The 144,179-nt window shown below is 36.0% G+C and overlaps 1 protein-coding gene across 5 annotated transcripts; it reads right to left on the reverse strand.

Annotated features, from left to right (window-relative positions):
- Nucleotides 1-9,044: 9,044 nt before the first annotated feature.
- On the reverse strand, nucleotides 9,045-109,830 carry ANO5 (anoctamin 5). 5 transcript variants are annotated; one of them, XM_008004181.3, is made up of 23 exons: nucleotides 107,031-109,830; nucleotides 96,588-96,634; nucleotides 83,382-83,432; nucleotides 76,394-76,435; nucleotides 73,418-73,531; nucleotides 68,638-68,706; nucleotides 67,097-67,381; nucleotides 63,940-64,053; nucleotides 60,554-60,669; nucleotides 47,556-47,690; nucleotides 47,081-47,186; nucleotides 46,922-46,982; nucleotides 42,432-42,583; nucleotides 40,209-40,283; nucleotides 38,251-38,473; nucleotides 35,730-35,899; nucleotides 34,986-35,083; nucleotides 27,837-27,967; nucleotides 19,240-19,445; nucleotides 17,497-17,675; nucleotides 16,035-16,140; nucleotides 12,426-12,670; nucleotides 9,045-9,985 (listed from the first exon to the last, which is right to left on the reverse strand). In XM_008004181.3, the coding sequence occupies exons 1-22, from the start codon at nucleotides 107,872-107,874 to the stop codon at nucleotides 12,449-12,451; spliced, it is 3,546 nt and encodes a 1,181-aa protein (XP_008002372.3). In that variant the 5' UTR covers nucleotides 107,875-109,830; the 3' UTR covers nucleotides 9,045-9,985; nucleotides 12,426-12,448. The 5 variants fall into 5 exon arrangements, with proteins under 5 accessions (XP_008002372.3, XP_008002377.3, XP_072873855.1 ...); XM_008004186.3 differs by having other exon boundaries at nucleotides 9,045-12,670; nucleotides 83,382-83,429; XM_073017754.1 differs by having other exon boundaries at nucleotides 9,045-12,670.
- Nucleotides 109,831-144,179: the final 34,349 nt, after the last annotated feature.

The following is a 144,179-nucleotide window of genomic DNA, read 5'->3' on the forward strand; positions in this document are numbered from 1 at the left end:
TTTCAATATATTTAATGTTTTATGGCTATAGGTCTTATAAGGGTATACTATATCGTGCATTGGTTTCATGGTTCCTCACCGTGTTTGTGCTTCTATGCCCTAGATTTCCTGTAAACTAGAAGTCTAAACATACCTCAGATGTTATGCTCTGTACTACATGTTTATATCTTATTATATAATATGATATTAAGTTGTTCCACAATTAGCGATGCTAAGTTTGATTATAAGGAAAAGGTTGATAACCATAAGATTTTCCCATTGTAAAAATACATAGTTTTCTTTGCAATTAGCAAATAGTATGTGAAGTGATACTTTGGTACCATGTAAATATTCTCTGCTTATAAACTCTTTTACTATACAATATATTTAGCAATCAATGACGATGCTTTCACAGATCAATTACTACATGAGAGGAATGCAAAATAATGATTTTTTTTTGGCGGGGGGGGACGGTGTTTCACTCTTGTTGCCCAGGCTGGAGTGCAATGGCACTATCTCCTGCTCATCGCAAGCTCCACCTCCCAGGTTCAAGTCATTCTCCTGCCTCAGTCTCCCGAGTAGCTGGGATTACAGGCTTGAACCACCACACCCGGCTAGTTTTGCATTTTTAGCAGAGATGGGGTTTCTCCATGTTGGTCAGGGTGGTCTCGAACTCCCAACCTCAGGTGATCCGCCTGCCTCGGCCTCCCAAAGTGCTGGGATTACAGGCATGAGCCACCATGCCCGAGTCAAAATAGTGATTTTTATAATCACTTCTTCCAAGTTTAATAGCTGACATTCTTTAAGTTTTCTCTTTTTAATGTTTTATAGACCCAATATATATATTTATTCAATGTGCTGTAATCATATATAGTTAGTATGTTTTTTGGTGCTCAGATTTTCTCAAATTTGACCATAAGGTGCTCCTTCAGGCTGACTCTGTGTGTGTATGTGTGCGCGCGTCGAGCCAGTCTTGCTCTGTCACCCAGGCTACAGTGCAATGGTATGATCTTGGCTCACTGCAACTCCTCTCCCTGCCCTGTCTCCACAAGCCGCATCCAGGCTCAAGGGGAACTCCCACCTCAGCCTCCCAAATACCTGGGACTACAGGTGAACGCCACCACACCTGGCTAATTTTTGTAGTATTTTGTAGAGACAGGATTTTGCCACATTGCACAAGCTTGTCTCAGACTCTTTTGATATAATCCATCAGTGCTTAAATTTTCCTTTCTGCTTAAAAATGAATTTAAGGTTTATCTTATTTTCTTCCATAAACTTGGAGTCAGTCTTTTTTTTTTTTTTTTTTTTTTTTTTTTTTTTTTCCAATGGGGAGACCAATTTAGAAGCCAAGATCTGGGTGCTATATGTCCTTATTTATAATAGGTTGTAATTTCTTCTTGACACTTTCAGTAGATACATGAAAGACATTAAATAATCATGAGTTCATGTGGACAGTTCTCTTTCAAATTTAATATTACAACTTAAAAAAACTTACTTTATATTTTTATTTTTTAATTGATAATTTTCATTCCTAATACAAACATATTTATGTGCTTGTTTAAATGAAATAGTTTCAAACTCAAAATACCAACATTTCTACTAACAATAATCTACAGAGTGAAATTTAAGGTATCTTTGCAGTTCTTTTTATATTTAGAACATACCACACTAAGAATGCACAGAATACTATGCACCAAATCACTTGAAATAATTATTTTTTCTTTTGTTTAGTTTGTTTACTTTAATTTACAACATTTAGTGTGATTTTTTAAAATTTTCGATCTCTCTTTTTTATGTTTAAATATTTACAGGGTTCAAAAATCAAAACATTACTATCAAAGAGACATATTTCCATTTTTATTTTTATGGCTCCATCTGCCACCCTTAGGTAACAATTTATATTAGAGGTTTCTTTGTTTCTTTGTAGTTGACAACTAAAACATGCGTGTATTTATGGTGTCCAATACAATGTTTTGATATAGGTATGCATTGTGGAATGACTATATCGAACTATTTAACACAGACATTATCTCACAAACTTTTTTGTGGTGAAAACACTTACAATCTACTCTCTTAGAAATTTTTGGCTATATATTTATTAACTCATTGCGATGACATACAACAGATCTCTTAAACTTATGTCTCCTGTCCAACTTGGTGTTCCTTGATCAACATCTCCCCAATACCCCACCTGCCCCCGCCTCTGGTAACCACCATTTTACTTTCTGTTCCTATGAGTTCGACTATTTTCTGCTACACATATACGTGAGATCATGTAGTATTTGTTTATTTATTCCTGCCTTTTCTTGATGTAACGTCATCCACATTCATTCATGTTGTAGCAAGTGGTAGGATTTCTTTCTATTTTAAAGATGAATAGTATCACATTGCGTTTATATACTACACTTTCTTTATCCATTCTTCCAATGATAGACACTTAGATTTACTCCATATCTTGGGTATTGTGAACGGCACTGCAATGAACATAGGAGTGCAGATATCTCATTGACATACTGATGTCATTTCCTTTGGATACATATCCAGTAGTGGGATTCCTGGATCATATGATAGTTCTATTTTTAATGTTTTGAGGGGCCTCCATACTGTTTTCCATAATGGCTGTCCTAATTTACACTGCACCCCGCACAGTGTGCAAGGGTTCCCTTTTCTCCACATTCTTACTAACACTTTTTATTTATTTATTTATTCTTGATAATAACCCTTTAACAGGTTTAAGGTAATATCTCATTGTGATTTTAATTTGCATTTCTCTTATGATCGGTGATTTTGAACATTTTTTGTATATCTGCTTTCCATTTGTATTCTTCTTTTGAGAATGTCTATTCAGATTCTTCCTCTATTTTAAAAATCTAGTTATCTCTTTCCTTACTATTGATTTGTTTGCATTCCTTATGTATTTTTAGATGTCAACCTCTTATCATATGCATGATTTGCAAATATATTCTCCCATTTTATCATATTAGTTTTTGTTTATAATTCCAGTATTTATTTTTTCCTTCACAATTCTTTAGCGTGCATTTCCTGTAAATACACAGTTTCCACAGAAACTCAATACAGCCTTCAAAATTAGGATATTAACAGTGACACGTTTCTCCAATTTAATCCTCAGATAATGTTCAAGTATTATCAATTATACCAATCTTGGTTTTTGTAGCAAAAACATCGGGGTCATAATCACACACTATGTTTGTCAAATTTGTCAAATTTCTTTAGTATACTTTGATCTGGGATAGTTCTTTAGTCTTTTCATTAGTTTTATGTCTTTGCTACTTTAAGAATTAGAGGGATTTAGTAGAATGCCCTTCAGGTTTGGGTTTGTTCAATGTTTATTCATGATTAAATTCAGGTTATGCATTTTAAATCTGGCTCCTATATTCTTTTTACAACACGTTGAATCCTTTGAGAATTTTCTTGCTTTCTAGCTTAACAAAATGTTTCAGGGTCACCTTGGACATTGCCTGCCCCCATCTTGCCATTTTGTGAGTGTGTGTACTCACATTTAGATTTATTTCTATATCTACATAGGAAAAATTCTTAGTTCTATCCATTACCTCCAATTTCAATCAAACACTAGAGGAGTCGTTCTATGGTTCTCCTTTAGAGATCTGTAACTCCCATCTCCAGCTGATTATATCCTTAGTGTTTTCACATACTTGATTAAGCCTTTGTATATAACCTATCTTTCCTATCACCCCTACCACCCCTTTCTCAATGTGCATGACCTCCTCATTCCTCTCTGAGCCCCAAACCTCAACTCAGGCGCCACCATCACAGCCTGCAAGAATGACATCCCATCCTCGAAATGCCTCACTTTCAGTTTCTGACACTTCCAGATAATTTGGCTACCTGTGTGAGTCCCAGCTCACCCCGCCTAGCTCCATCATACTATGTCAGGTCACGACAAGTTCCCTTCCCTCAGCCCAGCGTTAGCACTATGTGGGTGCTCTCTTCACATCAGTTGGGCCTCAAAACTCCATGTCATGTTACCACCATGTGTGTCCACACTCCTTGCCACATTCTGACTCTTATTTCTTCCTCCAGGCTACACCTTTTTGGGGATGTGGTCATCACTTGGTTTGGGCTGTGACTCTCCGTGCTGAGTTGGCATTGCATAGATGCCTTCTTCACCTTTTTTAGGATCAACACCTACAGCCAGGACCACCTTCATCCTGTGTGAATGCATTAAGGCCATTCCCACCATTGTTGAACTAACTCTCCGAACCAAGCTGTTCTCCCATGAATTCACCAACCTCACTATGTTTGGGCTTTGAGACCCCTACTCTGGGTGCCCCTTTTTTGGCAAAGTCTGTTTGGGCTTTGAGACCCTTACTCTGGGGTGCCCCCGTTTTGGAAAACTCTCTTTGATCTGCTTGGCCTTTGAAATCTCGCGCTGAGTCACCCCTCTGTATGGATTTTTTTCACACACTTGGATTCTCTAAAAACAATGATTTAACTGATTCCAACAAATTTGAAAATGTAAATATTCATTTTTATTTTCAAATGTTATCTAATATTCATTGAGACTTTTTCTCTGATCCATATATATTGAGAACTGTGTTTTGCTTGCTTAGTTTCCAAACATTTTGGTGATTTTCTAGTTATCTTTCTGCTATTGAGTTCTAGTTTAATTTACTATAGTCAGAGAAATACTCTAAATGATTTCAGTCCTTCGAAATTAATTTCATCTGCCTTAAGGTCCAGGATACGATCATTTTGGAAATTTTCCATGTACACTTAAAAATGTGTGTTTTGCCATTGTTGCATGTTATTTCTCATGTTTGTATGTGTGTGTATATATGTGTGTGTGTACATTATATATACACACACATATGTATTTGTCAGTTGTCAAATTGATTGATTGTACAGTTTAAATATTACATATCCTACTGCATTTGTTTCCATTGGTCTGTCAGTCATTAAGAGCATGTTAACATCTCCAGATAAAATGGTGGGTTTACCATCTCTCAGTTCTGTCAACATTTCTTGATAAGTTTTCCTGTATGTTATTAGATGAATACATGTTTAGTTATGTATTATTATTAAATTTATCACTTTATCATTATACAATATCTCAATCTCTACTATTACACCTTGCCTCACACTCTACTTTGCCTGATGTTAGTATAGATCAATTTTATTTTATTTTAGTGTTTCCAAGGAATATTTTTTTCCCCATTATGTTCATTTCAAGCCTTCTGTGTCTTTATATTTAATGTCTCCACAGAAAGTACTGAAATTTTACCAGGGCTTTTTATCCTTGATAGACCCTAAATATTTCTCCCAAGTTGTAATTGAAAGCTCAGCAGAACCTCTCTTTCAGCCTTTTTTTTCCTCTTGACTCTACAATTTCCTCAAGGGAAAATATTGTCACAAAAGACAGGCTTACTTCTCTGCTTTTGTCTCCTCTCCTATATATTGTTTCTATAAAAACCCTTTGTCTTTTATTTTTCTGATGCTTTCAATCATTTTTAAAAACACGTTACCAAGTTTTTCTAGTGGTTCTTGGGGTTGTGATAGTCTGAAAAAGTAGGCTATTATTGCTGCAAGTGTGCTTTCTTATTGCTAATTATAAAGAGTATAAGTCTAATATGTTCCCATTAAGGTATTGTTTTCTGTATACTTTTCAGTAACTCCTCCTCTTAAAATGATTTTCCCTTTTCAGTAACTCCTCCTCTTAAAATCATTTTCCCTTCCTTGTACATTTTTTTTGTTTATACTGCTGTTCTCTAACTTCTTTAGATGCTTAACTTCTTTGTTCTTTTTTTAATAGCCTAATTAAATGCTATACATTGCTTCTAAAACCACCACAAAATATATTTAGTGTATCTCACAAAATTTGAGCTGTGCAGTACTTTTGGTACAATGTAATTAAAAACTATCTTCTAAACTTTGTTTTGATTACCATCTTTTTTATTTTTTTATAATTTCATTCTATTGTGGACAGAGAAAATTATCTGATTTATATTGGTCATTTGAGATTTGCTTTTGTTGTTGTTGTTGTTGTTTGGGTGGGGCTTGGTATTTGACCAGATTTTGTTAGTGTTTAGAATGTATTTGTAAAGCAATCCCTATTCCTCAGTTATTGAGCCCAACATTTAATGAAAGCACATTGTGCCTATTTTATTAATCATTTTGTTCAAATGGCCAATAGCCTTATTAAGTGAAGCTGGAACTGCACTGCTCAAAGACTGTTCTTTATCTGGTGTCAGGTTAGATTTGTACAAGAGGCATACAGAAGTAAAGCAACAGAAAGACTTCTTTCTGGTCTTTGAGGACAGATGTGATAAAGGACATGCAAATTGGAGTCTAGTGGGCTCTATGCTCTCCTCACTCTTTTTCACTCCATGTCCAACTATTCCTGACCAGCAGTGTGTTTCAAGTTTGTGTATGATTCTTGGCTGCAGATTCATAGAAACAGTAGCTAGACAAATGTAGCACTTCCCCATAGACTTCTTCATTAGCTTTCCTTCCCAGTCTCACTTCAGCACATCACATGGATATCTCTACAAGCTTCAAGTTCTCTACTCATGGCAGTTTTCAGGAGTGCTGAATAGTTATTCTTCTCTGACTCTCTGTATTAGTCCATTTTTATACTGCTATGAAGAAATAACCAAGACTGGGCAATTTATTAAAAAATAAAGAAGTTTAATGGACTCACAGTTCCACATCACTGGGGAGGCCTCACAATCATGGTGGAAGGTGAAGGAGGAGCAAAGGCATGTCTTACATGGCAGTAGCCAAGAGAGCGTATGCAGGGGAACTGCCCTTCATAAAACCATCACATGTTGTGAGACTTATTCATTACCATGAGAACAGCACGGGAAAAACCCATCCCCATGATTCAATTACCTCCCACTGGGTCCCTCCCAGGACACATGGGGATTATGGGAGCTACATTTCAAGATGAAATTTTGGTGGGGAAAGAGCCAAACCATATTATCCTCCAAATCTTTCTTCCAGACCATTGCTTTCCCGTTTCTTTCACAATTTAAAAAGGGCTATTTTCTATAAACAATCCTTTATTCCATAATATTCCTAACAGCTTTGCTTTCTTGATTAAATGTTGTCTGTTAAACTCTTTGTTCTATTTGTTCTTAGAATGTGATGTATCCACCATAATTTTTGTCCAGTCTACACTTTTATTTTCTTGAATATATTGGTAAAAGCAAATAAATTTAATTTACTACTTCCTTTCTTAAAAAAATAAATAGAAACTAAAGGGCTAGAGCTCTTAGGCTGTAGGATTTTAACTACTTCCATATACAACAGAATTGGAACAGTTCTACAAATTTGGAAACCCTGACTACCTGTCTTAACATACTTCTTCAATGGGCTGGAACAATAAATTACTGTTTGAGAGTCATTGTAGAAATACTTTGGGCCAGGGAATTTGGCATCTTATGAAATTACCATCAGTATTACTACTCCCCCACCCCTATTCCCCAACACATCCCCCAAAAGAGATTTTTTAAAGCGTCTCTTCCAAAGACTCTGTTTCTAGAGATCTGGGAATAAGAGACCTAGGGGTGTGCATTTCTAACAAGCAACCCAGATAATTCTGATGAACAAGGTTGTGGACTTCTTTTCGAAAAACATGGGACTAGAAAATATATGTGGGAGCTATTTTTGTCAGCTGTGGCAGACATCCAAGTTACCCTGAGTTACCAGAGGCAAATCCGTACGGGTCCACAGCAACTTCAGTCCTTGCCTCCTCAGAAGAAAGAATTCAATTGAGGGGCAAAAAGCAGAAAAAGAGACCAAGGCATTTGGGAGCAGTGGTGGGATTTTATTTTAAAAGGCTTTAGAATAGAAAAAAAAAAAAAGGAAAATTCACTGGGTGGAGACCTAAGTGGGCACCCGAAGCTCCAAAGGAGAAAAAAGGCATTTAACCATGATCCTGGGACTTGATCGGCTTGTCTCTTTCCCATGAGTCTTCCCTTAGTGTGGACTTTCTGCATCTGCAGTGCTCTCTTTACCCTTTGGAATTAAACTCACGCCCATCTGAGCCTTTCTTCCTTTTACAGGTGGAGTGTGCCTGGAAGATCATACTTCACCATTTTTGTCTCTTAACATGCATGCCCAGGAAGTTGCTTCTCCCTGGGGCCTGCATTCAAGTAACACTTTTAATGTTAACAGGTGTGGATCATCAGGAGGTTGCCTCTCCCTGGTTGCAGAATTATCATTTTTAGAGAAACAGTATGATAATCGTGTAATCATCACCTACATTCCTAGTGAGTGTGTCGGGAGCCCTCTCTTGCCCCGCTCATTGCCTATCTACCTACCTGTAATTTTCAACATGCAATTTTTCTTTTTGGGGGCTTCTCTGTTCACCCTTATCTTCCAAAGTAGTAAAAATAAGACAACAAAAACTACCACCTTCTCAAATTTTTCTAGATTATCCAGCTTTCTACTTAAAGGAATTTGCATTGTCAATATGCAAACATCTACATGTGCAAAAACATGTAATTTCATGAGTTAAACATGTTTTTTATATATATATATTTTTAATGTTTCTAAACAAATATGACTCAAAAAGGAATAAACTCCAAAAATATCAACATTTTACTGTAAGAACAAATTGAGTTCATGTCAAAATGTAGTTTAATATTAAGTATTACTTTATTCACTGTATAAATTTGATTCTCTTGAGATTTATGTACACATTATTTAAGACAGCTTTTCCTGCATAACTGCATATTATTTTTCCTGGAAGAAAAAAACTTGGAAGAAAGAAATGTTAAAAAGGAGCACTCATTTCCCGGGTTAACACCAGGGGACATAATCTCACACACAGGAGAGATACACCTAGTCAAACCTTTGAGGAAGATGGAAGCAGGTATCTCACACCAATTAAACCACATTATTATTTTCTTTTTAACATTCTCATCATTTTTCACATAATGCTGAAATAAATAGAATACTGGAATTATTACACATAAAAGTAGAGGAGTCAAAATTTGTCTAGAAAAAGAATAACACAGTAGTAATACCGATTCATTGTGGCTGACTTGTAAGCCTGACCAATGGTGCTTTTTGCAATGCTATTTTTCTTCATAACATTCTTAGTTATATAACAACTATTAACAATTTAAAAAAAATATGAGAGTTTCTTTCAAAATAATAGATTCCCTTTTTGAATGATTGTTACAGATTTCTCACCTTCAACTGGAGTCAATCAACAGAGATCCATACCTACTCATAGCGCCCAACGCTACAAAATCACTTTGGAATCTAAGTTTTATTTTGACACATAACAGTTGTCACATTGAAATTTTCTTTAGCTTTTCTCTCGCTTTAATTAGGTGTCTTTGTTAAGAGATATACGTCTTATCAACAGCAGCTGGGCCAAGCTTCCTCGGAACAGCTCTTTCCTCCAAAGAAACACACACAGGATTCATAAGGAAATAATTCTTTCCTCCCTCCTACTCTTTCTCATCTCCCGTCACCTTCATCTGTCCTCCTCTTCCTTCTCTTCTTTGATAACTTGCAGAATGGCTTGGTTAAAAGAAGAATATTAAAGCTAAGAAGTGTCAAAAGACACAGCAAAAGTAAGACAGCATTTCATTTAAGTAAAACATTCCCTTCTTAATGGATTCCTCTAAAATAAATGTTTTGAAGTAGATTTTGATTCCTGTGTGCAAAGGAAAATTGTTGAAGGCAAGGATGAAAGAGGGCATTTGAAAAGAGTTAAGTATTGTTTTGGCTTTGGCACTTAAAAGTTTATTTCACATAAAATCTCAAATGTTCCCTAGAACATTCTGAATACAAAACAAAACAAAACTATGCACTTGGTCAGCGGATATAATCACCTGCCATGCTGGTAATTATCAACTTATAGGTAGTGGTTGGGCTCTCTTAATGCAGCCCTCCTATAAAAACCAATGGTTTAATTAGATGAGACACATGTATCTGAATTGGTTTGGCTCCTGATTTTGGTTAGCACGCTTTCAGGAAAGTGAGGAATACCTGTATTTCATTTTTAAACCTGAAAAACAAAGATAAACTTCTTGGTAAGAAATTTAAAGGTGAATAAAATATATCAGTCCATAACATTTTAAAAGGAGAATATCTATCAATCATGGGAATTATTTACTCATCTTAAAAACAATTTCTTTCCTTGCTGTTTTCTCCATACACTTCCAGAAACCCAAAATTTAGTTGGCATATTTTAAAATTGCAGGGTACAGATAACTTTGTGAATTAAATTTGTCTTTATCATACAGTCTAGCTCTACGAATACTTTTAAGCTTTAAAAATTAAAGTTTATATTCAAGAAACCAGTTTCCATACTCTTTCTTATTTTTATCAGCACCCAGGAAGGAAGCAATATGAGCTGTGTGCACTCTACACTGTAGCAATGGAGAATTTGATTTGACAAGCCAAAAATCCTGCATTGGTGGCAGATATCATGGTAACTCTGACTCTACATATGCAATCATCTTTCAATAATGAGATCATTTCAAATTACTCAAAAATATTCATAAAGTCTACTCAGTGGGTGACAAATCAGTACCGGGCATTAGTCCCAGTTCAAACTGGGGTGACTGTCTCATAGTTTATAAAATCCATAATCCCCAGTTCTATATGCTTACTATTGATCAGTAGTTAATACCATCTGCCATATATTTAATACTGGCAGTACCACAATAATTTATTAGAATTAGATAATGAAATGTTAGTTTAAAATATTGTGATAAAATTTCTTATGTGTGTGATTATAAGACAATATTCTTTTGGAGGTGAATTATAATTTGAAACTAGAGATTCAAATACTACATAACTTGACTGCATCACTCTAGTGCTAATAATTATTTATATAGATATGTGTGTGTATAGATACACAAATTTATATGTACTTAGTTTTTTTTTTTAAGTGAAAAAAGAACAAGGATTTTTATGCATGTAACACAAGCCTAAATTTGAGAGGAATAATTCAACAAACATTTTTACCCCTTAGATTATTAAGTCTATGAACTCATTCTTAGTTGGTTGATTCACTTTTGGTGTTCAAGTCTGTGGTTGCTGTTATACTGACAATTTCTTTAAGACAAGCTTACATTTAAGATGTTACATCACATCAAATCACTAGCTAACAACATGACTTCTTCTGTGTCAGAGGTATTGGAACAAGGCACTGAGCATTGTATAAGATGACACATCAATAGAAAAGATTGTAGGCCGGGCGCGGTGGCTCAAGCCTGTAATCCCAGCACTTTGGGAGGCCGAGATGGGCGGATCACGAGGTCAGGAGATCGAGACCATCCTGGCTAACACGGTGAAACCCCGTCTCTACTAAAAACACAAAAAACTAGCCGGGCGAAGTGGCGGGCGCCTGTAGTCCCAGCTACTCGGGAGGCTGAGGCAGGAGAATGGCGTAAACCCGGGAGGCGGAGCTTGCAGTGAGCTGAGATCCGGCCACTGCACTCCAGCCCGGGCGACAGAGCAAGACTCCGTCTCAAAAAAAAAAAAAGAAAAGATTGTAAACTTATTAAAAGATTTGCAATTATTTTAAAGCAAAGAAATGTTTATCATAAACAACTTGTACCTAACTTATACAAACAGGCTTCATGATGTGAAATTGGCATTCCAGAAGAAAAGTGATTTTTAAGAAATTTAGCAATTTTCTAGATTAAAATCCACAAATTAATCAATATACATTGTCTTGCATCCATTAACTACTAAGAAAACACATTTACTTCTCTATTGTATCTTTGCTTGAGAAGCTGAAGCAATCTAATAGCTTCATAATGTTGTTTTCCAGATAAGATCAGTCTTGAAACTATTATGACCAAATTATTATCTCTAAGAACCAAGTTGTTTTATGTTGAAACCCAAAATTCCAGTCTCGAGAAAAGGAATTCTGCATTTGCTGGGAAGAACTATCTGGGATTCTGATTGTAGTTGAATGTGTCAGGAATAAACCTCTGCTATGATCCATTAACACTTTAATGTGTGAGTTTTCTTATGTCATCTGATCTTGGCAATTCATTTGCACATTTTAAAATGATAGGATATACAGGGCTCAGTCAGCCTCTTTGATCCCTTTCTTTTTGCCCCAACATTTTTCTTAATGGGGAAGGAGGTATCAAATAACCCAAGAGAAGACCATAAAAATAAACAGATGCACTGGAAAGTGATGGGACAGCCCAAGGCCAGTGTTTCTTACTAAACTGCAAGACTCCATAATATCCCAGTATTCTGATTCTACCTGCACTTTCAACAGTCATTTACAGCACCTCAGAAAACATCTGGAGAGGGCCCAGTCAATGAAGCAGAGAAGTAGTACATTTCCAACATCACAAAGTTGGCCTCTATAAAAGTGTATAAAAACTCTGAGTTAAAAAAAAAAAGGGGGGTAAAATAGACACATGGCTTCTGACCTCTGGCCCTAAACCCAGAGGAAAAAGTGAAGTAAGGCAGACCACCTGCTGCTTCCTCATTACGCTGATTAGATTGTTGATTTAGCCAGCTGTGCTTTGTTTTCCTCAATCATGACATGCTTGGCAAATTCATTAGAATTAATTCCCAAGTTCTCTTTTAATTTGTTGAGCTCAAAATCATGGAGAATCTTGATAGTCATTAACTTTTCTCGCTTGATTCTCTCCACAACATCTTTTGGAACATCAGGTATCATCCAGGCCAGCAAAAATTTAACTAAAAACACAACATGCTAGAGGAAATATAAAGGAAAGATTAGACGCTGTTAGAAGTGTCACATGTTCCGCAGAAAGTCTTTAAAAATCATTTCACTTATTTAAAAAACTGCTCAACATATGAGGTAGAAAGGCAAGCAAGAAGATATGGTCCCTGTCCTAGAACTTTCATACAAAGATCAACATTAAACAAATAAATATATACTTAAATATGTAACTAGCAATATTCCAGTTGAACATGATTATTGAATATACTCTTTATCACTGCTCCTTCCTGAAAAGCTGATAAAATATTTATAAAGGAATTAGATATAAAGGAATTAGACTCAAAAGATTGAAAAAGGCTAGCAAACTTGCAAATGATGATGTGGTGACTTGACAGTGGAAACCAAAAAGACAAAAGCCAATTTTGTTTTAGAATGTCAGAAAAGTTCAGGAAAGAAGGCAGTAAGGACTTTTGAAGGTATTAGTGTGAGTTGGAGTTGAAAACAAGAGGATTAGATAAAAATTCGCATAAGGAGCACTTGAATTTTCGGAGCCTTTCTCCCATCTGTATCCAGGTATTCTTTTACTCCATACTATACCCTGGAAGCAGCTGAAGAGTTTATTTTCTGCAGAAATTATACCAGAAAGCTGTGAATCCAGGGGCACCAGACACAGTGGATGTATGAAAACATATTGAAAAAAAAAAATGTAAAAACAGTGAAATTCAGCACGACGAACTGTGAGACACTTAGTCCCCTCTGCCTTGCTCAGGTCTTAGAACACAGGCAGCCACAAAATATCTCAATAGGCAGATTTAAAGAGTTTTCTCTGGGAAAAGTAACTATTCTGTAAAAGCAGAACTGTGGATGTCAAAATTTTGTAAGGATCCAATGAAAATGTCAGCTCACTACCTTATCAACCTACAGTGAAACCCACCAAGTGACACCACTCCTGTATGCACAAAATGCTTAAAGTCAGCTTTTCACTGCCACACTCTTAAACATGAGCAGAACCACCAAATACGTAGGAAAGTCTCTGACGTGGAAAAAAAAAAAAAAAAGAACCAGATATAAGGAAAGGAGTAAAAGAAAAAGGTAGAATTTTTAAAAAGATATTAATCCAGGTTTTCATAGAGGAGAAAACAAATAATTAGAATTTCAAACTAGAAAGTGTAAATTTGAGTAACAGTAGTTCCAGAGAGACAGCACAAAGAAAGAAAAAAATTTATCAAAGAAATTATGCCAGCAAATTGTCTCAACTTGATGGGTAAGTACGTTTTTAGATCTAAGGGGCTCAATGAATGTTTAAAACAATGAATGTTGACAAATAGCAAAGAACCACCTTGTGAAGCTTCATAAAAATGGGGCTAATGAGAGAATCCTAAAACCATATTGATTTTAAAAATAGATAATACACAAAGACTGGGGAGTCAGAATAGTATTGCATTTTGTAGCAATACTGGAAGCTGAATGAAAATGAAGCAATGTCTTCAAAACTTCAGGAATACCAAAATAATGTTGATTAAAATTTCTTCAAGAAAACAACTTTTAATTATAAATTCTATTCCAAATAATCACATGTAAGGAAAGAAAAGAAATTTTCAATATTCAATTCCTCAGAAATAGACAGCCCATAATTTTTCCTCAGATATTACTGGAAGATGTGCTTCACCAAAATAAGCTAGAAAACCAAAAATGGGAGAAACATAGATTTGCAGAAAATATAGTCTCCAATAGAAGACAAGATGAAGAGAAGTCCCAGGATGATGCTTGGTTGGAGCCTGCAATTATTACAAAAAATTAATACAAATAATAAATAAATTAAGACAAAAGAATTCCTGAACTAATTTACTGGCTGAAAGGTGATCTAAACTTCTGATGCAAAATGTTGGAATGAAAGACTGATAAATTCATAAAGAACTAAGAGACGGAGGGAGAAAAGAACAGCAATATTATAATAAAAGAAATATGTTCAGAATGTAAGACAGGAAACAGATGTGACTAATATTTATAAAGTCATAATTTATAAACCCTGACTATTGTATTTATATAAAATATCTTACTCAAAACTGATGGACAGAAATATTTCAGAATTGAGATTAAATATCAAAAATATGTAATTTAGTGTATAAACAGCAGGGTCTCAGGTGGCACTCTGTATCAAACACTTAAATATTTCTGCAGCAAAGTAAATGAAGAGTCACTCTAAAAATAATAAATAAAGGCTATCAAAAGCCTTAAATTAGATCATATATTGCTGCTAAATAAGTTATCAAAATACGTCCTCTTTCCTGAGGTTTTGAATTTCAGAATAAGACAAAAAAAAAAATGCTGTAATTATTGAGCGGTAGGAGAAAGAGAAAGTTTTTTTTTTTCCCTTCTCTCTTTCTCTCTGTGTGGGTGTGTGTGTGAGAGATCTGCCAAAGTAGAATGTCAGTAATTGATACCTAAAACTAAAAAATAAAAATATATAACTGCGAAATCATGTTCTTTTGCCATACAAGGGTAACTACTAGAAGAGTGAGTTAAAAAAGTTGAGATGTTTACTTTGGATATTAGAATTTTAGGGTAGGCAGGAATATTATGTACGATTGCTCTTTTGTTTTTTTGCCATACAGAACTATTTGATTTTTAAAATTACATGCGAAACTTTGATAACAATAAAAATAAATTAAACAGAAACTGGTTGGAATGGCATGCTCTTGGGTTAGGATTGTTTTTTATTGGGCTTTATTCCAGGGTGAAAAAGTGCCTTTATTTTACTTTTCTCTCCCTGATCGGCCTTCTTGCCATATGATTTGTATCACTCAATTTGAAACTTTGTCCAAAACTGCCTCTGTATTGGTTACCTTTTCTTCCATGCCTTATCTCTATAATTACACTAGATATTCCACAAGAGAGGAAGCATAAAAATAACATAGAGTACAAACTTGGGAGTGAGGCACATTTGGCACTGAGACCCAGCATTAATGTTAGTTAGTTAACGTTAAGCCAGCTACTTATTTTTGCTGAATCTCAGATTCCTTTTTCAAAGGTGAGCGATAAGGTCTAATTTACAATATTGTTACGATTTAATACAGCCTCTGGAACTAGTAAATAATAGGTACTCCATAAAATCCGTGGGTTATTTCCCCTTTTCCTGACTTCAAGGGAAAAAGACCGTATTTGTTTTCCTTTCCTTTTCTGTCTCCATGACATGTTCAACAGCAATAAGTGAGTAATAGGCAATCCATTGTACTGAAAATATCCCTAAGGTTCTTTTTATGACAACAAATACAATACTTCCTTCAAGACAATTTATTGAGATATTGCTAACTTTCTGATGAGCGGTTACCTTTGGAAATACCTGCCTAAAGAGAGAAGAGAGTAACTGGAATGAAAGTTAAGAACAGCTTACTTCCATAACAATGATGAAGGTCATCTTGGCAGCAAGGACATGCCAGAATTGCATATTATGAAAATATTTATTCTCATCATCAGGAGGATATCTGTAATCTCTGTACCTGAAAAGTGGAAATAAATGCAAAAAAATCAAAAAATAGTTATAGCTTCAACTAGAGAGACCTAATATAATTTCTTATTATTTCTCTTAACAGACCTGTCTAGCTGATCAGAAAAATCAGGTCAAAGTTAATTGATATTATGAAACATTATCTTTCTTGTTCACATAAAATCAGGGTATATGCTACTTACATGCAAAAATAGACCTAAGAAGAAACACACAAGTGAAACTTCTCTCTTGCCCTTCAAAGACAAGCTTCTCAAATAAGTTATTCAAAATTTGCTGCTTCCACTTCCTCTTTTCCCACTCCTTAACACTCCCAATCCTTTCCTTCTCTCCTATCCTTAAATTGCAGGTATATATTACTCCTTTGATTTGACTTTCAAAAATAAGAATATTATAGGCCACTTCTATCTTCTTGAAACTCTATTTTCTCTTGGCTGTTCTGATGTTGTATTGCTTTGTTTTTCCTAACACAATTCTGAAGTTTTCTTAATGTCCAACTTAGTGTGTTCATTCTCTTCTATAAATTCACTGGATACTGGTCCTACTGAAATAGTTAGTCCAGCTAGTGGGTAATCACATCTAGAAATCTGACACCAGTGGCCAAGCTCTTAAACACATTAGGCTATGATTTCATTATACTCAAATATGTAATATAGCAATATAATGTCTGCTTGTCTTGCAATATTTTGCTCTTTTTTTTTTTTTTTTTTTTGGAGTCTCAAATGAAACAGCTGGTTTAAATTAAGGGGCCTTGATAAGCATGTGTGTGTGTGTGTGTGTGTGTGTGTGTGTGTGTGTGTCTTTAAATTGTATGGTGAAAAGATCCCATAGTACATGATACACTGAGAGTAAAAACAGTAGGTTCACATATGCAATTTTATATTCCCTATACAGAATAAAACCTTTGAGCAGGATAGGTGGTGAACTAATCATATTATTATATCATATTATTATATTGTTATTTCTCTCTCACACACTCTCTTTTCTGAGGATGCAGATAAATTCAAGTAAGTTAAATGTATATACAATATGACAATGTTGTATGATCTATAGATTATTGCAGCTTTGGACTAAGGGGCACTTGTTGGTGACAAACTCTTTTGATAAATTAGAAAGTAAGAAAAAATTTTAAATTAATGTTATCTTTACCCATAATCTCTTAGTTTTTGCCATGTTACCTTTTCAAATCTGAATCATGCAATGTGTGAATTCTAGAATGGATACAATTTATTTATACAGGATTTTTGTTGCCCTAAGAAAATCCTTTATATTGTAAGGCATAAAGGTAATAGACAACTTAAGAAATACACTTAAAGGATAAAACTAAAACCTAAACAAATAAACAAATCACCTGCAAGTGATGAAGTCTCGTTTTTCCGAAGGTGCAGTGTGGTTTGGAAAATCAGCTATCAGGAATACTGACAGGCTATTATTCACATATCCTTTCATAGGCTGCGTGGCATTTGTTGAGTAAGCATAGTAGTAAACTAGACGGGGAATGATGTCCGACGTAAATGCAACAATAAAGGCCTGAAGAATAAAAAAAAGAGGAAGATCATGGGCTGCCAATTTAGTTTTAATAATGTCTGACTTGTACATCTCTCAGTACCATAAATTGTACAGATGCAAAATAATTAAATACTATTACAAATCATAGTAATATGCAAGTCTTTGTCCTGAAACACAAAACAGCTCATTTACAGTGTGTGATCAGTATTCCAGGATTTCATAGCTACAAAGTGGCTAAGTAGAGAGTCAGACCAAAATGTATCTGTCTCCAAGAACCATGTTCTTTCCATCAAGCCTTGCTATTTCTTACATTTCTTATTGTTTAACAGCACAGTTCTACTATCCTTAACCAAATTCACTTTCTTAGACTAACCCAATGAGGTAGGACTGCAGGGTGTGGTGTGTGTGTGTGTGTGTGTGTGTGTAAGAGATTAACAGGAAAGGAATGAAGAAACTGAATATCATGTGTTTGCAAATTTCTCACAGTTCAGTGCAATTAATTTCAGTATTTGATTCCACGGGAATGATATTTTCCCATCCTTTCCTAAGTTCCAGAATAGTATAAATAGCATATATTTTTAGATTAGATATGTCAATTAAAAACCACCTGGCTCTGGTACCTATATTTTTAGTGCTATGCTTTAAAAATTCTAATGTAATTTCTATGGCTAATGGTCCATTCGGGCTTTCTATTACTTAGTGAATAGATCTGACAATTTTGCTTTCTAAACAAGTGGTCATTTCAAATATATTTCAAAATATATTGGAGTAAATTGGTACACAACAGTCTCTCATACTTTTTTTTCCAGAGTTTTACTTACTTTGTCTAGCTCTTGATTTACTTAGCAATTATGTCACTTTTTGTTTTCTAATTTGATTATTTCTGATTACATCTTTATTCTTTTTTACTACTTTCTATCAATTTGATTTACAATTTTTGATAGTGTCTTAAGTTATATACTCAGCTCATTTTCCAGTCCTCTTTTAATAATTAAAAATGTATGGCAATGGAGTTTTCTGTAATAGTGGTTTTGGCTCATTCCTATAGGCTTTCATTTAAATTAACCTCTATGATTTCAATTTTGTTTTCTCTTATATGAATCCTACTTAAAAGTATTAGATTTTCTTTTTTGATTATCTTATTATCAACTTCAATTTGTAAAGTATATTGGAAGTGAAAATGCATTATAAAAGTTATACTTTTGGAAATTTATTTTTCTTACATTTTAAGTGTTTCATAAATATAACAGGTAAATATACATTCTCTGTAGTATACAAATACAAATATAATCATTTTTAAATTATTTTATCCAAACACATTATACTGTTACTTATTTTCTGTCTACTTTGTCACATGCTGTGAAACTGTCATACTAATGAGAGTAATTTTATAATTGTTCTTGTATTTCTAAACAAGAACATCAGTTTTTCTATATTGGTCAGTGCTTAACAGTTATTTTGGGATGTTTTAGCTTTATAAAGTATCACCATGATGAAATCAATGTAAAGATTAAGCATCATTCGCATCTCCCCGTGCCCCCCAAAATGAAATACAAAGTCACCCCATCGAAATAGGTCCACTTACATTAGTTGCAACAGAAAGGACAGCCATTCCATAAAGAATGTCTTGCCAAACACCTATGCTATGAGCTTTAGAAGCTACAGTTCTCCTGTATTGAGTGGTAAGTTTCCAGGCATCCACTCGAATCTCTACAATATTATTTATGAGAGCAAGAAGAGGAGCCAAAGGAAAAGAGGCCACAAATAGTGTAACAAATCCAAATTGAATAACTGTAGAGAAAAGAAAAAGGCATGAAGTCATTATTGTGAAGGAGAAAGACAAGAACACCCTGCCCAAATCCTGCTACTTCCTTCATTTGGAGTGATCCACATGAATACGACAATTCAGGCTTCTGCCTGTCTGTCCAGTTCCTCCTCTCCACAGGGGACTTACCTGCTTGCTGGAACTGGAAGGAGAAACTGGGCATGCATGGCTGAGTTCCTTCTTTACTCATCCTTTAGAAACATGCTTATTAGAACAAAATCTATTTTTCTTTGCCTTTTACTATGGGCTAAGTTTAGGTTTATGCTTGTCTAGTCTTTACATTTGTATTAGCAATTTAGTGAGGTAACCAAGTTTTTCAATCTTGCTAGCCCATCTACTTTTATGTATGTATGTATGTATGTATGTATTTTTTATTATACTTTAAGTTCCAGGGTACATGTGCAAAATGTGAAAGTTTGTTACATATGTATACATGTGCTATGTTGGTGTGCTGCACCCATTAACTCGTCATTTACATTAGGTTTATCTCCTAATGCTATCCCTTCCCTCTCCCCCTACCCCACGACAGGCCCCGGTGTGTGATGTTCCTCTTCTTGTGTCCAAGTGTTCTCATTGTTCAGTTCCCACCTATGAGTGAGAACATGCAGTGTTTGGTTATCTGTTCTTGCGATAGTTTGCTGAGAATGATGGTTTCCAGCTGCATCCATGTCCCTACAAAGGACACAAACTCATCCTTTCTTATGACTGCATAGTACTCCACTATAGCGTATATGTGCCACATTTTCTTAATCCAGTCTGTCATTGATGGACATTTGGGTTGGTTCCAAGTCTTTGCTATTGTGAATAGTGCCGCAATAAACGTATGTGTGCATGTGTCTTTATAGCAGCATGATTTATAATCCTTTGGGTATATACCTAGTAATGGGATGGCTGGGTCATATGGTACATCTAGTTCTAGATCCTTGAGGAATCGCCATACTGTTTTCCATAATGGTTGAACTAGTTTACAATCCCACCAACAGTGTAAAAGTGTTCCTATTTCTCTACACCCTCTCCAGCACCTGTTGTTTCCTGACTTTTTAAAGATCGTCATTCTAACTGGTGTGGGATGGTATTTCATTGTGGTTTTGATTTGTATTTCTGATGGCAAGTGATGATGAGCATTTTCTTATGTGTCTGTTGGCTGCATAAATGTCTTCTTTTGAGAAGTGTCTGTTCATATCCTTCACCCACTATTTGATGGGGGTTTTTTCTTGTAAATTTGTTTAAGTTCTTTGTAGGTTCTGGATATTAGCCCTTTGCCAGATGAGTAGATTGCAAAAATTTTCTCCCATTCTATAGATTGCCTGTTCACTCTGACGGTAGTTTCTTTTGCTGTGCAGAAACTCTTTAGTTTAATTAGATCCCATTTGTCAGTTTTGACTTTTGTTGCCATTGCTTTTGGTGTTTTAGACATGAAGTCCTTGCCCATGCCTATGTCCTGAATGGTATTGCCTAGGTTTTATTCTAGGGTTTTTATGGTTTTTAGGTCTAACATTTACGTCTCTAATCCATTTTGAATTAATTTTTGTATAAGGTGTAAAGAAGGGATCCAGTTTCAGCTTTCTACATATGGCTAGCCAGTTTTCCCAGCACCATTTATTAAATAGAGAATCCATTCCCCATTTCTCGTTTTTGTCAAGTCGGTCAAAGATCAGATGGTTGTAGATGTGTGGTATTATTTCTGAGGGCTCTGTTCTGTTCCATTGGTCTCTATCTCTGTTTTGGTACCAGTACTATGCTGGTTTGGTTACTGCAGCCTCATAGTATAGTTTGAAGTCAGGTACCGTGATGCCTCCAGCTTTGTTTTTTTGGCTTAGGATTGTCTTAGCAATGTGGGCTCTTTTTTGGTTCCATATGAACTTTAAAGTAGTTTTTTCCAATTCTGTGAAGAAAGGCATTGGTAGCTTAATAAGGATGGCATTGAATCTACAAATTACCTTGGGTAGTATGGCTATTTTCACGATGTTGATTCTTTCTATCCATGAGCATGGAATGTTCTTCCATTTGTTTGTGTCCTCTTTTATTTCATTGAGCAGTGGTTTGTAGTTCTCCTTGAAGAGGTCTTTCACATCCCTTGTAAGTTGGATTCCTAGGTATTTTATTCTATTTGAAGCAATTGTGTATGGGAGTTCACTCATGATTTGACCCTCTGTTTGTTATTGGTGTATAAGAATGCTTGTGATTTTTGCACATTGATTTTGTATCCTGAGACTTTGCTGAAGTTGCTTATCAGCTTAAGGAGATTTTGGGCTGAGACAATGGGGTTTGCTAAATATACAATCATGTTATCTGCAAACAGGGACAATTTGACTTCCTCTTTTCCTAAGTGAATACCCTATATTTCTTTCTCCTGCCTGATTGCCCTGGCCAGAACTTTGAACACTGTCTTGAATAGGAGTGGTGAGAGAGGGCATCCCTGTCTTGTGCCAGTTTCTGCCCATTCAGTATGATATTGGCTGTGGGTTTGTCATAAATAGCTCTTATTATTTTAAGATATGTTCCATCAATACCGAATTTATTGAGAGTTTTTAGCATGAAGGGCTGTTGAATTTTGTCAAAGGCCTTTTCTGCATCTATTGAGATAACCATGTGTTGTCCTTGGTTCTGTTTATATGCTGGATTACGTTTATTGATTTGCGTATGTTGAACCAGCCTTGCATTCCAGGGATGAAGCCCACTTGATCATGGTGGATAAGCTTTTTGATGTGCTGCTGGATTCGGTTTGCCAGTATTTTATTGAGGATTTTTGCATTGATGTTCATCAGGGATATTGGTCTAAAATTCTCTTTTTTTGTTGTGCCTGTGCCAGGCTTTGGTATCAGGATGATGTTGGCCTCCTAAAATGAGTTAGGGAGGATTCCCTCTTTTTGTATTGATTGGAATAGTTTCAGAAGGAATGGTACCAGCTCCTCCTTGTACCTCTGGTAGAATTCAGTTGTGAATCCGTCTGGTCCTAGACATTTTTTGGCTGGTAGGCTATTAATTATTGCCTCAATTTCAGAGCCTGTTATTGGTCTATTCATGGATTCAACTTCTTCATGGTTTAGTCTTTGCAGAGTGTATGTGTCCAGGAATTTATCCATTTCTCCTAGGTTTTCTAGTTTATGTGTGTAGAGGTGTTTATAGTATTCTCAGATGGTAGTTTGTATTTCTGTGGGATTAGTGGTGATATCCCCTTTATCATTTTTTTATTGTGTCTATTTGATTCTTCTCTCATTTCTTCTTTATTAGTCTTGCTAGCAGTCTATTAATTTTGTTGATCTTTTCAAACAACCAGCTCCTGGATTCATTGATTTTTTGCAGAGTTTTCTTGTCTTGATCTCCTTCAATTCTGCTCTGATCTTAGTTATTTCTTGCCTTCTGCTAGCTTTTGAATGTATTTTCTCTTGCTTCTCTAGTTCTTTTCACTGTGATGTTAGGGTGTCAATTTTAGATCTTTCCTGATTTGTGTGCATTTAGTGCTATAAATATCCCTCTACACACTGCTTTAAATATGTCCCAGAGATTCTGGTATGTTGTATCTTTGCTCTGGTATGTTGTATCATTGGTTTCAAAGGACATCTTTATTTCTGCTTTCATTTCATTATGTACTCAGTAGTCATTCAGGAGCAGGTTGTTCAGTTTCCATATAGTTGAGTGGTTTTGAGTGAGTTTCTTAATCCTGAGTTCTAGTTTGATTGCACCATGTTCTGAGAGACAGTTCGTTATAATTTCTGTTCTTTTACATTTGCTGAGGATTGCTTTACTTCCAACTATGTGGTCAATTTTGGAGTATGTACGATGTGGTGCTGAGAAGAATGTATATTCTGTTGATTTGGGGAGGAGAGTTCTGTAGATGTCTATTAGGTCCACTTGGTGCAGAGTTGAGTTCAATTCCTGGATATCCTTGTTAACTTTCTGTCTTGTTGATCCATCTAATGTTGACAGTAGGGTGTTAAAGTCTCCCATTATTAATGTGTGGGAGTCTAAGTCTCTTTGTAAGTCTCTAAGGACTTGCTTTATGAATCTGGGTGCTCCTCTATTGGGTGCATATATATTTAGGATAGTTAGCTCTTCTTGTTGAATTGATCCCTTTACCATTATGTAATGGCCTTCTTTGTCTCTTTTGATCTTTGTTGGTTTAAAGTCTGTTCTATCAGAGAGTAGGATTGAAACCTTTGCCTTTTTTTGTTTGTTTGTTTTACATTTGCTTGGTAGATCTTCCTCTATCCCTTTATTTTGAGCATATGTGTGTCTCTGCATCTGAGATGGTTCTCCTGAATACAGCACACTGATTGGTCTTGACTCTTTATCCAATTTGCCAGTCTGTGTCTTTTAATTGGACCATTTAGCCCATTTACATTTAAGGTTAATATTGTTGAATTTGATCCTGCCATTATGATGTTAGCTGGTTATTTTGCTCGTTAGCTGATGCAGTTTCTTCCTAGCATTGATGGTCTTAACAATTTGGCATGTTTTTGCACTGGCCGGTACCAGTTGTTCCTTTCCACGTTTAGTGCTTCCTTCAGGAGGTCTTGTAGGGCAGGCCTCTCAGCATTTGCTTGTCTGTAAAGGATTTTACTTCTCCTTCACTTATGAAACTTAGTTTGGCTGGATATGAATTTCTGGGTTGAAAATTCTTTTCTTTAAGAATGTTGAATATTGGCCCCCACTCTCTTCTGGCTTGTAGAGTTTCTGCCGAGCGATCCACTGTTAGTCTGATGGGTTTCCCTTTGTGGGTAACCTGATCTTTCTCTCTGGCTGCCCTTAACATTTTTTCCTTCATTTCAACTTTGGTGAATCTGACAGTTACGTGTCTTGGAGTTGCTCTTCTCGAGGAGTACCTTTGTGGCATTCTTTGTATTTCCTGAATTTGAATGTTGGCCTGCCTTACTAGGTTGGGGAAGTTCTCCTGGATAATATCCTGCAGAGTGTTTTCCAACTTGGTTCCATTCTCCCCATCACTTTCACATACACCAATCAGATGTAGATTTGGCCCTTTCACATAGTCCCATATTTCTTGGAAGCTTTGTTCATTACTCTTTTTTCTCTAACCTTCTCTTCTCGCTTCATTTCATTCATTTTATCTTCAATCACTGATACCCTTTCTTCCCGTTGAAACAATTGGTTACTGAAGCTTGTGCATTCATCACATAGTTCTCGTGCCATGGTTTTCAGCTCCATCACATCATTTAAGGACTTTTCTACATTAGTTATTCTAGTTAGCCATTCATCTAATCTTTTTTCAAAGTTTTTAGCTTCTTTGTGATGGGTTTGAACTTCCTCCTTTAGCTCGGAGAAGTTTGATTGTCTGAAGCCTTCTTCTCTCAACTTGCCAAAGTCATTCTCCGACCAGCTTTGTTTCATTGCTGGCGAGCAGCTGCGTTCCTTTGGAGGTGGCCGGGGGGCACTTTGATTTTTAGTATTTTCAGTTTTTCTGCTGTTTTTTTCCCATCTTTGTGGTTTTATCTACCTTTGGTCTTTGATGATGGTGACATACAGATGGGGTTTTGGTATGGATGTCCTTTCTGTTTGTTAATTTTCCTTCTAACAGTCAGTACCCTCAGCTGCAGGTCTGCTGGAGTTTGCCGGAGGTCCATTCCAGACCTTGTTTGCCTGGGTATCAGTAGCGAAGGCTGCAGAACAGTGAATATTGCTGAACAGCAAATGTTGCTTCCTGACTGTTCCTCTGGAAGCTTCGTCTCAGAGGGGTGCCCAGCCATGTGAGGTCTGCCCCTACTGGGGGGTGCCTCCCAGTTAGACTACTCAGGGGTCAGGGACCCAATTGAGGAGGCAGTCTGTCTCAGATCTCAAACTCCATGCTGGGAGAACCACTACTCTCTTCAAAGCTGTCAGACAGGGTCATTTAAATCTGCAGAGGTTTCTGCTGCCTTTTGTTTGGCTATGCCTTGTCCTCAGAGGTGGAGTATACAGTGGGAGGTAGGCCTCCTTGAGCTGTGGTGGGCTCTGCCCACTTCGAGCTTCCTGGCCACTTTGTTTACCCCTCAAGCCTCAGCAATGGTGGGCACCCCTCCCTTAGCCTCGCTGCCATCTTGCAATTAGATCACAGACTGCTGTGCTAGCAATGAGGGAGGCTCAGTGGGCATGGGACTCTCTGAGCCAGGCACAGGATATAATCTCCTGGTGTGCCATTTGCTAAGACCTTTGGAAAAGCACAGTATTAGGGTGGGAGTGACCCGATTTTCCAGGTGTTGTGTGTCGTGGTTTCCCTTGGCTAGGAAAGGGAATTCCCTTACCTTTTGCACTTCCCAGGTGAGGTGATGTCTCGCCCTGTTTCAGCTCTTGCTCGGTGGGCTGCTCCCATTGTCCTGCACCCACTGTCTGACACGCCCCAGTGAGATGAACTCCATACCTCAGTTGGAAATGCAGAAATCACCTGTCTTCTGCTTCGCTCATGCTGGGAGCTGTAGCCTGGAGCTGTTCCTATTCTGCCATCTTAGATTCAATCTACTTTTTGAGATCAGGCATAATGACTGATTCATTTGTATATTCCCAGCGGCCGTCTGGGGTGGGTGTGTGTGTGTGTGTGTGCGTGCTGGAAAAGGAAATATACATCTTCTAGAATAAGAAATTTGTTAAGGTCTTGATTCTCCTTACTATCACGACATCTTTCTAAATAAGTTTTATTCTCTGTCCTCATTAAGACTCAACGGAGAACCACATCTGTGTAAGTTGGTTTATCCCCACACTTTTATTCTTTTGTCTACAACAATGTTTGGGGTAAAAGAACCCATGCAACTAACAGCCCCAGCTTCCCAAATGATTGAAGAAAAAAAATAAAAAGCCATTTAATGGAAATGGCTTTCCATTAAAGGAGAAAATAAAAAAAAAAATTCCATTATTCCTCCATTTTTAAATACATTTCACATGTTTCTGGAATTTAGCTTCTCTCATCTGACTGAATCGGTCTTGTTATCAAGTGAGAAAAGTACATATTCACTTCCTATTTTCCCTGCTTTCTCTACCTAACCTACGAGGTAGAAAATGAAGAGGAAGTATTATGTAGAAGCAACACAAACTTTCTAGGTTCATATCTAATATCTCTACCTAAAATCTTTGTGGTCCATAAAAATCTTATTAAACTATGCAAGTTTCAGAATCCACAACAATAAAATGTGTAGAATAATGAATACTCTGCAAAATTGTTTCAAAATCAGAGATAATGTATAAAGTTTTCAGAATAAATTAATTATGTCTTAATAAGTAGTAAACAATCTTAAGAAACTTTGTTTCAACTTTTTAATTTCAGTAATAATCTCTGATGTAGATATGTGCAAACTCATTTGAAACTTACACAATTAATTAAAAATTATAGCCTTATCACCTTATAAAGCAAAGATTATCTGAGCTTACAAAGAGTTGTATAAAATAGATTCTATTTGTCCTAAATTTATATTTCAACCCATGTGTCACATAAATGTATTGCACTGGAGAAGCATGAAGAATTTTGGATCATCTCATATATTCTACCGTGGTTTTACGGGCCCTTGAAAGGTAAGAAAATTTTTTTCTTGGCAGGGCACTGGGGCTTACACCTGTAATCCCAGCATTTTGGGAGGCCAAGGTGGGCGAATCATGAGGTCAGGAGATCGAGACCATTTCCTGAAGCAGGAGAATCGCTTGAACCCAGGAGGCAGAGGCTGCAGTGAGCTGAGATTGGGCTGCTGCACTCCAGCCTGGGTGACACAGCGAGACTCTGTCTCAAACAAACAAACAAACAAACAAACAAACAGTTTCCTTAATTCTATGAGAGAAACAGAGAAAGTTGCTTGACATAAAACACTCTGAGCAGACCATATAAGTAGTTCCCGGAAAAATCTCTCTGAAAGTTGCTCCTCAAGAGTCTCTTCTCTATTCAAACCTTGCAATGTTTTGGATGTTTCTTGTGTTCAGCTTGTATTTCCCTTACATAATCACTTTTAGCCTTACTTTTAGCCTCACAGAAAGGACATACACTAATTGCAAGTCAAACTCTGGAAATTTTTCCAAGCAACTTATTTTGTCTTTGAGTTGTCACTGAGGCAAACAAATGGAGAAACAGCCATCAAAGCGAATTTGAGATGGGTGTTAAAAAACGACTCTTACTTGATTTGGTTCAACAATATTAACATTCAATTAACAGGAATTATGTCTCTGAGATTGGTGTTTTGAAACTAAACTTTATTCTGCAGTCTGTTTGATGGAACAGGGAATTAGGGAACAAATTTTCTTTATATCCCTCCACTTATTGTTTTTGCCAATCAGCCAGTGATTTATTGAACACCTACCACGTGCAAGGCAGAAAGAAATATCAGGAGCTGAAAAACCACTCATTCATGCCGACTCTATGTTTTAGAACAGTGGTTAAAAATTACCTGTTTCTAAGTACTCATAGAAAAGCCCAAGGGGTCCAAAACTTTCAAGGTCATGATCCTGCTCCCATCGACTATACAGCTTCTCAGAGTTTGTCCGAGCTTTTCGGCGTCTCCACCAATTCAAAGCCAAGCTGTTGGAAATAATAAAAGTTAATATATGAAATATAACTAACAAGAAAACGATCAGAGAATCAGAGTGGTAGATCTGGAAACTAGCAGAAATTAGAGATTGAAAAACTTAAGATCACAGAGCAAAGGGAAATGACTCCAGCCAAAGCACAAATCAAAATCTAGTGTTCTTTTCATGATACATGCAGAAGTCAAGAGTTCTTTATTAGGGTGATCGAGAAAATAAGACAATCTTTACTCTGTTCAGAGAAATATATTCACTCAGAGACAGCTTGGCTAAGGAATAAGTGGAGGAGAGGGTTATCACTAAAAACCACTTACTAATCCTGATGCTGTCATGACGCTCAGAAGAAAATTCAAACAAATATGAAATTTATTATAATAGGAAATGACTTAAATAATGTGAAAATACATACAATAACATTAAACAAAATTTTAACTAACTGTATTCCATGCTATATAAAAAGATGATATATCATGAGAATGCATTACTTTTTATAAAAAGAGACTTTTAAAAAAGAAAATCAAATTAGCAAATCAATAAATATATTACATTGACTGGTTTGAGGTGAAAAATATAAAATCATCTCTATTGATGCAGAAAAATGCATTTGATGTATTAAAACCTACTTAGGAAAGAAAAGTAGAAACAGAAAAAAAAATTATTTCAATCTTATCAGAAATATCTACTAAAATCCTAGGGCAAACTTTTCCTTCCTTCCTTCCTTCCTTCCTTCCTTCCTTCCTTCCTTCCTTCCTTCCTTCCTTCCTTCCTCCCTCCCCTCCTCTTTTCTTTCTTTCTCTTCCTTCCTTTCTTCCTTTCTTTCTCTTTCTTTCTTTTTCTTTTTCTTTTCCTTCCTTCATTCCTTCCTTTTCCTTCCCTTCCCCTTCCTTCTCTTCCCTTTCCTTCCTTCCTTCCTTCCTTCCTTCCTTCCTTCCTTCCTTCCTTCCTTCCTTCCTTCCTTCCTTCCTGCCTTCCTTCCTTCCTTCCTCCCTCCCTTCCTCTCACTCTCTTTCTCTCTCTCCTTTTATCTTCCTCTATGTCTGTCTCCTTTCTTTCTTTCTTTTTTGAGACAGGGTCTCACTCTGCCACTCAGGCTGGAGTGCAGTGGTGCAATCACAGCTCACTGCAGCCTTGACCTTTTCTCCTGCCTCCACCTCCCAAGTAGCTGGGACTAAAGGCATGTGCCTTCATGCCTGGCTAATTTTTAAATTTTATTCTGTATGATGGGGTCTCATTTTGTTGCCCAGGCTGGTCTTGAACTCCTGGGCTCAAGCGATCCTCCCTCCTCAACCTCCCAAAGTGTTGGGATTACAGGCATGAGCCAATGCACCAGGCTGCAAACATCATTCATAATAGGAAAAAGTCTGAAGCATTCACTTTAGAATCAAGAACAAAATAAGAATTTGCATGATCACATTCAAGATTACTGGAGATCTTAGGTGTAAAATAAAATAAGAAAGGCAAAATCATTGGAAATAAAGGAGAAATCTGTGATTATTAACAGTGATGTGATTGAATAGAAAACCCAAGTGAAGTCAGATAAAATAATTAGAAATGATATTAGGATTTATTAATATATTTCATTCCTGTACACCCACAACACACAAGTAGAAAACATACATATTTTTAAAAAGATATCATTTACAATAGCAAATAAAAACCACCTAGAAATTGACGTGACAAAAGATTTATAAGACCTATATGTAGAAGTTTAAAATATTTATTAGAATTCATTAAAGTCCATTTTAAGTGTTCACGAGTAAGAAGGCTTGGTATTATTTTTAAAAATTCAACGGTTTATATTGAAACAATTAAAATATAATTTCAATGAAAAATTATTTTTCCATGTAAAATCTGACAAGATGTTTATAAAATTTATATAGATTGATAAAAGACCAAGAATAGCCAAGACAGTTCTACAAATAAAAAATAAGTTGATAAATGTTGCCCCACTAGATATCAAGACTTAGAAAACTGTATTAATTAAGAGATTGTAGTACTGTATTCACAATAGCAAAGACATGGAATCAACCTAAATGTCCATCAGTGGTAGAGTAGATAAAGAAAATGTGGTACACATACACCATGGAATGCTAGGCATCTATAGAAAAGAACAAGATAAGATCATGTTCTTGGCAGGAACATGGATGGAGCTGGAGGTCATTATCCTTAGCAAACTAATGCAAGAACAGAAAACCAAATACCACATGCTCTCACTTATAAGTGAGAGACAAATGATGAAAACACATGGACACATAGAGTGGAACAGCACACACTGGGGCCTATCAGAAGGTGGAGTGTGGGAAGAGGGAGAGGATCAGGAAGAATAATTATTGGGTATTAGATTTAATACCTGGATGATAAAATAATCTATACAACAAACCCCCAAGACACAAGTTACTTGTGTAACAAACCTGCACATATACCTCTGAACTTAACAGTTAAAAAAAGAGAGAGATTGCTGTACTTGTACAGGGATAAATAAATCTTAGGATAGAATGGAAAACTTGAAATAGTCTTGCACTTGGTATAATTGTAGATAGTATTTATATGACATGTAGATAGTGTTTATATGGCATGTGGATAGTGTTTATATGGCATAAAAAGTATTGTAGATAATATTGTATGAGATGAATAGTATTCTAGATGATGGAGCACAGGAAAAAGGAACTTTTCAATAAATGGTAATATAAGGGTTTATACAATATATAGTTTATAGATATATATACACACATATATGTACAAAATAGACTTGTATCTCATATCAAACATAAAAATCCTGTCCATACGTATTTAGAATTTGAAAGTGAAAAACAATAATGTTAGAATGTATAAAAAATTTAGAAGTAAGTATATGAGAATATCTTTGTGTATGTCTGTGTGTTTCCATATAACTTTTTTATCAGTACATCTGCATATCCAGTATTTTGCCTAGAACCTTACTTTTGGCATAACTTTAACAGACACAGGAAATAATAATGAAAATGTCTTATATTCCCGGGTAGGAAAATATTTCTTAAACAATTGTTTAAAAATGCTAACCCACAAAATAAAAGATTGATAAATTCTACCATATTAAAGTTATGTAATTTTGTTCATCTAAAGCAATGGTTTCCAACTGGGAGTAATTTTGCCCACAATGACACAATTGCACTCTCTGGGGATATTTTGGTTGTCCCAACTGGAGAGGGATGGTTTACTGGCATCTAGTGGATAGAGTCCAAAGATACTGTTAAACATCTTACAATGCAAAGGATAACCCATACCCCACAACTAAGAATTATATCAATAATTCTGTGGTTGTGACACTGTGACCTAAACATACTATTAAAAAATAAAAAGATGACAGTTCGTCTTAGAATAAAATGTTTTCAACATATATAACCAAAAAAGAAGCAAATAAACAAAAACCAGTAGCCAGAAGTTTAAAAGTATTCACAGAAATAAATTGAAAAAAAGATTGACAAGTAGGAAAATTGTTAAACAACATGAATAAGCATTTAATCGAAAAGGAAACAAATATGGCCAAAAATCCTTATTCGTGGTTAATCAGAAAAAATTATACTAAAATGAGATATCATTTATAACCCTCAGTTGACAAAAATTAATAAGACAGTATGAAGTACTATAGCAAATGTGGATTAAGAGGAACATTTATATATTGCTTATACTCAAGTTAAAACACAAAGAGGAAAAATGAATGATGTAGAGGAAAAAGCACCTGTGATTTCTGAGACAATATCAAACAGATGAGCACACTGTAACTGAAGTCACAGTGGAAAAGAGATCATCCAGTTCAAGAAAGAGAACATGGCTAGAAATTTCAGAAGCTCTTTCATGTGCTTCATTCCATTTATAAATTCTTCAATAACCACGTCCATAGCCATTATCTTAAATTTTATAATAATCACTTCCTTGCTTTTTTAAAAACTAGTTTTGTCTATGATTCATTTTGAGTTCATTTATGAATGAGGTGTAAGTTTCACATAGCTTTTTATTATTTTGTATATGGGATGTCCAATTGTTCCAACACCATTTACGAAAAAGCCTACTCTTTCATCAATGAATTGTTTTTGCACCTGTCTTAAATTAAATGGTCCTGTTTGGCTAGAGCACAAATTTCTGCAATAGCTGTTTCTACAATCTCTACTCTGTTCCACTGGTTTAAATAACTATCCCTTCACCAATCCTACATTGTCTTGATTAATGTAGTTTTTAGTAAGCCTTCAAATTGAGTAGGGTATTTCTTACAGCTTTATTCTTCTTTTATAATACTTCTTTGGGTTATTTTAGTTCATTGGCCTTCCATATAAATTTTAGAATCCACTTGTCTATACCTATAAAAATTCTGCTGATATTTTGATCATAGCAACAATAAAGCGATATATCAATTTGGGGATAATTGACCACCAACATGGTATTTCTCACCATTTATATAGTTTTAAAATTTCTTTAAGATTTTATAGTTCTCCCTATACAAATTCTATATGATTTTAGATTCTACAAAATTATTTCATTTGTTTGGAGCTAACAAATTCTGTGCTAACCAATGTTTCTTGCATCCTGTACTTTCACTTTGTGATCTCCTTTTGCTCAAGAAAATCTTTCAGTAGATCTTTCCATGACAATCTATTCATGCAAACTCTCCTAGTCTTTTCATGTCTAAAAATGTCTATTTTACCAGCACCGTAAATAATAGTTAACTTGGTTCTAGAAATGAAAAGGGAACATTATTTTCACTGAGAACCTTGAAAATACTGTCTTTTGGCATCTAATGCTATTGATGAGAAGCTGATGATAGTATAGATGACATTCATTTGAATAAAGTTAATCTCTTTCATCTAAGATTTTTAAAGATTGTCTTTTTATCTTTGGTGTCCTGTAGTTTCACAATAATGAATCTGGGTGTGAACTGAATTATATTGTCTTGAATTGAATTCTAGTATCTTGATTCATACTCAGAATTTGTTTCCATTTCTGAAACTTGTGTTTTTCCTCATTTTTGAAAAATGTTCAGCAATTACCTATTCAAATATTTTTTTCCTTCACCATTCACTCAATTACCTTTTTCTGGAACTACTAGTAGATTAATGTGGAAGCCTCTTAATCTAACATACCCTTATTTTATTTTTATTAAATGTCATATATTTGTTACACTGTATAAGGTAGGTATTTCTCACTATTATTTTCCAATTCACTAATACATTCTTCAAACAAGTCCAGGCTGGAATTGTACTCTGGAATTTTCCCATCTATTGTATTCATTATTTAAAGTATAATTTTTCACATATGTGCAATTGCTTCCATTTCATATTTACTTATTCTTGTTTCATTTCTGTCCATTTTTATTTATTTCCTTATCTGTTTTAATGACAGTATCACCTTCCCTTATGTTGTTAGTATTATCAACATCATTTTTTAAGGGCTTTGCCAGAATATTCTAGTTAGAAATATCAGCTGGAGTAAGTTCGCTTTCTAATAATTGACTTTGTTCACAGCCTTTGTAGCATTAAATATTATCACGTTTTGAAATTCTGGTTATTAGGAAGGCTCAGGGTTTTTTGTTGTTAATTTGCTTTATTTATTTATTTATTTTTTTATTCTTTTACCTCCCCTGTCTTTTGTCTCTCTCCCTCTCTGTGCATATGTATCCCCCATCTTCTGTTTGGTTTAGGTATTGCCTCCATTCAGTCCTCTGGGTTCTCAATCTAGAGCCAGAACTTAAAATAAAAGTTTGGGGGCCAGGCACGGTGGCTCACGCCTGTAATCCCAGCACTTTGGGAGACTGAGGCGGGTGGATCACCTGAGGCCAGGAGTTCCAGACCAGCCTGGTCAACATGGTGAAACCCTATCTATACTAAAATTACAAAAACTTAGCTGGGTGTGGTGGCGTGTGCCTATAATCCCAGCTACTCAGGAGGCTGAGGCAGGAAAATTGCTTGAACCCGGGAGGCGGAGGTTGCAGTGAGCTGAGATTGCGCCATTGCACTCTAGTGTGGGTGACACAGTGTGACTCTGTCTCAAAAAAAAAAAAAAAAGGTTTGGCTATTTCCCTTATGGATGTGGTATATCTAAGCATGAAACTAGAAGGCTAGGCTCACATTTACTGCCATTTGTGAGGATAAGTCCGTGCTCCTCTTTTGTTAGTACTTGAAATAGAGCCCTAAGTGCCACTATGAAGTTGTGTATATATTGGAGGTGGGAAGGTGCAGGGCTGGTGTTTTCAATCTTCTTTCATGTGTGAGAATAAACCCAGTCTCTGGCTTCAAGTACAGTTAAACTGGATGAGCCTCTGTATTAAGTGGAGCACTTTTACTCCACTTTATATTGCATACCAAGCCCTGACACACTCATTTCCTAACTAGGAGCCGTGCAGGATCGTAGACTTATGATTTTATAATTCTTTCTCTTTTTATCCATGACAATGTCCATCCACTATTTGAGATAAATTGTCAGTTTAGTTTTCTCTTTTTATAATGTATTCATTATTGCTGTGTTTTGATCAGAGAGCAATCTTTCATGTATTGACCTGAAAGTCTCCATCATTTCATTTACAATCTATTTTTATGCCTAGATTGCATGACACATGGATATTTTTACAAATTTTACCTTTTAGTAATATTCAGAAATAATACACAGCATGTAGAATAAACTGCAGAGGATATAGCATTTAGATGTCCCAGTGAAATCTTCACAGGAGAGAAAAGTAACAAAAATGTACATTTAAAAGATTGTATTTAAAACATTATATTGTGCCTCATAAATATAGATAATTATTATTTGTGCAATAAATTTTTAAAACCTTGCCAGCCATGGAACCAAAATAAATAAATTTAAAAAAACAAGAGTTTATATTACTTTAATGCAACCTTCACTGTTGATTAAAAATAAAACTTTCTTTTGGCTTAAACATTTTCTAACAAAGGCATCATGATAATCAAAAAAATCCATCTTGTTCCAGAGGAAAACTCTCATGGTTACTTAAATCAAATAAAAAGCTTGTAAGTCATACATACGGATAAATGGCTTCTTTAATGTTTCCAAAAATCTGTTTTCCGGTCATTATAATGGTCAGTTGTGTTGTCAATTCTATAAGACAGCCTCCAGGATCACACTAGTCAGAAGCAAGATGGGAGAAAACAGAATTGAATGATCAAAAAGATGGAAATTTGCAACACCTAAAGGAAACCCTAAACCATAAGATTAGAATCTCGAGGTTTTGGTTGGAAGGGGTAAGATATATTTAGTCCAATAGTTCCAAACCTGATCACAGACCAGTGTCGGGTTAGCTGCATTAGATTCATCTGTGAACTGTGTTAAAAAACACAGATTTCTGGATCTCATTCTTAGAAAATTCTGAGTCTTTATATCTGGGTTAGGGTTGGGAGTTGTTATATCTTCCATTCTCCAAAATTTGGAAACCATAGATCTAACTCTACTACCTATAGTGGAACTATTTCTACAGAAAGTAATCAGTCTTCCCTTGTAGGAAATTTTTAGGAATAGACTTTATGTCATTTTATGTCTCATATTTTACTGCCAAACCATAGGCAAAATGTAACTTCTTGCTCAAAAATAAACTGAGAAGTTTATCAAATGACAGGATTCATCTGTGAACAATACTCTCTATGGATACAGTCAGTGTCTAGGTATCTTTTGTAATTTTTTAGCATATGAATCAGTGCTTGGCACACAGAAAGTGGTTAATACTGAGGTATTGAAGCTACACACCTTACCTCACCTCTCAAGGAAATTCTTACCTCTTCACTTCTCCACTCATCAAATAAATATGTGTATTTTCCGGGATAGCCTACGAACTTCCCTTTAAAGAAAGCTACGTAGAAGCAGGATGAGTAAAAATTTACAAACTGAAACAGGAACATTTTCAAGGTAAGACTGCTCTCATACTCCTGGTATGTTCGAGGAATTTCTATTAAGTAAAAAAAAAAAAAAAATCGTTCAGTGCATCTTCTTATTTTTCCTTGAACTTCGTACTCCCTGGGACAAGTGAACATCAAGTAACTACGGATTTGTGTTAGATTTTCTGTTATACACTTTGTATTAAACTAACCACTGGAAAAGCCTAGGAAGCCGTTGTTACCACAGTCAGAGAGACAGCATTCTTGTCTTGGGGTTACACAGAATTCGAAATTCAAACCCAGATGATATGGTTTGGCACTCTGTCCCAAGCAAAATCTCAAGTCAAATCGTAATTCCCACGTGTCAAGGGAGGGACCTGGTGGGAGGACATTGAATCATGGGGGTGGTTTCCCCCATGCTGTTCTCTTGGTGTTGCGTGAATTCTCAAGAGATCTCATAGTTTTATTTATTTGTTTATTTTTGAGATGGAATCTCATTCTGTCACCCAGGTGGAGTGCAGTGGTGTGATCTTGGCACACTGGAACCTCCACCTCCCAGGTTCAAACAATTCTCCTGCCTCATCCTCCTGAGTAACTGGGACTACAGACGTGTGCCACCACGTCTGGCTAATATTTTTGTATTTTTAGTAGAGAAAGGGTTTCACCATGTTGGCCAGGCTGGTCTCAAACTCCTGACTTTGTGATCTGCCCGCCTGGCCTCCCAAAGTGCTGGGATTCCAGGTATGAGCCATCACACCCGGCCATTTGAGAGCTAATGGTTTGAAAGTGTGGCACTTCCCCATGTACTCTCTCTCTCTGCTGCTGCCTTATGAAGAAGGTGTTTGTTTCCCCTTTACCTTCCACCATGATTGTTAAGTTTCCTGAGGCCTCACCAGCCATGTGAACCGTGAGTCAATTAAACCTCTTTCCTTTACAAACTACCCAGTCTCAGGTAGTATCTTTATAGCAGTGTGAAAACGAACTAATACACCAAATAAGAAAATGAAATAATACACCAAATAAGAAACTTATGCTCATCTCCAAACACTATCTGCTATCCTATAAGCCACTAGAACTCATCTGTTTACAATCAGCTTTGAAGAAAATAAGCTCATGTCAAGGGCGGGGATGATTTCCAACAAAATTGTGTTGCCCTCTCATGAATTCAATGGCTATATTAATTTTGAAAATAATGTGATTAGCAAATAGTGGCAGAAATAGTACACATTTTCCCTCTCCTTTATTTAAAATGCATGATCATGATCTGTCATTTAATGAATTCTAAAGATAACAAACTATTAAATTATCTTCACCCTGAAATAGAGGGTCATGAAGCACAAAAATGTAGAAAAGTATATTTTCCTGAGCTGATGATCTCCCAGTAGTATGAGCTGATCCAGCCAAATCATGACATTTTCAGCAATACTGAAAGTATCACAAAATATTTTAAAGACACAGATAACTCCCCCATTTTAGTGAAATGTAGCTGTATTCCTACAAAACTTGTAATGTGAACTTGAATGATTTTATTTTCCCACTGAGGAAAACGGTGAGGTGCTTTTAAAAGCAATTTATCTGCTGTGATTTTCTCACTGTTGACAGCAGAAGTAAAAATGAGAGAGAACTCCAAATTTGAAGATAGTATATGATGAAAGTCTCATCTCAGTGCTCATTCCAGCGCTGACTGAATAATGTGGTCTTTTGCTTGACATCGGCCATGATGTCTGTGTACAACAGATTCAAAGGAGCTTGAGCCCTGGAGTGAACACTCAGAGAAGAGGCTGATGCCTTGATTTGAGTCTCCGATCTTACCGTTAACTTGCCAGGTAAAAGAGCAAAAGCGACTGTGCTCTGTGCTGCTCTACCTAACTCAATCTCTCACTTAACCTGTGATCCCTTTCAATTACTTTCCCCGTGGCTTTAAGTAGAAATTTTAATATTTTAACAAGAAAATAATCCAAGTTCTATGAGATGGCAGTAGAAAAGAAAAGCACTAAAATTTAGATTTATTTAGGAGAAGCTGACTTTTCTGTTTTTTCAGAATAACTTCCAAAATCAATACTTTCTAAGAACCATACACATGAAATAACAATTATCTGTGTCTTCAGTAAAGTGATTATTTTTCTTAGGATTCAACCAGACCCATCAAGGGAGAATTAAGACAAGAATACTCAGAAAGATAAAGAGAGTCCAAATTCTTATTTTTTTTTTTCCCAGTTCTTTTTGCTGCTTCCGTTATAATGGACCTTGAATTGTGGCTCTTAAGCAATTTTGAAATAGCAGATATGAGTCTACCTATAGAGAAAAATTGCCTTAAAAGGTACCCTTTGAAAATGAACTCCTGGGGAGCTGATCCAAAATAGACATATACCATCAATAAGAATCATTCTTCAGAATCACACTAATGATTTGGCGAGCTTACCCATTTTTGTGATCCACGCAGATATCTTTTCATAAAAGAAATTCAAAATCAAGATGACAATAAAGTTCAAGCATGATCCTGTGAGTGATGTGGTTATCTGAGGAGTAAGGAAGCTTTTGACCTGCTTTAAGGATGCATCACTTTCCATGAAACTAGCAAGTGTAGCAAAGACTGACAGGCGGTACACAATTACAGCTACCATACTGGTGACGACAAGAGACATCTGGGAAAGGAAAACAAAGAACTGCTATTTGGGTCTCTGCATCTCTGTTAGGAATACATATCTAACATATTGATTATTCTGTTAATCTCATTATATGAAGTTTAGCAGGTCTCATGTGCAAAGCAAACTAAGTCAGTCTCTCTTTCCCTAGATGGCAAGATGTGAACACTGGCAAAGTAAAAGGGTTAAAGATAAGGCATATACTAGTTGCTGGTTAAGTCTAAAAGGAACATCTTCATTGTTCATCCTCTAGGTGTATCCTCTAGTAGGGAGTGGCAACCTATAGCAGAAGGCCAAATCCTGCTTGGGCTTTGCCTGATCTTATATGGTCCTTAAGTTAGGAATGTTCTTTTGCATTTTTTTTTTTTTTTTTAGACGGAGTCTCGCTCTGTTGCCCAGGTTGGAGTGCAGTGGCGCAATGTTGGCTCACTGCAAGTTCCGCCTCCCGAGTTAAGCGATTCTCCTGCCTCAGCCTCCTTAGTAGATAGGACTATAGGCGCCTGCCACCACACTTGGCTAATTTTTTGTATTTTTAGTAGAGACGGGGTTTCACCGTGTTAGCCAGGATGGTCTTGATTTCCTGACCTCGTGATCCGCCCACCTCGGCCTCCCAAAGTGCTGGGATTACAAGCATGAGCAACCGCGCCCAGCCTTCTTTGGCATTTCTAAAGGTTATAGAGAAAAGTAAAGGCAATTATGTTCCAGAGACTATATGTGGCACAAAGCCAAAAATATATCTGCCTCCTTTACAGAAAATGTTTGCTGATGCATGCTCTACATTGAAGTTGAAGATGTAGAATCAAGATCACTTATTTTCCTAAGAAAAATACATGCCAATATTGCATTTCACTTCCCCTCAGAATATTGCCATTAGTGCTCTAATATGCCTGGTAGTTTAGAAATTTATATAGATTCTGTATAAATTTTATACACTTCCAATATTGCAAAAGCACAAAGATGGCTATCAATCATTAGAAATTTTATTCTAAAAGTTGAGGAAATGAGTCAAATTAAATGAAAACTAGAAATCACAAACAGGAAATTTTCTGGGGATATACTCCAGATTTCTCAAAGGAGGGTCCTGAATTAATGATTCTCCCCATTTTATTTTATCACATCTCCTTGATTATTACATAATCTAAGAAAACATATTTTTACTGTTTTAAAATATGAAAATAATAGATTTAACAAGAAATGTTAAAGATAAATCATATGGGGTTTATGGACTGGTGAGTCTAAACTATAGTCTACAACTGTCAATTATTTATATTTCAACATGCTAACTAACCCCTTAGAAGGTAACACTGCCTGCTTTCCTAAAATTAAACATTAACTGTTAAGAGGGAACACATTTGGAAAAAGGAAGAGCAGGAAATAAAGTGGAAATAAAGATACATTCATGATTTTTCTAAACTAACCAAAGAGTCTGGAATCAGAGTAAGTTTGTTATTCTGTCCTGATTTCAAGTGATCACTTAAATGAAGTGTTGTGAGGCAGGGAGGGACAGGCTTTAAGACACAGCATCTCCTCTTCCTCGAGATCTTTTCCCAAAGTTTAATTATGGAAAATCCCTATAAATTACAGTTTATTTTGTGTAAGAGCTATAACCAAGATAAAAAGACCAGGGAGGGAGAGGGAAAGGAAGGACTCAAGAGACATTGCAGATAACACGGTTGAGATAGCTCATTTAATCACCTGTTGAAGAAATTATAGCAATTTTTAAAGAAATGCTCACCCATAATGTCACTGTGGCTCCTGAAAGAAAGTACCATGGAATACGTGCATATAGAGGCATGTAAGGTTCCATCTCCTGTGATGTTGAAGAAAACACAAAGAAATTCAAAATCTCCCCTCTAAGTCAAGACTCCAAGCACTAGTCAGTATCATAGAGCCCGGTTAAAGCAGGAACCTCCCAAAAGGGCCTACTATAGGCCATGGAAAGCTACATTATAGGAATGGTTCCTTCTCTTGAAGGAGAAATCTCTAGGCATCCTAGATGGGGTATTTTACACATGATATGAGACAAAATGGATACACACAATTTCCTAAATGCTGAATTATGATGTTTAGGGCCTGGCACTCAGTAAATAAAGTCAAATAATGAAGGTTGCTGCTTAGGCAGACATGCTTTATGATGTTTAATGGTGTTATAATTTTATCTAATTGAATCAAATTGCATTGCTCTGCAATTGCTCTGCATAATATTAGATGCTTTCTTTATATTTTTCAGATAAACTGTGTTCTTCCACATAGCTCAGGAGCCAAGACTTCTGCCTTTAATCTTTAAAAGTCATTAATGAAAGATATTGATTATACAGCTGACATTCTTAGGCACATCAAGAAGCAAGTAGATTTTACCTAAAAGAAGCAAAAAATAGTAAAAGAAAAAAAAAGCTGTCAGCAGAAATCAAAATCATGTAATTCTATAACATAATATTTCACATTTTAAGAATTTTAACGGTGGTCTGAATAAAAATAGGACTCTCAACAGGCAGGGTAGGCTGTCCAAGAGTCCTACAGACCTCAAAATGTGTGTGGATGTATGTGTATATGTGACTGTGTACATGTATGTTCATGTGTGCACCCAATGTATGTGTGCTCATGCATGTGTATGCATATTTGTGTGGGTGCACGTGTGTGTTCCCAATGCGGACTTAAATGTGACGGTTCTGACTGCCCTTAAACACTGAAGAAGCACTGCAATAAGTAAAAATAAATAAATAAATAAATAAATAAATAAATAAATAAAAAGCTCTGCTTCTTGATTTCTAAACCACGAAAGCTAAGTGAAGTCAATGATTCACAGTGAATCAATACATATGGCTTTTCAACCGGATTCAAATGTAAGCATTCAATACATTTTTTTTTTCTGTTAATTTTTGACAAAGCTAATGGGACTGCTTTTGTTTTCTTTTTATCTCATGAAATAGCAATAAACATCATGTCATTATTCTATCAATATCTTTTAAGATATTTTCTTAATTTCAAACTGCTACCCAAATTGTTAATGTATTTTCTGAGATGTTTTCATGCTCTTTGGAGATGTTTTTGTGATCTTCCAATGAAACTTAGTAATTGTTTAATGAAGCCTAAATGGTGAAAATAATTTTAAATGTTATATTGCAAGAATAGTTTTCTCAAGAGAAGAGGGAATTCTACTGAAGAGAGTGTATTTGGGACACATATTATTCTCTTTTAAATAGCAGCAGGAAACACAGTGATTGTAGATTATGGAAAAATAGGGGCTTGAAAAATATGTAACCAAGATTTTGGTCTTTAAAGGAAAGCACTTCCATTTTCACATGAAAAAAGTGAGGTACCAAAAAGTTAAACAACTCAGTTAAGAACATACAGCTGGTTTGTCAGCTAAGCATTCTAATACATAGACTTCTTCCCCCACACACCAATACAATGATTGTCAATATAATCAATTAAAAGGGGCCATGTGAAGAAAAGTTAATCTAATAAAACAATCACTCATAAGACCTCAATCTTAATATAAATACTATTTTAATTTTTATATATCACTTAGGATCATTTCAATTTCTATACATTTATATACAAAACCCACAGCATACACACTATTTTCCTTTTTGAACTTAGTTTAATGTTATTATGCCTTGGATTTGTTTCAAAATAATTTAGTGACACAAAGGAGTATGAGTATGAATGAAATAAGATTGTCCATGAATTAAAAATGATTAATTCTGAGTGATGGGTTCATCCATGTGGTTCACTATACATTTCTATCTACATTTGAAAGTGTTTGAATATTTTCATATATATACATTGATTATATATATTTATATACATGTATGTATATTAGAAACAAGTAGTTTATGTTATTTATATGCTGCAGAATACTTTAAAGGCAAATTAAACTATGATTATATGAGAAGAAACCTATAGCAGTGTGTCCATTGAGATATGCTGCCCATTTCACAGTATTCTAGTCTACCTTGGTCACTGGATTCAATTTCCTGTGTTTACACATAGCTTCAAATTCCGGTCTCAGCTGAAGCTGCTGCTGTTCCTCTTCAAAGTCCACCAGGTCCCACTCATATTCCAGTCTGGCTTGTCGTTGTTTCCAAAACTCCAAAAATAAGGTGACTACAGGTAAACAAATATATAAAAAAAAAGATATAAAAAAAAGTTAAAAACTTTTTCAACTTCTCCCTTTAATCGCTTTGGTTGCAGGATGGTTCACATGTTTCAGGTGGCTATTGTTTCAGTGTTGTGTTTGATTAAAACTTCATCAATTATTAATGTTGGTATAATATTGTGTATCCGATAACACACTGAAAAAAAGCTCATACAAAAATTTAAATTAATTTCTTGGTCAGTGGTCCAAGCAAGAATTATTTTCAGACATATTAATAGATTTCTTCATTCAGATAATTTGAAGTAATATTTAAAATTTGCTTTTTATTAACACTGAATTTTTTTTTTTTTGCATGTATCTTTTATCTTTTATGGAAATCATTTAAGTCATTGTACTGTTTCTCAGGCTTAGGGAAATATACCTAGGAAGCATAAGAGCCAATCCCCAGCACAATTACTCTCTCTTTTAAAATACATATATTATGTATACACACAAAACTTCAGCTTTCTTTTTACGTCTTTATTTGAGTCTCCTTCTGTCACCCAGGCTGGTCTCAAACCTCTGGCCTCTAGTGATCCTTCCGCTGGAATTATCAATTTTCAATTGAAGAATATATATTTACAGAAAAGTACACAAAATATAAAAGTACAATTCAAAAAAAATCACAAAATAAATATACCCATATAATCAGCACCAATATAAAAAATATTCCATTACAAATGGATTTACATAAATGATATACAACTGATAGTTTTTCGTGTCAAGCTTTTTTTTTTTCTTTTTGGTTCAACTTTGTTGCTGTGTGCAGTGAAAATTCATTTATTTTCATTGCTGCATAGTATTCAACTGTATGGTTAAATTGCAATTCTGGTTATATATTCTTGGACTGACAGACATTTGAGTTGTTTCCAGATACCTGCTATTACACATAGTGCTGCTGTGAACATTCTTGTAATCTATTGGTGTGCATATACATGCCTTTCTATTGGGATATACTTAGGAAGAGAATAACACCTCCAATATTAACTTATGATTTTATCATCTATAAAAGATTCAACTTTCTGACTCACTACCTTTTAAACAATGTAAAGAACTATGGATATCTATACATTTTTAAAAATCCTAATTATATTTTTATCATTGTCATCATCTAATTGCTGTCTCAGCTTCCAAAATATATTTTTCCAGTGCAAATATATCTATCTTCTGACTGTTGGTTTTTTGTTTATTTGCTCATGTATACATTGGCTTATGTTTTCCTTTGCTCATTATTTAAACTTTAAAGAAATAGTTAAGCATTTATTAAGTGGGAAGAACACTGTAGACTAACTACTTAACAATTTTAAAGTGTACAATTAATTATTGTGGACCATTAGCACAATGTTGTACAGACCTTATTCATCTTGCTTAATTGAAACTTTAAAGTATGGTTATTGATTAATAACTGCTCATTTCCTAATCCTCCAACCCCTGGTAACCACAATTCCACTCTTTGATTCCATGAGTTTGGCTATTTTAGATACCTCATATAACTCCTCCAGTCAAAAAGTAATTCAGCCCTCCTCTGTACTCCCTCAGCATTTACAATGCACTTCTATGAAAGTAGACTTCAGATTCTTTCCCAATTAGATTGTGACTTTCTTAACCATAGGTTATATTTCATTCACTTATTCATACTATCATTTAACACTAGTTGTGAATTTCATGAGGCAGAAACTTTTACTCTATTCATTTCATTACTGCTGTATGCAGTAAATACATTGTTAGCAGGGAGAACAGTTTCATGAACTTGGGACTGTTAAACATTTTAATATTTGCGTGTTTGTTTATACCACAACAGAACAACTACCATTAATTTTAGAAGCAGTATTTGGTTACCATGGCTATGCAAGAGATTGGATGTCATATACATAATGCTAAAAGTTTTAAATACACTAAGCATTTAAAATTTTTTGTCTCAAAGTTTGTTAATGCTGAAGTAGAAATAAGAAAGTTGGCTGACACAGATGGGATTTTTAGATAAATTAATGATGGTACAAAATAGCTAGCAAAAAGAGTACTGTAAGGAAAGAGAAATGATATGGACTAAAACCAAAATTGTTCCCATGATTTCTATGGACTTTTGTGATTATAAGTATATAGGAATCACAGGATTCACATATTTCCTGAAAAGGATTTCAGGAAATTAAAGAGACCCTTGGTTTGGGCCTTACATTTTATGCCTAAATAGGAATTGACCTTTTTTATTTTTAAGAAGGAATACAATTAGCACTTAAATTATTCATTGATGCAACATATATTTGAATACATACCATATGCCTAGCCCTGGAACTATGGAGATGAAAGCCATGATGTTTGTCCCAAAGGAGCAAGTAATCTAATGATGAACCTTGCTTATACACAATGACAATCATGGAGGCATGTACACTAAAAATGTGTCTTACAATCAAGGACTATGTATGTGCATATTTAAATTCCTATTGCCTAGAATAGTACCTGTTCCAGGGTAGAAACTTTAAAAACTAGTTGCTGAATTATATTAAAGTATAAATAGAATGAAATCATTAAATTTCTGAAATAAAGCATAGGTGAACATCTTACATTATCTCTGAGTGGGGAAGGTGTTCTAAAGAAACACAAAAACAAGAAAAACCATAAGGAAAGTTTTATGACCAGTAATATATATTAAAATGTCCATTGACTATGAATGAGATCAAATGTAAATTACAAACTGAAAAAAATATTTGCAATTTCTGTGGCAGACAAAGGATTACTGTACTTATACAAAAGTACCTGTGAATTATAAAAATAAATTAAATACTTCAAATATCAAGGAGAGCCAATGGTCAGTAAATATTAAAAACGTGACCAGTCTCACTTGTGATTAAGTAACTGCAAATAGTGCTGTGATAGTGCTGTGGGGTGCTCCACACACACCCACTCTTCTATTTATGATGTAATATAAGGCAGGTGTTGGTGCACAATTTCTCTCCATGGAAACAATGGAAAATTCTCACAATGCATTTGTTTTAATCATGCACCTATCATTCATTTTCGATTCCAAGTAAGGAGAGGTAGGATTTGGCAGCCTCATGATAAATAGATGTATATACAACAACTTACAAAAACTGGGGTTGCTGTTAAACCATTAATAAGATTTCTAGATTCTTTGTTCTCTTTGAATCTAGGCTGCTCTCTTCAGACCACAGCAGCCAAGCAGAAATGAGAGAAATCCATAAATCCCTCTGCTTTGCACACATACCTAAAAATTTTGATGTTATTTGCCTGGATAATGCCGCCCTTGCCCAGTTTTTTGTATTTTTTGTTTTTGAGATGGAGTCTTGCTCTGTCCCCCAGGCTGGAGTGCAGTGGTGTGATCTGGGCTCACTGCATTTAGCTCCACCTCCCGAGTTCACGCCATTCTCCTGCTTCAGCCTCCTGAGTAGCTAGGACTACAGGCACCCGCCACCACACCCAGCTAATTTTTTTTGATATTTTTTAGTAGACACGGGGTTTTACCATGTTAGCCAGAATGGTCTCGATCTCCTGACCTCGTGATCCGCCCACCTCGGCCTCCCAAAGTGCTGGGATTACAGGCATGAGCCACTGCACCAGGCCACCCTTACCCAGTTTTGAATGGCACATATTTGTGTTTGTTAGAGGTGTTTTTTAATCGAGAAAAATGTCTAATTTACACCCACGAATTCCAAGTTTTGTGATATATTTTAGACCAGTCTTTAGGTCTCTTCTAACAAAGTTATTCGTACAGAACATATTTTCCTTGCTAATGATAGGAAAAACTTCATGACACTTTAACTTTCCAACTGAAATGGAAAATATGAAGTCCTGGGCAGGGCATTTTCAAAATTAAGGGAAATTCCACTTTATATGAAGGATTTTTAATGAACGAACGTGGAAGTGGAAACTATAACTTGACAATTTAGATGAAATAAATGTTCATTAGTCCTCAAGTTTTTGATCCTTGTTCCAGTTTGTATACATGACTCAATGTCTTGCAGCCACAAAATATTTGTTTAGTCTCTCCTGAATTAAGTACTTTTTGAGCCTGTTTTTAACATGACACTGAAAGACAGTGAGGAATTAATGTATTTGATGTTTCAAAAATTATGAGAAATGAGAAATGAGCTGATGTTTAATAGAGACCTGTGTGGACCAAGAACCAATGGCCACTAATATGCACTCCATCAGTGTATTAATGTTACAAAGACCCAATGATCTAAAACCACATTTGGTATGTAAGATATTTCATCTGTCATATGCTATATGGAGACAAAACAACACATTAATAGGAAGAAAGCTGTTTCTTTATGGGACAATTTACTCACCCCAAATTCCCATGAATATTGCAAAGAACACTGTTGACTCATTATCAAACAAATGGGAGAACTGTAAAAATAACAATAACACAAAGATAATTTAGTACTAAATGTAATGAAAAGGAGGAAAATTCAAAGCCTTTTCAACATATTACAATGTATGCATACCTTTGAAGCCAAACATGTACTATTTAGTCTCCAATAATCACACACTTGATCACAGAGTGGGCACATGATCATCTGACCACCAATCTCAGGGTCACAGATTTCAGTGCTGCAAGAGGAACAGCCAAGTTACTGAAAAGTGATAGGCGTTTAGGTAAAAGTCCAAGCTGTTCTTATTAGAACAACTACTTATATAACTTCTCACATATAACAGAGGGGGCAATCAAGCAGCAATTTCTATAGTGGGTCAAGTCATGCTTTGAGGAGTAGACTTTTCAGAGCCCATCATTAAAAACAGATTTTCCATAAAGCACCAGGTGAGAGGCTACTGTTATGTTTGAGTAGTTTTTGGAAAACATCAATTATCTGCTGCTATAAGGAAACATTCTGAAGGAAACGCCAGGGAAATAATAACAACAGCTTCGTTTGGCACAAGATAAAGACGTTTTCTCTATCTGGGCAACTCAGGTGCACTTACCTGCTTGTGTTATCTTCCATTGATAATAAACCATAAATAAAACAAGCTAAGCCAACTACAGCTGCAAAGGATAGCATTTCTGTGTAAAATCCAAGAAAGACAAAATAGATACCAATTTTTTCTCCATAATAATTCCTGTTGAAAAGAGTAAAAACAGAATCAGAATATGGAAGAATGTTATAGTCCAGAGAGCCTTGATTTTTTATTCAGACAGGCATATATTCTAATTTTGGCTCCATTGCTTTCTAGACATGTAATTTTGGTGAAGTTACTCAACTCTTTAAACTTCAGTTTCCATATCATTATCATGTTTTAACACAAGATAGTACTTATTCTATAGTGAAAGGGCTGATACAAGGATTAAAAGGGATAACAGATATAAGTAAAAAGTCAATTAAATGGAATTTAAATTTAAAATTTAAACAAGATAATTTGGAAAGCCTCTATATTATAAAGAGAATTTAAATGGTCTTTAAATAAACTACAGAATATTCTACAATGTAATTTCTAGGAATGAACTTAACAAATCAAAACCATATCCAAAATCTGCATGGACTATTGCTTTATGCCTCTTTCTAAAACTGAAAACATTTCTCTGACCACATTGTAGGTATACATTTCCATCTTTCTCCAAGTCTGAATCTTCGAAGTTTACAGGATTGTAACATAGGTAGCAGGCCAAGGAATTAAACATGACTACTTTAGCAAAAATTCTATGAAATATGCAGCTCAGCTCTTGGTTTTCAAAGAATTGAAAAGTGACAGCATTTATTGGCACAACCTTTTAATTCTCGCAACCAAGTATTTTGTTTTTAACTGAGTACCCCATTTAGGAATGAGAGAAAGTAGTTTTCTCCTCAGAAAGTCAGGTTTTCTTGTTATTGTTGTTGTTTAACCTGATTAATCCTCCTCCTGGTTCATATAGATCCCAGGTCACCAAATCTGTGTCTTGTTTCCTAGGCAAAAAGATGTGATAGCTTTTGTGTTCTAGTAGCGTGTTATATGATTCTATGAAAGTACTTAATATTAAATTGTAATTTATATATATGCTCAACAAGAACACATATCTGAACATAAGTTATAAATGTTTTTTCACAATGATATTTTAAAATATATTTATCATATACAATATTAATTTTTTTTTTTTTTTTTCTTTTGAGACGGAGTCTGGCTCTGTCGCCCGGGCTGGAGTGCAGTGGCCGGATCTCAGCTCACTGCAAGCTCCGCCTCCCGGATTTACGCCTTTCTCCTGCCTCAGCCTCCCGAGTAGCTGGGACTACAGGCGCCCGCCACCTCGCCCGGCTAGTTTTTTGTATTTTTTAGTAGAGACGGGGTTTCGCCGTGTTAGCCAGGATGGTCTCGATCTCCTGACCTCGTGATCCGCCCGTCTCGGCCTCCCAAAGTGCTGGGATTACAGGCTTGAGCCACCGCGCCCGGCCTATATTAATTTTATTGAACCTCCCACTCTTCATATTTCAACACTCTTAAAATTAGTAGGCATCTTTCTGCTTATCCTGTCTTTTTTCATGCTTTTCAGTGATGATGAACATTTTTGCATTGTTAATTTCCCTAATTTGGTTTTCCAGATTACTATAAACTTGAAATTAAATTACAATGCTATAATATTCCCTTGTTAATCTGCCATTCACAACTTCCTTAGCTTACTCATACTTGGAGTGAATGAACTTGGTTTCTCCCAGTTTTTTGCTGAAAAATGTAGAAAATACTGTGATAGTACATAATATCAAAATCAGAAAAAAGTACAAACATATTTTATGAAATTTACTGTTTACCATGTCTATTTTAATGTTTTAAAAATTACAGAATCAATGTTATTAGAAATATAATATCAACATTATTGCTATAGACTTAAACATTCTTTAATAATTCATAAGGAAACTGGATATTTCAACAACCTTAGTTTTAAAGTACTACTTTTTTCTCCTTTTCGATTGTCACAATTCTTATTCCTTGAGCATAAAAAATAAAATCCCTCAAGAACTCTAGACCTATCAAAAAGAGAAATTGCTGAGAATTTACTAAATGAAATCAGGCAAGTATTTATTACATGTGGAAATATACAAATTATTTTACTAAATTTTGGACTTGGGTGTCTAACAGTAACAGATTAACACTAAATAATCTTTCAGGATCTCAGAAAGCAATAGATATTTATTAGACTTGCAATATGGTAAAAATGTATACATTATTGAAATCACATTTAATATTTAATTTAAACTATCTTGTTGGTCATAACTAAGAAAATAAGAGAAATCTAATAATATGAGACACTATAGAAGCTCAAATATAGGGAGAGACTTGAGTATTATTTTTTAGAAAAATATGCCATATATTTAAATCTATGATCTTTTTTAACCTGTCCATTTTACTTACTAGACTTTCAACTGATTGTGGCACTGCACCATCTAATACAGCATCTGATAGGTAGAAGAGATTCAGTAATATTGGTTGCGAGATACTGTGTGAGGGGACTGCCCTCATTTTGTATTTCCAAGATGTGATACTTAGTCGAAAACATAGTAAATAATCAAAAGAATGATGATAGAATTAAATTGAATACAATCTTGAGAAATCAATCAATAAAAGCAAACTTTATTTCTAAAATGATTTATTTTTACAATGAATCCATAAACATCTGAGAAACTTAGCTTCAGTATTATCCTCACATTGTAATAACATTATCTGTACCACACATATATTTAGTCTATGCTATTTAGTATGTGGCAGTATTTCAATTTTATTTCTAAGCGTTAACACACAACATATGGATATCAAAAAACATTACATGAAGTGTAAGCTGGAAGGAAAAAAATGAGCTGATGGAGCTCATGTGCCAGTGATCAGTCTTCAATTTTATATGCTCTATCAGCCCATTTTTTTCAATCTTGGCATTGCCATCTTCCCCAAAATTATTATCTAATGTGACAAAATTATCTGTGCTCAAAAGGCAGAAAAGCCAGTTCGAGATATCTGGACACGAAAGTGATGTTTGGTGTAGACGTAACATGAAATATGTGAAATCTAGGAACTCAGATTCCTATAAACTGTATCTCTTTCTAGACACCCTATCATGCTGTCTTCCTTATTTTTATCCTCCGTATCCAACAATCCATTAGGTCCAATGAATTCTGTCATAAAAATATTTTTCTAATTCATAGTCTCCTCTCCTTCCTGTTGCCAATGCCTTGAAAAGACCTCTAATATTTATTGCTGAACAATTTTAACAACCTCCTTACTTCCCTGAGTTCAATCTTATATTCATCTAAATTATCTTTTGTTTCCAATACAATGATGTTTCTAAAGTAAAAACTGAGCAATATCCTTTTCTTCCTTCAAAGCTTCATCTTTTTACTTTAGCATTATTCTTCAGGATTTTGTTCCTGGTAAACATTCAAATCTCCTTTGCCGACACTCCTACATGAAGAACTAAACAAACAGTGCTCTTGTGTATTCTCTTTGCCTGAGATATTCTTACCTAACTTCTTTACCTACTATCCTGCTACTTATCTTTCAAGACATAGTTCAAGAATGAACACTGTGAAGCTTTCCTAGAGGTTGTCATGAAGATAGGTGTTTTCCCTCTGTATTTTGTTTGGAGTATTACTGTGCTGTAACTAATATGCATTTGTGTGTGTTCCTGCAAACAAATTCATGTTAGGAAACCACAATCTGATTATCTTTGTAGGCACAGTACCTTACTTGATATGTAGTGATGCTTAATAAAGTCTCATTAAAATAAATCTGTAAATTGTAATTACGCATCTATGAATAAATTCTTTTCTTTTTTTCTTTTTGAAACAGGGTCTCACTCTGTTGTACTAGGCTGGAGTGTAGTGGTGTGATCTCTGCTCATTGCAACTTCTGCTTCTCAGGTTCAAGCAATTCTACTGCCTCAACCTCCCAAGTAGCTAACAGGTATGTGTGCCACCACACTGGGGTAATTTTTGTATTATTATTATTATTTTTAAAAATAGAGACGGGGTTTCACCATGTTGACCAGGATTGTCTCAAACTCCTGACCTAAACTGATGCCTTGGCCTTCCAAAGTGCTGAGATTACAGGCAAATTCTTTCTATGTTAAGAATATTTTAACTTTTATCAGGTCTACCCATAAAATCTTTACTAAAACCCATGAAATCAACAAGGAGAGGAAAAAAAAATCCGAACGCAATACAGGCCTTCAGTATCATGACACAGAACATCATGTTCCTCAAATTACCTGTAAGTAAGGAAATAAACACAACTTCAACACCTGCTGCTACAAACCTAAGATACAGGAGAGAGGTGGAGATGTTTAAGAAATTATAGGGGAAAAATGTAAAGCAGGGTGGGAAACATAAAGAAATACAGCTAAAATAACCCCTAGAGAAAAGTTTAACTAAATCCCCTAATGCAGAATATATGTTGGGATTTGGTCATTTGTAATCTATAAGAAACAATCTGAAAACAGCAGGACTGGAAGTGGCAGCCTGAGAAAAGCAATATTTCTTGAGAAGAATCAGACACAAAGAGAAGACTGGTACTCCTTGGAGGAGTGGCAGTAAACAGAAAAAAGGAAATGAGAGAGGAGAGTTGGAATAGGTGCAGCACACCAACATGGCACAAGTATACATATGTATCAAACCTGTACGTTATGCACATGTACCCTAGAACTTAAAGTATAATAATAATAATAATAAAAAGAAAAAAGAAAACCTGCAAAAAAAAAAAAAAGTAGTTTGTCCAAGGTCATAACTAGAGGGTAAGGAATTAGGAAAAGAAGGGGAAGGGACAGAAGTGAGGAAGGTAACAGAGGGAGAAAATTACTTTTCAGGAAACAATCTTGTTCAATATTTATTACAATATTCCTTTCCGTAAATGGGATTTCTTATAAAACAAATACTACTTTTCCACTAACTTCTTTTATTGTAAAATTAAAAACAATTCTTTAAAAAAATAACCCAAGGCCAGGTGCGGTGGCTCACACATGTAATCCCAGCACTTTGCGAGGCCAAGGTGGGTGAATCACGAGGTCAGGGGTTCAAAATTAGCCTGACCAATATGGTGAAACCCTGTCCTTACTAAAAATACAAAAATCAGCCGGCTCTGGTTGTGTGCAAAAAAAACAAAAACAAAAACAAAAACAAACAAACAAAACCTACAACAGCATAATTGAAAAACCCTGAGGCAAGGGCTAAATTAAAAGGCCAAGAGCTAGATTAAGAGGCTCACCAGGCTTTGAGAACATTATATAGAACCTTCTTACTTCTGGATCTCCTGGTTACTGTCAACATCTTGCCCGGATTACTGACCATCTACAATGGAACTTTTCTGATACTTCAACTCAGCTAAGTTTTGGAACATACAGCCATGGAGAGACTGTAAAATGCATTTCTGATGGCAGATGCTTTAATCGTGCTAACCTAAAGATTCCACAGGTTTAAGATATGTTATGTGAAAACAAGTAAGTACCTTATTTTGAAGTTCTATAAGGTCAAACTCTGTAAAATTAAATGCTAGTTAAAAGGAAAAAAAAAAAGAAATGAAAGAAATAGGCTTCGCAGGGCAAGGGAAGATGGGTGCCCACAGCTCTGAGACTCACAGGAAGCTTCAGGTCCAGCACACACAGAAACAGATTCTCCCTCACTCCCATTCACCAGGTTGAGCATTCCTCATCTGAAAATTCAAAATACAAAATTCTCCAAAATCTAAAACTTTTTGAGTGCCAACATGATGCCACAAGTAAAAAATGCTACCCCTGACCTCATGCGATGAGCCACAGTCAAAACACAGGCACACAATGATGAAAATGACATTTTTAACACTGCAGAAAATGTGCCTACAGACAATATTTTGAGAATGTGTGATGGACTAACAGAGAAGGGCATTCTAGTGCTAGAAACTCTGTTCATAAATTAAAAACAAATTGAAATATGTAGACCACATCCACAAAAAAATGTAAAACAAAAACAAAGTCAAAAAAGGTGAAGTAAATTATTTAGTTTGATAATTCTACCCAAATAACATGAAATTGAATAATACTGTAATAAAAACCTAAAAACGGAGTGAACTCTTCTCAAATAAATATTTGCTGATACAAGAAAACCCCAGAAACATAAAAACTAAAAAAAAGAATAGAGAAGAGTGGAAAGATATAAAACAAAAATTGATTGAACACCAGAGATAAGTAAATTATAAATCATATCAGATCATATCAGAAGTAATACTGAAATTAGCAAGTAACAAAGGAAATACAGAGTGCCAGTGATCAGAAGGGGCTCTCCCAGGATCCCGAAGCATACCAGGAAGGAGAGAGGGTCATCTCTCTTTTCACCCCACCACAGAGCACTGCTGTGAATAGGCAGAAATACTGAAGCGCTGCAAAGCAGAGCCTATTTGCTGGCTCTTACTCCTAAGTGCCATCTACTGGATAATAGCCCAAATTACAACACCAAAAACACTGCCAATATACAAAACTGTGAAACTCAAGGCAAGAATCCTGCCACAAAGACCCTGTACAGAGCCTTGGCTCTCTGAAAACACCCAGTAATGAAGCCAATTGATTATACTTAACTTATACTACAGTTAATGGAACCACCAGCCCTCTCAGGTGAAAAAGATTCAGTGCAAGAACTCTGGAAAATCAAAAAGTCAGTGTCCCCTTATCTCCAAATGAACTTCTCAGCAATGGTTCTTAACTAGATGGTAACGACAGAAATGACAGACATAGAATTCAGAATCTAGATGGAAATGACACTCATCGAGAATCAAGAAAAAGTTAAAACCCAATCCAGTAATCCAGAAATCCAGTAAAACAATCTGAGAGCTGAAAGATGAAATAGCCATTTTAGGAAAAAACAAAACTGAACTTCTGGAATGGAAGCAATCACTACAAGGATTTCATAATATGATAGGAAGTATTAATATCAGAATAGACCAAGCTGAGGAAAGAATCTTAGAGCTCAAAAACCAGTTCTTCAAATCAACTGAGCCAGACAAAGGTGAAAAAAACAAACAAAAAAAAGAACGAAACCTCCAAGAAATTTAGAATTATATGAAGAGACCAAACTTATGATTTACTGGCATTCCTGAGACAGGAAAGTAAACAATCTGGAAAAAATATTTGAGGATATAGTCTATAAAAATGTCCCCAATCCCACCAGAAATTGATACACAAATTTAATAAAGATGGAGAACCCTGATGAGACACTATATCCCCAAGGCACACAGTCATCAGACTCACCAAGTTCAACACAAACAAAACAAATTTAAAGGCAGCTAGAGAGAAGGGTCAGATTACATACAAATGGAAGCCCATCAGGCTAGCAGCAGACCTGTCAGCAGAAATCTTACAAGTCAGAAGATATTGGAAGCCTATTTGTAGCATCCTTAAAGAAAAGAAATTCTAACCAAGAATTTCATATCCCAACAAACTAAGCTTCCTAAGTGAAGGAGAAATAAAATCCTTCTCAGACAAGCAAATTCTGAGATAGCTTTTTACCACTTTACAAGGCTTACAAGAGGTCCTTAAGGGAGTACTAAACATGGAATGAAAGAACAATACCTGCCATCACAAAACACAGTTAAACACATAGTCCAGAGACACTATAAAGAGACTATACAATCAAGTCCACAAAACAACAAGCTAACAACGTGATGACAAGATCAAAATCTCACATATTAATACTAACACTGGATATAAATTGTCTAAACACTGCATGTAAAAGACATAGAGTGGCAAGCTGGATAAAAACACAAGACCCAACTGTCTGCTGTCTTTAAGAGACCCTTCTCATGTATAATGACACTCACAGGTTCAAAGTAAAGGGATGGAGAAAGATCTACCATCTAAATGGAAAACAAAAACAACAGGAGTCTCTATTCTATCAGATGAAACAGACTTTAAACCAACAAGAATTAAGAAGGGCAAAGAAGGCCATTACATAACTATAAAGGGCTCAATTCAACAAGAAGACTTAACTATCCTAAATATATATGTACACAACAATGGAGCACCCATGTTTATAAAACAAGCCCTTCTTAACCTATAAAAACACTTAGAGAGCCACATAATAGTAGTGGGAGACTTCAGCATCCCACTGACAGCATTAGACAGATCACTGATGCAGAAAACTAGCAAAATAATTCTGGATTAAACTCAACACTGGACCAACTGGACCTAATAGGCATCTACAGAGCACTAACCAGTCACATAATATATATTCTCATCTTCTCAGAGATCACATGTTTAGTCATAAAGCAAATCTCAATAAATTAAAAAAGACAAAATCATATCAAGCACACACTCAGACCACAGCGCTTTAAAAATAGAAATCAATACCAACATATCTCAAATCTGTGCCAACACATGGAAATTGACCAACTTGCTCCTGAATAACTCCTGAGTATAAAACCAAATTAAGGCACAAATAAAACAATTCTTTGAAATTAATAAAAATAAGATCCAACGTACCAAAATCTTTGGGATGCTGTTAACGCAGTGCTAAGAGGAAAGTTTACAGCTCTAATATGCCTCAATTAAGTAGTAAGAAAGACTTCAAAATAACAAATTCCACCCAGAGGGACTAGAGAATAAGAACAAACCAACTCCAAAGCTAGCAGAAGAAACAACTAAAATTATAGAAGAATCAAACTAAGTTGAGACGTAAAAATCTATACACAAGATCAATGAAACCAAGAATTGGTTCCTCAAAAGAATAAACAAGATATATCACTAGCTATATTAACAAAGAAAAAAAGATCCAAATAAGTCTAATGAGAAATGACAATGATGATATTATAACTAATCCTATAGAAATCAAAAATCCTCTACTGTTATGAAAAATTCTATTCACATAAATTAGAAAATCTTGAGGAAATGAATAAATTCCTGGAAACACAAAAGCTCCCAAGATTAAACTAGGAAGAAAGTAAAAACCCGAACAGACCATTATAAGTTTTGAAATTTAATCATTAATTTAAAAATCTACCAACCAAAAAATTCCCTAGACCAGATGAATTCACACCCAAATACCAGCAGACATACAAAGAAGAACTGGTAACAACCCTGCTGAAACTATTCCAAAAACTCAAAAAGGAAAGGCTTCTCTATAACTCATTCTATGAAACCAGCACCAGCCTGATACCAAAATCTGATAGAGACACAACAACCAAAAAGAGACAATGTCAGGCCAATATCCCTGATGAATATAGACACAAAAGTTGTCAACAAAATACTAGCAAACCAAATCCAGGAGCACATCAAAAAGTTAATACATCACGATCAAACTGGCATTATTCCTGAGATACAAGCCTGATTCAACAAGTGCAAATAAGTAAATGTGACTCACCACATAAATAGAATTATGAGGAAAAACGATTAACATATGATCATCTCAATAAATGCAGAAAAAGCTTTTGATAAAATTCAGCATCCCTTTCCATTCATGATAAAAAAGACCCTCAATAGTCTCGGTATTGAATGAACATACCTCAAAATAATAAGAGCCATCTATGATAAACCCACAACCAAAATCATACTGAATGGGCAAAAGCTGGAATTGAGAAATGAAATAAAACAAAGATGTCCACTGTTGTCACTCCTATTCAACATAGTACTTAAGTCCTAGCCAGAGGAATCAGACAAGAGAAAAAAATAAAAGGCATCCAAATAGGAAAAGAAGAAGAAAAGCTATCTCTTTTTGTTGACAAATGATTCTATACCTAGAAAGCCCTAAAGACTCCACCAAAAGTCTCCTAGACTTCATAAATGACAGATAAGAGACTTCAGTAGTTTCAGGACCCAAAAGCAATGAACAAAAGTGAGTAGCATTTCTATCTGTCAATAATGTTCAAGCTGAAAAGTCACATCGAGAACACAATTCCATTTTCAATAGCCACGAAAATGAAATATCTAGGAATACAGCTAATCCAGGAGGTAAAAGATCTCTACAAGGAAAACTACAAAACACTGATGAAAGAAATCAGAGATGACACAAATAAACAAAACAACATTCCTTGCTCATGGATTAGAAGAATCAGTATAATTAAAATGGCCATACTGCCCAAAGCAATTTACAAATTCAATGTTATTCCTATCAAACTACCAATGACATTTTTCACAGAGTTAGAAAAAGCTATTCTAACATTAACATAGAACCATAAAAATGGCCAAATAGCCAAAGCAATCCTAACCAAAAAGAACACAGCTGGAAGCATACACTACCTGGCTTCAAACTATGCTATAAGGCTGCAGTAAGCAAAATAGTGTGGTACTGGTAGAGAAGCAGACACATAGACCAATAGAACTAAACAGAGAAACCGGAAATGAAGCTGCACACCTCCTACCATCTGGTCTTCAACAAAGCTGGCAAAAACAAGCAATGGGGAATGGATTCTGTATTCAATAAATGGTACTGGGATAACTGACTAGCAATACACAGAATAATAAAACTTGGACCCTTATCTTTCACCATGTAGAAAAATAACTCAAGATGGAATAGAGTTTTAAATGTAAGACCTCAACTATAAAAATTCTAGAAGAAAACCTAATAAATATCTTTCTCTTCATTGGCCTGGGTAAATAATTTTTGGCTAAGTCACCAAAAGTAAGTGCAACAACAAAAAAAAATTGACAAGTGGGACCTAATTAAACTGAAGAGCTTCTGCACAACAAAAGAAACTATCAATAGAGTAAACCATCTATAGTATAGGACAAAACATTCACAAACTACACATCCAACAAAGGTCTAATATCCAGAATCTATGAGGAACTTGAACAAATCAACAAGCAATATCCAAATAACCACATTAAAAAATTGACAAAAGACATGAACAGACACTTCTCAAAAGATGTACAAGCAGCCAACAAACATATAAAAAATGCTCATCATCACTAATCCAGAGAAATGCAAATCAAAACTGCAATTAGATACCATCTCATACCAGTCAGAATGACTATTATTAAAAAGTCAAGAAATATCAGATGTTGGTGAGATTGTGGAGAAAAGAGAACATTTATACACTGTTGATGTGAATGAAAATTAATTCAGCCACTGTGGAAAACAGTTTGGAGCTTCTGCAAAGAGCTTAAAACAGAGCTATCATTTGACCCAACAATCTCATTACTGGGTATATACTCAAAGCAATAAAAATTGTTCTACCAAAAAGACACATGCACCCATACGTCCATCGCAGCACTATTCACAATAGCAAAGACATGGTATCAACCTAGGTGCCCTTTAATGGTGGAGTAAATAAATAAAATGTGGTATATATAAACCAAGGAATGCTACACAACTGTCAAAAAGAATAAAATTATGTCCTTTGCAACAACATGCATGCAGCTGGAGGCCATTATCCTAAGCAAATTAATAAGAGAACAGAAAACCAAATGTTGCATGTTCCCCCTTGTAAGTAGGAGCTAAATATTGAATACACATAGACATAAGGATGACTACGATATACACTGGTGACTACTAGAGGAGGTAGTATGGGAGAGGGGTGTGGGTTAAAAAACTCCCTATTTGTTACTATGCTCACTACTCGGGTGGCAGGATCTGTAACCCAAACATTAGCATCATGCAATATATCCACATAAAAAACATGCATGTATACCCCCGAATCTAAAATTAAAAAGTTGAAATTATATTAAAAAATTGGGACAGCCTAATGTTTTTCAATAGAAAAACCAATAAATGAATTATGAAAAATTTATAATAAGGTATTCTGTGTTCCACTAAATAGTATCAGACAGATCTTTGTGTATTCATAGAAGGATATCAGTAATATACTATTTAGTGAATACAGAAAAATCTTAGCATGAAAGAGAAGAGAAAGATGCCATTGCTCTCAGAAAAAAAAAAATGTTTCTGTGCTTTTTTATACATAAAAACAAAAATAGGACTAAATCAATATTATCCAAATCAAGTCTAGTTATTTTTGTGGAGTTTGATGAAGGTAGAATTTCACTTAAAACTTTGTTAATCTCCTAATTATTTGAAATGTTTTTGATAAATATTTTAGTTTTATAACTTAAAGTATTAAATGATTATTATTCAAAACAGTTAAAATAACCATTCAAGAAGGAGTTAGCATGATTTATCAAAAGCCCCAGTTTATAAACTGACTAACTGACATTTATTTTTCAAAATGTGTCCTCTAGTTTCACTTAAACATACTGTTGAGATAACATTTCAATTGATTTGGATGGATCCATTCAAATCAGTCTCATGAAACAGATACTGTGATGCTGTGTAAGCATAGCAATGCAAGTATAAATCACCAAGTAAAAAACACTGCCTATAGTAGCAAGATATCTCTAATCTAATAGCTCATTGAATAAAATCATAGAAGTCTCCTAATATCCTGTATGCTTGTAGTATTGCTATGCTTTAAAGCAATAACCTGCAACCATAGTCTTCTTGCTTAGCTAATGAAACTGTCTAAAGGATTGAGGTGATAAAACAAATGTCGTCACAGCTCACTGAAAGCATACACACAAACATCAATACACAACCTTTGTCTTATGTTCCAAATTTCTGGACTTCAGGAGAAACAAAAACTAATATGTACTAAACACTAAGTGCTAGTCCCTATGCTAAAAAGTAGTAATATCACTATTCCCATTTTACAGATAGTATAGATACTATAACTATCATGCTAAAAAGTAGTAATATTGTTATTCCTATTTTCATAATGGTTAAGTAACTTGACCAAATTCATATAACTTTCAAGAGGCAGAACTTGGATTAGAATTCAGCCTAGTTAAATGCTAAGGTCTAACCTCTTAACCACTATATGATCTCTGTTGTATTTCATCAATTTAGCAACAACATTTTCCTAAATGAATTGCTAATTGATAGTGTAGATATGAAACCAAGAAGTTGTGAAATGTAGTGGGTGAAAATAGTAGTTAAATAAAACAGAATATTATGCCATTGTGAATAAAAATCACATTATCAAGTTTTAATTGGTCTGATCCTATGTATGAAACTTACTTAATCAAGTCTAATGGCTGCTCCTTGTAGAAATAGGAAAATCGAGCCCAATTCTGGTGAAGTATGTATCTTTCATTGGTGGGATTGGGAGGTTCTGATGGCTTCCAATATTGACCCTGCAGATATTCAAGAGGAGGGTACATAAAAGATGAAGCAAAAGACAAAGGTGAAGTAAATAAACACTGCTGTTCTAAGAAGGTTAGTAAACAAGGGTATGTTTTCTTTTACTTTTAGATTTCATATTCAATTGATATGAAATTATTTCACAAACTATAATAATATTTATTTATGAAATTATCACACAAAGATATCTCAAAATACAAGTAAAAGTGTAAGACTTTGGCTTTACTCAAGCTATTCTTTCACGTGGAATGCCCTTTCTTCTCTGCTCAAATCCTAATACAATATTCCAGGCCCAGAGAGCCATATCACTATATAACTAGATAGGACTTTAGAAATGGGCTAACGCTTTTTTTATAGATGAAAAAAGTAAACCTCAAGGAACGTTAAGCAATGAATCCAAGGTCATACTGCTATTACGGGAAGACACTCCTGTTCTGTCCTTTCTTATAGCCACTTGCCAAAGAACTTAAAATATTACAAAAAACTTTGGCATTTAAGGGGCTCAGTATTGCTTCATGCATAAGCTCTTCTCCCATTGTTAGATACCGACTAATATTATTTATATGTTTTCATGGCCTAGCAAAGTATTGTGTACACCGTGGCTGTTTAAGACATTCTGTTTTTACCGTAGACAAATGAACTGCTGAAGGCAGCACTGAATAGATATCCAGTTTAAAATTTAGCACATGTGAAAATATATATGATAAGGCGTTAAATTTTGCATCACCAAGATTCCAACTTTTTTCTTCTTCTGTAGGTAATTCAACTGAATCTTAAGAAATTAAACAACCAAAAAAGCAGCCTATGTGGGTATTTTGAAAAATGATTCTGTAAAGCACATAAGGGAAAATCCAGTACCTAATGTTGCATTCAGAAGAAAAGAAAGATTAAAAGGTAAAATCAACAGTAAGTTATAGCTATCTCTAGTGACAGCTCAGTGACATTGCATTTCCAATGAGCCTATATGACTCTACTGAAAAGCTACATGTATAGTTTAAAACTGGTGATGACTGAAGACATTAGTTTGGCTTTATGATATGGCATTGTAAGGATAGAATTAACGCCCTAAAAATTAATTGAAAAAAAAATTCAAAATCTCTAGAAAAAAGAATGAGCCCTTTTGTGAAGAAAGATTGGCACAGAATGCAGTGCAAAGTGTTTATTAACCTACTTTAGATCTCTGCTTTACCAAATGTCCATGTTATTGTTTAGAATCTATAATCTCCTAAGAGTTTCTTTGCTCCAGGAAAAAAAAAATGTGACAGTGGGCCCTCTGTATCTGCAGGTTCTGCATCCACAAATCTATCCAACAGAAGATTGTAAATATTTTTAAACAGCAGTAAAAAAAAAACTTAAAAACACACAGCATAACAACTATTTACATTTATATTGCATTGGGTATTATAAACAATCTAGAGATGAATTTAAGCATGTTGAAGAATGTGTGTAGGCTATATGCAAATACTACTACATTTTATATAATAAACTTGATCATGCTGGAATTTTGGTATTCAAGGGTCAGGGGATTGGTTCTGGAACCAATCCTCAGTGATTAGGTACTATATATGTGTTCAAGGGTTGTTGAATAAAAGAAGAGGCTGTTGGTTTTTTCTAATACTTAAGTTACTAAATTGACACTCCTGTTGAAAATGGTGACTCATTTTGGAAAATTTCCTTTACTTTTACAGGAAACACATAAAGAAAAAAAAAAAACTAATCAGTGTTGAACTGACCTAGAGTAAATTCTCATAGTACTGAATAAATATTGCATATTGGCCAGTTGTGGTGGCTCATGCCTGTAATCTCAACACTTTGGGAGGCTGAGGCGGGCATATCATCTGAAGTCAGGAGTTCAATTACAGCCTGCCAACATAGCAAAACCCTTTGTCTATGAAAAGTACAAAAATTAGCCAGGCATGGTGGTATGTGCCTGTAATCCCAACTACTCAGGAGGCTGAGGAAGGAGAATTGCTTGAACCCAGGAGACGGAGGCTACAGTGAGCCAAGATTGCACTACTGCGCACCAGCCTGGGGGACAGAGCAAGACGCCATCTCAAAAAACAAAAGTAAACAAAACAAAAATTAAATATTAACAGAGGAAAACTAGCACAACAGACAAAGTCCTAGAAAAGGAAGAGCTTGGCTTTGGGCTTTTGGGAACTATTACAGCAACACTGTTCAAAAAATGGGGAATTATTTAGCTGCCACTTGTTTCAATTAAAATATTTGTTTCTTCTATTACTGAGAACTATATTTCTTGCAAAGAGAATACATCATCAAAAAGTCTTTTTAAGTATGGAAGAGTAAAACTGTAACAAAAGAAACAATAAAAATAGATGTCCAAGGGATGATCTCAAAGTAGAATATATACACATTGAGCCAAAGGATTTCTACTGTCAATAGGTGGTGAAATTTAAACACTGGCTATTCAAATGAGAAAGTTTCCATCAAAAAGTTTCCATCATCTGAGGTCAGGAGTTCAATTCCAGCCTGGCCAACATAGCAAAACTCCGTCTCTACTAAAAATACAAAATTATTGTATTAGCGAAGAAATTAGGCTGAGTACTGGTTCCAAGACCAAATTTTCAGGTTTGGTTCAACAGGCGAATCACGTAAAATGTCACTTCTCTATTAAACTTATAAACTCAATGTTTTCGTACAATGATTTGCCAGCCCCCTAAAAAAATTCTTGTGAATATCAGTTGTCATAACATCTGAAGCATTCTTATGCTTTAGTTTATATTGCAATTATACACATGCTTTATTTCTAGGAGAGTCCTAGACTATGAGCTTGGATTCATGGTTGTGTTCCAATAATGGCTAACAGAATGCTTTACATATAATTGAAGCCAATCATGTATTTGATGAATGAATATGTGAATGCATGTAATTTAAATTCCTTACAGCTTCAAAACTTTATAAATGAGAAAAGAACTAATGGACTCAGATAGAAATTTCCAAATATTATGTTCTAAAATGTTCTTTTAATGTGACTGCTATTTTCAGAATGGGTTCTAATAAAAAGTCATTTGCAAATGTAAAAGTTTTTAAAATACGTGTCCATTTGAACCTTCAAAGACACATTTAGTACATATCTCGGCATAGCTGGTAAAGCTCTCAGCTTGGAACCAGGAAGTCTTTGGGGATTTTCCCACCAGGAGAGAAAACTAAGCAATTTGAAGTAAAGGAAGATTCTCTCTCCCAGTAATGAACATGGCAGGAGGAAAATAAGCTCAGAATTTCACAATCAAACCCATACATACATCGTGGAGTGGATAGGCAGATGAATAAGTGTTAGAGTTTAGCAGCCTTTCAATCCCAAACCTTTTCTTCCCATCTTCTATGCCAAAAGGACATCTTGAGAGAATATAGTACACCTACAAGGTAAGTACAAAAAGACACTATCACATTTCAGAATGTATGCTTTCCACATTCCTTTCAATCACAATTTAAAAATGTCTACTTTGAATGTAGATACAGGCTCTAATTATAGAAGGAAGCTTCTCTTGGTTGTCTGGAATATGTAGAGTGTGGGATTATATGGAGTTTGCAGATATTTTAGCTTCTGAGTCTGAGAGCTTCCCATTCCTTTGATGGGGTGAACGGACCATAATTTATTGTTTCTCCTGTCCAAACCTCCTCTTTAGTTCTTTGTGCCAGAATTTCTACTATAATTAGGGCTTCAAGTAGGAGACTAATGTCACTACTGACAGTTCAATTGGGGGAATATGGAGTAGAATTGATATTTATCCAAGCTGTCTTGAATACTTCTTCAATTAATTATTTTTACAAGGCCTTTTACCTGATATCTGAATTTATTAGCCAAGGGGATCCTATCTCTACAGCCACTTTGCAATGACTTACATATTTCTATCAGTTTTATCCTGAATATAATTGGGCTTTGGTGTCCTCTGTTCTTGTATTTCTGTGAATTCAATCTCATCTGCTTTTTATCTTCCAGCAACTCTTCAAAATTTCTGTATTTCTAATTGCTAAATTTGTTTTTATTCAGCACTGTTTTATACATAGTCCCCAACCTTTCCTTTCTTTTACATTTTACCATTCCAAGACTCTTTGATTGGAATGGTTGTAGTTCTTGAATCATCATCATCTAAACTCATCATCCATGTTAAGAGCAGCTCAATATCCCATCTTGGTAAAGAAATCATAATTTATGCAAGATAGTTTTAATTTTTATAAATAATGTCATAAATATGACCTGTTTTACATATTTTGGATTATTTCCTTAGGAAAGATTCACCAAAGTAAGAACTCTGTCTTGGGATGTTAACAAAGTGGAAATATTTATACTACCAGGTATTAAGATGTATTATAAAGCTATGATAATAAGTATAGTATTGTAAAATTTAAAAAAAAACTGAATTTAGGCCTGAAAAGACATTATTTGAAAAAAGTTATTGCAAAAGGTGGAGAGGGACTATTGCAATAGAAAGATTCAGAGATCTGCAAATATCTGAAAGGCCGGGCAGAAAAGTGATCTCATTAATAGGGAGAAGTAAGCAAGTGTCAGGGATGATCTTTCTTTACGCTAAGGAGAGGCTGCTACACATGACAATATTGGTTCAAGCTGAGGGTAGGTTAATGTCCAGGTTCTTACAGGGAGAAGAGAAGCTTAATTAAAGTTTGGTCAAGTCAAGGTCAACTTCTTGTTCTGATGGATCAATGTGGATAAACAGTTCAGCTAACCATTTATAAAATGAAGAATGAGAATTTGGAGAAAGTGAAGTGTGTCTAGTCTTTGTTACCATAAACTGTTAGTAACAACAAAAGGGAGATACTGCAGGGGGAAGGATAGATGTAAAAGAAGTAGATTTTCCCTGGTGCCAAAAGGGAAAGTGACTTCCCCCACCTCCTTTTCCTCAGGATACAAGGGAGTCTTCAAAAGACTCATGAAAAATGGATATGTGTGGTTTTCAAATTTTATGCATAAAATTAAACTCATACTAACTTGTTATAACATGTCCGAACAGGATTTAGTTTGAGGGACTAAGAAGGACACATCAGTTTGAAAAGGGCCGCTGTCAGAGCAACATAAATTCTGCTAAAATTGAAGCAAGAACAAATATCAAATTTATGGTGAAGCTTGAGGGGAAGAATGGTGACCTCACTGATGCTTTACCAAAAGTTTATGAAGACAATCCCCCTAAAGAGATCAACAGTTTATAAATGAATAACTCATTTTAAGAAGGGATGAGATGATGTCAAAGATGAAGCCCACAGCCTCAGACCGTTCACATCAATTTGCAAGGAAAAAAATCCACCTTGTTCATGCCCTAATTGAAGAGGACCAAAGACGAACAGCACAAATAATAGGCCAACACCACAGATATCTCAACTGGTTCAGGTTTCACCATTCTGACTAGAAAATTATAGTTCAGCAAACTTTCCAATCAATGGGTGTGAAAATTGTTGTACTCAGTTCACCTGTAGACAAAAGCAGTTTTCAATGGAAATTTTAAATAAGTAGAATCAAGATCCTTAAGAATTTCTTTGAAGAATTATGACAGGGATGAAACATGGCTTCGCCAGTGCTATCCTGAAGATAAAGCACAATCAAAGCAATGGCTACCAAGAGATGGAAGTGGTTCAGGGAAAGCAAAAGCAGACAAATCAAGAGCAAAGGCCGTGGCAACAGTTTTTTCGAGGGATGCTCAAGGAATTTTGCTTGTTGACATTCTGGTGGGCTGAAAAACAATAGCTTCTGCTTATTATGAGAGTGTTTTAAGAAAATAGTGCCAGGCACTGCTCAAAGCTTTTTATGTCTGAACTAATTTAATTATCTAGGTAACCTATGAAGTGGATATTATTCCTGTCTAAGCACAAAGAAATAGTGACACAAAACCATGATTCTTTGTGAGAGAAGTTTTTAATGGGAAACTTAAAGATCCTAGGACTTCAAATGCAGAGAAAACAATACTATTTAGAAGGCAGAAAACAGTTTTAAATGAAGGAAAAAAAGTTTTGAGGTTTCTCAAATTCTATCCATATATAAAGAAATTAAAACATTTCATTTCCATTTGGAATGATAAATATTTCCTTTACTATGCACTGACTGTATAAAACCAAACTCTAAGACTGTAAAACCATTTTACAAAGATCTTACAAAATCAAAGTCCTCTAGATCTCAATTAATTGCTTTTTCCAATACTGTATAACATCTCTTCCTTTACTACACCCATACCATGAACCACTCATTTTTAAACAACAGTTTGAGAGTTAGGGAGGGTAATGAGTTTATGTGGTCTAATTACACTTTCAAACTGCTCAATATCACCAAATGCTTATATCCTATACAGAAACACCTTGCAGAAATGGTATGACATCTGCACATGTATAAAAGCACACACAAGCATACATCTCGGATTCAAAGGGATGTGCCCAAAGGTCTTCTCTACCTACAATTCTGTTTCTTGATGAGGATGGAAAGAAGGTTGCCTGATCTTCGATGAGGAAGAGCTCCTGCCGATGTCTGCTGAATTGGGCAGTAAAGTATTCAGGATGGGGATACTTCACACTCGGTGGGAGGCTCACAGGCCCAAGCACATAGCTCATAGGAGTTTGCTTAGGTCGGGGAATATCACTCTCCTTAATAGGCATTTTGATTCCCAAGACTTCAGCATAGGTAACTAATACCTCCCAAGGGGCATGGATCTTGACAAAATAAGTTCTTCCATCTTCAGAGTCCTGCATAAAAAAAAAAAGGCAAAATAGCAGAAAGCTTACTGATCAGTTTGTTATTGAGCTGATTAAATAAAATAAATAATATTTTATAAAATCTCAAACACATCAAAGTATTTTCAATTTTTTGAAATTTTCAGGCAAAACTTTGAGAAAACAAAATTCACAAAACATAGTTATAGTTACATAAACATGTGTATATGTATACATATCATGTGTATATATATGTGAGAGACAGAAAGAAACATATAAAGACACATACAAACAGAGAAAGAATATTTTTAAAAATATATTTCATGGTCAATGTATACTCATCTCTAAATCCACAATAACCTATGTAGTTCCAGGCAATTTCTTAAGTTTTTAGTAACTAGCAATAAGTTCAAAATTTTACTTAGGTTATAATATAAGGGATACACATAGACTGTAAAATGTACTTACTCTTCTTACCCAACTTCTTTGTTTTGCCTACACAAAGAGGAAGAACTTTAGGTAATAAAGGTTCATTGCATAGGAAAAATTACGGATTGTATGGTATAATAATTTATTAGTTCACTGAAAATGGGAGAACTGGAGAGTAATGCTTTAGGTTTTCTTTTTTTTTTTTTTTTTTAAAGACAGAGCCTTACTCTGCTGACAAGGCTGGAGTGCAGTGGCACAACTATGAAACTCCTGGGCTCCAGCAATCCTCCTGCTTCAGCCTCTCAAGTAGCTGGACTACAGGCGCAATGCCCAACTAATTTTTTATTTTTTATTTTTTGTAGAGACAGGATCTTGTTATGTTGCCCAGGCTGAAACTATTAGAAATTTCATAGATAGGGTAAGATATTAAATAGGACTTTAAAAACAATTTTGAAGGGAATTCTAGAAAAACAGTAAAAATCAGTTTAAAAAGAAAACTTGGTATATTCATGAACAGAAAGAATGTCTTCGCTTAAATAGCAGGTTATGCTGCAAGACAGCCTGGTTAATTATTTAGGGGACCAGATTATAGCCAGACTTCAAAGTGAAACTGTTATGAGAAAAAGTCCACATCTTCTTTTTCTTTGTATCCTGAATGCAAACTGTGTCCATTTATTACTGCATATTCACAGTACTCATCTACTTACCTGTAAGACTACAGGCCCTATCACCCCAGTACACATATCCGTAGCCAAAAGAGCTATTGTATTGCCTCCAAACACAGAGTCTATCCAGTCAAAGGCCAGAATAGGATAAAACAACACTTAAAGAGTCTGGTATAAATTATCAACTACATTTACCCTTTTGTCTTCTATTTCCAACTCAAGACCTGTTTTTCTGAGATTTTTTTCAAACTCTTTTCTTCTTTCCTATGACCAAAAAAAAAAAAAATTCAACACAATTATGCAGAACACTTTTGTTTTATTTGCTCAGTATTGACAGATTCAATATACAATGGCTGTGACTTTGGATGGCTCTCTGCCTCTCCCATGGTTGTATATAAAAGTGCTCCATCTGAATGTCAGGTACTGCTTTTCTCTTGTGCTATAATTCGCAACAACTACAAAAATGCAGTATATCCAGGAATAATCACCAGGAAATACGCAGAGCCTCTATATGAAGAAATGCACAAAACTTTACTGAATAACGTAAATTTAAAAAACTTTATAAACAGAGAGACATGCTCCAAGTTGAAAAGACTCACTATTACAAAGATCAATACTCTTCAAATAAACTATATATTTAATGGAATTTTAAGCCAATATATCATCAAGACTTTTTAATCCGGAAGGACAAAATGGCTTCACTTAGCAAAAAGTAAACTTAAATTTAACTATAGGTCATTACTGAAAATAACCACTCGGGTGCCTAGTTTTTCATTTGTTTGTTTGTTTGTTTTGTAGTGACAGGATCTTGCTCTGTCACCCAGGCTGGAGTACAGTGTTGTGATCACAGCCCATTATAGCATCAAACTCCTGGGCTCAAGTGATCCTCCCCAGCCTCCTCAGTAGCTGGGACTATAAGCAGGTATCGCCATACTTGGATACTTTTAAAAAAAAAATTTTTATAGAGACTGGGTCTCATTATCTGCCCAGGCTGGCCTTGAACTCCTGGCCTCAACTGATCCTCCCGCCTTAGTCTGCCAAAGCACTGGGATTACAGGTGTGAACCACCCATCCAGCCTTTATTAAAGCAATGTATTGATGACAAAAAAAGTATTTTTATATTTTTAAGACATTTTTATTGAGTTAAAATATACATATATAACTTACCATCTTTACCATTTTTAAGTGTACAGTTCAGTAGTAATAAATACATTTATACTGTTTTTCTCCCTTTATCTCCCTCCTTCCCCTTCCCTTTCCTGGCTTCTGGTAGCCACCAATCTACTCTATCTTGAGATCCACATTTTTACCTCCCACACATGAGTGAGAATATATGACATCTGTCTTTCTGTGCTTCTTTTATTTCACTTAACATAACGGCTTCCAGTTCCATTGATGGCTGCAAATGATAATATTTCGTTTTTACAATGGCTGAAAAATATTCCATTATATGTATTTGTCACGTTTTCTTTATCTATTCATCCAATAATGGGCACTTTTCCTTTGCTGTGCAGAAGGTTTTTGGCTTGATATAATCCCAGTGGTCTATTTTTCCTTTAATTGCCTGGTCTTAACCAAAGAAGTCTGTCTAGATCAACATCCTGGAGCATTTCCCCAGTGTTTTCTTCTAGTAGTTTCAAAGTTTCAGTTCTTACAGTCAAAGCTTTAATCCACTTTGATTTGATCTTTTGTATGGTAAGAACTATGCGTCTGGTATCATTTTTCCATATAATTATCCAGTCTTATCAGCATCATCTATTGAAAAGCCTACCTTTTCTCCATTGTATGCACTTGGCCCCCTTTTCAAAGATGAGCTTGTTTTAAATGCATAGATTTAAATCTGGATTGTCTATTCTATTTCATTAGTCTGTGTGTCTGTTGTTATGCCAGTACCTTATTGAAGGTATGAGATGCAGGATAGTCATTTAGTTATGCACAGTTGGAAGAGAAATGTGGACTGGAAAAGTAAATTCAGGGATTGTATGATTAATGTATATAAAATCATAAAATATATTATTTTAAAACAGTAAGAATCATCAAATACATCAGCGTAAGTTAAGGAAAGGTGAGGATTAAGGACTGTGCCCTGAGGCACTTCAATACTAAGAGATTTAGGAGCAGTAAAGACTGAGAAGGAGCAACTAGTGAAATAAGAAAAAAACTAAGATAATGTGGAGTCCTGGAAGCCACATGAAGAACATACACAATAGAAAAGGGAAAGATCAACTGTGTCAAATATTGCTAATAGGTCAAGTAAGATGAGGGCTAAGGCTTGACCACTGGATTTTATACAAGGAGATGGGCAGAGTGGCTGGGACGAAGGCTTGAAAAGAACGGGATTAATATATAATTGAGCAGAAAAAAATACAGAAATAGTAGCTAATAGGAAAACTGGGACAAAAAGAAGGTTTTTATTCATAACTTTTTAATACAGAAAAATTATCAGCCTATTTGTTCATTGAAGAAAATGGCCTAGTAAAGAATATCAAATATAATTTAGGAGAAAGAGGAACTAATTTTAGGAGCAATATCCCGAAATAGGTATACAGAAATGAGTTAACAAAGCAGGCATTAAACTCCTATCCTTAGAAAGGCCTGGCTGCAACTTTCAAAAGGTTGGTCCTAGTGTCTGGGACTTGCTTTTCTGAAGAGTTCCCTCCACTCCCAGAACTGATAAGAGTGACTCATTTTGCCTATACTGTTTTTCCAAATAGTGTTATTTATGCTGAATATCTGCTTTCATTCTGGGAGTATGAAATGTTGGTATGTGCTAAGCTGAAGGCGACAAGGTAACCAGTCCCTAATAAAAACCTAGTGCACTTTAATGGGCTTGCCCAATAGATATTTCACATGTGTTTTCATACATTGTTGCTGGAAAAAGTAAGTGTATATCCTGTGATTCTACTGAGAGAAGAATCCTTACAAGCTTGCTCCTGGTTTCCTCCAGACTTTGTCCCATGAGCTTTTTCCCTTGCTGGTTTTGCTTTTTATCATTTCACCGTAATAAAATGTCTCCATAAGCATGACTATAAACTGAGTCCTGTGATTCTTTGTAATGAACCCCCAAACCTGAGGGCTATCTTTGGCACTCCTGAATAGTAGGCAAGAAGAAACAGAATGCAGGGCACACGTGGAGGAGTTGCCTTTAGGTAGAAGGATAAATAGTTGGTCTATGGTAACAGAGTAAGATAGCTTACACAAGCAAAAATCCTGGTGGATGGACAGATGTAGTAGTAGAAATTTATAGGTTTTCTCTTCTTGCTTCAGTTTTCTCAATGAAGCAGAAAAATGTGATCAGCTAAGCTTGAAGATGGGAGGAGGTGTTGGAGGTGTGAGGAGAGAAAAAAACATTATAAAACAGTCATCTAAGAAAGTGGGAGGCAATAGAATATGGAAGGAAAGTATGATTGCCACAAAGCATAAGGACCCGGTTAAGGTCCATGGGCACGAATGTAAGGTAAAGTCAGTCAGTAAATTGTAAGTTTTCCTTTCTGCATGTGTGCTGGCATGTAGTAGGTGGGGCTGGGTTTAACTAAAGTTGTTGTTTTGTCAAGCACAACTGGGAGAGGGGAAAGGGACTTGATGAGATATGTAACACAGTAATTACAATTGTTGACCATGAGACATAAACTGAATAAAGAGTGACAGGAGAATAAGAGCAGCAAAAATCAGTAAGATGATTGCATCTTATATGGTCCTGGTGAGGTGGAAGGAGGAAGAATGTGCATCAGAAAGATGTGAGGTATAATCAGACAGTTGTACACATAGAATGAAATTATAAATACTTGCAGTTATTAGTAATGACAAGTTCTAGGTGAGTGAATGGCTGAGTAGAAGCTAAGATCATTGGAAAAGGGAGTTCAAGGAACAGAGAGGCCAGAGTGTCAAAATAATCATCTAAGTATGAATTGATATTATCAATGATTTAAAATGATTGCTGGAAAGACTGACAGTGATCCAGGGGCTAAAATTGTTAAGGAATAGAAGATGCAGAGACAGATAAATAACAAAAACAATTCAGGATAATAATAAATCTGATGAGATTTAAAGCTCAGGAATTTCAGGGACAAGTGAAGGAGAACATTAGCAACAAGATACAAGGAGGGCAAGCAGCACTTACCCCATCTCTAGGGAAATGCTCTGTAAAGAAAAATAACCATCATTTGAGAGGACTGCTACAGTAACGTTCAGAGAAGAGACGAAAGTGATGACGGTTCATGAATTTCAGAGGCCTGGTAGAAGGCTTTCTAGACAGTGGGTGGAAAAAAGGGACAGACCTGTATGTGTACAGAGTCTTGTGGGAATAATATCTTTATTTTTAATTTTTATTTTATATGACATTTATTTTGTAAGTATATAAGTAAACGTGTGTATAAAAATGGATTAATTTATGATTTCAAATACTGAGTATTTATTGAGCATCCATTATAATCCAACCACTGTTCCAGGATTTGGGTATATAGCGATAAACAAGACAAAGTACTTGGCCTCATAAACTTAATTTATAGTGTTGGAGACAGCAAACAAGTAAAAACATGAACAAATAAGCTCATAAAGTGATGTGTAATACAAATAAAACCAAATCAGGAATAGAGCACAATATAAAGGCTATACCTGGAGGAATAGATTAGTCATACATTTCCAAAATGAAAATATCATACAAAAGGCAATTATCATATTCAGACACATACCTCAAATTTTGGATGTTACATTTAATACTAAAGTGAGCTATAAAAAGAATCAGATACTTGGAAGAAGAAGAAAAAGAAGTTAGCATGCAAAATATCCAAAAAATAACATTGACTTTACATGTCTATTCTTAAGCTGCCTACTTTACAGTTATCTCGCTCAGTTTAAGGTTTCAGTAACACTTAAGGGCTTTTCACTTTTACAACATAATTCAATGCAGATATCCATGTGAAACTATAAAATGTGCTTCTTTTTATTATTCCCACTTCTCTTATAATGCACTTACCGCCTTTAACTCTGCGTCTTTCTTTATGTCATCAGCATAGGAAAGCACAAAATCGATTTGCCTAATCCCGTCTCGGAAGAAGATAGAATCTTTGCTTTGCTGATTTTTTTGAAACTGCAGGAGACATAAATGATACAATTGTAAATTATAGTTTTATTCTGAAATGGCAAAAGCACAAAAGGAATTATTTATAATTTGGTCACCAGCTACTTTTTTTTCAGTCTTGAAATGACAAGTCAAGACAAATAACCAGAGTTTTTAGCAACAGATTATGCTTTGTTTTATAAAGTGAAATTCCATATAAAAGATTAAGCAATAATGACTCAGGAGGAAGATAAGCATGTTAACTACAAGGACATACAACAAAAAATGCTGCAAACATACCAAAATATGAAATGGATATATATCTATACACACACACACACACACACACACACAGATCCCAAAATGCACAGAGACTGACTTGTTATCTTTATTAAACAACATCTCACGTAGTCCACTAAAAAATTCATGGCTACATGCAAATCTGGGGGTACAATTAATTACAAACCAATTAATGGAGTCTCACTATAAGAAAACAAATGTATGATTAATGTTTATTCTATGCTTTTATAAAATTGTCACTTCCTAATTCAACTTTGTAAGGATTAAAATAAAATCAAGGTGCAGTTAAATATTAGAAAGCAAGTAGCTTATTAGCTGGCATCACAAGTTAGATTTCATGCAACTCGCCCTTCAACATCAATTTCCCAGGTGAGCAAAAATCAATTCTTTGTTTAAATTTGCAAGAATTATCTCAGTATAATAATTACACTTATAAGTCCAACTTTCACATGTTGTGTAGTTAGTTCATTAGCTCCTTCACTTTAAAAACAGCAAAAATATGACAGCGCTTCAGAAGAAAGAGATTTCATGTTTGACTGATTTGGTTTTCTTTTAAAGTTTATATCTAACATTTAATATTCATAATAGCCTACATGTATTATTATACTTAGAATTATGCAAATAGATAATACAGTGGCTGTCAATGAGATAATTTTCCAATTGCTTTAGCTCACCTGCGAATGAGTAACTATATGGTTTTAATTTTGACAACCAGTGTTTCTATTAATTTATGAGTTTCTTTTATTGTGTACCCTACGGGATTATTTTACCCAAGTCAGGTGAGACAGGCCTCCCAGAAAAAGGAATGGATGAGGATCAGTTATATGCGAATAAGCCATAAGTCTCATGTTTGATCTGTGGTCTATGAACAAAGTAAGAGCATTTACATAGCTAATGAAAAGCTGATGTGTCTCAGAAAAAAACTAGCTCCCAATGCACAGGAAGAAATGAGTGGAAAAGGGAACAAATAAATTTTTTAAAAAACATCTAAGGAATCTAGAGATTAAGTGCCAAGATATAGTGACTCAAATGTTATGTCTGAGTTCTCTTCACCTCAGCCAAAGAATGCATAACCATCTTCTATTTCCTAAAAGAAAGTAAAAGAATCTGAGAAAAATCAAACTGCTATCATACTATACTTTGCTTATAAATCACTAAAAATTGAAAAGAAAGAAAAAACAAAACCAAACAAATCATTGGCACTCTTGTAAATCATCACAGTGTTAGCATCTTATGAAATCCACCAAAATTCTTGGAAGGCAACTGAGGCAGAAATAGTATACTACTTAGACTAAAAAAAATCAAAGCTCAAAAATTAGAAGAAAAAAATAGTACTCTTGCTCTAAGTCTGTGACAGTCACATTTTGTATGTTAGGGGTTTTTTGTTGTCTTTGTTTTGTTTTGTTTTCAAAAACTAATATATTAACAGGTACTTATATTGTTTACACAAGCTAAATCTGGGTACACAAAGAGCAGTTCTGGTGACAGAACATGTGCACACAGGAATTAACAAAACTCATATTCAGAGTATTTGACTAGAAAATAGACAAAGTAGCTAAGAGAATAGTAACTCCAATGATTTTCCTGAGTGCTCAGTCAAAAATAGGTAAACATATTGTCGTCCTGAAGGCCAAAGGCTAGCTAGGAAAACCCGAATTTCTCTCATAATATCACACCCTGACGATACACTATAAATCTGTTTTAAATATGGGAAAAAAATCACTGGGAGCCTTATAAGTCACCATGAGGGACATGTCTCAGGACTACTAATAAAAATCAGTTAAGGCTGAGGCAGAAAAATCTGATAATTCTGTCACATATAACTGAATGTTACTAAAACACATCATGATTTTGTTTTGCTCAAAACATGATATAAATACATTTTGTAGTATGTGTGGGCATTTGTGTTTATACTTGGCTTGTCCTTAGAAATACCTATTTGTAATTATGTAAACATCTGAGTGACTTCTCTGTAAAGGATGTAGTTATCCTGTGGTTCAAAAACCTGAATTACCAGCTGGGTGTGGTGGTTCATGCCTGTAATCCCAGCACTTTGAGAAGCTGAGGCGAGATGATTGTTCGAGCTCAGGAGTTCGAGACCAGCCTGGACAACATGGTGAAACCACTCATCTCTCCTAAAAATACAAAAATTAGCTGAGCATAGTGGCATGCCCCTGTGGTCCCAGTTACTCAGGAGGCTGAGGTGGGAGGATTACATGAGCCCGGGAGGTCGAGGCTGCAGTGAGCCGTAATTGCACCACTGCACCCCAGCCTGGGCGACAGAGTGAGACTCTATCTGAAAACAAAACAAAATAAAACCCTGCATTGCTGATGAGAGTTCATAAACCTCTGAAACTGTATGAATTATGTGTGTGTGTGTGTGTGCGCGCATACATTTTAGGAAGAGGATCTATAGATTGAATCTAATCCAAAACAAATTAAGAATCACTATTCTTAAACTTCAGTTGCCTGGGGACTAGGAATCAATGACAACGTTCCCCTAAATCAAAGTATTCTATTGGAAGAAAAATAACTAAGGCTACCACTGCAGCCATTCAGAGCATAAGCAGCATCATTCAGCACTGGTTTTACCATAAGCCGCCGCCTCAGGAACAAATTGAATCGCTTTGCAGGCTGTGAAGCAACCAACAAAGAATTAGCAATTCCTGCCCAGAATTACAGTAAAGATTCCAAAAACAGACACAGACAAACTAACCCTCAATATGATCATTTTATAAATGTGTGTGTGTGTGTGTGTGTGTGTGTATGCATGACATTTCAAACTGGAGGATAGAAATTAGCAAGGAAAAAAGAAGAAAAAAATGGGAAGAAAGCAATTAACATGTAAAGAAAATAAGGAGACTTCAAAGTAAATTTTCCTAAATTCTTTAAATAGCAACTAAAAATAACAAATATTTGTGGATTTATATTTTATTATATTTATTTCAACTTTTTTTTAAGTTCAGGGGTACATGTGCAGGATGTGTAGATTTGTTACATAAGGAAATATGTGTCATGGGGGTTGGTTTTACAGATTATTTCATCACCCAGGTATTAAGCATAGTACCCAGTAGTTATTTTTCCTGCTTCTCTCCCGCCTCCCATCCTCCACCCTCCGAAAGACCCCAGTGTGTTGCTTCCTTCTATGTGTCCGTGTGTGCTCATCATTTAGCTCCCACTTATCAGTAAGAGAACATGCAGTATTTGGTTTTCTGTTTTTCTGTTAGTTTGCTAAGGATAATGGCCTCCAGTTTCATTCATGTCCCTGCAAAGAACATAATTAAGGAAGAGAAAAATAACAATAATAAAGGAAAACATGAAAATAATAAAAATATAGAGTAAAATAGATATTTTGTGAAGTATACCTGTATATAACCAGGAAAAGAAAGTAAAATTACTACATTTATACTGAGATGATGTGTAGTATGGAAAGTTTACCCAGGGTTTTTTTTTTTTAAATTTCATGAGCATGCAATATACTAGATTACAAAAAAAGTCATTCAGTTATTCAAATGCTGAGCTGTCTCCAATCTTCAATTATATGGTCATTATTTAAAACACAAGGTCAATTACCTAAAAATATCTGGGATACTCAACTATATTTGAAAGAAAACCAAACCTATAGCATAAATGAGCAAGAATTGAGTGTATTTTATACTGTAATGAATGGATAAATAATCCAATACAATTTCTTAACCTAGTCTCTTACTGGAATAGGCTGAAGAAGTCTAAGCAACTGGTGAAACTATTGGAGTGAAAATTTCTGCCCTGTAAACTAATGCCTTCCATATGTAGATAGAGGAGTTAATATTGCTGTTATTTAAAAATACAAAAGATATAAGACAAACATTGGTCATTGCATAAAATATATTTTAAACTATATTATTTTGACGGCCTGAAATTTTTCACTTCAGTATTTTTATTTTCTTGGCATCTTTCACGAGATTCACAGGTTACTATTTTTCTCAGATGCTTTCCCTAAACTCATTAAAGAATTGTTAAGACAAATGAAAGAGTCCCACACTAAAGGACCATGCAGGGCCATATTGTGACTTCCATGGATCATAGACCTAAACATAAAAACTAAAACTATAAAACTGAAGAAAATCTTAGAAAATCTCCCCCACTTTGGTGTAGGCAAATATTTCTTAAATAGAACACAAAAAGCATGGATGATAAAAGATAAAATATGAGAAATTGAACTTCTATACTTCTAAATGTGCTTTTCTAAGAACACTGCATGTAAATGAAAAGGCAAGCAACAAATTGGAAGAAAATGTTCACAATAAGTAAGATTGACAATGGTCTCGCAATCCAGAATACATAAACAACTCTTACAAGTCAATACAAAGATAATCAACTCAATTTTTTTTAATGCAGAAAAGATTTGAATGGTTCACAAAAGATCTATGAATGTCCAATATGCCCATGAAAAGATGGGCAACATCATTATTTATAAAAGAAATGAGAGTTGAAATCACAAGATATTACTACTCATCCACTAGAATTACTGAAATTAAAAAGCTATCAATATCAATATCAAATGCTGGTGAAGATGTACAGCAAATAGAATTCTTATACATTGCTGGTAGGAATAAAATATGGTACAACCACTTTCAAAAATAGTGTGACAGTTTTACATAAAGTTACACCTATATTTTCCACATGACCCAGAAATTCTACTCCTAGGAAATTACCCAAGATTAATGAAAACATATGTCTCTAAAAACACTTCTTACATGAATGTTCATAACAGCCTTATTCATTATGGTCTTCAAACTGAAAACTATCCAAATATCCATCAATGGGTGAGTAGACAAATAAATTTCAGTATATCCATAAAATGAAATATTACTGAGCCATAAAATAAAATAAACAATGATATCTCCAGTACAGATATATTCAAAAAGAATCAATATACTAGTAATATTGGAGTTTTGGATGAGTCTTAGAAGCATTATGATGAGCAAAAGCAGCTAGAAGCCAGATACAAACTAGTGTATACTGTAAAATTCCATTTATATATTATATTAGGAAGAAAAAAAATCAGCACTTGCCTAGAATAGGGTAGGAGGAAAACTGCTAAGGGGAACTTTTTGAGGAAAAGGAAATCTTCTACATAAATTTTGTTAAAACTCATCAAACTACACACTTAAAAAGGGTGAATTTTATTGTGTCTAATGTAGAACCAATGAAGATAAAACCTTTTTTTTTAAATTTCGGACTTGAGCAATGAAAAGAATATATTGCGTGTTGTTGCTGAGATGCAAAAGACTTCAGACAAACAGGCTTTTTGGTAGGGGAAGATCAAGAATTACATTTTGGACATATTAATCTTGAGATATCTTTCAGACATCCACATGCATATAATAAGAAAGCATTTGGATATTTAAAACTGAAGTTGAGGAGAAATGACTACACTCGAAACTTAAATTTGAGAATTGTGATGGCATATCAATTGTATTTAAAGCCATGAAACTGGATGAAATCACTAGGAGACTGAATTAATGACTGTATCATAAGGTGATAATATCTAAATATATTTACATATCAATTATAAATACTGTGCTAATATTCATACTAATTGCTTCCTGTCATTTTACTCAAAGGCCCCTTCTGATTGGTTTGTGCCTATGCCATATCAGTTATTAAATATTTGGAATATCATCCTTGAGGTTAACAAGGCCCATACTCCAAAATCTGCTAATTGCATATCTGTCATTATTTAAGCAAACTTTAGTGTATCTTTTCAATTCCCATTCTTTGCTTACTAAACTCTAAATACTTACCTAACTATTCTGTCCAGTCCCGTATAGTAGTCACTTTAAGATAGGTTATCTTAAGCATAATAGTTTCCATCTTGCTATATTTCATTCAGTGGCTTTACTGACCTTTCTATACTCACAATCTGTGTAACTATTTAGGTACTCATCCACTTTTCACTATTTTATTTCAAATAGAATTTTAAATTACATTAATTATTCTATATTTATAAAATAATTGATATTGAGTTTCTGTCATAATAATCACAGTAGAAACCGCAAGACTCTATTTTTTTACCCAAAAACATATCCAGTGATATTCCGTTGGTTTATCCAAGCACATTCACTCTCCACTCCTCTCCACCCTGCTTTTGTCCTGTGCAGGTAACCAAAGAGCTCCCTTGACCTCTTGCTTCTCATGAATGAATGGAAAGAATAGATAGTGTTTTCCTTCCTAAGGTTGAATTCAGGAAGGCTGTGTCCCCTCACTAAAGGTCATTGTGCCCCCTGATAATGTCTTTGGTATATGACTTTTTCCTTTTGGGTTCCAATAAGTGCTCCTTACACTATTCCCTTCAGTTCTATGGATTTTAATAAATTCAAGAGTACTAGACCTATATATACAGAGATTCCCTTATACTCCATTTTTGTAAAAGTCTTTATGAAGTCCTTCTTAAATTATCCTACACTGAGTAGGCCTAACAGGACCCTGATTTATACAGATTTTTCTTTTGTGATATTTCTATGATAGAAAAGAAAAAAAAAAAAAACATTCCTTGGGCACACAGTTGATTCTAGGACTGAGGCAGGAAATGTACCAGATGAGCTTGGAGCATCTTGTCAGAAAGTAGGAAAATACTCAAAACAAAACTAAGCACAACAATAGGGGTATGCCAAGGGAATACAGGAGTCAACTGAAAAGCTCCTGGCCAAGTGATATGGCTTATGTCTTGTAATTCCAACCACTCAGAAAGCTGAGATGGGAAGACTGCTCGAGCCCAGAAATTTGAGAGCAGCGTGACCAACACAGTGAGATCCAATTTTCAAAATAATAATAACAATAATAATAATTATTATTATTATTATTATTAGCTGGGTGTGGTTATTATTATTATTATTATTAGCTGGGTGTGGTGGTATACTCCTGTAATCTCAGGGAGGCCAAGGTGAGAGGATTACTTGAGCCCAGGAGTCTAAGGCCACAGTGAGCTATGATCATGCCACTGGACTCCATCTGGGCAACAGAGCAAGACGTTGTCACAAAAAAAAACTTCCAATAGACAAAGCTAGAACAATTTGAGCAAGAAAATAAAGTAGTATTTGGTTTATAACTGGTTTATAACATAAAGCATAAAATAAATATCCAGAAGTACATACTGACAAAAAGAAAGGAAGAAAGATCTCCCACACACAAAAAACAATTCCAAATAATGGATTCACCTATAAGGAGGGAGAGCATAATCCCAATCCTTTTGTGTAGGCTGCAAATAGTGACTTTCATCCGAAGAATGCAGTATGGAAAGGGAGAAAAAAACAAAAGAGTAACTTTACAGTGAAGAAATCTGTTAAACGTTACTTCAAGCCAGGTAATCAAGGTTAAAACATTAAGGGTGATTAAGTCATGTTGATAGAATATACCCTTGATATGACATGAAGAGAACGACACTTCTATTACCTTCCTCCAAAAACACATAATCCAAGTCTAATCATAAAAAAAAAAAAAAAAAAAAATCAGGAAAGTCCCAATTGAAGGACATTCTACAAAATACCTGACCAGTACTCCTTGTCAAAGCTGTGAAGGATATAAAAACCAAAAGTACATGAAACTGTCACAACCAAGAGGAGCCTGAGGAGACATGACTACTAAATGCAATGCTGCATCCTCAATGAGATATTGGAATAGGAAAAGGATCTTAGGGGAAAACTAAGGAAATCTGGATAAAGCATGAACTTTATTTGATAATAATGCACCAATATAGGTTTATTGTTACAAATGTACCATACTAATGTAAGATTCTAATAATAGGAGAAAATGAGTGTGGGGTATAAGAAACGCTGTTTAGATTTTCTTTATAATAAAATATAAAACAATATTAAAACAAAGTATATTTTTAAAAAGAAGCCTAATGTTAAACAAATTACTATTTAATCAAAGACAATGTCAACCTTAGTGAATCAAATACCATACATCATTTTAAAGTCATTTAGAATTAAAAAATTAAATTATATGTATTTAACATATTTGGGGAAAGTATCTGCAACTTCTGTCACAGGCAAGGAGATAACAATAAATATGTAAAGAGCTCCAAAAAAAATCAAGAGTAAAAAGAAAACTCTGACAGCAAATGGACAAGATATATGAACAGAGTGATCTAGCAAAATAAATTTAAATGACCACTCAATGCAGAAAAAGATGAATATCTCATATATGTTGTGAGAAATGCAATTTTAAATGATACTAAGAACTGTGCTAAGTGAAATAGCTCCCAATAGCCATTATCTATCTCACTACCATGAGACAGGCAAGAATCTAGAAGTGTAACAACACACTGCTGATAGGGTTGTGGGAAACAGGCACTCTCATAGGTTTGTTACAAACACAAAAGGCAGGGGAATTTGGCAACATACATGAAAATTACAAATTACATATACCTTTATTCTCTGATAAATGAATTCCATGTAGAAAAATAAAATGACCAAAATATTATAAGACTAATTCCCAAGAGTATTCATTTTAGCAACATTTGTAATAGCATTGGAAAAATAAACCAAACAAAAATGGTAACTATTATATAAAAAGACTGAGAGGACAAAGAAGAAAGATTTCTCTGAAAACACTTTGTTTCATATTTTTAACCTAAGATAGATTTACCTTCAAGCTAATAAAGTATGATCTTCAGGGCATCTTACTTGCATCTGCCCCTTCCAAGGGTTTAGGAAGGACTCTAACAATGTGTTCTCATGGTAAAATATTTTCGTAAATGCTTTAAAGTAAAATATTTTTCCATATGTTTCTTAAAGAGTGATACCAAAATTGTATAAGCTTTAGGCTCACCTAAATGTTATCTGATCTGTAGATTTCAACTTTGGAATCATGTAAAAATGCTTTATGTAGTTAAAAAAAAAAAAAAAAAAAAAAGTAAAAATAAATTTAAAAAGAAAACAAACCAACAACATTTCAATTGTTTTAATTTGATCAATATCACAATCCTCATTCCAGAACACTAAAGATTAGTACCCTAGTGAAAAGCAAACTATCATCCTTGCTAAAATTATCAGTATAAGAATATAACTCTATTTCCCTATCTTCCCAAATGGAATTTTGTACTTACTAGGCAACTAATGAAAATGTTCGGGTCCCTTTACCAGCCTTTTAATTGACATTTAAGTTTGATTTTTAAATGAATTGTAATTTTTCATGATTATCTGCAGGCATGTACTTAGAGACAAGAAGAGTGATGCAATAGAGAAAGAATACTGAACTAAGCCTCAGAAACTTGAGTGCTAGTCAAGCATCAGCCTCTTAAACATATTGATAACATTGGTCAAGCCATTACACCTCTTAGACTCTTCATTTTCTCATAGAAAAAATAAAATCCAAGCAAAGTGTTATACTTAGCGTGTCATTCTTATTGATACATCTGATGTGTTTCCCCCCTCAAAGAAACTGATTTTTTTTCCTAAAGTAATACATTATCAAATACCGTGTATGAGAGCATGTCAAATAACTGAACTGGAAAAGAGCATCACCATTGCAGACTACAAAAAATGCCCCATCTGTGTCCATGCAAGAAAGGATAGTACTGGTTGTTGCTTACCGTTGTTTCTTCATTGATGAGAAAGCTGGTCTCTCTGCTGCTCAGGCTCTGCTAACAGTACCAGGGAAGATATAATGTTGTTATTAATAGTGCAGGTGGAGCAAAGGGAACTTTTACATTTTAGTAACAAAAACTCTGTAATCTCTATGCAGAAACATTTAATCTGGAACCATGTTAAATCATATGCAAAACTGTAGGTATATATATATATATATATATATATATATATATATATATGTATACATAGGCATGTGTGTCCATGTATGTGTCCTATGTATCTGTAAATGTGTCTGTGGCGCAGGGTGTGTTTGTCTGTGCCGTGAAGACAGACAGTGAGCTTCAGAGAGAAGTAGTATTTGGGAGGTAGCTTTCTCAAATCATAAAAAAAAATCAGATACAAGAAATGGTTAAGAACTACTACATTACTGAGAAATAACAAGGAGGTCTAATCTTTTTATGATGCTGCATCCTGAACAGGACCAACAGGAAGGGCAGAATTAATCAGCTATTTTATGCCCTTCAACAATTATTTGAAATCATTAAAGGGAATACCTTGGAAAATACACCATCAGGATTCTTAAGAATTTGAATTTATAACCCCTCCAAAAAAAGCCATACATGTATAAAAATACACATAAACCACTTATAATTAACACAATAGGGATGCCTCCCTCTGTGTATGGTAGATTCCCAGTTCCTCAGGTTACATGATGGTCCACACAACACAGGACACAGACCTGAGATAACACTCAATCACTTCTCAGCAGTCTCTAGTGACAGGCAGATACGGAGAGACAGCAACTAACAGAAATGATTGGAAATTCATGTCCAGATTGGAATTCACTTACCTTATTCTTGGAAAAATCACAATCAGTATCTCATTACGCCCAAATAATGCTGGGCAAATCCGTTTTCAAAATAGCAGATAAAATGTGCGACAGACATATTTAAAACATACTCAAAGAGAACCTTGGAAATATACCCAGTGCTACAAAAGTAAAGTAACAGAATGTGCCAAAAGGCAGTAATTTCTCTGTGTTCTTTAAAAGAGAATGAAAGATAATTTTGAAAACATACAATTTTCATACTACTATATTTAATATAAATTACAAGATAATGCAATCTATTGTACTAATGTAATACTGAAACGGGGGTGGGGGAGGGAGTGAGAAGACTGAGAATCTGTGAGTAAATACAGGCCTAAAATACAGTTATAATTAGAATCCACTTATATGTGATTATATCTACTTGTGGACCTTGAATGAATTCCACTAGCTTGTCTAAATACAACAGATAGCAAATGAAGTTAACAAGCATCTTGATCACTTAACTCTGAAATAGTGGCCTCTAAAAATACACTGTGCAGCTATATTTCTACTAAGACAATAAATAAATTTATTATAGCTTCATTTATATTGACTCCTGATAAGTTTTTCCAATTATCCTAGAGAAATGTTAGTTGTTTTGCTTACAGAAGGATAGAAGAAAACCATATATTCAAAAGCAACCAGGCTAGTCACTTTACAATCTCTCCCTTTAGGAAAAATCTTTGCTCTGATTTCCAATCAAAAGACATCGTTATAACTTCACTTTGCAGAATGTAAAATAAAATAACTATTTTGCTGAGTATGTCATTGTCTCATTTCTTACTAAGCTTAGTCTTAGGCAAAACGAGAATCCTTGATGTACTTTCAGACACAATTCTTAAAACAGCATTCTTAAAGAAATATTAAACAGTGAATAAGGAGCTTTAGAATCAGATTACCTGTGTTCAGAATCCCAGCTCCAAAACATAGGAGATATAACAATAAAACAATTTATATAGTTTCAGTTTGCCTCATAACTTTTTTCTTCAATTATATAAAACCCATTAAATACATATGTAAAACTGATTACATTTGTAAACTTCAGCAAGTTAACCTCTCCAAACCATAACATCCATATAGTGAGATTAAATAATACAAGGGAAGTTCTCAATAAATTTTGGCTTTTTAAAATTAATGTTTGTTACTATCGAGTAATCATATAATAAGTATGTTAATAATGTCATACATGTTTAATTCACATGCATTTTCTGATTTCCAAAAAGATTGTAACAATGTCCAATGATGGACTCATACTAATTGTAAATCAGAGGTAAAACTAGAATAGCTCTTTAAATATTTAAGCAATCATGAAAGTACAGAAGACCCTTTCAAAGTATAAAATAATTTTGAAATAATGAACCTAGAATTCCTACATATTCTTCTGTCTTGTAAAAGCCTAAACATTCATAATATCTATAAATTTGTTGCTGGACAAAATCCATTGATTTCTAGTCAATTCTGCCTCAATCCAATAGTTGAATGAATATGCTATAATACTTATTTTTTTTGAAAATTGCCTGCCTCCTGTCCATAGATGGGGTTAAAAAAAAAAAAAAAAAAAAAGACCGCAATGTGTAGAGCCTGTTTTCATTGCATTTGAGTGTCAGAAAAAATATAATTTAGCATTGAGGAAAGTGAAATAAGTTGTATTCACTTTTTTTAACTTTTTATTTTGCAATAACTATAGCTTCACAGGAATTTGCCAAAATAATACACAGAGATCCCATGTAACCCCTACCCAGTCTCCTCCAATGGTTATTTTCATCTTACATAACCATAGTAAAACATAATAATCAGGAAGTTGACACGAGTAATGTGTCTGTATAGTTGAAAGTAATTTTGTCACATTGGTAAGTTTGGGTAAGACTCAGCCCTGTCAAGGCATAGAGCTATTTCATCCACAAAGATCTCCCTCATACCACCTTTTTAAATTTATGTCCATTTTCCTTCCCCTCAACATCCAAGTCCCTAGAAATCATTAATTTGTTCTCCATCTGTATACTGTCATTTCAGGAGTGTCATAAAAATGGAATCATAACATATGTGTTCCTTTAAGATTTTTTTTTCCACTTAGCATAATGTCCTGGAGATCTATCCAAGTTGTGTTTATTAATAGTTCATTCCTTTTTACTGATGAGTAGTTTTACATGATAAGATTGTGCCACACTTTATTCACCTGCTATAGGACATTTAGGTTATTTCCAGTTTTGGCTACTACAAATAAAGCTGCTATGAATATCTGTGTTTAGGTTTTGCAGGTGAATATACGTTTACATTTCTGCTGGATACATCCCCAAGAATATGATTACCCAACTGACATGAAAATTACAATTTAGGTTTTTAAGAAACTGCCCAACAGTTTTCCAGAATGACTGTATCATTTTATATTTCACCAGCAATGTATGAGATATCTAGTTTCTTTGCACCCTTACCAGTAAGTTGTATTGTCACTATTTTATATTTTAGCTCTTCTAATAGGCATATACTGATATCTACTTAGATCTTATTTTGCATTTCTTAGTGGCTAGTGATATTGAAGTTCTTTTCATATGTTTATTTGCCATCATATTTCCTCTTTAGTGAAAGATCTCAACATGTATTTTGCCCACTTTCTAATTGGGCAGATTTTTTGTGTAAAATATTTAAATTGTATGGGTTCTTTATAAATCACAGATACAAGTCCTTTGTCTGATATAGGATATGCAAATATTTATCCCAGTCTGTAGCCTGTCTGCTCATCATCATAATAGGATCTTTCACAGAACAAGAATTCTTACATTTGATAAACTCCAATTTATCACTGCTTTTCGTTACTGTTTTTGTTTGCAGATATGACATGACTACAAACTCTTCACCAAGACCTAATTTCCAAACAGTTTGATCCATTTTTTCTTCATAAAATTGTATAGTTTTATGTTTTACATTTAGTCTATGATCAATGTTGAATTAATTTTTGTATAAGTTATAAAATCAGGTTAAGTTCATAAGTTTGCCTACGAATATACAAATGTTCCAGCCTGTTTGTTCCGTTGAATTGCTTTTGCATATTTGTCCAAAATCATTTGGCTGTACTTGTGTGGGACTATTTCTGGGATCTCTATTCTATTTCATTAATCTACATGCCTATCCTTCTCCAAATATCACACAGTCTTCATTATACTGCAGCTAAAAAACAAGTCTTAAAATGAGATAGAGGGTTTTCTCCCACTTTCTTCTTTTTTTCACAATCATTTTCTCTTCTACTTCCTTTGTATTTCCATAAAATTTTCTGAATAATCTTGCCTATGTCTATGAAATGTCATACAGACATTTTAACTATATACCAATTTGAGTTTCCACATTCTTATTACTAGTATATAGAAATATAACTAATTTCTATATAATTTTCTCATTTTTTACAACCTTCTTAAACTCAGTTGCAGGAAATTTTGTTTCTGTCTTTAATTTTGTAGATTTCTTGGGATTTTCTATGTATTTTGTCATGTCACCTGGAAATGGGGAGAGTTTTATTTGTCCCTTTCTGATCCGCATACCTTTCCTTTTATTTTCTTGTCTTATTGCAATAACCGTCAGTACTATATTTAATGAGAAGGGTAAGTGAGGACATTTTGCCTTGTTCCTGATCTTAGGAAGAAAGTATTCAGTCTTTTACTATTAAGTATACTGTTAGTGTAAGTGTTGTGTGGATGCTCCTTATCAGGTTAAAGTGGTTCCTCTCTATTATTGATTTTCTGAGAGTTTGTGTTTGTTTTTAATAAATGGCAGTTAAATTTTGACAATACTTTTTTCTAATAAAAATCACATGATTTTTATTCTTTAGCATTTGGTGAATTATGTCAATTGTTTTTCAAAAAAATGAATGGAGACCAGGCGCAGTAGCTCACGCCTGTAATCTCAGCACTTAGGGAGGCCAAGGTAGGTGGATCACTTGAGGTCAGGAGTTCGAGACCAGCCTGACTAATGTGGTGAAACCCCATCCCTACTAAAATTATAAATATTAGCTGGGTGTGGTGGAACCTGTAGTTCCAGCTTCTTGGGAGAGGAAGGAGAATCGCTTAAACCTGGGAGGTGGAGGTTGCAGTGAGCCAAGATCACACCACTCCACTCCAGCCTGGGTGACAGAGCAAAACTCTGTCCCTTCCCACACACACACACAAATGAATGGAGCCTTACATCGATACAGTAAACCCACCTGGCTATGTTGCATAATTATTTTTATATTACTGAATTTTATTTGCTAATATTTTACTAAGGATTTTTGTTTCTACATACATGAGAGATACAATTTGTAGTTTTGTTTTTTTGTTTTGTTTTATTTTGTTTTGTTTTTAACTGTCTGTCTCTTTTGGTACCAAAGTAAAGTAGGGCTCTGACATGAATTGAGAAGCATCTTTTTTTCTTCTATTTTCTGGAAGATATTGTATAAAATTAATGTTAATTCTTCTTTAAACATTTGGTAGAATTCTCCAATGAGACCATTTAAGCCTGGAGATGCCTTTTAGGAGAATTTAAAAATTACACATTCAGTTTACTTAGTAGCTACAGGGCTATTCAAATTATTGTTTTAATGTTGAGTGGATTATAGTTGTTTGTGCTTCTTGAGGAATTGGTCCATTTCATCTTAGTTGTCAAATTTATGTGTGTAGAGCTGTTAGTAGTATTCCTTTATTATCTTTTTGGTATCTACAGAGTCCTTATTGATATGTCCTGTTTTATTCCTGATATTGGTTATGTATGTCCCAGCCCAATCCCCTTTCTGCCAGTCTGGCTAGAGGTTTGCCAATTTTATGTATCTTTCCAAAGAAACAGCTTTTGGTTTAAATTATTGTCTCTAACACTTTCTGGTTTTCAATTGCTTTTATTATTATTTCCTTATTCTACTTGCTTTGGGCTTGTTTTGCTCTACTTTCCTATTTATTTATTTATTTATTTATTTAGAGACAGAGCTTCACTCTTGTTGCCCAGGCTGGAGTGCAATGGTGTGATCTCAGCTCACTGCAACCTCTGCCTCCTGGTTTCAAGCGATTCTCCTGCCTCAGCCTCTGGAGTAGCTTTGATTACAGGCATCTGCCACCATGCCTGGTTAATTTGTTATATTTTTAGCAGAGACTGGGTTTTAACATGTTGGACAGGCTGGTCTTGAACTACTGACCTCAGGTGATCCACCCGCCTTGGCCTCCCGAAGTGCAGGGATTACAGGTGTAAGCCATCGCTCCCGGCCTCTATTTTCTTAAGTTGGAAGCTTATTACATATTTGAGACTTCTCCTCCTTACTAATATAAACATTTATTGCTACAAATTTCCTTCTCATTGCTGCTTTGGCTACATCTCTCAAATGATGATATGTTCCAATTTCCCTTTTATTTAGTTCAATTTTATTTGTCCCCCACCCCTCTCCTTGAGAACTTCTTTGACCCTCTAGATTATTTAGAAGTTGTACATGCTCCTGTTACATTTCTAACTTTATTCTATTGTGATCAGAAAACACACTCTGTATGATTTCAATTCTTTCAAATTTGTTGAGGTTTGTTTTATGGCCCAGGATACAGTCTATCTTGGTATATAATATGGTTTGATTCTGTGTCCCAACCCTAATCTCATCTAGAATTGTAATACCCATGTGTCAGGAGAGGGACCTGGTAGGAGGTAATTGGATCATGGGGATGGTGTCCCCCATGCTTTTCTCATGATAGTGAGTGAGTCCTCATGAGATCTGATGGTTTAAAAGTGTGGCACTTCCCCCCTTGCTCTCTCTCTCTCTCCTTCTCTGTCATGGTAAAGACATGGTTGCTTCCCCTTCGCCATCTGCCATAATCATGTTTCCTGAGGCCTTCCAATCATGCTCCCTGTTAGGCCTGTGGAACTGTGAGTCAATTAAACTTCTTTTATTCATAAATTAACCAGTCTCAGGTAGTTCTTTATAGCAGTGTGAAAACAAATTAATACAGTATATATTCTTTCATCACTTGAAATATTCTACTGTTGTTAGGTGGAGTAGTCTATAAATATAAGTGACATCCTATTGGTTGATGATGTTGAGTTTATCCATGTCCTTGCTGGTTTTCTATTTAGTTGTTCCATCTATAGGGATACTGAGGTATCCAGTTATAATTAGTTATAATTACAGATTTTGTGTAATACTTCTTTTTTATTAGTTTTTGATTAACATATTATGATGCTGTTATTTTGTGCATGCTCCTTTAGTACTGCTATAGGTTCTTATTGGATAGACCCTTTTATCATAATTAACATCCCACTATGTCCTGGTAATTTTATTTTCTCTAAAGTATTCTTTACATATATTAATGTAGCACTCCTTTATTATAATTAATGTTTGTATAAATTTATTGTGATAATGTAGTTTTTTTGATGCATTTATTATCATGTTTTTACTCCACTTTGCAAATCTGTCTTTTAATTGGTATGCTTAGACCATTTACATTTCATGACATTCCTGATGTATTAGGAATTAATTGTGCCATTTTATCTTTTTTTGTTTTTGGTTTATTCCCCATGTCTATGTTTCTGTTTTATTTTTCAGGAATTTCTGTGGGTTACTGGAACATTTTTTATAATTTTATTTGAGTACATTTCATTGTATAGTTTTTTAAATGGTTGCTCTTGATATTACGTAATATATATATAAATTTATCACAGTCTAGATGTGTACATACTTTACTAGTCAACTGAAATAGAAAACCCTTAATTACCTTTACAGCCCCAAAACTTCTTTGTTTATAATACACTTGTATTAAATATTTATCTGCATATATAGAGAACCACAACAGACAGTTACATTTTTTAATTTCACTATAAAACAGTTTAGAAACCTGGGTGCCCTACATCCCAGCCACTCCAGCTCCAGCCATGGCTAAAAAGGGTGAACATACAATTCAGGCCATTGCATCAGGGGGTGCAAGCCCCAAGCCCTGGCAACTTTCATGTGGTGCTGGCCCTGCAGGTGTGCAGAAGACAAGAGTCAAGCTCTGGGAGCCTCTGCCTAAATTTCAGAGGATTTATAAAAACACCTGGATGTCCCAGCAGAAGCCTGCTGCAGGAGCACAGTCCTTATGGAGAACCTCTACTAGGACAATGCGGAGGGGAAATGTGGGGTTGGAGCCCTCACACAGTATCCGCAATGGGGCACTGTCTAATGGTGCTGTGTGAAGAGGACCACCACCCTCCAGATTCCAGAAAGGTAAATCTACCCACAGCTTGCATCACGTGTCTGGAAATGCCACAGACACTCAAGGCCAGCCTATGAAAAGAGCCACAGGGGTTGTCCCTGCAGAGCCATAGGAGCAGAGCTGCACAGGTCTGTGGGAACCCACCCCTTGCAACAGTATCCCCTGGATATGAGACAAGGAGTCAAAGGAGATTTTGGAGCTTTAAGATTTAATGACTGCCCTACCTGGTTTTGAACTTGAAAAAGGCCTATGGCCCCTTTGTTTTGGCCAATTTCTCCCATTTTGAATGGGAACATTTACCCAATGCCTGTACCCTCATTGCATCTTGGAAGTAACTAACTTGCTTTTGCTTTTACAGGCTCACAGGCAGAAGGGACCTGCCTAGTCTCAGATGAGAGTTTGGACTTGGACTTTGGGTTAATGTTGGAATGAGTTAAGATTTTAGGGAACTGTTGGGAAGGCACAATGGTTTTTGAAATGTGAAAAGAACATGAGATCTGAGAGGGACCACGGGCAGAATAATATGATTTGGCTCTGTGTCCCCACCCAAATCTCATCTCAAATTGTAATCCCATGTGTTGAGGGAGGAATCTGGTGGGGGGTGATTAGATCATGCAGGCAGTGCTAGTTTCCTGTGCACACTGTCTCTTTGTCCTGCTACCTGGTGAAGAAAGTGCCTCCTTCCCCTTTGCTTTCTGCCATGATTATGTGTTTCCTAAGGCCTCCCCAGCCATGAGGAACCATGAGTTAATTAAACCCCTTTCCTTGATAAATTACCCAGTGTTAGGTAGCATCTTTATAGCAGTATTAAAACAGACTAATACAGCTATAGAATTCTGGATTGATATTTTTGGAGGGCATTGGAAAAATTTTGTACAACTTCTTTAGCCTGTCTAGTTTATGACAAAAAATCTGCTATCATTTTAATTATGTTTCCCCTATAGTTAAAGTGATGTGCCTCTCTCACTACCTTCAAGATTGGTTCATTGTCTAGTATTCAAAACTAGTTTTAGTTTGATTCATGTGAATTTCTGAATTTCTTTGAGTTTATCCTGATTACGGTTCCTTCAGCTTTTTGAATCTGTAAGTTTATGTCTTTTGACAAATAAATGTTATCCTGTGTTTTTTTTTGTTTATTTATTTTTGTTTTTTGTTTTTTTTAGCTCCCTCTCTTCCTCCTCTCTTAGCACTCCAATGAAACAAATGTGGGATCTTTTGTTACAGTCCCACAGGTCCCTGAGACTCTGTTCATTTTTTTTCTCAATCTATTTCTCTCTGCAGTTTGGATTGGGTAATTTCTACTTTTTTATCTTCAAATTCAATGATTCTACCTCTAGCAGCTCCATTTAGCTGATTTTTTTTTTAAGTTATTCTATTTTTCAATTCTAAAAATGTCCATCTTGTTCTTCTTTGTAACTTCTGTTTTTTGCTGTCACCTCATCATTGGCCCTGTTTACTGTCTTTTCCTACTCATATAGAGATTTTTCTAGTTCTTAGTATTATGAGTGATTTTCTCCAGAAATGTGAACTTTTAGGTATGATGAGACTCTGGATATTATTTAAATCTTCTGTTTTAGCAAGGCTTCTGTGACACCACTCTATTGAGTTAAGCAGGGTGATGCCTCACTACACAGTGGAGGTAGAAGTCCAGATTCCTCTCTCTGCCTCTGTGTAGAGTATTGAGTATTGATGAAATGAGTATTGAGGAGTATTGATGAAATGAGTATTGATGAAAATATTCTCATTGCTGCTGGGTGGGGGTGGAAGTTCAAACTTATCACTAGACCTTCCCTGATCCCAACCTTGCTGAGAAAGGCAAGGGTACCTCATTACTGCTCCCAAGTGACCTCTATCATCTCCACACCATGGTAGAGTGTGGGGTGGAAGTGACTTCTTTACCTCCAGGTGGTGGTGAAATTCCTGAGTCTCCATCAGGCCACCTCTGTCACCACCCCATCAGAGAAGGGTTGTGGCATCTTAGTACCACTTGTGATAGTAGAAGTTCAGGCTCCCCCCATGGACTCCATTAACACCATGCAGGGGTGTAGGGGGAAGGGATGTGTTATCCCCCAGTGGAAATGAAAGTCCTGGCTCCCCAGTCAGCCTCTTCTGACACAAAACAGGGAGTTATGGCACTTTGTTACCAACAGGTGGGGGTGACAGTCTAGTCTCCCCACTTGAGCAATAGTATAAAGGTTGGTGTAGGGCCACAGTATTTTTCTGTGGTGTTTGGCTGTAATAGAGCAGTTATTGACTAAAAGTTTACTCTATTTCTAGTTGACTCTTTTCCTGTTCCATTGGCTAGAGATAGTAGACATTTTTTGAGGTTTTATTTGGTTGTATCACTTAGCATTTCTGGACTGCTGGCTTCTCCCTCACCTGTTCTGCAATATGTCAAGCAAAGAGCAAACTTTGAGTCTTGAGGTTGCTAGCTGCTCTGCCTTCTTATCTTTAACTTTCAAAGCCTTCTTATGTTTGTTTTATACAGAGTTTCCAAGAGTTTTAACCATAGGTAGCAAAATGAATAGGGAAAACTTTTTCTACTCCATCTTTCTGGAAGGAAGAGCTGTATTCACTTTTGAAATGATTAATTCAATACTATATCCATTTGATAATTCTAAACATTAACAGCCAATTTTTGTCTTTGTTTCAGAGAGATGTTGGTTTTACTCCAAAATACTTTATATTGGAAAAAAAAAATGCTAAACCTAACTATAAGTTGAGTCTAATAGGAATTTGGTATGACAGTGCTATTCTCCTAGGATTGAATCCATTGCTGTTACTTGCTTTCCTATAAAAGCAAAATTAAAAGCAAATAAGCAAACAAAACAAATCTAGAAGTTATATTTTTGCAGTATTATAATTTAAATTTAATTAAATACATTTCTAAATTTGGCAAGCTAAACATAAAGCCTTAAAAATTTGAGCAAAATTGTTCCAAGTGAAAACCTGAGCTTGAAGCCAAGAATGCACTAACCATTGTTCTTGAAATGTACAAATGGATACAAATCAGCATACAAATGTCCTGATGAAATTCTTTTTGTGTTCTAGAAGCTTATTCCTGGAACATATATAAATGTGAAAGATGCACAGAAGCGAAAAACATGAACTGTAATTGAAGTTAATTTGAACAATACTTATACAGATCTGTGAGGAGCACATTATTATTATGCTAATATGAGCAAACTGAAAATGACAACATATTTGTTATCACTTAAACTGGATCAATCTTATGAAACGAATCTTTCTTTAGTCCACTCCAAAGACATGAAAATTTTAACGTTTTATATTCTTTATTTCCAAATAATTTTCTTGACTCACTCACTTACTCAGTAAATATGTACTCTGTGCCATATTATGTCACTTCAGTTGTGGAGACACTGCTTTATGACAGTGGTTTTCAATCTTTAGTGGCAAGAGGAATCACCTGGAATGCTTTTTTGTAGTCACAACCCCTCAGTTTATTCCCAAAGATACCGATTTAGCAGTCTCAGCTTGGGCCCAAGAGTCTACAGTTTTAAGAAATTCTTCATATAACTCTCATTCTTATTTGTATACTGGTCTGCAAACTACACTATAAAATCACTGTCCTATATGATCTTCGTAGTTCCCTCTGGTTCTCATATTCTTTTTCTCTCAGCATTTAGGTCACTGAACTTTTCTTCGTTAACTTTTAAGTTCAGAGACACAAGTGCAGGTTTGTTGCACACATAAACTTATGTAATATGAGCTTGTTGTACACATTATTTCATCATCCAGGTATTAAGCCTAATATCCACTAGTCGTTTTTCCTGATCCTCTCCCTCCTTCCACCCTCCATCCTCCAAAAGGCCCCAGTGTGTGATGTTTCCCTCTATGTATCTGTGCATTCTGATAATTTATCTCCAACTTAAAAGTGAGAACATGGGGTATTTGGTTTTCTGTTCCTGTATTAGTTTGCTAACCATAATGGGCCTTCAACTTCATCCATATTTCTGCCAAGGACATGATCTTGTCATTCTTTATGGCTCCATAGTATTTTATTATATATATGTATCACATTTTCTTTATCCAATCTATCACTGATGGGCATTTAGGTTGATTCCATGTCTTTGCTACAGTGCTGCAATGAACATATACATGCATGTGTCTTTATAAAAGAATGATTTCTATTCCTTTGGACATATGCCCCGTAATGGGATTGCTGGGTCGAATGGTATTTCTATTTTTACATCTTTGAGGAATTGCCACACCGTCTTCCACAATGCCTGAACTAATGTACACTCCCACCAACAGTGTATAAGCATTCTTTCTTCTCCATAGCCTCACCAGTATCTGTTATTTCTTGATTTTTTAACAATAGCCATTCTGACTAGTGGGTCACTGAACTTTTAAAGGAACCCTGTAACTTCTAGGAATGTTAATGAGCTTATCCAGCCAACTATCAAATAACCAACCTATTCTAGAAGGATGTATTTTCCAAGCAGAAATTTCAGTCATTCCTGGAAATTTTTAAAAATCCTGTTTATATCCGGCTGGACATCCTGAAACCATTCAAGGATGTCTACCTCTGTGAGAGCTACACATGGGATTCTCTATCACCTAGAGCCATCAGAAAAATCATTTCATTGAAATGCCTTTAACATGCTTATATTCAATATAGAAGCAATATAAATTGTTTGTATCTTTCTTAAAATTTATATAAGAAGGTCTTTGGTTAAAAGAATTCTGTATTTTTACAAGTTGTATTTAGTTTATTTATTGCTCTATTTAATGTGTTTATGCAGTTCAGGTTGAATCTCAGTATAGTTATAGATAAGCACCAATCATACTAATAACTGTAAAATAATAAGCTATCATTGACTACACTAAATTACATTATAGCAAAATTTTAGCCAAATACTAGTATCTTGCATATCAATGATCAGCATATCTGAGTTTATTTCACAGGGAGTCTCAAGACAAATCAAACATCTATTTGTTCCCTTAAAACATTTAGAAAAGATCCAATATTAAAACTGCATTAAACATGGAACTTGCTTTAGCTACTAAAAAATGAATAAATTAGAGGACAAACTAGAAGGTATTATAAGTAGGTAAGTACAAAGACTTAACCTTATCTTGATTTTTTATTCTGACTTATAAGGAAGCTAATACATATATATTTAACTTACCTCACTCATTTGGAAAGAGTAGTCTATATGTTTATTGGCGTGTTCCCCTAAATTAAATAAGAAAGAGAAAAACATGTTAAATTAGCCAACTGATCAGAATGTGTTCAGAAGTCTGCGTAATGAAAAAATATGAATTGAATGAATTAAAAAATTCAAAGGAAACACACTAGAAGAAAAGATGCAAGGTTATTCAGGAGCTAAATTGTTTAAAACAGACTCCAAAAGAAGTCTTACCTAAAACTGCCTATAAAAGGAAAAGCATATAATACTGATGTGTAAAATGCAATCTCAATTACTGAGAAATAAACCCAACTCTGATCAATGCAGTTATCAATCTATAACCACAAAACCACTAAGAGTAAAATACCCAATAAGGTGTCCATTGATATCTCTTAATTCTCACCATGTGAGATTTAATATTCTCTTGGCTTATTTTCCTGATGTCAAACCAGACAGGTTGCATGTAGAACACTATCAGTTTCTGAATAGGTCAAAGTACTTTCCGGACATACAGATAGCCCCGTAATGGTTATGCATTTGGTCGTTTGCACTAAAATACATGTTCAGATAAGTTTATGACACTAAAAAAGTTAAAGATAGAACTGAAATTCTTATTTTCTAGTGGTTCCAACTTGAAAAAGCCCTAAGATATATTTAAACCAAAAACTTCATATATATATATACACACATACACACACACACACACACACATATATATATGAGAAAATATCACAATGGGAACCGCATAAAATGCTAGCACTTTAAGTACAAGTTAGTGACTATAATTTTAGAAATAGGATAGAAAAACTGGTGAATGAAACTGAACAGAGCCCAGAACAAGACACTTTATTATATGGAAACTTGATATTGAACCATTGTAGGGGTTGATTAATGTCTCTCCTACACCCAAATTCATGTCCATCTCAAACCTCAGACTGAAACCTAATTTGTAAATGCAGTCTTTACAGATGTAACTAGTTAAGGACCTAGAGATGAAGTTATACTGGATTTAAGGTGGGCCCTAAATCCAGTGATGGATGTCCTCCTAAGAAAAGAAGAGGGAACAGAGGCTCAGAGGAAGGCAATGTGAAGATAAAAGCAGAAATCAGAATGATGTGTCTACAAAGCCAAAAAACACCAAGTATTTCAGGTGCTATAGTCTGAATGTGCTCATGGTGCAGAGCTCTTGTGAATGGTAATAGAGTCCTTATTAAAGAGATTCCAGAGAGCTGCCTTCCCACTTCCATCATGTGAAGACACAGTAAGAAGATGTCATGAATGAGCCAGGAAACAAGCCCTTACCAGACACTGAGTTCCGTACCATGATCTTAGACTCCACAGCATCAAGAGCTGTGAGGAATAAATGCTTGTTCTTATAAGTAAAAAATAATAAAATAAAGCAATTGTATAAATCCAAAAAATATTTTAAAAATCTACTATTTGTATAGCTTATTCACAACCCAAGTATAATAGTCCAATTCCTTTTCATAGATCACACAAATCACTCAGTTATTCTCTTAAATAATTAAGCCCATTATATATATTAATTTATACTTGACAGAAATTCAACTATTATAGGTTGGCTAGGGAATAAGGTCCAAAGTTTTCTGCAGAGGAATATTTTGATTTTTGATTTGTACATTGGTTAAAACAAGGCTTGGATGTGAAAATAAACACTGATTTGCAAGAAAGCTTTATTTTATTTATAATTTTATTTTATTTTAAAAAGCAGATTTATGGTTCATAGCTTTGTTGGTATAAGATGGGGTTATTCTTGATATAAGTTTTCTCCCTTTGGCAAATAGTAAAACTCTTTAAAATTAACTAAAACCAACCTATGTCTCCAGCCTCACCCTTTTGCGCTCTTAAGTCTGGCCTACTAGTCTCCTTTCAGATCCTTATATCTTCTTTCAGTTTCATTCTACTTCTTTGTGAGGCCTTAACACACAATTACTCCTCTGTAAGGAACGCTCTCTGCTATGGATTGAATGTGTCCCCCAAAGTTTGTGTGTTGGAAACAATCTGCAATGCAACCATGTTGAGAGGTAGGACCTTGAAGAGGTGATTAGGTCATGAGTGTTCTGCCCTCATAAATGAATTAGTGCTGTTATCACAGGAATAGATGTGTAACTACAAAAATGGATTTGTTATGAAAGAAAGTTAGGCCATCTCATGTGTGCATGCTCTGTCACCAAGTGATGCCTTCCACCATGTTATGACACAGCAAGAAGGGGCTCACCAGATGTGTTCCCCAATCTTGGACTTCCCAGCTTCCAGAACATGGACAAAATAAACTTCCATTGTTTATAAATTACCCAGTCTGTAGTATTCTGTTATAACAGCACAAAAGAGAATAACACACTCTCTCACTCCCGACCTTGCCCTGGGTAATTCTTCACATCCGTCAGACATCAGCTTGAAAGTCACTTTCTCCCCAGGGAAGCCTCTCATCTATCTGGCTAGTTCAAATCATCTGATATATCTCTACTTGATGGCACTTGTCAGGGTTTCAATTTTACATGAATATGTCTGCTTTTTTATTAATATCTTTTTATCCCCAAAAGAAGATAAGTTTCTGAAAAGTGAGCACAATTTCTAATTTTGTTCTTCTAGCATACTGATTGGCAAATGAAAGATGGCTGATAAACATTCATTAAAAAATTGAATGAGCAAGCTGACAAGGGAGCCACGTTTTTCTACCACTGTGGCTGCAAATGAAAAGCGAAAATATAATCATAACTTGCCATGCACCAGGTACTGTGCAAAGAGGTATAACAAATATTTACATGGCATTTCCTTTGTATTACATATTATAAGTAATCTAGCAACGAATTAAAGCATGCACAAGGATGTGCATAGGTTATATGCAAATACTATGCCATTTCACATAAGGGACTTGAGCATCCTTGGATTTTGGTACCAGGGGGGTATCCTGAAACCAATGCCTGTGGATACTGAGAGACAACAGTACTCACGCACATACATAACACACCAACACAACTTCTCCCTCTAAGTGATAATTCAAATCCTATATCAGCAATTTTAAAGTACTGTCTGCCAATCCCTGTCAAGATACAATTTATTTTACTTGTAGTATGTGTCACATTTACATATTTTATTTTTTATTTAAAGTTTTATAATAATATTAAAACCATATTTGTCTTTTCAATTCTGTCGACATTTGCACCGATGATGCAAAAACAATGGGATAAAAGTGCTGGTGCCATCATATGAATCAACTCCATGGCACCAGACTATACTAGCAGTCATTATATTCTCCACCATTATGCACTCTCAGTATAAAAAGAAACAAAAATGTAGTTTAACTTAAAAATGTCCTCGATAAACAGTAAAGCTTATGAAGTTTATAAAATCTTGACCCTGAACACACAAATTTTTAATAATCTATAAAGAAACAGGAAGAATGCATTAAGCGCTGCTGCTGCATTCCAAAGTACCATGGTTGCCTCATGAAAAAGTACTTTACATTGCAAGGTAAAGCAGCTGAATTTTTCACAAAAGATCATTTTAGTTGAAAGTATGATGGGAAAACATATAGGGTCATACAGACCTGACTATTTGTCAGATATTACCTCAAACATTAATGACATGAATGTATCATTTCATAGAAAACACCTGAGAGTATTTATTGCCAGTGATAAAATTTGAGTTGCAAATGAAACAATTTTTGTAAACTTGTGTCCGTCACTGTGAGCGTAACAGATTCCCAAGGCATTCCTGATGAAATCAGTGATGATGTTAGCATTACATTGTGGTATTTTAAAATGAAATATGTCAACATTTGGAAGATCTGTATAACTCAGTAGATAACTGTTTTCCAAATAAGCAATACATGATGTTACAAAACTATGCATGAGAAAAAGATACATTCAAAGTGAAGGACAGACCAATAGATTTTAATGCAGCAGTGAAATAAAAGTTCATTTCAGTGGTTTCAAATTCTACATTATATCTAACTTTAAAGAACCTATTATACGTTGAATATGGAGGCAAATCAGAGAAGAATATCCATAATCACTCAAAAACTCTTTAAAATTATCCTCCCTTTTCAACTATAGATCTGTAAGAGGCCAGATTTTCTTCATACACTTCAACCAAAACACAACACATCACAACAGAGTGAATGTAAATGCAGATATGACAATACCTATATTTTATCAGGCCAGAGATTAAAGAGATTTTTTTAAAAGTAGAACACTGCACTCTTATCACTAAATTTATTTTGTTTTAGAAAATATACCTATTTTCATAAAAATATGTTAAGATGAAATAGAAGACTCCTAGGCATGAGAAATTTGAGAAGATGCCGTTTAAGAAAAGAGGAGAGACTGTTAATGGTGGGTGACTAATACAGCAGAGGCTGCAGGCTACTGACAAATATCTTTCCTTGTCCTCCTCCTTCTTTGCTAATAGAACCTAATTATATAGTGTAGTAATGTACTCAAGCAAGCAAAACATTTCCTAGCCTCCATTGCAAGAGTATGACATAAATTGAAAGCTCTCAACTGTCGTAAGTGGTATGTCTATCTCATAATGTTTGTGTACGCACTAAATAGATAATGCATGTACTTGGCATATAGGAGGTAAATGGATGTTATTCTTGTTGATATTGTTGTTATTATTCTATTCTACCATTAAACTTCAAAACTGCTGTAAATTCCTTGGGCTAAGTTTCAGAATGTCAGAATAAAATTGAAATAACTCCTTTCGTATTCAGATCTTTGTGTGGCAGAATCTGCTCTTAAAATGTTTTACTCTAAGCAAAACATGAAAACTAACCAACTATACCTATACCACTTAACTTTCTGAGTGCAGGCTTTCTCACGTAAAAGATACAAATCTAAAGAGAAATGCTCTGAAAAATATTAAACATCATACAATATTACCATCAATGGGTTTTACTCATAATTACTGCCTAAACATATAGCTCAAAACTCAATTGATCCTGATCCTGATCATCTCTCATTAGATCTGTGAATGAAAAGGAGACCAATTTAGCATGGCTTTATAATGAATTGATAAAGAATAGGATTCTAAGAAATACAAGCCTTGTCTCTCAAGATATGATAGTTGACATTGACTTAGAGAGGTTTTTTTTGTTTTGTTTTGTTTTTTAAGGACAAAAACAGTCACTATTATGCCAAAGAACAAAGCATCAAACAAAATATAGTTCCAATAACAGAACAATCAAGCAACTGCAAACCTCAAGCTAGGTTTAAAGAGCTTTACAATTCTATTTTTACAAAAAGAAAGTTGAAAAACTGCAAACACTCGCCCTTCTTTTTCCTAATTATTTTTGCTCCATTTAACATAAAACAAGTAGGTGAAAAAATATTTTCAAGCTGCTATTACAATTTGATGTAATGCATTTATTTGAGAATGTGGAAAAGGGACAATATGAATCCTCCAGATCACCTCCTATTGTTACTAGCTCTCCCTTCACACTGTAACCTTTAAAATTGCAGTTTTCTTTCTCTAGAACTAGCACCTGTTTTCTTCCCTTTCTAACTCTTGCTTATTTTTCACATTATATAAACCTAGACCCCTTCCTTTCAGGCCTTACCTGAAACCTCAACTGTCCCCTGGGTTGGCCTCCCACCGGCTCCCATACCACCTTGAACGCAGCCCTCTCTGGACACCTAGCTCAATTATACATCCCTCCACAAGACTGTCAGCTCCAGAGAACCAACAGGGACACATTTTGTCAACTGCATTCTTTTGTGAAATACCGGGACATTCAAGAGGATAGATTTATTTTCATACACACCATGCTCCCTCTCACCCCTGCACACTTACTGCTCGCTAGCTCTCTCACATGCATGCACCCTCGCAATTAGATATTTACACAGACCATAGACTCACACACTTTCACACTCCCTCATGGAGTATAAAGATGCCGTAACTATGCATAATCACCAAACCTCTGTCAAAACGAGGCCTGACTGAAGAGGCGGGATTTGAAGCCAACAACTCTGTCAGTTTCTTTCTATTCCTCCAACTTCCTCTAAAATGAATGGATAGGAGTATACTCTCCCTACAGGCTAGATTCCAGGGATATGACAGATTTGGTACCAATCGCTGTGGAGAATCATCAAATATGTGCTAAAAGTAAAGCCAGTCCAAAGACTGAGTCTTAGGTTTTCACTGAAAGCACATTACTAAGAATACACACTCCAGCAAATCCACAGCCCAAAAATAGCACTTGTATTTACCAACTGGTCTTCTCAGTTTACACTCTTACTAGCAGTATAAAATAAAATATTTCTAATCAAATATTAACATTACTAAAGACAGGTGGCTTAGTTGAACACAATGCTTAACATAGCTGTAAAGATGCAAACAACCTAACATTCAACTTTTAATCTACCTTTTCTGATGCTAAACTCTCAAACTGTCTTTTCCAATACTAACTATATCAGAAATCAGCTAAAGAATGAACATTTCTTGAGGCTATGGTGAGCTATAATTACACCACTGCACTCCAGCTGGGAAAACAGAGAAAGACCTCAAAAAAAAAAAAAAAAAAAAAAAAAAAAAAGAAAGAAAGAAAAGAAAAGTTAAATTCCAGCAATGACATTTTACTGGCAATGTTTGTTTATGTAACTAATTAAGTGCTCTATTACCTTCTGCCTTTAGAATTTCATTTTTAAAATTAGAATATAGTAGGAAATTAGACAGCTGGAGATCACTGATTCCTTATGTGTTTAATTGTGAAAAAAAGTAGAGAAGATGTAATAAATCTTAGATCTATTACATCTAAAAGGAAAAATGTTACATTGTCTCTCTTATAATCAATTTTATAAATTAACTCTCATATTCAGTATTTAAAGGTGATTTAGAAAGCACATATGAAATCAATGCTTACCTACATGGGTAAATTTAGTCTAAAAAGTCTGCTTACATTTTAAAACATAGAAATGAAAGTAGCTACTAAAACTCGATGCTCTGGAACTTGAATTTTTCAGCCTTCTTCAGCCAACACTTTTGTTTTCATAACAGTGTCATCTGTTTTATTTTGTATTTATTCTATTTATTTATTTATTTATTTGAGATGGAGTCTCACTCTGTCGCCAGGCTAGAGTGCAGTGGTGCAATCTTGGCTCACTGCAACCCCCACCTCCCAGGTTCAAGGGATTCTCCTGCCTCAGCCTCCCGATTAGCTGGGACTACAGGTGCATGGCACCACACTCAGCTAATTTTTGTATTTTTAGTAGAGACGGGGTTTCACCATGTTGGCCAGGATGGTCTTGATCTCTTGACCTCACGATCCACCCGCCTCGGCCTCTCAAAGTGCTGGGATTACAGGCATGAGCCAACACACCCAGCCAACAGTGTCATTTAACTCAAAGAGAAAATATATCTGGAAGTAGAGTTGTAAAAATCCACTGGAATGTATATTAAAAAAACAAAAACAAAAACAAAAAACCTCTCATAACAATGCACTTTTCATACGCCCTAGTGCTATGGTTTAAATATCCCTCCAAAACTCATAGTGGAATTTAACTGTCATTGTAATGGTATTAGGAGGTAGAACCTTGAAGAGGTGATTACGTCATGAGAGCTCCATCCTCCTGAATGAATTCATGCCATTCTCATGGGAGTGGGTTAGTTATATCAGAATTGGGTTCCTAATGAAAGGATAAGTTTGGACACATTTATCTCTTGGTCTAATGTGCTCCCTTGACCTTCCAACATGTTAAGAGGCAGCACAAAGATGTCAGATGCCAGTACCATGTTCTTGGACTTTCCAGACTCCAGAACCAAGAGCCATATATTTTCTTTATAAACTACCCAAGCTGTGGTACTCTGTTGTAGCAATTAAAAAAAAAAAAAAAAAAAAAAAAAAAAAGTGGTCTAAGACACCTAATAAGAACACAAGTCTCAATAATGGGCAGTAAAACTAAACCAGCAAAAGAACTGACATGCTAAGAAACATCTAAAAATATACGAGTCATATGAGTGGCCTGAACTATGTTGCTCCTTAGGCCCTGCTCTCATCAATGCCACACTCCTCTGCTGCTTGGATTCTGGATCTTTGAATATACCTAGATACAGGAATTTGGGCAGAATGCAGTAATTAGTCCCAGCCATCAAATATAGGGTATTCCTCATCAATATCTTTTTCTCTCACCTCCACCCTAATCAGAGGCACAATTTGGATCACATGCAAGCATAAATAGATTACAAAGGCCTTTTTTAAAAAATGGGGGAGTGTGACTGGGCATTGTGGCTCACATCTGTAATCCCAGCAATTTAAGAGGCCAAGTCAGGTGGATCAGCTGAGCTGCGGAATTCAAGACCAACTTGGGCAACAGGGTGAAACTCCATCTTCATAAAAATAATAATAATAATTAGCTGGGGAGGTCGTGGTGCAGCACTTATAGTCCAAGATACTCCAGAGGCTGAGGTGGCAGGATCGCTTGAACCTGGGAGTCAGGAGGTTTCAGTAAGCAGAGATGATGCCCCTGCATTGCAGCCTGGGCAACAGAGCCAGACCCTGTCTCAGAAAATAAAATAAAATAAAAAATAAGGGGGATATGCTTCAACTGACACCATCAAGAACATAGAATGATAACACTCAGAATGGGAGGAAATATTTGTAAATCATATATCTAATAAGGCACTTGTATTCAGAACACATAAAGAATTTTTGCAACTCAATAATGAAATAGACAACTCAATATTTGTAAACAGGCAAATGATCTGAATAGACATTTCTCCAAAAACATGAATAACTAATAAGTAAATGAAAATACTTGCTATATTAGTCACTAGGGAAATACAATCAAAATCACATTGAGATACCACTGTACAACCACTAGGATGGCTATAATAAAAAAGACAATAACAAGTGTTAGTGAGGATGTACAGAAATTGGAACCCTCATACATGATTGATGGGAAGGTAACATGCAGATGCCTGGAAAACTGTTTGGCAGTTTCTTAAAATGTTCCATATAAAGCTACCACATAATCCAGCAATTCCACTCCCAGACATATACCCAAGGAAAATAAAAACATATGTTCATATGAAAACTTATACATCAAGGTTCATAGCAGCATTATTCATAGAAGCAAAAAAGTGGAAATAACACAAATCCTACCAACTGATGAAAGGATAGGTATGCTATATCTCTACAACGGAATAGTATTGGGCAATTAATAAGAATGATGCACTGATAAAAGCTGCAGTATGGATTAACTTCAAAAACATTAAGAGAAAGAAGCCAGTTACAACAGACCAAATGTCGTATAATTCTATTTATGTGAATGGGCTTGAATAGGCAAATCTATAGAAGCAATAAAGAGATTACTGTAGGAAGTGAGGAGGATGGGAAGTGACTGCCTAAGAGGTTTCTATTTGGGGTGATGAAAGTGTTCTAAAATTAGATAATGATGATAGTTACAAAACTCTGTAAATACACTTAAAAAATCCAATTTTACACGTCCAATAGGTGAATTTTACAGTATATAGATTATATCTCAAAAAAGCTGCTTTAAAAAGGGAACGAGGAGGATGCAGTAACACACGGTATTTCCCGGTGCCTTTGAAGACTGAATAGTTATGATCAGATCTTTAGTCACTTTGGAAAACGGTTTCCATGTTTAAATCCAACACTAAACAAGACACGAAAATAAAGTATCATTGAAGAAACTGGGGTCCTGGAGACAGCAACAAAATAGTATGTGCATTTTAGGGAAAATACGTGTATTAAAATAGGTCCACGGAATACAGGTGGTGTAAAGGCTTTGGCAAACAATGGGTAAATATTTCTCAGCGGAACTAAAGAGCTTAATGAAAGCTGTTTAAAAAGCAACAGCAGCAGCAGCAGCAGCAGCAGCAGCAGCAGCAGCAGCTTTTCCAAGTGCCTATTGCTCTCAGTATCTCAAACTGACAGATTTTAGTATCTGCTACTCCTACAATTAACAAGCATCTCAAAGCATGATCAGTAACGGGAAGAGAGAGTGAGGTAATAAGACTCGAGGACCAGCTCCTTACACGTGGGATAACTGTCTTGCACTCTATACTGCTACTTTCTTTGGGAAAGCCTTGGTTTCCAGTGGCTGAATTCGGAGGCCCAAGCACCGCAGCGCTAACCTACCATCCCCGAATTACTCGGCGGTTCCCAGGCCTGCAGGGGATGCAAGGAGGGTGTTCCGGAACCATAGGGGTCACGGGTCGCAGGTCCCTGGCGCGCAGGAGCAGCAGAGAAATCTGTGGGGCGCCGAAACCAACCCCACTCACCCCAGGCGGGGGACTCTGCCCTGCAGTCCCGGTTTCGCGCTGGGCAAGCCACGCTGCGAACCTCCCTAGAATTCAGGCCGCAGGGCGGCCAACGTCCCCCCGGACCCCCGCGCCGCGGGTGGCGGTGTGCAGGAAGCCAGCCCGGCTCTCCCTTGACGCCTCTTGGCGCGGTCCTACCTTCCTCAGTCAATACTTCGAGGAGATTCGGGTCGCCCATCTTCGCCAGCTCGTTAATGACACTGGTGCCCGAGAGGCAGCAGGAGACGTGCAGCTGAGACGGGCGTGGAGATCTGGACCAGGTGCTGAATCTGACTGTGGGCAGCCGGAGTTGCTGCTGCTGGATTTCTAAGGGACTGCTCTTCCTTCTGCAGGCCTCCTTCTCCTCCTCCTCCTCCTCCTCTTCCTCCTCCTCCTCCTCCTCCTCGGACTCCACAGTCTCTGGGCACCTCAGCCAGCCGGCCTTCTTCTCCAGCGGGTACTTCCACTCGACCCGGTCCCCGACAACCTGCTTCGTGTGCTTGGCCCCGGGCTTCCCCACCCTCACCCGGTAGCGCTCTTGGGCGCTCTCCCAGTACTTCTCCAGACACCTGTCCCTGTGCCTGCCCGGCAGCCGATCTCGCAGACGCCACTCCTCCCGGCGCTCGCCAGGGTCCTTTCCACTCCCGCCCTCTGGCAGCTCTCCTTTCCCCTTCGCTTCTTCTCTGTTGTTTCCACGCTTCTTTCCCCGCCTACAGACCGCAAGACCGGCCGGCGCCCCACCCTCGGAGACCGCCATCTCCCCGCCCCCCGGCCTGGCTGGCTCCACGCCAGCCACCTCCTCTCCGCTCAAGCAGTCCCCAGGTCCCTGCTCTGCCGCCTCCCGCACCTCCTCCGGACTCGCAGCCTCCCGTCCCTCCTCGGAACCCGTCGCCTCCGGTCTCTCGTTGGGACCCGCCGCTTCCCGTCCCTCCTCAGGACCCGCGGCCTCCGGTCTCTCCTGAGGAGCCGCAGCCCACCGGCGCTGTTGGCCGGCCTCCTCCATTCTCTACAGGCTTCGCACGTCCTTTTCCACTGGGTCCACCCACGACCAGGAATCCTGGTTCCCCAGGGCTGCCGCCTCCCTCCTGTCGGAATCCTCTTCCTCCGATCCCCACAGGGGGTCCTGATGCTCCCTCAGCCGGTTGGCCCGGTCCTCATCGATCCTCTTGGCCCTAAGCCAACCCTGCGTGCCACTCGGAGAGAACCCCCCTCCCAGTTGGGAGTTACTTTTTGTCGCGTGGGGAAAAGACCCTTTCCCTTAAAGGAACCCCTCCCTATTTAAGGCCGGCGAATGGCTGGAGACCAAGATGCCAGCAGCCCCTTCCCCATAGCGTCTGGAGCGGGAGTATTACCTTTTCTCCTGGCCCTGCCTGCTTCCTGGGTTCCCAGCAGGAACTCTGCCCTCTACAGGTGAGGGAAGGTCATTCCATGTGGCCTGAGTTCCAAGTCAGCCTCTGCCCCTTTGTTAGCGTGGGGCAAGTTTCTCTAAGTTTCAGTTTTCACATCTTTAAAGGAGAATGATAATAGTACCTACCTCCTAGGGTGTTGTGAGAAGCACGGTGCACAGTCCTTGGCACAGAATGTGTTAAACATTTAACTGCTATTAAGATTAACCCATATTATAGTCCACCTGGTATGATACCTGTCATCATCTCAGCTGGACGATATTGCTTGAAATCTCAGGAGTTCAAGACTAGCCTGGGCAACACAGGGATACCCCTGTCTCTACAAAAAATTGGAAAATTAGCCGGGCATGGTGGCAGGCACCTGTGGTCCCAGCTACTCAGGAGGCTGAGGTGGGAAGATCTCTTGAGCTCAGAAGATTGAGACTACAGGGAGCCACAATCATCCCACTGCACTCCAGCCTAAGCGATGGAGAGCAAGACCCTGTCTCAAAAGAAAGTGAAGAAAAGAAAAAAGAAAAGAAAAGAAGAGGGAGGAAGGAAGGAGAGAAAAGAAAAGAAAATTAACCCATATTACATTGATCCCTACTCCATTTCAAAGGGTTGCTTTGTTTCCCCCCTCCACTTCCTGCCCACCCCAACTAACCTCAAGAAGAATGGTTCCTTCTACTCCTCACAGGCCCCTCTGCATTGGTTCTGTGCTTTTGAGACTCGATCAACTGCCAACTACACAATAATTGAGAGACTAGATTCACTGTCTAATTGGGGGCGGAATAAGACTGATGATGAACTAACGGTGAGGTAGAGGTCTCAGCTGAGAGCCTTGAGTGCTGAGGAGGGAGTGACTGTATTAGTCTGTTCTCATGCTGCTAATAAAGACATACATGAGACTGGATAATTTATAAATGAAAGAGGTTTAATGGACTCATAGTTCCACATGGCTGGGGAGGCCTCACAATCATGGCAGAAGGCAAAGGAAAAGCAAAGGCACGTCTTACATGGGGGGAAGGCAACAGCTTGTGCAGAGGAGCTCCCATTTATAAAACCATCAGATCTCCTGAGATTTACTACCACTAGCATAGTATGGGGGAAACCACCCCCATTATTATCTCCACCTGGCCCTGCCCTTGACACATGGGGATTATTACAATTCAGGGTGAGAATTATTACAATTCGCTGGGCACGCCATGCAGCGAACCAGATCAGTGACTCTGAGTTTAGGACAAGGATGGGGTGATTTGAAAGTCAGGATGAGGTAACCAAAGAAGTCTTGACCTTTCTTCATTTTTCTGCTACTGCATTCCCCTCCCCACCACCATTCTATTGATATTTCAGAACTGAGAATCACTTTTTGCAAATGAGAAAACAGGCCTAGAGAGAAGTGTTTTGGTAAAGGTTATGATTAACCAGAGAACAGGAAATCAGTTTTGCCCCTATACCTTACTTTCCTTCTTATATGTCTAGGAATACATGAGCTCTTGTCAAGTGATTTGAGACTATATGTAGGCAATTCCTTACTTGATGTAATTTGGAATTGTGTTTGAAAGGTGACGATACATAAGCATAGACTTACACATTAAATTATAAAGACTAATTGTGATAGAAGTGTTTGGTTATCATCTCTTGATTATTAATCCTTGTTTGGGCTTCTAAGAAAATTTCTACAATATGAATGTTTTCTAATATTTTTCCTGTATATCAGGTATTTTTCTAGGTGCTATGGACATTGTGAGTTAAGAGCTGGGGAGAATCTTTGCTTTATATAGATTAAGTTTAAATAAATAAAATAAAATTATTTTTATATTATTTTATATAATTTCTTGCTTCATGTTTTTTACTCTGTTCTGTATTTGAAGTGATGTGTATAAGAAGACATTATATGTTGATGATTTGGCTCCAAATTAAATGAAACATTTCGAGGCTTAGTTTGATTAGATTTTTATCAACATGCTTTAAACTTTGTTATAAGAGTTGAAAACCAGCTATGTTCTTTTAATAAAGGTCTGGGTTGTGACCATAACTCTTTATATCTTGAGAAATATTTTCTGTATTCATATCATTGACATATTTTATATTGCTTATCCATTTATAATTTTAGGATATGCCCATTTTCTCCTCCATTACTATACTCTGCATTGTTAGATACAATCTTTAACCATACATTTCTAGAATTACATTCTGAGTAATATATACATGTTCCTTTAATGTAATTGAACATTCAGTTAAGTACTGAATGTAGCCCAGAAGTTGTCTTTTTTATTGAATTCAGCCCAAAGTTGTCTTTTTTTAACCCTCCAAATGATTTCAGCCTTTGTTTAAATTATTACAAGCATCTGGTAACACTTTTTCTTATTTGCCTTTTGTATCTTATACTGAGTAGTATGCCAAAGTTTTTAAACGATGATGTAAGCATAGTTACAAAGATATAAATGGTGATATTTTGGAAACTAAATTATCAACTGGCACCTTACAGTATTTGTATGCCTGCTGATCAGTAAAAGTGTGAATTCCCTATAGGAAAGGCATCACAGGAATGTAAGTGTATAGTGTGTGAAAAAAAGAGCCTAAGCTGTACGAAAGTTAAATGTATACTCTTAAGCAACTCCTGCATGTGAAGTTTTTATTATTCTAGCAGGCTGATTCAATCACTGAACTTAACTCAAATTAAAGAGCATAACTTTACAAGCTAGACTCCGAAGACCAGAAAAAGCCTTAGGAACCCACCTAATGAATATATTTTCCTTCTGGTGTTTAAAGCAAGGATATGGTACCTCCCATCTGTGGCCTGGATTGGTTTGCTTTTTTTTATTTCTTCACAAGTCAAAGCTTTGACTCCTGGAAGTTCCCTCCTTTTGGACTTCTTATCATGCAATGGTTTTAAAATTCATTTATTCCATGTATTTTGAATATCTCTGCAGTTCACATAAAATGCCATACTCTAATACATGGAGTGTTGTGCAGGAGTGAAAAGACATGCATTAAATCCCTGTCCTTACCCCTTAATAAGGTGGGCAGCACAACGATCATGGACAGATGACTTGGCTTCTTTCATCCCCAGCTCCCTTCTCTGGATATGAAGTTTCTTAATGTGTTCAAGCCATTGAATGGCTCACATACAACAACATCTGTTGTAAAAGTCAAATAAATCCTATGCATGAAAGAAATTTGGAAACAATTAAAATGTACCAAAATAGGAAAAAGTTTTATTGACTGGCAGAGGTAAAGTTAAATTAATAGAGTTACCGGAAGGTAGGAATACTAGTTGAGGGTGTTGTTTCCCCCACACTCCTACAAAATGCTGCTTCCACAGTTTCTCTGGAATTTGCAGTGACTTTCTGACTCCATATATTCACTACTCCTTGGTTTCAGAGGAGGGTCCAAATCTCTTTATTTTCCAAATTGATCACCTTGAATCTTGACATTTTTAGGCCCCAGGCCTTAACAATAGGCCTCAGTCCTCTTTACTAGCTTGTTCATTTCTACCTGCCATCTTTCATTCTTCTCAGAAAAAGCTCACTTTATGGGCTGATACCTGGAACACTAGTGGTCATCAGAAAATGGGGTTTAATACTTGACAGTCACATGCATGCTTGATATTTCCCGATCTCAGTGCCTAGGATGGCATATCCCCTCTGTCTTATAGCCAGAAAACTGCCATTTGTCCTCAGACTAAAGAAATCATGGAGAACTGTTTCAGCAATAGAAATGGAGCAAGAAAGCATTATTCTCTCCTACACTTTGCATATGCTACTGCATTAAATCTCAAGATGATATGAAATACATGCTTATCAGACATTTATTGTATTTACTGCATGTCTTGGCTCATCCTTTTTTAAAACAACCAACTTTATTGAGGTATAATTTATATTTGTCTTAGTCCACGTAGTGTTGCTGTTACAGAATACCCAAGGCTGGGTAACTTACAAAGACAAAGAAAAGAGGTTCATTTGGCTCATGATTCTGGCAGCTGGAAGGTTCAAGATCAAGCAGCTGTATCTGGTGAGGGCCTCAGGCTCCTTTAACTCATGGTAGAAAGTGGAAGAACAGACGTGTGCAAAGAGATCGCATGGCAAGAGAGGAATCAACAGAGAGAAAAGCTGAGGAAGCCAGACTGTCCTTAACAACTTGCTCTCATGAGGGCTAATCCATTGCTGTGAGAGAAAGAACTCACCCCCCTTGGAGGGCATTAATCTATCCATGAGAGATCTGCCTATATAACCCAAACTCTTCCCACTAGGTTCCAGTTCCAGCATTGTTAAATTGAGGATCAGATTTCAGCATCAGTTTTGGTGGGGAAAAACCACATCCAAACTGTAGCAATATTGGTAATTATATTTGTATTAATAATTAAATTGCCAATTGTAAGAGTACAATTAGAGAAATTTTCTGACATGTACAGTCTATGCTTACATAAACATCACACATTCATTATATAGAACATTTTCAAAAACCACCCCATTCACCTTTGTAGTTAATCCCTTCATTCTATCCACTGGCCCCTCGCATCCACTGATGTGCTTGCTCTTATTGTACCTTCTTTGCTCACCTTTTTACTCTAATCTTTACTATAGTAAATATCTGTGAACACATAACAGTACCTTGCCTTAGCTCTATCTTATACCTTATGCATTCTGTCCCAGGGCCTCTCTACCACCATAATGTGGGTTGCCTATTCATGTCCACAATTCCACCCTGACATATGTGCAAAACTGTAAGTAGGAGGAAGTTAGGGCAACACAGGGCAACTCTGAACAACAGGTGATGATGGGTAAATATTTCCTTTTTCCATTCCTTCAAGGGGCAATTCCGAGATGCATTTTGCATAGCTCTTTAGGTATTCTTTAGAGACCAACACTTATTTGCCCATAATGGTAGCTAGCTCAATAGCATGTTCCCTGATTGGCTCTCTTTTCATGTTTGAGTCTTCCAAGCCCCCCATTTCCTTACTAGGGATCATTTCCAAAAATAATCTTCCTGTATATAAGTCTCATATCAGGCTCTGCTATTAGAGGAAATCCACACTAAAACAGCATTATTGTATTATCCCTTAAATAATTCATTAAGGAAACTGAGGCTAAAAGAGGTTAAATAACTGTCTAGAATTGCATCGCTATTAAAAGATAGAGTAACAGCTTAGTTTCAGGATAGCCCATCTACAAAGTTCATGTACTTAATCACCATATTGCTTTTCAAGGCAGAAACAAGTCAGCTTTGATTTTTGTCCAATATTTTAATAAATTGTACTACCAGATTTTATTGTCATTTCTTCTTTTAAATTGTCTCCCTCATCAATTATTGGAAATGACTTCATCTAGCTGAAAGCCACAGTGGGTAATTTTAGGGAAACATCCAAAATTCATTGCTGCTTCTCCTTTCCTGCTGCTATCACTTTACCTCCACTCTCTTTGATTCATCCAATAGCCATCAGTTGATTTTTATTTCTTCCAACCAGACAATATTGCGTAGTGGAAAGTGTGTTGGCTTGATGGAATTGATTTCAAATCCTACCTCTCTCATTTTTTAACTTGGGTAATACTGGATCTTTTAGCCTCCCTGTGCCCCAGTTTTCTTATTTGTACACTGGAGAAAATAATTTATACTTTTTGGTGGATTAAATGTAACAACTCTTGTCTTCGTTTGTTCAGATAGGAATCTACAGGATCCCACTTTTATTTTATTGTATTTGTTGTTATTTTTCTGTTAGGTTCATTTTAAGCAGTAGAGATTTGGAGAAGATGGAGCCTTTTATTGTTAAATTCAGACTTATTCCTTTAATTTTCATGAAAATATTTACTTTAATTAGTCTATAATACTTCTAGTAACCTATAGCACAAACCCAAAGATTTCTGAATTTTAAAAAGAAGTACATGATGCATAAGAATGCCAATACAAATATTGCTTGAAACAACGAAAGGAACTCTTAAGAGCCAATGGACTCATATATTGATTAAAGTACTCCATTAAGCAGTATTCAGATGATTGTTACTGCTGTGGCAATGAAATAAAAGCTTCTGAGAAATAGAATGTTCCCATTAAAAGATGATTTAATACTTGGATTCAATATGCTGTTGGCCAATTCACATTCCCTGAAATATGTTCAACACTAAAATTCTAAAAGGGTCCTTAAAACTGGTTAATAGAAAACCAAACCACACTTGATGGAAATACAGGAACTTCAAGTTCGGGAATGCATACTATTCATGCACACTAAAATCAGCCAGACCTTTGTTTAAGAAAACAAAGTCTATTTTCAAAGTATCTAATTCATATGCAGCTTCAACCATAAGCACAAAGAGAGTGAAATTAAAGAGTTTCATTGACTGAGTGGTTACATCTGGGGTTTTATCCTGTGAATTAAATCATCTTTTGTGTTCTCCACCCACTGGCTACATGATTTTCACCAGAAGCATCATAAGCATCAAGACCATATTTGACATCCCACAAATGATGAGCATGCTTGTAACAGAGCCTTCTGTGGTTTGTAATTTTATGTTTTAAGGAGAAAGTTGTTAATTACATTTTTTATTTAGCCTCCCCACGCTAGATATGCTTTTTTTTAAGCAAGTAGTCTCTCCCAGAGAGAATGAGCCCACCCTACATAATTATATATTTGCTTTCCATCGAAGGGATGGTTCTAATCTGAAATTGCCAGAAAAGTCATCTACAAAGATAAAAAAGAGAAAGTCTGTAAAATAAATACAGGCTGCTTCTAAAATTTACTAGCCACCTCCCATTTCACTGAAGTCAAGGAAGATCTGCAGATGAACGTTAAGGCAAGTTCAGAATGACAGGATGTATGTAGATGGGGTGTTTAGTCAGCAGAGAAAAGAAGTGATGGGTACTCTGAAAATATATTACATCTGTAATTATATAATTATTTGTTTTCTACTATCTCTGCTATTGTTCTGTAAGGACAAGAACCATGTATCTTCTACTTACTACTGCATCCACCAGAGACAAGCATAGGGCATGACATATATATATTCACTGATTGATGACCAGTTGAATTTCTCCTTCATTGTTTTGCCCTTTGATAGTTTCTTGCATGGTTATCATATCTACCCAACTAGATAGTAGTCATGTAAGAGCAGAAACGATATCTCATATTCCTTTAAAATCTTTTCTAATGGTCTTCTGTTCAAATCAGTGTTGATATCTGTAGGATGTTGGGTTGTTAATTTGGAAAAAAAAAAAAAGTAAAGGAAAAGATAGAGAAAGAAGAGTGTTAGTGAAGAGTTGTGATGATTTTTCCACAGTACATTTCTAAATATACATTGAACTATATGGAATTGCCAAACGTGACTATTTTTGGCATATTTCTTCTCACTTTCATTTGATTCCGTCTAACTACTGGAGAAATCAAACCAAACAAAACAAAAACACATGGCAATTAGGGTAGGCAAACTGGAGTTTACATCATAGCTCTGCCATTTGCTAGCTTTAGAATCCTGCATAAGCTTCCAGTACTTACTGGGCTTCAGTTTAGAAAAGGGCATAAGACCATTTTGGAGGGTGGTTGTAAAGATTAGATGAGCTGAGAACTCTGAAGTTCTCTAACCCATTACAGATGTTTCACTTCCCAGTTATCTTGTTCAAGTATCTTAACGTCTCCTTGTCTCAATCTGCTCGACAAAACAGGTAAAATAAATGCAATAGGTTGTTATTAAAAAAGGCAATTTAAAGCATTTTGCTATATTATTTGATCCCCTCAATAATACTATGAGGTAGTTATTATTCCCATTTTACAAACAAGGAAACGTAAGTGTGACTCATAGCTAATGCTCATAGCTATTATATTACACTATACTGTATTATACTATAGTTTTTATAGTGGTTAAAATTCAATTTGTATAAAAATTTATACTCATTCAGACAACAAGATAATGGAGGTAGTATAGGAGATAGAAAAAAGCATGGTGTGTGTGTATGTGAGAGAGAGAGAGTGAGTGATGGGGAGAGACTGAGAGGGAGGGTCTAAAGATGTCTGTGTCTGACTTGCGTCATCCATTTTTCTTCTCGATGCAGGAAAAATAAGCTAGTATGTGTCATACTTCATAAATCTTTGCATAACTAATCTTCATTTGCTAGGAGCATGAGGTGTTTATCTCCCAGTTCGCAGATCTATTCACACTATAAGTTTGACCATTTTAAATAAAAGAAGGGTAATAGTACAAGAGTTTGTATCTTTTTTTCCATTTAAGGAACTTCTGCTTAATCATTTTAACAAACTGATTTCAGTTCTGACCGTGATACCTGTTCTAAGAACGTTAATGTATTAGCTCATTTCTTTTTCTTTCTTTCTTTCTTTTTTCTTTCTTTCTTTCTTTTTTTTTGAGGTCGAGCGTCGCACTGTCCGTCCAGGCTGGAGTGCGGTGGCGTGATCTCAGCTCACTGCAAGCTCCGCCTCCTGGGTTCACGCCATTCTCCTGCCTCAGGCTCCTTAGTAGCTGGGACTACAGGCACCTGCCACCATGCCCGGCTAATTTTTTGTATTTTTAGTAGAGACGGAGTTTCACCGTGTTAAGCCAGGATGGTCTCGATCTCCTGACCTCCTGATACGCCCGCCTCGGCCTCCCAAAGTGCTGGAATTACAGGCGTGAGCCACCGCGCCCAGCCCTCATTTAATTATTATAACAACCTCTTAAAATAGATACTGTTTCCTTGCCTTTTCAGATAAGGAAACTGAGGCACGGAGGGTTTTAGTAACTTGCTGAAGATCACACACTTGGTATGTTCTGGAGGTAAGGTTTTCACAGAGGTAGACAGGCTCCAGACATCATGCTTTTCTCTCTGTGCTATTCTGCCTTCTAATGATTTATTAATTTTGTATATTATTAGCTGAAAACTCCTACTACCTAGCAGATGTGTTCTTATGAATAAATGATTATAGTTAATGTTATAGAAATACCCCTGGGGGTGCCCCAACAAAGATACTTCTCTGTCACTAATTGCACGATTAAATTTTTATTCTTTTGAAACACAAGTTACCTTCTTTGAGATGCATTTGGTGTGTGAGAATATAAGGCTAGGTAAGAATGCTAGGATTGGAGAGGAGGAGAATGAAATCTGGAGCATTGGCTAATTGCTGGGCAGTTAAGACTGGATTTGATGACTTCTTAAGGGGAAGGTAGAGGGGGAAAATACAGACTTTCCTATCAGGTTAGGTAGTCACAACAATGAGATAGTTTGTATGAGTTCCAGTTTTTGAATGACTAAGCTGAAGATCAGGAAGGTTAAGGATTTTCCCATGGTAACATAGCTGCTAAGCAGTAGAGTATGGATTGGAAATATGGGTGTCACACCCCATATGTAAGTGTCATTTCTTCCATTACTCTGGTTATCTTCTAGGGGTGGGGAGAAGTTGGTGAGGAGGTACATCTACAATATTAAAATGGAAAATAGGAGAGTATGGAGAAAAATTTTCTCATTTTCTTAGGTTGCCTTGCTTTTGACTTTTTATTTATATTATTTTATTATAAATTGATGACAAGTTGTTGTCCTCTGTATTCTGCTTTACTTGAACATATTTTATTGATTGGCTGTGATGTATAAAGCACTGCACTTTTTGCTGTTTATGTCTGCAGTTTCAGTATAAGATGGGTCAGGGCAGAGGGATAAACACTTTATCCTTCTAATCATTAATGGAAATTACGATCTGGCTAGAGAAATAATTTATATATGTTTTCCGGGTCACAGACTAAATTTTTGAACCTGGCATTCAAGGCTATTCCAAATTGAATCAGCCTTCTTGTTACCCTCAAAACTCTCTCCTCCTCACTGTGACCTCATCTGACAATTGTCTGGGAACACCCACTGCCCACTTACGCCTTGGTATTTTGGTAAGCAGAGTTTTTCAGATTTTCTTTTTTTTTCAGTTGAGGGTGCTCCCCTACCATCTAACATAGAAGCTAATGGGCCAGCAGCTGAGGGGAATCGGTCACATGACCTAAAGTTTGCCAATTAAATGTTCTCATTTAGCTCTTAGAAATTGAGCAAATGATATAGAAATAAAAGATCAGAATTAATTCATCATGGTGATAGATGGGATCTAACAGGAGCCATGCTTAATCATGTCACAATGCCAGCAGCAATATTGAGGATAGTAGGGGGTCCTGGCTAGACTATTTCTGCCAAGAGATAGTTTTTGTGCTTCCTGTTTTTGGGCACATTGTCACTGCTTTGATTCCTGTCTCTCTCTCAAGCCTGGCCCTCTTATTAAACATTGAATCTTTGAGGCCTGATAGTCTTTTCCTAAGTCCCCCTGTGTTGCTGCAACCAAAAACAGCTAATTGTCTATTCTCTGTTTTCAGACTGTGAAACCTTCTTTTTCTCAAGCATCTTCTGGTATCTTCATTCAGAATTGACTACTTTTCTTTGCCAAATGTGCTAGTTACTATGGAAAGTACATTACAAATGTAGACAAATGATTTGAAAGAATATTATTCTCTAAGAGTTTAGTATGGTATAGTATAGTATAAAATCTTTTTATAGTACAAGAAAAAAATATACTCTAAACTTAACTGATGAAAATTTATTGTAAGTTTTTAACAAGTGATCTTTTTGGGTGTCTGCCATTTTTCTCTTTATTTCCCTTTTTTCTCTCCTCACTAATGCATTCACTAAATATCCCTGAGCATCTTCACTGTTGCTTGGCATTGTTCTTGGCTCTGGGGATACAACAGTGAACAAGGCAAATAAAGTCTTTATTCTAAAGTAACTTCTTTTTTAGTGCCTAGGGAGATAAAATAAACAGGTAAAAAAAATTAAAATTATCATTTCAAAAAGTTATAGGAACAATATATCGCAGTAATATGGAAAATTATTGGGTTAGGCACATGAATGTGATCACATAGAGTTTACACTGGGATATTTAGGAAGGCTTCTCTGGGAAGATTATGTTTAAGCTGAAGCTTGAATGATAAAAAGCCAATCTTACAAAGAATTGAAGAAGAGTAATCTACATAGAGAATGCAGTGCATGCAAAAGTCCTGAGGTAGGGATGAGCATGATATGTTCAAGTCTAGGAAAGGGACCAGTGTGAGGAACATAGTAAAGTGTAAATGGCAGGAGAAGAAGAGGGGAAAGGGCCCTTTTACACAGCGTCTAATGGATCTCTTTGAAATGTTAAATTTTACTCAAAATTTTCGTGGAACACTCTACCTCCATTTTGTATCTCTGGATTTCAACTTTCCTAATTGGAAAAGATCTAACTGAATAGATTGTGCATCACCTTAGTTGTCTGTGTTAAGAGAATACTGACTTCTTTGACAGATAATCCTCAAAATCTTGGTCGTTTAATACTGAGTGGAAGAAAAGTGTATTTCTTACTCCATTAAATTCCCAAATGGTATTCCTGATCAGTGTTGGGGAGTTCTATTTTACTCAATCTCTTGGGGACCCAGATTGATGAAAAATTTACTATCATCAACACAAGGTTTTCATGTTTGCCCTGAAGGTAGAAATTTAGGCTGGGGTGGTGTATTAGTCTGTTCTCACACTGCTAATAAAGACATACTCGAGACAGGGTAATTTATAAAGGAAAGAGGTTTAATTGACTCACAGTTCAGCATGGCTTGGGAGGCCTCATGAAACTTACAATCAAGGCAGAAGGGAAAGCAAAGATATCCTTCATCACATGGCAGCAGCAAGAAGTACAGAGTGAAGGCAGAGGAAAGTCTTTTATAAAACCATCAGATCTTGTGCGAACTCACTCACTCTCAGGAGTAACAGCCTGGAGGTAATCACCTCCATGATTCAATTACCTCCCACTGGGTCTCCCAGGACAGATGAGGATTGTAGGAACTACAATTCAAGATGAGATTTGGGAAGGGGGACACAATCAAACTGTATCAGGTGGGTTGGGGACTGGGGACTGTGGGGAGAGAGAAGACTGTATGATCTTAAGGAAGGATTTGATGGGCTAACTGGAAGTGATAAGCACCACTTCTCACATCCCTTTGGGTAGTTCAGTCTCATGGCCACACCAAACTGCCCAGGAAACTGGAAAATGTTGTCTAGATAATACCCAGGAAGAAAGGCAAATGGTTCACTCAGTCGTGACCTAGATAATGAATTGCATGGAGCTGCCTAACTTGGTAAGTAGGCAGGGGAGCACAGAGCAGTTGGCAGGCATTTTGAGACTTCTTACCTCATAGGAATGGGGAGTGGGTAAACAGAGAATGTACTTTGAAAAATGAAATTCAAGTAAATATATTTTTTCTAGAATAATACTAAAGTTTAGATAATATACACTACAGAAAATATAGTGATTCTCAATGGAAGTAACATTTCCACAGGGGGATTTAGTGGCTTGAATAGTGTCTCCTTGAAAACATATGTCCATGTCCTACTCCCTAGGACCTGTGAATGTGACCTAATTTGAAAATAGGATCTTTATCATATATAACCAAGTTAAGGATCTTGGGGTGAGGTGACATCATCCTGGAGTTGGAGGTCCCTGTAAATAAGTTTCCCCTTAACATTGTTTTCACTCAGTCTTTCCTATGTACCCCCACATCCCTTCTCTCAGGAAAGTGTCTCCTCTTATCATTTAATGCCTCAAAGATTATAAAACGTTATCGAAATGTATTCTGTTAGTTCAGCTTCAGCCAGCATCTAGCCCTGCTGCAACTTGCTCAGCTCTCCCACTTCATAATCCAACAGCTGGAAGGGAATGAACCTCCGTATACTTGTGATGATGTACACATCCAGTCAAGCTGAAGCTGCTGATGTCCCTGGAGGCCAAAGCAGGGTATTGAAAGGAAGGGAGGAGAATGATTCTCCCCTCAGCTTTCTGGCAACTGAGGCTCAAAGCAGCAGCGCCAGTTCTTAGACTTTCAGTAAGTCCCTCATGTGAGAGGCTCTGTCATGCTCTGGCCCTAACTTCTCTCTCCCCTAGTATCTCTCACACAATCTAAGGGGCTTTGTGGCAGCAAACATGGTCCCATTGCATGTACTCTCTTCATCTCTTCCATTGCCTTTGCACCTCTTACAATAAAATAAAATAAAATAATTGTTTCTCCAGCCAAAGTAAAAGCCCTATGTATAGCAATTTATATAAAGCAAACTCTTGGAAAGCGGGAGAAATATTATCTACCCACAAATAGCTCCCCTCCAGGAAATGTATTCACTGCATAAGGAAAAATTTTTTTAAAAAAGAAAATAATTTGCTATGGTGTGGATGTGTTTTGTCCCTGCCAAAATTCACATTGAAGTTGAATTGTCAGTGCAGCGGTGTTGGAAGGTAGGGTCTAGTGGGAGGCTTTTCGTTTGTGCTAGTAGATCCCTCATGAATAGATGAATGATGTCTCTGTGTCTCAGGAGTGAGTGAGTTCTTGCTTTCTTGAGAATAGATTAATTCTCACCAGAGCGCCTTGTAAAGCACAATTTCTCCACTGTTTGGTCCCTCTTTGTACACACCCACTTTCCTTTCTGCTTTTCTGCCATGAGTTGAAGCAGCACGAGACCCTCACCAGAAACTGAGCAGATGCCTATGCCATGCTCTTGGACTTTCTAGCCACCAGAATTGTGAGCCAAATCAACTTCTTAAAAAAAATAAATAAATTACCCAGCCTCAGGTAATCTGTTATAGCACTGCTAAATTATGAAGATAGGATTGTGGGCATAGAGCAAATATAAAGTTGTCAGAGATAAATGGGCTGGGCTTTAGCCACAGGATTTGGGTTGAGAAGGAAAAGAATGGAATCTGGTGATTGCATTATCCCCATGAAACAGGTATCAGGAGAGTTCCTAACACCCTGTTAGATTTAGTCTTTTGTACCTGTAGAGGATAAAAGGAGTCCTGCCAAAAGAGAAGGGATGCCAACTGTAACTAAGGAAAGAAACCAAGAACAATAATAGCAGAGAAAAAGGACAGTGAATTAAGTTAAAGGAATGAATTCAAGGTCAGAAACAGAGAACAGGAGCATGTTGTGGAATTAAATGTGATATGTTGCTATGGTTTAAATGGTTGTATCCCTTCCAAAGCTCATGTTCAAACTTAATCCTCAGTGCAACAGTTTTAAGAGGGCGCGGTGGCTCAAGCCTGTAATCCCAGCACTTTGGGAGGCCGAGATGGGCGGATCAGGAGGTCAGGAGATCGAGACCATCCTGACTAACACGGTGAAACCCCGTCTCTACTAAAAAAAAAATACAAAAATTAGCCGGGCGCGGTGGCGGGCGTCTGTAGTCCCAGCCACACGGGAGGCTGAGGCAGGAGAATGGCGTGAACCCGGGAGGCGGAGCTTGCAGTGAGTGGAGATTGCACCACTGCACTCCAGCCTGGGCGACAGAGCGAGACTCCGTCTCAAAAAAAAAAAAAAAAAAAAAAAAAAAAAGAGGTGGAGTCTTTAGGAGGTGATTAGGCCATGAGGATTCTGCTCTCATGAATGGGTTAGTGTCTTTATCAAAGAGCTTGGCAAGGCAGTTTGGTCTGTTTTGCATTTCTTCCATGTAAGGACATCTAGACAGTGCCATCTATAAGGAATGGGCCCTCACTAGATGCTGAATTTACCAGCAATTTAATGATGGCTTTCCTAGCCTCCAGAATTGTGAAAAATAAATTTTTGTTCTTTATAAATTACTCAGTTGTGGGAAGTCAGGGACCCCGAATGGAGGGACTGACTGAAGCCACGGCAGAAGAACATCAATTGTGAAGATTTCATGGACATTTATTAGTTCCCCAAATTAATACTTTTGTGATTTCTTACACCTGTCTTTACTGTAATCTCTGAACATAAATTGTGAAGATTTCATGGACACTTATCACTTTCCCAATGAATATCCTTGTGATTTCCTATGCCTGTCTTTACTTTAATCTCTTAATCCTGTCATCTTCTTTGTAAACTGAGGAGGATGAATGTTGCCTCAGGACCATGTGATTGTATCAACTGCACAAATAGTTTGTAGAGCATGTGTGTTTGAACAATATGAAATCTGGGCATCTTAAAAAAAGAACAGGATAACAGTGATGTTCAGGGAACAAGAGAGTAACTTTGAACTGGCCACTGGTGAGCCAGAAGGAACAGAGCTGTATTTCTCCTCTTTCATAAACAAATAGGAGAAATATCTCTGAATTCTTTTTCTCATCCCTGAGAAAGAGAATGCGCCCTGAAGGTAGGCTTATAGACGGCCCCTTTTTAAGGCGTCTTTTATGGTTGAAGCCAAAGGGATGAAATAAGCCCGGTCTCCTATAGTGCTCCCAGGCTTATTAGGTGGAGGAAAATTCCCACCTAATAGACTGTGGTCAGACAGGTTATCTGCTCTCAAACCCTGTTTCCTGATAAGATGTTATCAATGACAATGCATGCCCGAAACTTCATTAGCAATTTTAATTTCACTTCATCTGGTGGTCCTGTGATCTCACTCTGCCTCCATTTGCTTTGTGATATTTCATCACCTTGTGAAGTATGTGATCTCTGTGACCCACAGTCTATTTGTGCACTCCCTCCCCTTTTGAAAATCGCTAATAAAAACTTGCTGGTTTTACGGCTCAGGGAACATCACGGATCCTGCCGACATGTGATGTCTCCCCCGACAGCCAGCTTTAAATTTCTCTCTCTTGTGCTCTTTCCCTTTATTTCTCAACCCTTTAAAACAAATGAAAGAGGGAGTAATACAGCTCTGTTCCATCTGGCTCACCAGCGGCCAGTTCAAAGTTACCTCTCTTGTTCCCTGAACATCACTGTTATCCTGTTCTTTTTTTAAGATGCCCAGATTTCATATTGTTCAAACACACATGCTCTACAAACTATTTGTGCAGTTGATACAATCACAGGGTCCTGAGGCAACATTCATCCTCCTCAGTTTACAAAGAAGATGACGGGATTAAGAGATTAAAGTAAAGACAGGCATAGGAAATCACAAGGATATTCACTGGGAAAGTGATAAGTGTCCATGAAATCTTCACAACTTATGTTCAGAGATTACAGTAAAGACAGGTGTAAGAAATCACAAAAGTATTAATTTGGGGAACTAATAAATGTCCATGAAATCTTCACAATTTATGTTCTTCTGCTGCAGCTTCAGTCAGTCCCTCCGTTCGGGGTCCCTGACTTCCCACAACATTCAGTCTCAGGTATTTTGTTATAGCAGTACAAATGGCCTAAGACATACATAAAATATACATAGGTGCTATTTATTCTTTTGCTAGGGCTACTATAACAAAATACCGCTGACTGGGTGGCTCAAACAACAGAACTTTATTGTCTCACAGTTCTGGAGATAGAAGTCCAAGATCAAAAGCTTAACACGTTTGTTTTTCCTAAGGCCTCTCTCCTTCACTAGCAGGTGGCCACCTCTTTGCTGTCTTCACATGTTCTTTCCTCTGTGTGCACGCATCCCTGGTATCTCTTTATGTGTCCAAATTTCCTCTTCTTATAAGGACACCAGGCCTATGTGATTAGAACCTAATCCTTATGACCTTATTTAAACTTAATTACCTCCATAAAAGCCCTATCTCCAAACATTTTGAGACACTTGGGAGTGAAGTCTTCAACATACAAATTTGGGAAGAGGGGAACACAAGTCAGCCCATAACGGTTACATACTCAGCAAAATGAACAAACATGGTTTTTAGCACAATATAAACACTAATTCATATTAGTCATCCAATATCTCTTAAACATCTATTTAGTGGAGGTAAAAATTTCCAGATCCTGAATGATATTTGGAAAGTCCAAAAATTGTCAAACTTTCAGAGAGTTAAAAGCTCATTTAAATTTAGAAAACATTGTTTCAATTCAGTAATTAGGATGCACCCATTTTCAGATATTAATAAACTAATTCAATATTTATTGAAAGTTAAGATTTTTCTCCACCTTCCTGTAGATGGCAGCTGCCTGCCTTCAGGGAAGGGAATGTTTGAACTCTTCATCTCTGTCCTTCTCCTAACCCACATACTAAGTGATGTTTCTGACTTTCTAGAGGCAAAGGACAGAAGAATGAAAGTGGAGGTGAGAAAAGGCAAGTTGTGTTATAACTAGGCCGGATATCTTTTTGTTCTCCATCTTCAGCAAATGCAAATGGAACCCTAGAGATCACCATTGATGAGCACTTCTCTCCAGCATTATCCTTAACCTGAGTGGATGTACCCTTATTCCAATTGGTTACTTATGGCTTATTTCCCTACACTTCATCCAACTCCTTGCAGGTCAGAACCCCCTGCCCTTCTAGAGAGCTTTATTGGTCAGGACCATGGATGACCCAATACTGCCTTTTGTTCCTGCATGTTTCATGTCTGGTTAATGAAAAATCTCTCCCATCCTCTTGCTCCAGTGAAGTCTGAAAGTTCAGGTCTATCCCAATGCACCTCCTTTTACTTTGTTGCCATAGACTACATTGGCATTCTCAGGCACAAATCAGTTAGTGGTCCTCAGCATTTCTCAAATGCAGGATATACATTTTAATCTCATTAGCGGTTCAATAATTACTTCTTTGCCTCAATAAGCTTGAAGAGAGAGAAATATGCCAAAAATATTATTAAAACTTTATAAAATAAGTATTAATGTAGGAATGGTGGAAAAGATTATTTCTTTTCTGTCCATTCATTTTCCATATTTTGAACATTTTACATTGATTTTTAAAATGCAATTTTTATTTTAGAATAGTTGTAGAGTTACAGAAAAATTGCAAAAATATTAGAGTTCCTTTATACCCAACAACTAATTTCTCTTATTACTATTTATTTATTTTAGAGTCTCACTATTTTGCTCAGCCTGGACTTAAACCCTTGAACTCTAGTGATTCTCCCACCGCAACTTCCTGACAATTTCCCCTATTATTGACATTTTAAATTATATAGTAAATTTGTTAAAATTAACGAACCCAAACTGATACATTACCATTACCTAAAGTTCACACTTTATTCAGATTTTTTTTACTTTTCACCCAGCATCCTATTTCTGTTCCAAGATCTCATCCAGGATACCACATTGCATTTAGTTTGTTTTGTCTCATGCTCCTACAGGCTGTGACAGTTTCCCTGATTTTCCTTATTTTTTGATGGCCTAGACAGTTTTGAGGAGTGCTAGTCAGGTTTTATGTAGATTGTCACTCAATTGAGATGTGCCTAATATTTGAGTGCTAGTCAGGTTTTATGTAGATTGTCACTCAATTGAGATGTGCCTAATATTTTTCTCATGATTAGACTGGGGTGATATATTTTGGGGAAGAAGACGACAGAGTAAAGTGTTATTTTTATCACATCATATCAAGGGTAAATACTCTCAATGTGACTTATTACTACTGATGTTTATCTTAATCACCTGGTTGAAGTAGTGTTTTGTAGATTTCTTTACTGTAAAGTTATGGTTTTTTAACCTCCTTTTTATATTGTATTATTTGGAAGGAAGTCACAATGCATAGCTTACTCACTTAAGGCAGTTACGCCCTCACATCCTTGAAGACAAAGTAACTACATCAACTATTGGAATTATTTTGCATATGAAACTTGTCTTTGGTTCTTGATTTATTTATTCAGTCATTTATTTATATCAGTATAGACTCAGGGATATTTATTTTATACTTTGGGTTATATGATGCTTTTTATTCTCTGAAAAAATTAAGTGCGAAAAACCAAGTAAACAAAAATATTTCTAATTTGGAACAAAATTGAAATATGCTAATTAGTAGCTTATAATGCATTTTGTGAGGACCTCCAATATGACTTTTTTAAGTAAGTTAAATTTAACTAAATATAATTATTGTCGTAAAAAACTTTTCTGAATAACATCTAATCACGCTAAAGGGAAGGACTAACAAAATAATTTTAAAAATATATTTTAAACTAAATAGCTCTTAACATTGTACTTTGATATGCATGTTTATTCTAAAAATAAAATAACTGTATGTATGTTATAAATTATTTTTATAATAATTATCTTTTAATTATTATAAATTATTTTTTATTTGCCTGATGGGTTTGTATTTCACAGTAGTATGTGTGTATGGATTCTGAAACTATTCTCTGTGTATTGTGAGGTTGAGTGAATGAGTAAAGACATTGATGTAGCCAGAATTTTCACTCTTAGACAAAGGAGATACAAATACGGAATAGAGGAAGGCTACAAAGAACCCAGTAGTGTTGGACTGAAATTTTCCAGGGTCTTCCAGAGAAAAGAGATGCACAAGATGAGCCTGGAACAATTTATGGTGCCACAAAATAAGGATGTAGTCAAAATACTAGTAATAATAATAATAATCACAATAATAGGGCATGTCAAAAGTACAATGGGGCTAACCCAGAATGGTTCCCAGTGGTCAAATCTGGAAAGAAGATTAGAATACCCAAATAAATAATGAGAGTAATGGATGACAACTCATTGCCTAAAAGAAGAGTCCATGTACCCATACCAACAATAAAAATATAAATGAAGGATTGAGGGAGAATGGAAAACTTAAAAAATAACAGAAGGCTAACAATTAAATGAAGAGGAATAATGATGTTAGAAAATCACCAACTTGTGATTATCATAGCAGTATATCTTTTAACCTGGAAAAGAATTGATTCTGTCATGAATCATCAAAGGATGATAAAACTACAGTGCAAATTGTGATTAAAAAGTATATACATAATCACAAAGCATCTTCCCAGAAATTAGTTATTAATCACTGTAGATTAGACATCTGATGTGATCTACTGAAGAGAAACATTATGTCATTTTTATTCCAGACAAAAATGTATAGCTTGAACTGTATTACAGGAAAACAAATACAAATTTTTGAGACAAAGTCTATAGAATACTGGCTTGTATTCTTCAAAAAAAAAAAAAAAAAGTCAACGTCACTAGAGATTAAGAAAGCCTACAGACTAGAAATTAAGAAGATATGTAAAGTAAATCCAATATGTAACACTAAGTTGGTTTCTTGATTGAAGAAAAAAATTATATAAAGGAATTTATTGGTATAGAGGTGAAATTTGAATATGAAGTATAAATTAAACAATAACAAAATTCATGGCAGTAGTAGAATTACTAATGGCCAGAAAATTATAAAAAAAAACTTCAATTTTAAAAGTAAGCAATGTAATATAAAACAAAATCAAAATCGTATCATTCAATGCAGGTAAGTATATAGCAAAATGGATACTATTGTTTATCACTCACATATGTATATTGATGGCTATTTAGATAGATAACAATATAACTTCTAACCTGAAAAATTCCAGCTCTTTAAACTTAGGTTAATAAAAATTGTTTTTACTGTATTTATATTTTGAGGGGAACTTATACTTTTTTTGAAATAGAAGTTAATTTTTTTCTCTAACTATAAAATTGGTGTGTTGCCCATTTTAGAAAATTTAGAAAATATAAACAATTTTAAAAGAAAATTAAAAGCATCTATAATTTTACAACATGAATCTAACTACTATTAATAAAGGCATAGATTTTTTTAAACATTGAGAACATACTTGTATACATTCTATTTTTTGTTTGTCAAACTTAACATCATAATGTTATACTGGCATTTTTTAATTTTTGAAGACCTGAATTTTAATGAAAACATAATATATTATTTATGGCTATAAAGATAATGGACTTTTTTTTTTTTTTCCAGATGGAGTCTAACTCTGTTGCCCAGGCTGGAGTGCAGTGGTGTGGTCTAGCTCACTGCAACCTCCACCTCCCTGCAACCTCCACCTCCCGGGTTCAAGTGATTCTCCTGCCTCAGCCTCTCGAGTAGCTGGGCGCGTACCAACATGCCCGGCTAATTTTTGTATTTTTAGTAGAGACGGAGTTTCGCCATGTTGGCCAGGCTGGTCTTGAACTCCTGACCTCAGGTGATCGGCCTGCCTTGGCTTCCTGAAGTGCTGGGATTACAGACTATTCTTTATTCTGTAGAGCATTAAGCTTATTTTCATTTTTTTTTTCACTATGCTATTGCTCTGGCACATTTCTCTGTATATTTATATTTTACATGCCTCTTTATTTTCTTAAGTAAGTTTTAGAGAGATACAAATTTTCAAGTTTAAAAATCTATCTATTATCTATCTAGTAGCTAACTAGCTACATAGCTACCTACCCACCCAACCACCTACTTACCTACCTATCCACACATGTTTCCACATTGCTTTCTGAGGTTTTTTTTTTTAATCAGTTTAATACTCATATCATTAGTATATGAGAGGGCCTATTTTGCTATCTACTTACCAGCATTGCATATTATAATTTTGTTTTTGTCCTATATTTCATTGCTTGATTGCTACTATAGCTCAAAATTATATATGTGTACAGTATATACATTTTATACATATATGGTATATACATTATATACATATATGCCACTAGTGATTCTGCTACATGTGTAAAGTATGTTTATATTGGGATATTATAGTTTTAAATAATTGTCTTAAATTTTAAAATTATTTATATAAATTTTATATTACATATAGAATTATCACATGTATAATCAAGTGATAAAGTTAGAGCTATAGCTGAAGAAGGATATGGAAATAAACGGATAAGGATAGAGATGATAAGAAAGGAGGGAGAAAGAGAATGGGGGAAAGAGGGATAGAGAGAGAGGGAAGCAATGATATACGTGATTTTGATACAGATTTTACATCGCTTTAAAATTCCTGAACAAGAGCTCATTTTCTGGTTGTTTTCATTATATTCTCCTAATATGTTTTTCTAGATTACAGTAAATATGCATTCCCCTATCTTGAAGTAGTGTATATATTCTATCTAGGGAGAGACTCAAGAGTATATATAGTATATTATTTTAATTTTTGTAGTACCTCTAGTGAGATATATTTGTGTATGCCTTGAAAAATAGCTAACTTTTTCTTCAGTATTTAGTGCCCTCTAGTGTTTACAAAGAAAGGATGACAATACATTTTGCTTCCAATCTGTTTTCTGTTTATTTAGGATTCCTTGCTATAAATGAATTGTAGGTATAAAGACTGAGGAAATGCTTAAGTATTTTCAAATTTACTTCAGAAATAAAAATGAGTGCCAGTCAATTCGTTATTTTGTGAGAATTTCAGCTTTAAAATATATACATGGGGTTTCTCTCTGGCACATGAAGAAGGAAAAGTGCTTGGGAAACCTAGTTACCAGAGTGACCGTCCTTTACAAAGTCAGAAAATGAAATATTCACATCGATCCTGTGAAGTTCATTTCATAATACTTTAGCAAATATTGTGAGAATAAACTCAACATGAGAGAAAGGGAACTAGCAAAGAAGAGAAAGGAGGATGCCTTTGTTATCAGAACAGTACTATATTCTTTCCAGGGGACTTTCTCATTCTTGAGGATTTTTTATTTTTTCCATGTAATATAAAGATTTGATATCAACCAACTCTGCAGCTTTGGCTTATTTCACTTGCGTAATATGGGCTTCAGCTTTCTCATCTGTACACTGAAATTGGCTAGTTCAGTAACTTCCAAATCTTTTTGAGGTGGCAGAGATGGAGTATACACTTATTCAAACAAAACAGTCCATGGAATTCTACTGCATAACACAGGCAACATCAAAAATAATCTGGCTAAAGTGGAGCTGGGAGTTTGGGATTGTTTTGGTCCCTGCCATTTAACATCCCCTTTTGTCTAATCCCTAGTTGACCCCTGGGTCACCTCTGAGACTCCTCAGTTTCTTGAGGAGTGTGTTTTGAGCAATAAGAGTAGTAAAAGAGAAATTCAAAAAACATTCTCTTCCCATTAGTTGTTGAAATTTACCCTCACATGCATAAACTCTGCTATCTATAAGTTATTTTATATTTCAAGAACTAGCAATTTTTTTTTACTTACTCATATGCTTAACACATACTTAATGTTAATCAGGTGTTAAGTTCCAGGAGTGCAATAAATAGATATATTCCTTGTCCTTATGTGTATAGTCCTAGAGTGGAGATTAAATGATTGCATAAATATTTATAACATTATCAAAGTGATACACATAATGGAGAAGAGATGTGTTACTATGAGAATATATGATTGGAAGATTTGATCTATATGGAAGTATCAGGAAATCTTCCTAGGGGAGGTGATGAATGAAGTGGGATCTAAAGATAAATTACCAGTTACCGGGGTAGAGTTAGGAAGTAGGAATATTTTATGCAGAACACGGGGCAACAAGCAGCATGGCATTTTTATTAATTGACATATGATTAATGTGGCTAAAACAAAACAATTAAGGGATGGGGGCTGGTGGAGAATGAGATGAATAGGGGCCAGGACAAACCGTCTTGTAAGCTACTCAAGGATTTTGATCTGTAGTCTAAAACAAGTGGAAAAATCTGTAGCTGAAGAGCAATACTACCAAAATATTTTAAGCAGAGGTGACATAATCAAATCACTCTGGCTATAGGATAGTGAATGCATTGGTTTGGCATGGGTAAGAAGATGTATAAACATGAATACAGTAACACATGTGAGGAGACTACTTCTATTGTTTTGTAGAGAGATTAGTCTTGGACTGAAATGTGTCAGTGGAGATTTTAAAAAGTAGATGTCTTTAAGACATTCTTAAGGGATAAAATTGTCTAACTCGAGCATCAATTGGATAGAAGATGTAGGAGAGGGGGAGATATTAAGGATAAACCCTAGATTTCTGTCTTATTCAATGGATAAGACATGGCCTATTCCAAGAAGGGTATAATTTTTGGTGAAAGAAGGAGAGTCATGAGTGTGGTTTGGCTATATTACTTTTGAAGAACTTTTGAGACAAATTGTCAAGCTGGTTTACAAATTCACTTGAAATAGAAAGGATCTATCTTTGCTGAAAAGATATAGATTTGGGAGTCATTTATGTTTCAGTAGTATTGAAGACATAAGCATAGATGATGGTTCATACAAAGTGCAAAGTGACAGTATAATAGAGTCTTAATAGAACTTTTAGGAGCTTCAACATTAAATGGCTAAGCAAAGAAGGCCAAAAAGTTCAAAGCAAGTAGGCAGAGCTGTTACTAAATCAGGAAAATATGATATCCTGGGATCCTGGAGAAGAAAGCATTTCAAGAAGGAAAGGGTGGTCAGAAAAGTCAAAAAGTGTTGTGAACTTAAGCAAGATAAGAACCAAAATTATTCACTGGATTTGTTACCAGTAGTTAGACAGGCATGAATAGAGCAGGAGAGTTCTCTCCCCGCCACCCACTAGAAATACTGGATGATGGTTTGGCAATGATCACATTGCTTCTCTAAAAGTTATAAATTGGAAGCCGGTACCAGGGAGAGGCCATTTCCTGATGATCTAAACCTGTTACACTAAAGTGTTTCATTGAATGCAGACGCCAGGGAGAAGCAAATTCCTGGGCATGAACGTTAAGAGACAAAATGTTGGAGTACGATCTTCTGGAAGCACACCACCAGAAAACAGAAGAAAGAGTCAGATGGGCAGGCACACAACTTCCTAAACACATTGCGTATGCTCACCTTCCAAGGGTTACCAGGGCACTGCGCATATGGGCAGCCCACCTTAAAAGAAGAATAATGGGAAAGGGACCAGTCTATAAAGATCTAGGATCAAAGTTGAACACCACACTTGACCTTGGTGCCCGCTTTGATCTCTTCTAAGTGTACTTTGCTTTATTTATTTATTTATTTATTTATTTATTTATTTTTAGAGGAAAGTCTCATTCTTGTTGTTGTCGCCCAGACTGGAGTGCAGTGGCACAATCTCGGCTCGCTGCAGCCTCTGCCTCCCAGGTTCAAGCAATTCTCCTGCCTCAGCATCCTGAGTAACTGGGATTACAGGTGCCTGTCACCATGCCCAGCAAATTTTTGTATTTTTAGTAGAGATTGGGTTTCACTGTGTTGACCTCAGGTGATAGGCCTCCTTTCTTTCCTGTTTTAAAGCCTTTTAAAAGAAATGTCCACTCCTGCTCTGAAACTCACCTTGATCTCTTCTTCTGCTTTATGACTCTCAGTTGAATTCTTTATTTGGAGGAGGCAAGAATCCAAGTTGCTGCAGACTCATACGGATTTGCCACTGATAACTCAGATACCTTCCACCAGTAACAGACTTAGTAGCAGGAGGTTTTGGATGATCTTCATGAGACGTGGTTCAGTAGCATGATGGAGGCAAAGCTCCAGGCTGTGTTTGAGGAATGAGTTAGAAGTGAGTTGAAATATTTCTTTATAGAAGTTTACCCTTAAAGGTGAGAAGAGAGATAGTTTGCTAACTAGTATAGGACGTAGTAGTGAAGGAAGGACTCTTATATTTAATGGGGAGAAACTTGTGTATGTTTAAACACCAATGGAAGAATTCACAGAGATGCTGCAATATATGAGAAGGAAAAGGAATAAGAATATTAATCAACATCCAATTTTCTGGAGAATAGTAAAGGTGATGTATCTGAAAGCATGTAGGAAAGCATTGCCCTTAAATAGAAAGGAGATATACTTTACTTTAACCAGGGAGAAATACTGTTAAATTAGTTATGTATATATGGCAAACTTGAGTATTTCTTGGCAGGAAAAATATGTATTTGTGTGAGTGTGTGCATGTATATGTAATGTTTGTATTTTCCCTGAAAGTTAAATGGTGACATCATCTCCTTCATTTTAAGAATAAAATGGAGTTAAGACTTGACGACAGAGTAATAAGTGAAGTAATAGAAGAAAATGAGTTCGTCATATAAATGTAGAAGGATGAACTAGCAGTGTTGCAATTATATCAGGGTTCGTTTCCATGAATTTATAGTGTATGTAATCTGCTTTCCTCACCTTTATTTTATTTTGCTTTATACCACATATAATTTAACTGGACCAAATACAATAAGAAAGCAGCCATGGAAATAACATTTTACATCTATTTCAGACAGCCTGTATAGTGTGCTGCCCATTCACTATATATAATAACATTTTGACACGCCCTGGATGACTGCTAATGTAATTGAATACATACACATGTAAAACAGTGATCTAATCATTGAACACATGAAACTATTTAGAACAAGAAGAAAGCGAACATGAGAGACCACACGACCACAGATTCTGGTGGGATAGTGATGTTTTGATATACTAACTCTTTCTGGAGTTGGGGAGAGAGAAAAGAGGCATGGAATAATTTCTTTGTGCTTTCAGAATGGTTATAGAGGCAAATCTATAACGAGATGAAGCAGGAAAGTATACAGAGATGAAAATGATGTTATATAAAAGAAAGAAAACAGGGAATTAATTTGACAAATTTCACTTCCAAATCAGCTTTTCATGCCAGTACATAAAACCTGGGGTCCCAAGGTTGAAAAAATAATTAAAAACTGATAAGGTACACTTTACATATATAACAAACCTGCGTACGTACCCCTGAACCTAGAACAAAAGTTAAAAGAAGGCAGAAGAAAAGGAAAACCCTATGACACTTTTGGCTGCTGCTTTTCCTTTTTTATATCCGGTCTATTATCCCTCCAATGAGACTGGGCTTATAGAAACAACTACATTTGTTTTCAAGAAAATCTGCCTTTAGGGTAATAACTACTATAGCTTCTTTTGCTTCAACTCTTCAATGTAATTGGTACATGACTAGCAAGGAATTTAGCCAGGTCATAAAGAGATCTGGCCTTTGTCTTAGGTTCCTGGGAGGTAACTTTGGAACCTTTGAAATTTCCTTATTGATAGGAGTGTCTTTGTTATTTGAGCTGGATCCCCTAATAGTTTATGCTATAAAGGTAGCTCATGGTAAGCCCTTTTGAACATGTGATCTCAGTTTAACCTTCAGGGAGCGTGATTCAATCAATTTTGCCTAAGTAATGGACCCTAATAAAAATTCTGGACATCAAACCTCAATTGAGCTTCCCTGGTTGGCAATACCCATGTGTAGTGCCATAGCTTGTGGCCAGGAGGAGGTAACCCTGTCTATCCCTGACTCCTTGGGGAAAGGATGACTAGATGCTCCATGTTTGTTTTGATCCTTCCAAGACTCTGCCTTGTGTGTCTTCCTTTGTCTGATTCTAACTTGTATATTTTCCTTTTAATAAATGTGACCTTGAGTATAATAACTTTCAGTGAGTTCTGTGAGTCTTTCTAGGAAATTATTGAGCCCGAGAATGATTCCAGGAGCCTCCCAAACTTGTCTGTGTCAAAAGGCTTGGGCAGACTTGGCAGTCTAGAGGACTGTGACCGTCACTTTGCAGTCTGGCTAACTCCAAGTGGTACAAAACCAAATCAAAACTTTTGAATGTCCCTCTTGGTTATTTAGATGACTTTGACTCTATGCATATCTGTTTTGTATTCGAAATGAAGGTTTTTGTGTTTTTCGCGTGTGGTTCTGCCATTCCAAAAGCCTTGTGACTTTCTTCTGACGTCTCATCCCCAAAACAATGCTCCTTAGAGAGGCTTAGCAGTGAAATTACAAAATTATTCCTAGGCTGAGAGCAGTGGCTCACACTTGTAATCCCAACACTTTGGTAGGCCGAGGTGGGTGGATCACCTGAGGTCAGGAGTTCGAGACCATCCTGAACAACATATTGAAACCCCATATCTACTAAAAATACAAAATTAGCTGGGCGTGGTGGTATGTGCCTATAATCACAAGTACTTGGGAGACTGAGGCAGGAGAATTGCTTGAAGCCGGGATGTGGAGGTTGCAGTGAGCAAAGATCACGCCATTGCACTCCAGCTTGTGCAATAAGAGCAAAACTCTATGTTAAAATAATAATTTAAAAAAATATATCTCATTCCTAACAATAGCATCCTGGAAATAACAGTATTTCTGAGTCTCAGAATCTTAGAGCTGTGTATCAGTCAATGTCCAATCAGAAGACAAAAATTACACCATAATTTGAATGGGAAAAATTTAAAGAATTATTAACTATAAGAAGGGATTGGCACAATAAGGGTTTGGTTCTTAAGAAGTAAAGAGAATTCTAAGGAATACGGGAGTAGCAAATGTAAAGAGCAGCCAGTACCTCCCAGGCTGAGATAGGCTGGGATAGAGCAGCCAAGGAAGATCCACTCCCAGTTCCTGGGCTGAGACCCAGATCTTTTGGGAGAATGCTCTGCCATGGCTCACTGGATGGCAGAGAAATTGCTGTGGCACCTCACTAGTGGAAACCTCTGGAAATCTTCCCTCTGAAACTTACAGAAAATCTACACTCTAGAGATTGGAAAAAGTTGTTCACAGAAGTTGTCTCACCTGAGGCATTCCAATACAAAATTGCCTGGGTGAGGGGATGGCAGCGGAAGCTGCTGCCTATTGGGTGCTGCTGATACCTGTCTGCTGCAGGAGCTCGGCTCTGGGGAAGCTGTGCTTGGTACAGGAACTAGGCACTAGAGAAACAGTTCACTGAAACAGCTGGGCATGGGAGAAGTTGTGTGGGCTGCAGAGGGCTTCCGAGCCAGCTCATCAGAACCGAAAAGGAAAATCCTTCTTCTGCAATGTGTCTCTAGTGCCCTCTGCTATACAATGAGGAAACGGGGCAGGGACTAGGTCTGAGATCTCCCAGTCCAGTGTAGTATTTTTTTGTTTGTTTGTTTTTACCAGAAGATCATGTAACTTCAAACTGCCGTTAAAAAAGAAAAAAAATGAGTTAATTTCCGGAACAATTTTCTCTTTTTTAAAGTGACAACAACAACAACGACTATATTTTCAGGGCAGAAACTACGTGCTCACAAAATCCAGTGAAGACGGTAATATTATCTCCATGTTACAGATAAAGAAAGTAAGACTCAGAGAGGTTAAGTGATTTACTTAATGTCACACAATAAGTAGCAGAGCAGTTTGCCTAGTTCCAAAACCTGGCTCTTAACCTTACATCAGGTAAATCATATACTTATTATTTACAGAATTTAATTACAAGAATTTCTTACATAGGTAAGAAATGGGAATGTTCCCAGGATTAGAAAAACAGGAGACAATTATGGTAGGGAGTGACAATTATAAAGTAAGAGATAAACCAGCATGGGTTGGCTGGCTGGGGGAAGTATGTTATTGGGTGGAGAGGCTGTGGATAGGTGTGAGTTGAGGGAACACTGACACTTGGCAGCTAAGCAGAAGCTGAAGACAATGAGAGCAGGGCTGGAAGAGGATTGCAGGAGATAGAAGGCCTTTATGCACCATCCTTGCCTTTTTCAGAGCTTGCTTAACCTACAGTACACAAAATCAACTGAATGGTAGAGTGTCCTCTCTCCTTTTTGCCTTATTTTTTTAACTACATACTATAAATTTTATGGGGTTTTTGTTTGTTTGTTTTGATTTGGGTTTTTTTGAGACAAATCTCATTCTGTCACCCAGCCTGGAGTGCAGTGGGATGATCTCGGCTCACTGCAACCTCTGCCTCCCGAGTAGCTGGCATTATAGTCACCTGCCACCTCTCCCCACTAAATTTTTTTTTTTTTTTTTGGTATTTTTAGTAGGGATGGGTTTTCGCCATGTTGGCCAGGCTTGTTTTGAACTCCTAACCTCAAGTGACCCACCCTCCTTGACCTCCCAAAGTGCTGGGATTATAGCCGTGAGCCACTTGGTGCCCAGTCTATAAATTTTATGTTTAAATTTAGGGTTGGGTAGCTACATAATCTAAATGAGGGGAAGGTTTAGATTTTGAGCAATTTCTCTAGTTTTATAATGCCACCCCCGATCCCATTCTTAAGGCAAGCATGCAGAAACTTCGCCAAGTTCTTCAGAGTACACACAGTGTAACTACAGCCATTGTCGTAGAGCATCTTCTTAAATGTGGTTTCGTTTGAGTCCTTGGATAGAAAATAAATGTTCAGTGAAATGAATGAAATGTTACTTGTGGTTGGGAAGGGAACCCTGTAATATTCTAGAATTGGTTACATTTAAATCTCTTGTCCAGTAAAAGCAGAAGAGCAAATCTCTGGCTCATTGCTAGTTGGTGACTCAGGCTGGTGGATTCTGAGCCTCTGAAGTTATTTGTGCATGTGTGTTTAGCGAATGCAGACAGATTTCTTAATGACTTTACATAAAAATGCAAAAATATTGATAAGCATATTTAAAGCGGAAAGGGATGAGAAAAACAAAAAGTTCAACAAACACTTTGTGAATTAATAGAACTGAAAAATGTCTTAGATATATTTTCATCTAGCCTGTTTCTTTTACAAAAGTAGAACATGAAAGTTGAGTTTTTTTTAAAAAAAAAACAACTTGGACTTCAGAAAGCTTTTTAATAATGCAAATATATTACCATGCAAGGTATCATATGAACACAGAGTTGAAGTTGTAATTACAAAAACCACCAAAGCAAAACCACAAACTCAGAGCTGAAAGAGACATGAACCTCAGTTGGTCTAAACTCCTTATTTCAAAATTGGCAAAGGAGTCCCTGTTAAGATGGAGTCCTCTGGAAGCCAACACCATAAACAATTTCTCTTGTTTTTCTGTTAGTAGCTCTGACATTTGCTAGGCATAAGACTTGGGCCGCCGTCATCAGTGAACTTCACTTAACTCTTTTGTAAAATTGGGGTAATAATTCTTCAAGGATTGTTGTGAGGATGAAACGAATTGGTAGCTACAGAAGCAACTTCAAACTATGAAGTTCTATATATTCATGTAAGTACATATGAGTATGCTATATGATAATATATAAAAGCAATATAAGTATTATATTGCTTTTATTACTTGAAAGGAAGACTCCTAGATAGATCTAAGCACTGAGTATAGCTTTTACATTCACTCAGTTTTTTAAAGAATGGATACCAAGTAAAGCAGACAGCGTTTAAGGTAAATCAACAAAGTATATTTTATAAATTGATAAAATTCAGCATTGTAGAAGTGGACAGTCACTGTTCCTTGTTAGGAAATGTGCCTAAGGCTTCATTTATTTTAGCAACTACAATATTTAAGGTACTAAATAGCAGACTATTAGTTGCTTTAAAATAGTCAATCATCTTGTGATTCTTAGTGTACCTTTTATTATTATCCTGGCAAAAATTGATTTGTCAGATACAACAAATGGAATATGGAACAAATTCATTCTGATGAAGAGTGGAAGGGTGAGGAGGGTGTCAGCATGGAAAACCCAGCATAACAGAGCTTCCACAAAATTTCTGCATTCTTGGAAAGTTGTGTTCATTTTTCAAATCTAAGTACAAGGCTTTACCCAGCTCCTATGACAACTGTCAAATACTTTTCCAATATAGCAGCTGTCTTTCTGGAGTGAACCTATGTTATTTCTGTTCAGCAGTTAGCCTTTCTGACGTTATTACCATGGTTTCTTCACATATACTTGTATATATGCAAAAGAATGGTTTCTGACCAATAAAGCCTAAAATATCCCTCAGGTTGACTAACCGTTGGACATATTTATTATCTACATTAAGCCCATCACCTCTCTTTTCTTGGATTATTTACTTTAGAATATTTATAATCCTAAATTCTTTCTCTGCTCCTTTGAGATGTCAATATTTTAAAAAGCCTCTTGCTAGTTTTACCACCCAGAAAGTGGTTTCCTAAAAACTTGGAAATGAACTTTATGAAATATAATGAATGGGGAAGATAGCACCGCTATCTCCCAGTTTTTGTGGGAGCTTAGGAATCTACCTTCAGCAAGTGCTTTGCTCCAAGTTGTGAAAGGATCTCCAGTTAGGAAGACATGAGAAAGTCTTCTTTTCCTTTGGTAAGGCCAGTTAGCAAACCCAGATGGCCTATGACCCCCAACCCCAGCTCTTAATAAAGACTCTCTCCCCCTTTTCTAAGTGGAGCTGAGTGTCCAGACTTTGTGCCCTTTCTCCTATTGCTGATGATCAAATTGGAAAAAAACCAACTTGGGTGTTTACTGTCTTGTCCAGTGTGATGTTTTCCCTTTAACAACCCTATTTTTATGTATTTATGTATTTATTTTTATAGATTCAAGGATTACATGTGGAGGTTTGTTACTTAGATATATTGAGAAGTGGTGAGGTTTGGGCTTCTCGTGCACTTGTCACCCAAATAGTGAACACTATACCCAGTAGGTAATTTTTCAACCTCCTCTCCACTCCCATTCTCCCCACTTTAGGGGTCCCCAGTGTCTATTATTTCCATCTTCATGTCCATTTGTACTGATTCTTTATCTCCTACTTATGAGAATATGCAGTATTTGATTTTCTGTTTTTGAGTTATTTTACTTAGGATAATGGTCTCCAGTTCCATCCATGTTGCTGAGAAAGACAGCCCACCTTTTTATACTTATTTTCAAAGCCAAAAGCAGAACTCCTTTGAATGTTCTGTGTAGACCCGGATTGATTGGGTTTTCTGGATGCCTCTTGTTTCTACACACACACACACACACACACACACACACACACACACACACCCCAACACACAAAGGGAGATAGAGAGTGAAAGGGAGGCAGTCAGGATTTTATTTTTAGAAAGCTTTCCTTGATTTTTTTTTTCTTTTTTGGAGTTTCCTGCCGTGGTATTATGGCTATAGCTGAGTGTTATCATTACTGCTATTTGTATTGGCAATAACCACTTCATCATATAGTTAAATTTTACATAATGTTTTCCATAGTACTTTATGTAATACTTATATAACTCCTAAGGGATATGCATATGCTCAATGAAAATCAAGGAGTTTTGCCTGACTAGCCTTAATTTATTGAACTTTTTTTCAGGGGTACAGTTTTCTGATTCTAGTTTTTAGTAAAAACACATTTATTAAAAATGTCTAAAGGGACAGGAACTTTATACCTCAAGGTAATGCGATTCAAATAGGACCACTTGAGAAACAGGAGCCATATAAATCAGTTTTTGGTGATTAGTTCCCGGATCAGTCAAATAAGCCACATTCTCAGCAAGAAACATGAGGTAAGCAAATCTCATAAAGAATACTTTTTCTAAAATTTCTAAATACAAATATAAATGACAAGTAAGAAAAGGAAAAAGCAAACTAAATTCACCCTCCAAACCCAAGTGTTATTCATTTTCTAGTGACACTGTAAATTCTTGATCTCAATATGCTTGCCTTTTCCTTTCGATCTCTGCCCTGAACCTAGAGTAATGCTTGGCTAAAAATAAGCCCTATTAAGTGCCTAGAAGAGATTCCTTGTTTTAATTTCATTTTAAATTTGTAGATAGTGGAATCAAAGTGAAGGAATTAACTAATGCTTTTCTCCTAATGATTCCAAGTGCATAGTGTCACTGAAAGGTGGGTGTACTGTGGCTCACTTAGAGGAAAGAACCATATGGTTACCGTGTAGGGGTAATTTTACCATAAAAATTTAATAATAGCAAACATTTATTGGATACTTACATGTGTCAAGGGCTGGGCTAAATGCTTCATATGAAATATCTTCTTTTAATCTTCATAATAACACTATATGTTAGATTCTATTATTATTCCCCTTTAACAGAAAAGGACAGTTCTGGTTAGTGCTTTGTCCTGGACTATATTGCTGGACTGCCCTCCCCTCCATGGCTCCATGTATTTTTAAATGTATAGTGTGCACTGAGATCAGGAATGGATAAGTCTAAAAAGAAAATTAAGAAGGAAGAGACTGCAGATTAAATGAAGTGAGGGAATTTACCAGGTACAAACCCTATGGAAGAAATCAGAAGCTGAGAACAGAGAACTAGTTAATTATAGTAAGGTGAGGAATTCGGTTTGGATTTTGTGTCCCCCTAAATTTACCTTACTTTTACAATTATAGTAGAATATAAATATTCAGATAATCTTAAAATACAGACTTAACTGATTGGCTTTTCTTGCATTTCTTTGCTATTCAATGGGAATTGAATGACAAAGTTTCTCCTTAACCTCTGGAAGGATTTGAAGATGAATTTCTTTCCCTCAAGGAAAGGGGGAAATACTTAGGATCTGAGTTTAATAAGCTGTCAAAGTCAATTGAAAGAAATGAAAAGGAAGACAAGGGTTTGATATGAGATGCTGGGGAAAATGCAAGGCAGAAACAAGTTTCCCTCAGTACAGGACTAAGGAAAAGAGAGGAAGGTATGTGGTTCCTGGGTCTGTGGCAATCCAAGCCCTGATTCCTGGCAGTGCCGGGCAGAGGTAACAGAACCTCCGAGGAGGGTTGTATAGTGATTTAGGGAGAGGAGATTCATAGTTCTTTTTCCTCCTCTAACTATGCAGGTAAAGACTGTAAAAATTCCTCCCCATGTCACTACTGTGTTCAGGTGAGCAGAGGATAGCTTACATACTTTGTAAGCCAATGCATTCAGCAGGAGGTGGTGTAAGACGGGGGCTTAAGAGCAGGATCCCTGTGAAAATCTGATAAGACACACCCAGAACTTCTTGGGCAAGTCCTCCTTCCAGATGTTCCTTCTGAGCACTGGTACTAGTGGGTCTAAGTTTATTTTGTTGAAATAGTACTATCTAACCCAGCACTCTTAGTCAAAACCCCTGACATAAAATATCTATATTGTGAATTTATGCTAAATACATTGCTAGTTTACTAAGATGCTTATAGCTGAATTTTCCTGATTTCATGCTTATGGCTAGAAGAGGTACTAAGGTACAATCAAAATAGTATTCTCTGTGCTCTGAAAGAGCCAAGAGAACCAGACCCAGACCCAGTTCTGCAGTTTACTTACCATGGTGAGGCCTGGGCAAGTGATTGCCCCCTCTAGGCCTTATGTTTCCAACTTGTAAAATATAAATGAGGGGTGTGGCCTCATTGCTATATACAGCTCTACTCAATCCTCACTGTGGATCCCCCACTCTCCCATATACAGTCATGTTATGCCAATATTACCTGAAAACTGCCAAATGGGCCAGGTAATAAAGAATAATACATATGATACTGTTTAAGAATTACCCTGAGGACCAGTTCAGATTGAAAAAAGGGAGGAGTAAATCCCACAGAGCTGAACATTGAAGAAGTTGTTAATTTGGTGGCCTCTCTGCTGCCACTGTCCCTTCTTGATGGAAATTTTAAATGATGGAGAAGAGAGTGGAAGAAAGAGCCTAAAAAAGTGAATGAGAAACAAGGCTAGTAAGCTGTAGCTGCCATCTGCTTGCACCAGTGCTGCCTGAGATGTGTAGAAAAGCCACCTTGTCAGCTGCATCTGGAAGCAGCAGGGTCTTCTTGAGCATTTCAGGTAGCCAAAGAACTATGAACTAAGACTTAGAAGACACGTTTCATGTGTATTAATAATAAAAATCATGCCTTTACCATCAATTGAGCACTTAACTGTGCACCAGGACAAAGGCCTTTTGCAACATGATCTCGTTTCATGTGCACAGCAACACTGTAAAGTGAACATTTTTAGTAACTCTATTTTAGAGACAAGAAAACCAAGATTCCAAAAGTATTAGTGATTTTTCCAAGTTGAGCCAGCTAAATAGCTTTGTATTAGGCACAGAACTTAATAGCTATTATTTGGGGAAGGAGTGAGAAGAATATGGCTATCACATGTATTGTTTATACCTCCTTATACCCTCTGAAGATTCTTTTAATATTTAATGATAAAATCAGATGATGACTTATATCCCAATAGCAGTGAAGGTGGGGAAGAAGTGTCAAAAGGGTAACAATTTGAGAAGGTTTCTGTGAAAATGGAGAGGAAAAGACTTCTTGATGTGGAAGTTTGGGAAGTGCCACAGGCTGATTGCTTAGGCACTTATAAGACTCAGATATTTTTCCCCTCTTTTCATTTATAATTCTGTATTTCTCTTCTTGGTTAAGGTCCTCATGCCAGTCCCAGTAAGTAGAGGGTGGCTCTCTTTCACTTCAGCAATTTGTCCTATGAAGTGGAAGGGCTTTGCATATGGAGTCTTCCTAATACTTCAGGAAAGAGAAGTAGCCACAAATGCTTTAAAGAGATAAAGTGGTTTTCCGCCTAAGTGTATTTGAGGCCGGATTTCTACCCACAATTACGTATCTCCCTTCCTCTACCTTCATTTCATTTTGATTAAAGGGATTGAAATAATTTGGGTCTTCACCAATTCCCAGTTAGAAAAAGAAATTCATAGGTGGTGGTGGGTAGTGACTAGTGCTATAATCTAAGTCTTTAAGTATGTACCTTAAGCTACCTTTCCCAAAATGGATTCCAGGAAATAGTAGTC

The sequence above is a fragment of the Chlorocebus sabaeus genome, chromosome 1, assembly GCF_047675955.1.
Source record: "Chlorocebus sabaeus isolate Y175 chromosome 1, mChlSab1.0.hap1, whole genome shotgun sequence".
NCBI classification, from domain to species: domain Eukaryota; kingdom Metazoa; phylum Chordata; class Mammalia; order Primates; family Cercopithecidae; genus Chlorocebus; species Chlorocebus sabaeus.

Coding starts and splice junctions, on each gene's coding strand:
- ANO5 (XM_008004181.3), bottom strand. CDS start 107,874: ATGGAGGAGGCCGGCCAACAGCGCCGGTGGGCTGCGGCTCCTCAGGAG. Junction 47,691..60,553: donor CAGCCATTAGACTTGATTAA/GTAAGTTTCATA, acceptor TCTTTTCAACAG/GAATTATTATGGAGAAAAAA. Junction 17,676..19,239: donor TCCTTTCTGTTGCAACTAAT/GTAAGTGGACCT, acceptor TTTATTCTTCAG/GCCTTTATTGTTGCATTTAC.